This window comes from Mus caroli, unplaced genomic scaffold (assembly GCF_978045245.1).
Source record: "Mus caroli unplaced genomic scaffold, Mus_caroli_1 scaffold_10, whole genome shotgun sequence".
NCBI lineage: Eukaryota > Metazoa > Chordata > Mammalia > Rodentia > Muridae > Mus > Mus caroli.
This window is the reverse complement of record NW_028227265.1, coordinates 98,675,285-98,819,463: the sequence shown is the minus strand read 5'-3', so window position 1 is coordinate 98,819,463 and position 144,179 is coordinate 98,675,285. Positions and strand designations below refer to the sequence as shown.

The 144,179-nt window shown below is 40.4% G+C and overlaps 2 pseudogenes; both read right to left on the bottom strand.

Moving 5' to 3' along the window:
- Window positions 1–10,958, bottom strand: part of LOC110300187 (eukaryotic translation initiation factor 3 subunit H pseudogene) — a 67,140-nt pseudogene extending 56,182 nt beyond the window's left edge.
- A 22,434-nt stretch (window positions 10,959–33,392) lies between these two features.
- LOC110300188 (disks large-associated protein 5-like) lies at window positions 33,393–123,041 on the bottom strand (annotated as a pseudogene).
- Between the last annotated feature and the right edge of the window lie 21,138 nt (window positions 123,042–144,179).

Genomic DNA, 144,179 nt, shown 5'->3' with positions numbered 1-144,179 from the left:
TAGAGATAATGGAGTTCACAGGGCCAGAAGTTCGCAGGTCTCTTTAAGAAGCATATACACTACAGGTACACATACATGAATACTTATGTGTACATATATGTATATGTGCATTCTATGTCTATATATGGAGATTTTCATATCCATCTGTTTTTTAACCTTTTACTAACCTATACTCACCTATTCACTTTTCTTTGTAGCAATGTTCAGGTCTAGTCTCTTTCACCATAAGCCTAGCAAGATGGGGACTTGGAACAAACATCAACCATTGGGCTGGGATCAGATTTAGGCACTTGAGGAGTCAGGCTTATGTTCATAGCATTTATTCTCAATACCCCTCACCATGCATCAGAGATAAGAAAGGAAGGCAGTTCCTGTGGCTGCCCAGAATGAGTCAAGGGATGTCAAGGCTAGCAGAGTTAGATTCTGAATACATTTCTCTTGGGATAGGATAGACTCTAGGTCCATTAGTATCAAAGTAAGCCTTGGGACACAGAAGGGAGTGCAACAGTTCCTTAGTGATATAGGCTTGATTTGTGGTAACTAAGCATGATTCAACAGGAACAACTCAGGCCATGTTCAGTGATGAATAGGCATAGCTTCAAGGGCCCAACCCCACTGACTATAATACCATTCTAAGAAGTCAGAGGTTAGAGATGGGGGTTGGTTTAAATAGCACAATATCCTGGGGGCATGGATCAAAGTAGTGGCCTGCCACCTAGTGATGCCCAGAGTCAAATGGTCAGTCATGCAAAGTGTTATATACCCTTGGTTATAGGAATAACTTGTCAGAGATAAAACTATGTGCTCAGTTGTGTGAGTCTTTTGCAGCATGGCACAGTCCCCCTGTCTCTCTTCCTATCCCACTACTGAAAGATTTTTATGGTATCATGTGCTATAAATGTTATAGTCATATTAAATATTTTCCTTAGGGTATTATACATTGTTCACAACAATAATGATGATGATAATAAATCTGGCCTAGCATTTATTATGCCCGTAGAGGATTTATAGCTTTGACAACTCTTTCCTCTTCTACGATGCTTTATGTTTTCTTTCTTCCTAATTTTTAAAGCACGGTGGCTGTATCAAGAATTCCTGTGTTAGAATTAACCTGAATTCCCTTACTTTCAGGACTAACTTTCATGCTATCTGAAGTTGCCATGCAAGCTTCAAAAGGAGGGAGGCACCCAACAGTCTTACCTAGTTATGATGCCTACAAATTGCATCAATGACTAGCATGGCACAATAACCTTATGGGTGCAGTAGTGGCACTCATACCTTGGAGGTAACCAACTGCTCGATAGTTGGACTGAAGACATGCTGAACATGAGCGAGATCATGCCTGGCACTGGAAACTTAGCTAATAAATTGGTGTTAGTGCATTATGTGTATTGGAGTTGAATATTCAACTACTAATCTGCTAACCTGAGCAAGAAAATCTATAAACATGTGTTCTAAACCCACCACTAAATATAGTCTTCGCCACTCATCAAGAAAACTTTTCTTTGCAACAAATGTAGACTACTACAGAAAACAACAACTAACCAAAATACAGAATAAGGAGCCCAGTCTGAATGAATACATCTACAAGACACTCCCCACACCTAAGGCTCAGGGGACGTTGTGGAAGAGGGGGTGTCAAGATTGTAAGAGCCAGAGTTTGCTGTGAGGTTGTGTATCCAGTGTGTCAGAAGCTATACCTATTAAGTTTCACTACCACCACTATTCAAACATGAACTGAACAAGGAGGTCAACAACAAACATGCCAAACAGGATGGGGAAAGGCTCAGGAGGCCCAAGCTCTGCAAAAAGAACTACAGGCAACTGAACAATCCTTGGAGGGGGAGAGGTGGCCCTCCCCAGGGCAAGATGAACCAATTGATGCTCAGTGTCAAACGGTCAACCCGGGAACTTACTTACAAATAACATATGGATTCAACAGGTTAGATTTAGGGTTATATATAATATATAATATATAATTGTTATATATATATTATATGTAATATATATGTAATATACATGTAATACACACACACACACACACACACACACACACAATTAATGAAAAGAAGAGGCCATGCATTTGAAGGAGACCAGGGAGGGGTATATGAGAAAGTTTGGCGAGAGGGAAGGGAAGGGAGAAATATGTCATAATTAAAATATAATCTGTGCTGTGCAGTGGTAGCCTTTAATCCCAGCACTCAGGAGGCAGAGGCAGGTGGATTTCTGAGTTTTAGGCCAGCCTTGGTCTACAAAGTGAGTTCCAGGACAGCCAGGGCATAAAGAGAAACGTTCAAGCATTTTTAAGCATTTGGTTTTTATTATTTTCTTTTATCATTCAGATTATAGTGGATGACATTTTTTTATTGATGACATTTTGTTTTATTCTTTTGAGTAATATGTGACATAGGATTGAGTATCAGATAACAACCGAAAGAGACCCCCGAAAGTGGCCCAGTAACATTATGTGAGCATGGCCTGTCTCCATTACTGCTGGCCCCTTCTCTGATTATAACCCTTAAAATGAAGACCCTGATTTTTGAGTTTGTTTTCTATCACTGTGATAAAACACCTGATATACACAACTTAAAAAGTTAAAAAAAAAAAAAAAGACTTGGCTCATTGGTTCAGAAGTTTAAGGACAGGATCTGTTGGCCCCACTGTTTCTGGGAACATGAAGCTGAAAATCATGGGAGGAAGTTCATGGTGGAATGAGGTCTGGTTATCTAATGGTGAAGCTAATAGGGTTAAAGTGCCAGTGTCTCCTTTGAGGCACACCCACAATGTCTTAATTTCCTTCACTAGGCCCCACCTCTCAAAGGTTCCAGCATCTCCAGACAATGCCATCAGCTGGGAATCCACATACGGGCCGTTGGGTTTGTTGAAGCATTAGCTAGCTAGGTGAGGGGCAGGCTTGCTCATGTTAGTTAATTCAGGAGCAGAGGTACACTGGAAAAAGAAAAAAGGCTATTAGAGCATTCCATCGACAAAAGGTAGAACAGAGTTATGGGAACCACTAAGACCCACCCTTAGATTTTCTAAAACACTACTGAGTACAAACAGCTAAATCATGCTTTGTTTCAGCTAGCCTGAATTGCTAATTATACATTTTTTTTGCATTTGCTTTTAAATCATCCTTAATGAATTAAATAAACATTTCAAGTAACACAAGTGGGGCTACTAGTGATGACTTGGGTGGGAGTAATCACAGACCCTGGGAAGGTTCTCTGCTGTTTCACATCAGTCATGGCACCTTCAACTTCCAGCAGACTTTTTGAGAAGAAAATACACTGACCTAGAGTTCTGCTGGGGAATCAGCTCTCAGATATGTGAAACCTAAGACATAGAACGACTTTTTTTTTTTCTTTTTTAGTGTTTTTCAAAATGTCAGTTTTTCCTTGTTGCTGGAACTGATTGTACCTTTTGGGGGCAGTGTGTGTGTGTGGGACCAACAGCGTTTTTTTTAATCTTAGAAAAATAGCCTACAGTGTTTGCAAAGTTAAAGCCCAGATCCTGTGCTGGAAAGGAGACAAGGAGAAGCTATGCTGTTATGCATGGCTCTGTCCAAGGCTGTTTCTCTCGGGTAAAATAGTGTCTGAGATTAGGTGTGAGCAGAGGCCGGCTCCTGTTGCTGAGTAAGGGAAACCCCGACTTTCTGTTTGCCCCTACCCTGAGCTACAAGACCTGAGCTACAAGATGAAGGCCACCTGCCTGATTTGAGTCCCGGCACTGCTGTTCTACCAGTCATAGGCCAGACAGGAAAAAAACATGCCAGTTACACAGATGCATGGAATTTCAATAATTAGGGTGTTAAGGCAAACATAAACTTGTTTATGCTGTAGCTAGTAAGGTTTCTTGGAGGCAGCAACTAAAAGAAGCAACGTACATATGTGTGCATTTGTGTGTGTGTGTGTGTGCCTACATGTGTGAGCATGCATGTGTGCACATGTGTGTGTGTGTGAATGTTCCTGAGCATGCATGAATGTGTGCATCTATGTGATCATGTACATGTCCCTGTGTATGTGCATAAGTATGGGCATGCATATAGGTGTAAATGTATGTTTATGGGTGTGTGAACACATGTCTATTCACATATCATGTGCACATATCTTTATGGGCCTATGTATGTATATATCTGTGTGAATGTGTATACCTGTGCATATGGATATATGCGTTTAGATATATGGCTATGCATGCATACATATGCACACATGTGTACCTGCATCTAAAGAGTGCAAAATGGACACATTAGTTTGTATATGTGTGTTTGAGTATATTCTTGCTTGTGTTTACACATGTGTATGTCTGTGTGTGCAAGCACATGTGTGCCTTTGAGTATCTGCCAAGTATGCATGCATGAGCATATTCACATGCATTCATGTGTACATTTCTTTGTATGTATAAGTACCTTTGTGTGTGTGTGTACACATGTATGTGACTTTATGATAAAGGGAATATTGAAAAGGGAAAATATTACCAAACAAAATTTATGGGAGGCCAGTGGTTTGAACTAGGTTCCTGTATTCGCCTTCAACAGGACTAAATAAGATGAAATTAGTTATGCTACATGTCATGCAGTTGTGCTGTTGATGTCAACCTGTTTTCCCTATACCAAGATACTCATAGCAACAGTTGAGAGGCCCAGCTTACTTGAGCCAGCATTCTTAGCAATCTCCAAGGAACTCATCTTTGAAATGGCCAGTCCACTGCTATTTCCCATTTTTGCTTTCTGTAATCATTTTTTTGCCCGTAAAAACCAATCTCATAAGATCACCCACTGCATTTTATAGTAGAGCATTTTGTTCAGCACTGGAATCATCAATAAAGATAATTTAGTCTTTAAATTGGCAGCAATTTATCTTTCCTAGCAAAGAGTTACTTAATACACATTTTCATTACATGGGAGCCTTCAGAAACCAAGACACAAATCATCAAGGAGACTTGAATGACTCCCATGACAAAAGAGAAGCAGCTTGAGGCAGTTACAGCGAAGCAAGGTTGGACAGTATGGCGTGGTGACAGACTGGAAGGAACTTGTCACATCTTTATGTATCCAGACTCTTGTAACATTGCAATGTCACCATTTCTTTTCTTGTGGATATAAGAAGATCTCTTCTTGAATGAGGACCTTAGCATCTCCCTCAGAGGAAGACCAGAGAATTCTTCCTAGGTCTCTAGACCTGTCTGTCTCAGGGAAGGGCAGGGGGAAGTTGTGGGGATGATCTTCCTTCTGCTGTTTTTCAGATGCCAAGGACTAGAGTCTTCACATCAACTTGTTCTCTGAGCTTCCAGCTACAGCTCTTTTAGAGTTTGGTACAATCTTGTCTCAGTCTTTCTTTTGGACTTAGTGGTTGGCCTTATAGAACAACATATGACAGGAGATCAAATGTTTCCTGGAGAGTGTTGTTCAGTCATGACCAGAGGCTGTGACAACATGGGTAATGAAATCCAAGTTGAAGGTGAAAGTTTATGGACTGACAATAACACATAGAGAGAATGGAGTGACATGATTCCTAGTGGAAAGGACTTAGAATTTAGGTATTGTTAAACAAAGCAATTAATAAGGGAGATAGTACAATATTGTGACTGCCTTGGAAAGCATCTAAGAGACCAGTATATTTATGTGCAACTTAATAAGAAAATATTAAGGTAAGGCTGTTACATGGAATATAAATGTTTAATGTCCAAGAGCAATGAATCTTTGGGATTATCTCTTCTACTTTGCTGAAATTATTTGCACCACAAGTCAACAAAAAGCTACAGTTAGCAAGTAACTTCACACGGAATATAAATAGTAGTGTATAGCAAAAAGAGAGGAGACAAACATATCCCCTAGAAGCCCTTGTGTGTCTGTTGTTATGTTGTGTATCACAAGAACATGCTGCCTATCTTTTGCCTTGATTTCAAAAGCATGAAACCCACCTTTCAGTTAAAGCTCCTGATATTCTTTAGGCACAAAGAGAAGTATGACCTTGTAGGCTGCTCTTGAGATCTTACAGAAGCCTTCAAGGTAACTGTGTTAGGACCTGCCTGAGACTATGGTTGACTTTGGATCCTAGGCCACCATCTGTTGCCTATCCCTTTAGACAAGTTATTTTCAGATTGATCAGTTCACATCGAGTCTACTGGTCCTGGGTCCCTGCTTTGAGTCTTGATTACTTGTTAATTCTATACCACCTTGACATCCTGAAAACAACTAGCAGGGGAATGACTTAAAATTGCTGCTTTAGCATCCTCCCAAAACCACTTTTTCATTTATTACCTGGATGTATACAATGTATAGCATGTTCATGATGAGTTCCATATGTAAACTAGAGTTCAGTGGTCTGCAACGCTCCTAATGCTGCAACAGTTCTTCATGTGGTGACCTCAACCATAAAATTACTTTATTTTAGTTGCCCTTTCTTTTCTTTTTTTTTCTAAATTTACTTATTTATTAATTAATTATATGTAAGTACACTGTAGCTGTTTTCAGACACACTAGAAGAGGGCATTTGATCTCACTATGAATGGTTGTGAGCCACCATGATGGTTGCTGGGATTTGAACTCAGGACCTTTGGAAGAACAGTCAGTGCTCTTAACCGCTGAGCCATCTCTCCAAACCTTAGTTGCTTCTTCATAACTGTAATTTTGCTGCTGTTGTGAATCATAATGTAAATATATGATATTTCTAATAGTCTTAGGTGACCTCTGAGAAAGGGTCATTTGACCTCCAAAGGGGCCATGACCCCCAGGTTGAGAACCACTGCTATATTAGACTATAATTAATAAATGTTTTCAGAGATGATGATACACGCCAGAGATCTCAGAGACAGAGAAAGGAAATCCATGTAATTGAGGCCAGGATGGGTGGCATGTAAACATACTGCTTCAAAAGGATGGCCATGCAAATAATAAATGCTATATATATATATTAGATTGTGAGTATTTAAGTGATTGTGGGTATATCTCTATAAAATATCTGTGTATGGAAAACTTTGATGGGTGGAAAGCAACCTGGATTTTTTTTAGAATTCAAATTTCTAATATAAGAAATAAGACTTATGCCGGTATGATGGCCCATGCCTTTAATCCCAGCACTTGGGAGGCAGAGGCAGGTGGAGTTTTGAGTTCAAGGCCAGCCTGGTCTACAGAGTGAGTTCCAGGACAGCCAGGGCTACACAGAGAAACCCTGTCTCAAAAAAAAAAAAAAAAAAAAAAACCACCCCCACCTCCCCCCGCAATAAGACTTACAATGCTAGATACTGTCAGTAGATGGTGTTACCCATAGAGTATGCTTTCCCTTGCTGTCCTAAGCTGTCATCATCCAGGGGCCAACTGCTCACCCCTCAAGGCCATTTCTCTTACCTTACAGAGATTCTAAAAGTTTTTAAAAATAAAATCTCTTTGTAAATCCTCTTTAACCAACTTTCTTCCAAATGAGTGAGAGTAGGTTTTGTTGAGCTACAGTGAGCTTGTTTGTCTTTTTAGTGACACTCTATCTCATTGCCCTGGAAGAAGAAGGTTTAAATTTGTGATTATAATATCACTCATAGTGCTGGCGATCATTGCAGGAGTTGAAGTGGAGATATGTCACAAGATTAAAGATAAAGAGAAGAAAAAGGAGAATTTCAGAAGTCAGAAATAAAAGAAAATTTCCAAGATGGGGCAGTATGTCTATAATGTTCACCCTTGGAAACGCTGACCATTGTTCAGAAGTCTCAATGAGTTCTTTAAAAGCTGAGTAATAAAGGAATTTTTATTTTATTGTGAATTATTGTCAAAGATCCCTTACTCAACAGGTTGTTTATCATCTAGTAAAATAAAAATGTATTATGTTACTGTTTTACGTTATTGTAGCAAAATAACTTTTGCAAAATAACTTTTGCTATTTCCTTTTTAATAAGGAAAAGAGACTTATTCAGTTCACAGTCTAAGATTGGGAGGTGGCTGTGTTACAACCTGTCAAGACAGTGTGTGTGTGTGTGTGTGTGTGTGTGTGTGTGTGTGAAAGAGAGAGAGAGAGAGAGAGAGAGAGAGAGAGAGAGAGAGAGAGAGAGAGAGATCATTTAGTGAGAGAAGAGGCAAGGAGATCCAGGGTAGAACTTGTTTCTTGGAAACAACTCATTGTCATGGAAATAACTCACTCTGGGAGAGCAGGGTTAGACCTCAAGGACTGTATCCCCAAAGACCTAAGGGTCCAAACACTTCAAGGTTACACAACTTGGGGACAAGTCTCCTGCACAGGAACCTTTATGTTTGCATCTTGACACCTTTGTGAAGATGACAGCTTTTGTCTCACAGGATCCCATAGAGAAGGCTTTTAATCTCTTACAACACAAAGTGTCTCTAGTGCTACAAGGAAAATACTGCTGCTAACGATGGAGGCTGGTGATACTGCTCCAGACTCAGTTTGCACTGTCTCTGTCTTTACAATGACAACGGTGATTCATGTTTTCTAATCACATAAACAATGTTATAGTACAATAATATAAATATGGAACACACAAATGCATATGTATAATAATCTCAAGTATGGAAAGCTTGAATGCAGTATATTAACATTTTAATGTGATTAATTTTGTATTGAACAATATATATGTATATATATTTTTTGTACTTTGCTATCTAAAATTTAGAAATGAAAATAAAAGGCAAATCTTTGGGCATTGTGGTGGCACAGAAAGTATTACCTGTATTAATAAATAATTGTTGTTAAAGGCCCAGAAGAGGCAGTTTTCTTAGACTTAATTTATATGAGGTTATTTCACATGGATTTTCATAAATACTCTCTCTAGTGCAGCTACCAGCATAGATTTACACTTACATTAGCACTAGGCTTCATACACTGCTTCTTATGATGGTCTTTCATAAAACCAAGGGCATAGAATTAAATGTGAGGTCAATGGAGGCTAACCCTGGGAGGAGCCCTGATACAGTAAAGAGGAAGGTTCAAGTGGCTGGCTTGATCTAAAAGATCTTACAGAATCATGGGTTCCAAGGTCACAGAATATGCTAATGGCAGCATCAGAATTAGCCCCTGTGACTCTTGATTTTTTCAACCATACAGTTCCACCTATCTTCCTGCCTTGCCTCAGAACACCCACCACCAGCTTGGATCTCTTTCTCCAAGTACTCTGCAGGGGTCTGTCACCCACATTCATTCTGCCTTATACCAAGATACTTTTTAAAATTTGGAACTCAACTCTCCTTTAGGGGAGTGAGAGCGAGGGAACAAAGCAAAGACCAAAAGACACACACACACACACACACACACACAAGTGTGTGTGCCTTAGGTTGACAAGGCCTTGAGGAGAGTTAGACATATATCCAAATTTTATTCCCAAGAGACCAAACTAAAAACATTAGTCCTTCATGATTAATGGAAAGAAATTATAATGTAACTGATGGGAAATTTACAATATGCTTTTAAAATAATTAAATGCAATGTCTCTATTGGCTCTTAACTCTTTTCTAAGCCTTGTATTGGCTTCCATCCAGAACTAACACATTTCATCCAGCAATAGGAGAACATATTTAAAGGAAAGAAAAAAAATTTTTCCATCTTCGATTTAATATATTTTGACCAAAGAGTAGTCTATGGAATTTAGTTTCTGTGTTATGAAAGAGTCACTAGATTGTTCCAGTAATATTTTTCTTATAAAAGCAAGAACTGTTTTAAATCAGAAAGAAACATACAAATCCATTACAACTTGTCTCATTTTTCAGATAGGGAAACTGAGTCTAAAGAGGTTAGCCTATAACTAACCATTAACTCTGATTTTTTTCTTTCGTTCAGAACGAATTTTTGAACGTCTATTATGTTTTATGATATTAAATATATATTAATATCATAATATAATTTAATATATATTAAATTTAATATATATTAAATATATATTAATATCATAAAACATAATAGCAACAAGCTCTAAAGTGCTAAACACAAAGCCTTACTTGATGACATCAAAGAAACGCCCTCTTTTGGGTTCTGGGTTCAACTTTAAGCTTTAAAGGGGAGTGGTCGTAGTACTTCAAGACTTTCTGTAGGTGAAAACCAAGGCCACCCTCACAGAGGCTCTCAGTCAAGAGTGAGGAAATCCCTCCGGTTCCTGTAAACCTTGCTCTTCCGTGTGATGGGCTTCACATGCTCGTTCTTAAACCTATATCGTCTGGCTCCCTGCTAGTTATACCGGGGCTTCTGAATCAGTTACTACTAGAAAAGTGGGACTTAGCTTTGAGTCTGTGAGCAGCTCAGTCAGCGGTGTTTCTGCTTTACAAAGTAAACTGCTAACTAAGAAGGAGGAGGTGGATGGACGTCAGAGTGGGGAGCCGTCCATTTTGAGTGCCGAGGGAGGAGGCTTTTACAGTGAATGGGTGGCCATTCTGCAGTTCAGCTCAAGTAGGATGGGTGATACGAAGGGGCTCTCTAAATTTGTCAGTCATAGGCCCATGTGGCCAGTGGTAAGTTTTGGTGAAAGTTTTCAGAGAAGTACCAGGATGGCTTTTACGGAAGCTTCTTGAAAGGGATCTATGGCAAAGACGAGAGAGAAATGAAATCAGAGCTCTGGCTGGGGTGGGTGGTGGTGCACACTGTTCTTAGCACGCGGGAGGCAGAGGAAGGTAGATCTCTGAGTGTGATGCTAGTCTAATGTTCATAGTGAGTTCCAGGGCCCCCAAGGGTACATAGTGAATTGGGTATGGTGGTATACTGTAGGGTTTGGGTGTCCTGCATCCACTCTGCCACAAGGTTCGGGTCACTTGGAGAGGTGGGACTTGGGAAATTGACTGTGCTTACCCCACGCTTGTGTAGGGAGGGTGTCGGGCTAGCACGAGGATCCCTGGACCTGCAAGTAGGCTGGGCCTTCTGGTTCTCAGGCTCTTGGGCACCCAGGTGCCGCTGGTGGCTTGGCTTGGTGGAGGCTGTGGCTGAGAGTGCTGAAAGGGCCAGCTTGTTTGGCAAAGGCCTTCTTCTCATGTCTCCCCACAGCAGATCCTGATGAAAAGAGGCAGTCCTTGATTTTAACGCATTTCTTGTCATGGCCAAAAGTAGATGAGTGAAAACCATATCTCACTTTCTCAGGGTGGGCCCGAGGTTAAACACCCTTTTCAGGGAGGAGTGTCTTGGAAGGGGAGTTTAATTGGCTAAGCCCTGAAGGCCTTTAAGTATTTCATTAAAATGGAGATTTGTCTTGATGCTCTGTGACCTGTGGTCTTGTCCTCTATCTGTGGAGGGGCTGAAAGACACTGTAGCCTTGTGTCAGGATTCTAGTGTCCGGGAGCTTGGCAAAGCGCCTGACATCCCTCAGGGTCACCAGGGTTTCCAGCCTGTGCTTAACCAAGAACCAGGCTGCCTTTCGCGGTCCTACAGTAGATTGGCAGGAAGATCATGAATTCAAGGCCAGCCTGGACTATGTGGGCAGAAAACCTTTCTCAAAACAAAACACAGTGATAGTAACCCAAAAGATACTGTTCACATGTTAAAGTGGTTGCAGTCTGACAAAGCTTCCCAACTGTTTAATCTATTTAGTTATTAAGTTAGTAGCAGTTACTTTTTATATTGAAAGGAAGAAAACTCATCTTCCATGTGAATAGTATGATAAGATGCTGAAGGAAGAGGATGGAAGCATTATGAAAGAGAGCGATGGGGGCTGGGGCAGCCTGACCCTTAGGAACATAAGAGATGGGATTTTCATCAACATTTTACCAACATCAGCATCATATAATTCCTTTTTTTTTTTTTTTTTTTTGGTATGCTCTGTTTAGTTTCCTGGCTGTGATGAAAAAGTGATATGTTTAACTTACACAGTCAGCCTTAGCAAGATGATATGCACTTCGTAATTGCACCATAATTACATTAAAAGGCAGAGGCAATTTTCTCTTGAGCGTGGCCACCCACTCAGAAGATTGGTGTACAGAAAGCAATCCGGCACATTTCGTCAACGTCAGGCCAGATTTACAAGATTCAGTCAAAGTGTAAAACAAGTTCTCAAACCCGAGGTCAACAAGATTTAAATGTCACACATTCTGTGATAACAGTAACAGGGATGTTAGAGATATCCCCCTGTGACCCACATGCTTTTCGGTTCTCAGGGAAAGCAACATTGTAATCATTGCATTTCATTCTGTTTATGCAGTGTGCGCCACAATTCTTTCAGTTTCCCCCAGGTCAAAATGATCTGGTGAAGTAAGAATAGCTGACAATATTTTTATCTTGTTGATAGGAAAAGAGAGTCCTACAATTGTTGCTAACTGATTGGCTGACAGCAGCTCCATAGTAATTGGAGAGTTAGCAACATACAAAGTGGAGCCATACTGAAGCCGGAACAGGAAATTTCATGGCAGATTTTTACTCAAAGTGGACAGGGAAGACTTGAGCCAGGGGAAGGCTTCCAAAGGAAATGGGTGAACCAATGGTTCCTGGCTGAGGTTAGGGGTAAATCTGTGCAGAAAATTTATTGAGGGTCATATTTGAAAAGGACTTTAAACACCAGTCCCTTTTACCATGTTGATCCCAAGACACAGAGAATTACTAGATAGGTAAGTGACTCAGAGCCCAGTGCACTTTCCTTATGACTGGAAACTTCGTGGTATCAAGAGCAGTGCATCTGAGGGAGAACAAGATGGAAAGGCAGGTGGAGTAGTTTGGTTCAGAGGTTCACATCCTTCACAATTCACAAGTGTTGGAAGAACTAATGCTTGTAGAGGAACTGACTCAGCCTAGTTACTCTGTGCCTGAAACCACCCAAACTGAATGGACAGATGCCCCCACCCAGAAGGAGTGCATTTCAAAATGCAACGTGCTACAAATAAGTTTGAATTATAAGGTTAGGAATGAGGACATACCCTGAATTCTTTGCAACAATCCTGAAATAATTAAAAAAAAAATTTTTTTTGTAGTATTGGCACAAGTTGTTTTGATTTGGGGCTGATCAGTCAAATATTTTAAACTGCAGATACTTTGCAGTAATAGATAGCTCCCCTTTGAGAGGTGGGGGTAGTTAGGAAATGCAACTACCCTCAGGCTTGATTTATATCCCTCCGAGCAAGCAGCAAATAGCCTTGTTTATTATTGGTCATAGTTATTACACAATTCATAATCTGTTCTCCCGAAAGAATAGTATTGGAGTGATGAATGACAGCTTATGTATGGAGCAGCGTGAATGTATTACAGGAAGCATTTTCAAATAATGAGGAGCAAAAAATTAGGTCTGCAACATGTTCAAGCTGGGTTGGGCAACTGCTCTACCACTTTTCCAGCACAATAGTGAGTAGATACATTGCTCACTCATGTTTAGGTGCACACTCTGCTCTGTGAAGACAGGGCATATCACACTCACTTTTAAACCTCTCAGCACCCCATTCATGCTGCATTATGAAATAAACTCGGGGTGGAAAATGGTTGAAAGAGAGTCATGTTTTTTATTGTGGTCTTCCTCCCATCACAGGGATTCGAATGGACTGAGTGCTGACTGTGCTAGAAAATGCTTTGTGCACTTTAATTCACCCAAGCCTCCCAGCAAATTCTTGAGCAAAATACATTAGTTACCACCGAGTGTTTGCAAAGGCAAACAGACAAAGAGATATGGAACAACTTCCCAAATTAAATGATGCAGCTAAGTAAATTATAGAGTGGGGTTGAGCTGCAGGCTAACTGTGCTAAGTTGTAAAAGCTACAACCTTAATCATGGCCCTCCCAATTCTTATTTCGCCAATGCACACATGAATGTGTATGCATGGTGTGGTAAGAGTATATTTTTCTTCAAATTACAAATGTGCGATTATAATTTATCTTTAATATCATACTTTCCATTGAGTTATATTAGAAATACTAATTTTATGTATTTATTTACCAGTGTTTTGTTTTAGTCTCAGGTTTTGCTGTGCATGTTTGTGTGTGTGTGCTGGTAAATGTGTACACAGGGTTATGTGGAGGCAAACAGCTTTGGGTGACATTCTCAGGAATCCTTTGAGGCAGTATCTCTCCTGGACCATGGATTCACCAGTTAGGCTGGATAGACTGGCCAGCGAGCCCTGGGTATCCTCCTGACTCTGCCCCCCTAGCACTGGAATATAAGTATGCACCACCTCACCTGACATTTTTATTTGTCCTGGAGCTTTTATTCCACTAATATCTATTTTTGTGCATGTAGCATGTTATATCTTTACCAACTCCTAATACCTCTGTATCCCATCCCTTCATCTTCTTTTTTTTTTAAATATTTCTCCACATTGTTCTTTCATCTATTGCTTTTTAAACTGTTACCCTGAACTTACATAAAATTCTAATTTTTTTGCTGCCTTTATATTGAATACTGTAGGAATCTTTTTGCAGTTGCATTGAGTATGTAGATTGCTTTCAGAATTATGGCCATTTCACAATATTAATTTCTTCAAACTGTGAGTTAGGAAGTTTGTCTGTCTTCCAAAATCTTCTTTAATGACTTCAGTATTTTAAAACTTTCATTATCGGGGTTCTTCGCGATCTTAGTTGAGTTCATCCCAAGGTTTTAATATTTTTAAAGTTATTATAAATGGATTTTCCCATGTCTTTGTGAGAGTTTTTATGGCTAAGTAGGTAAGGTACTGATTTTTATATAATTATTTTTAATCGTTACATTTTACTGAAAGTGTCAGTCTGAGAATTTCCCAGAAATGTCTATATGGTCTTTTATACATAGAATACTGTTGTTTAAAAATAGGGATAATTTGACTTTATTTCCTATTTGTACCTCTCTTATTTCTGTCTTTTGTCTTATTTCTATAATGCATACATTGGCACTGTATTGAAGAACAGATAAGAAGGAGTACAGTTGTCTTGCCTCTGACTTTCGTGGAACCATTTTGCCACTTAATTATGTTTGCCATAATTTTACTGTATGTTGTTGTTACTATGTGGACTTATGTTTCACATATTCTTAGTTTCTTTAGAGGTTTTCTTTTTTTTTTTTTTATAATGAAAGTCTACCATATCATTGGTTATAAAACAACCCTCAACAGATACAAGAAGATTGAAATAATACCATGCATCCTATCAGATCACCATGGCCTAAGGCTGGTCTTCAATAATGGCAAAAACTACCGAAAGCCCACATACACATGAAAACTGAACAACTCTTTACTCAATGATAACTTGGTCAGGGTAGAAATAAAGAAAGCAATTAAAGACTTCCTGGAATTTAAGGAAAATGTTGACCCATCATACCCAAACTTATGGGACACAATGAAAGCAGCGCTAAGAGGAGAGTTCATAGCACTAAGTGCCCTGGTAAAAAAACTGGAGAGATTTTACTTTAACAACAGCACACCTGAGAGCTCTAGAACAAAAAGAAGCAAACTTACCCAAGAGGAGTAGAAGGTAGGAAGTAGTCAAACTCAGGGATGAAATCAACCAAATAGAAACAAAGAAAACAATACAAAGAATAAGCAAAACCAAAAGCTGGTTCTTTGAAAGAATCAACAAGATAGATAAACTCCTAGCCAAAACTAACTAAATGGCCAAGAGGTAGTATCCAAATTAATAGAATCAGAAATGAAAAGGGAGACATAACAACAGAAATGTAGGAAATTAAAAAAAAATCAGATTCTACTATAAAAGCCTATACTCAACACATCTGGAAAATCTAGATGAAATGGATGGTTTTCTAGACAGATGTCACATACCAAAGTTAAATCAAGAGCAGGTAAACTATCTAAAAAAGCCCACATCACACAAGGAAATACAAGAATTTATTAAAAACCTCTCAACCGCCGGGCAGTGGTGGCGCACACCTTTAATCCCAGCACTTGGGAGGCAGGGGCAGGCGGATTTCTGAGTTCAAGGCTAGCCTGGTCTACAAAGTGAGTTCCAGGACAGCCAGGGCTATACAAAGAAACCCTGTCTTGAAAACAAACAAACACAAAAACAAACAAAACAAAAAAACCTCCCAACCAAAAAAAAAAAAAAAAAAAAAAAAAAAAGCCCATGGCCAGATGGTTTTAATGCAGAATTCTACCATACCTTCAAAGAAAACCTGATACCAATTTTCCTCGAACTATTCCATAAAATAGAAACAGAAGGAATGCTACCTAACTCATTCTGTGAAGCCACAATTACTCTGATACCTAAACCGCACAAGGAACCAACCAAAAAGGAGAATTTCAGACCAATCTCACTTAAGAATATAGATGCAAAAATACTCAATAAAATTCTTGCAAACCTAAGCCAAGAACACATCAAAACCATCATTTACCACAATCAAGTAGGCTTCATCCCAGGATGCAAGGTTGGTTTAATATATGAAAATCCATTAATGTAATCCACTATATAAACAAACTCAAAGAAAAAAATTACATGTTCATCTCCTTAGATGGAGAAAAAGCATTTGACAAAATACAACATCCCTTCATGTTAAAAGTATTGGAAATAACAGGAATTCAAGGCCCATACCTAAACATAATAAAAGCAACTTACTGCAAACAAACAGCCAATATCAACTTAAATGGAGACATATTTGAAGCAATCCCACTGAAATCAGGAACAAGACAAGGATGCCCACTCTCCCCATATCTATTCAATATAGTACTTGAAGTGTTAATTAGAACAATAAAATAACAAAAAGAGATCAAGGGGGATACAAATTGGTAAAGAAGAAATAAAAGAATCTCTACTGGCAGATGATATAATAGTATATATAAGTGATCCCAAAAATTCTACCAGAGAACTTCTCCAGCTGATAAACAACTTCAGCAAAGTGGCCTGATATAAAATTAACTCAAAAAAATATCAGTAGCCTTTCTTTATACAAAGGAGAAACAGGCTGAGAAAGAAATTAAGCAAATAATTCCCATCACAATAGCCAAAAATAGTATAAAATATCTTGGGGTAAATCTAACCAAGCAAGTGAAAGACCTGTATGACAATAACTTCAAGTCTCTCAAGAAACAAATCCAGGAAGATCTCAGAAAATGGAGAGATCTCCCATGCTCATTGATTGGTAGAATTAATACAGTAAAAATGGACATCCTACTAAAGGCAATCTATAGATTCAATGCAATTCCCATCAAAATCCCAACACAATTCTTCAAAGACATGGAAAGAACAATTCTCAAATTCATCTGAAAAGGCAAAAAACCCAGAATAGGGAAAACAATTCTTAAGAATAAAAGAACAGCTGGGGGAATTGCTACCCCTGACCTCAAGCTTTATATAGAGCAATAGTGATAAAAACTGCATGGTATTGGTACAGAGACAGACACATTGATCAATGGAATAGAATTGAAGACCCAGAAATAAAACCTCACACTTATAGTCACTTAATCTTTGACAAAGACACCAAAAATATACAATGGAAAAAAGAAAGCATCTTCAATAAATGGTGCTGGTCTAACTGGCTGTCTGTATGTAGAAGAATAAAAATAGATCCATATTTGTCACCTTGTACAAAGTTCAAGTCCAAGTGGATCAAGGACCTCAACATAAAACTAGATACACTGAATCTAATAGAAGAGAAAGTGGGAAAGATCCTTGAACTTATTGGCACAGGGGGAAATTTCCTAAACAGAACTCTAATGACTCATGTTCTAAGATCAGGAATTGATAAACGAGACCTCATGAAACTGGAAAGCTTCTGTAAGGCAAAGGACGTAGTCAATAAGACAAATCGGCAACCTACAGATTGGGAAAAAAATCTTCACTAACCCCACATCTGGTGGAGGGCTAATATCCAAAATATATAAAGAACTCAAGAAGTTAATCACCAAAAACCCAAACAACCCAATCAAAAAATGGGTATAGAACTAAACTGAGAATTCACAACTGAGGAGTCTCAAATGGTTGAGAAGCACCTAAAGAAATGTTCTAAGTCTTTAGCGATCAGAGAAATGTAAATCAAAATGACCCTGAGATTCCACCTTACACCAGTCAGAATGGCTAAGATCAGAACCTCAGGTGACAACACATGTTGGAGAGGATTGCTGGTGTAATTGCAAATTGGTACAACCACTCTGGAAATCAATCTGGAGGTTCCTCAGAAAATTGGAAATAGATCTACCTGAAGACCCAGCTATACCCAAAAGATGCCCCACCATGCCACAGGGGACATGTTCTACTAAGTTCATAGTGGCCTTATTTGTGATAGCCAGAAGCTGGAAACAACCTAGATGTCCCAGGACAGAGTAATGGATACAGAAAATGTGGTTCATTTATACAAGGGAATACTCCTTAGCTATTAAGAATGAGGACATCCTGAGTTTTGCAGGCAAATGGATGGAACTAGAAAATTCATCCTGAGTGAGGTAACTCAGACCTAAAAGAACATGTATGGTATGTACTCACTAATAAGTGGATATTAGCCCCCCCCCCAAAAAAAAACCCATACAGAATACCCAAGATACAGTCCACGGAACTAAAAAAGCTCAACAAGCTGAAGGGCCCAAGTGAGGATGCCTCAGTCCCACTTGAGAGAGAGAGAAGAAAGCAATCACAAGTGGGTAGGGAGGGAGAGACCTGGGAGGGAAAGTGGACAGGCTGTGGGGGGGGGGGCGTTGGGATGGGAGAGGGAAACCTGATCTAGTATTGGGTGAGGGAAAAGGAGTGAAGTCCTGAGGGCCAGCCGAAAGAAAGTAAACAGACAACCTCAGGAAATAGGAGGTTGGGAACGGGGAAAGAGGGGGCAGAATGCACTGGAGACCTGGGAGGTAAAAGACTCCCAGGACTCAAAGGGAGGGACCTTAGATGAAATGCCTGATGGTAGGGAGAGGGAACTTATAGAGCCCACCTCCAGGAGGAAGACAGGACATCAAGTGAGGGATGGGGTTGCCACACCATAGTTACATCTCTGACCCATAATTGTTCCTGTCTGAAAGAATTACAGGGACGGAAATGGGGAGGAGCCTGAGGAAAAGAAGGTCCAGCGACAGGACCAAAGTAGGATCCAGCTCAAGGGAAGGTTCCAAGGCCTGACACTATTACTGAAGCTATGGAACACTCACAAAAAGGGGCCTATCATGACTGCCCTCCGAAAGACTGAACAAGTAACTCAAAGAGTCAGATGCAGGTATTTACACCCAACCAATGGACAGAAACAGCTGACTCATTGTTGAATTAGGGAAGACTAAAAGAAGCTGGGGAGAAGGGCGATCCTGTAGGAGGACCAGCAGTCTCAATTAACCTGGATCTCCAAGATCTCTTAAACACTGGACCACCAAACGGACAGCATACACCAGCTGATATGAGCCCCACCCCCCCAACACACATACAGTAGAGGATTGCTGGGTCTGTGTTCATTCAGAGATGATGCACCTAACCCTTAAGAGACTGGAGGCCCCAGGGAGTTTAGAGGTCAGGTGGGGTGGGGGGTGGGGGCATCCACATGGAGACGGGGTGGGGTGGGGAGGGATGTGGAGCAGTCAGAGTGTGAATGGGAGGGGTGGGGAATGGAATATGGAATGTAAAAATATATTAAAAAACAAAACAAAACAAAACAAAACAAAAACAAAACAGACTGGGATCAGATTGAGTTTGTCAACCACAACTGTACTCTTTCCGTGTTTGGTCATTGATATTGGTCTGGTTAAACTACTATTATCCATATCCCACACCGTAGTTTGTATGTTATTTATATCTTTCAAATCTATACTATGGCAAAAAATCTAGGTCCCAGGGTGGCACTGTCTGAGGTGAAGCTGAGGTTAAATATCTTTAGGTCTTGGACTGAGCACAGGATCCCCAATGAAGGAGCTAGAGAAAGGACCCAAGGAACTGAAGGGGTTTGCAGCCCCATAGGAGGAACAACAATATGAACTAACCAGTACCCCCAGAGCTCCCAGGGACTAAACCACTAATCAAAGAGTACACCTGGTGGGACTCATGGCTCCAGCTGCATATGTAGCAGAGGATGGCCTTGTTGGATATCAATGGGAGAAGAGGCCCTTGGTCCTGTGAAAGATCTATGCCCCAGTGTAGGAGAATGCCAGGGCCAGGAAGCAAGAGTGGGTGGGCTGGTGAGCAGGGGGAAAGGGAGCGGTTGTGGTTTTTGGAGGGGAAACCAGGAAAGGGGATAACATTTGAAATGTAAATAAAGAAAATATCCATTAAAAAATATCTTTAGGTCAATGCCCAGATGCTCTGAGAAGTTTTTCGAGGGCCATGAGAGTTTTCACATCAGGGTTATTGTAGGAGACTGGGTCTGACTCTGCTCAGCTGTATCTTCTTCCTCACTCAGGAGATTGATGATTCTTGCCACCTGCACCTGTATTTACCAGGCAGTCTTCACCCAAAGAGAGATGATTCAGATGCCATGGTCTACAGCCTTTAAAACTGTATGCACCTTCTTGGGCTGGAGAGTTTTATGCTAACTTGACACGAGCTAAAGACATGTGAGAGGGGGAAACTCAGTTAAGAAAATGCCTTAGTAAGAGTGGGCTGAGGTAAGCCAGGAGGACATTTTCTTAATTACTGCTTGACTAGGGAAAGCCCTGACGCTTGTGGGTGGTGCTATTCCTGGGGCTGGGCTCTTTAAGAAAGCTGGATGATCCAACCGGGGAAGCAGGCCGGTAAGAAACACCTCTCTATGGCCTCTGCATCAGCTCCTGTCTCCAGGTTCCTGCCCTCTTTGAGTTCCTGTCCTAACTTCCTTCAGTGATGAACTACCAACGACTAAGCCATATACATCCTTTCCTCTTCAACTTGCTTTTGGGCATGGTGTTTCGTCTCAGCAATAGTAACCTTGACTATGGCATTTCGCTGCATATGTGGCCTGTGTGAACTGTTTCCCTGTTGTGTTGAAAAGCTGCGAGCACAGACCCACAAGGAGGACTCTTGTTTTCTCTTCCCCGATTTCTTTGCAAACCCTTGTAGGAGGGGGAGGGCCACATTGCTTCTTTAGCTCTCCATTTGTAGCCATTTGATTTCCATCTTCCTTGCCTTCCCAGGAACTTTAGGAAATAGCAAACCATGCGTCATCTCAAGAACCAAACCCAGGTGTGGAGAGCCGTGCAGCGAGCAATAGCTGTGGAGAGCCCTGTGTGCCGCGAGTAATCGCCATTATAAGATGGCGCTGGCCTCCGCTGTGACTAACTAGTAAACAAGCCTTGTGCGCAAGTGCGAGAGTGAACTCACTCCTAGTCACTGCCCATTCTCGGGGTGTAATAGTAGTGTGATGGGCGAGCAAGGAATCAGGAGCTGTCACGCCACATCAGGTGCTGAAATGTCGTGGCTGAGCGCTATATAAGGGACTCCATTTTCTGGGGTCGGGATCTTCCTGAGAAGTAAGCAATAAAGCTTTGCCGCAGAAGATTCCGGTTGTCCTGAGTGTGTTCTTGCAGGCGGGGACAAAAGCTCGGGATACCTAGGTCTGGTGTAGAATCGGTGCTATAAATAACTGTCCAGTCAGCGGATGGCTACTAAGCCCATGCTATTAATTGCCTGCCACCTTCAATATTCAGACCCTCTGGAAATTCTTCCTTCCTTCCATTTACCTCTTCTCTTCCTCTTTTTTCCTTCAGTCCTTGGGCTTCATAGTAGGAAACCAAACCCATGATTGTATAACAGTTATATGCTTGAATGGAGCAAATTGCAGAGATATTTACCCGCAGACATATTTCTTTGGTCAAATGCTCCCCTTGTTTCCTCCTTACCAATTTACGTTCTCATTAGAACCGTAAATCCTGGGATATTGTGTCCTCGGAGCTGAGAGCTGTCACAGCTCTGGAAGGTAACGTCGTGCCGGGCCCTGTAAGCAGGAAGAGGCTATTTCTGAAGTTTTGTTTTATCATTACTGTCTATAGAGCTGCAAAGCTCTCTAGTGCTCCTCAATATTGCAGGGGTGATTAGGTGCATGGATGACTCCAAAGACAGCTTTATTGTTTAGGGGCAGGAAGCACATGAGAAAACTGAAGACAAGCTATCATGGCAGCTTAGAGCATCAAGAGGGAAATCTGCGAGTCGAAAGCACAGCAGCTGAGGGGAAGAGAAAGTCAATTGAGAGCACTCTTGATCTGACAAGTTTAGTTGCATCTGAGAATGCAGAGGCAGAAGAGCTTAAATACACCTGATGGCAAATTCATAATGCAGCAGAATTGCCAGTATCCTTCGGTGACGGCTGAGGAGTGGGCAGTGCTTTTGAGCGCTTGTTCTCACTTAGGTTTTGTTCAAATAATTTCACTTTCTCCTTTATAACCCAACCAACACCTCTACAACACAGGCTTTTCTCTCCAAGCTTACCCCTCAAACAAATGTCGCTTCCTTTACCCACTCCTAGGGATCCTGACCTCACAGGCTTTTCAATGATGTTTGTTAACCATGGAAAGTTTAGGAATCTAGAAATGGCCAAAAGAAAACCTTCTCCTTGGGACTAGGCACATCTTCTCCCAGTGAGGCCAGACAAGGTTGTCCCTTTATGGGTGTGGGATCCACAGCGTTGAGGGGTAGAGGGATAGGGGATTGTGTGTGTGGGGGTGCTGACACCCGGATGGGAGTTTTAGGTTCTAAGATGGATAGGGGCAGAATTTATATAAGGGGATACTGGGAGGAGAAGAGGGGCTGATATTAGGTTGTAGAGTGAATAAATAAAATAAATTTAATTTAAAAAAGCATTCTGCTTAGAAGGCGGCTTCCATTTGTCTCTTCTATGATGGGGTCATGAAGACTGGACAGGAGTTTATGCTTATCATTTATGGAAGGTGTTTGGGTGACAACTGTTAATGCGGAGTCCTGAAGGGCTTGAAGACATTAATGTCTTCTGGCCTATGATGTAGTTTAAGAATTAGCTTAAATATATATTATCCTTTAGGGGAATAAAACAACATGCAGGAAAGTCTTGCAGACTCAGACTGGAAACTCATGAATGGGTATGTGACTTGAATTTAGTCACATGGATAAAACATCTCCCCTGCCCATAAACATGCACAATCCAGTTGCTGACACTGGCTGGAATTGACTTCTCACGGCGGACAATATGAAAGAATTCTGAGTTGTCTTTGTTCTGTCTTGGGACGCCTCATTGTAGTGTTCCATAAATGTCTGTGAACTATGTGACTGACTGACTGAATAATGAATGGCCCGCATGAATGAAAGACACCTCTCAGGATAGCAAAGTTAATTCTTTGGCCCCAATCCATTATTTGATGTTTATTCTTGACGCTGTTTCTTACTCAGCCACAATTACATGTTAAGTGGAATTATAAGATGACAATGGGCACTTTTGCTGGTGTCAATTTTGTCTTTTTCTTGATACTGTTTGCTGTATAATCCAGACGAGCTTGGGTGGGATTTGTGCAGTCTGTCCAGAGCTTCTGGGATTCTGGGTTCACAAACTTGTGCCACCTTAATAGATCTTATGCACTACTTTCCATGCCTTATTCAGAAACTCTTGGCTTCAGTTTTCTGGGCATCTCATATGCTCTTGTTGACACAAACACATAGTCACTGCCTTTGATTTTTGTATGGGTAAGGCCCCTGAGTGTGTTGTATTCTGCTCAGCCCTCAGTACATAAAGAAAGTGCCTTCATGCTGAACATAGATAACAATTAAGAGACTGGGTCAGTTAGATTTAAAATGCAAATCTTCAAACTATGCCTCCTAAGTGCACTTAGTGTGGTCATTAGTTTAAGCAAACACATTAGGCATTCAGAATAGGATGCTGAGACAAATGTAATACAGGGAGAAAGACACTTCCCCTCTACTGCACCATTTCACCCTGCCACTGCGAGCACCGTGGCTTGCTGGAATTCTCTGCAATAGCATTTAATCCTTCAGCTAAACTGCTGTACCAGACATATTTCAAGCTAATTATCTGCCATTATAAGATTATATTCTGTTCTCTAATAGCCTTTCAGCATCCTCTTTTATTAGAGAACCAGTGATTTATAGTTTTTTTTTTAATGTAAAAGATAAACAATGATCATTTGGCTGAGTTGTTTGGTCTCAGCACTGTATGGGGCTGAGGATGTGATTTGAGAGAGTCATATAGCCAGTCATACTGCTTAGATACTGGTTTCTACTAAGCTCTCTCCCTCCCCCTCCCTCTTCCTTTCTCCCATACCTTACCTCTTCCCCTTTCCTCCTTCTCTCTCTCCCTCCCCTCTCTCTTCCCCTTTCTCTTTCCCTCCTGTCACTTCCTCCCTCCCACTTCCTTCCCCCTCCCCATTTCCTCCCTTTCTCCCCTCCCTTCCTCTCTCCCTCCTCCTCTCCCCCCTCTCCAATTCTTTCTCACTCTCCCGTTTCTTCCTTCTGTAATCCTCCCTCCTATCTGTTACACACATTCTTAGACCAGAAAGCAGTCAATATAAAAGTTAACAAGTCGCGTTTTTGGCTGAACTTCAGATATGTGTGTAATTGGTTAGACAAAACCCTGATCTTCTCCCTTGAGGCCTCCCCTTTACTGCTTTGTAGAAAGTTCCTTCCCTTCCCATCAGGACCATGGGTCCTCTGTTCCCCTCATTATGCTGGCTGGCTCAACACTCACTTTCAGGGACAGTACTTATTGATCAATGATCATGGGAAGCCAAAAATGTCGCTTGGAAGTTTCTAGCAGTCTGGATTTCTTGGGCCATATTAAATCAGCTTTTATACAGAAAGACAGGAAAGCAGATGTTTACCTATAGTAACATCGCATGAGCTGAACAAAACAGGGGGAAGTGATTGGGATTTCTGATCGTCTTCTATGCATCAAAGGAAGAAATATAATTAACACCTTATAGCTTGATAAACAGATTATTTGAAAATAATAAAAGCTCATCCTCTCCGATGGCCAGAGTTGGGGCACAGCAGTAGCTGCACTAAACCTGTTCTGAGTGGGAGGAGCCTGGGAGGTGGGTTTGATGCTCACTGACCTTCCACAGGACAGGAAAGAGGGGAAAGCATGCTGAAGGTGAATTGCTCCTGGCCATCCTGCCTGGCCAGTACCTGACCAGAGAGCCTGCTCCAACTTGTTTAATGGCTGTCACTGATTCGCAGACATTTGATCAGAAAGTCCCCTTGATAGAATCAGAGCCATTGGAAGGCTGAGCTACTTAGAGATCAAAGCAAAATGCTCCTAGGCTTCTGTGAGCTGCACCATTCATTTGCAGGCCCACTGAGTGGGACAAAAATGTCTTTTGATTGCACACTAACGTGGGATCATCAGAAAGAACACTGGTGACATTCAGACACAAAAGAAAACCAGGAGGCAGAGGGACCTCAAAGTGACCTTGGTGACAAAAAGCACTTCCGCAGAAACACACATATCTCAGGCAGTGTGGCCAACAGTGAGAAAGCTATGCCCGCTGACATTTCATTTCTGAGTAGCAGATCCTTAAGCATTTGGAGCTGGGACGCTCATCCCACTCTTGTGGAAACCCCCAAGAACTCTCACAAATGCCTGCTTTTACTTTGCTTCCGTTAAAACAACCAAAATTCCCTCCTCACAATTGTTGGGACATCCCAACAGCACAGTCCTTTCTTTCCCAGCTTGCATTGCAAACAAATATTGTTTTGTCCATTTCTTGTGGGTACTCACTCCAGCCTCATACCAATGTTAACATTTTTCCCCCCTTATCAAATGGTATTTCCTAGAACTACCTGAAGGTGGCAGTATTGTGCATCAGCCAGTGATTAGTAAGAGGAACCAATTAAGGAAATGATTTAAGGAGTAGGCTGTAACTGACTCAAAATGAACAGATTATATACTGTGGAGACTTTTTTGAGCCTAAATACAACCCCCCCCACCCACAGACATACACTCCAATGTGCATATATAGTGCAAAAGCTAAGAGGAAACCGAAAAGGCATGTCAACAGAGGGTAATGCTATTATCATCTCAAATATGCTCAGTCTATATAATTAACACAGTGATATCTTGCGGGGAGTGGTGGTGTATGGGTCATTAAGACAGCTGGCTGAAGAAATTCCAGTGATGCCAATTCACCAGGAATTTCCCAGGAGGAACGCCATTATTCTTTCTCCAACTAAAGCCTCCAAGATTCTGCAGTCCATGTATTTTGTTTGGAAGCAGACCCCTATTTCCCTTGGAAGGTCATGAAGCAAGACTCTATAGATATTTTACATTTGTCCACTCTACAAAAGTCCCCAGCTCTCTGAGGTGGAACAGAGCAACAGCATTCCAGTAAAACTAACTGACCATTGAAGTGGTGGTGATGGTGGGGGTGAGGGGATCATTGCCCAAAATAGTGCCTGGAAAGGATATATGCAACTCTAGCAGAGTCAGACCGAACCCATTCCTGTAACCAAGATGTTTATTAGGGCATACTTGGCAACTGCATCATAGTACCACCTAGGAAGCCGATGAATAATTGATTCAGACTGAGTGGACATTTCAAGGGACATTGACCACATAGCTGTGAAGTTGAAGCTGAAGGTCAGTTACAAGACACAGGTCAGAGGCAGGAGGAAAGTCCCTGTGTGTCAGAGGCAGGGCATAAGCTAGGTCTTCTCAGATCTTAGACTGGAGCAGATCCAGGCTTTCAGCTGAGTCATTCTCTTAGGGTGTTTGATTACTGGGGCTTTCCACATTTTTAAAATTCCGAAGGAGAAGTGGCACAGATACTGTTTGGATCTGCCGTTGAAATGAGACAGCACAAACGGTCACTTTGTTTTGTTTTGTTGCAACAGGGAGTTGCCTGGTACTGTGTTTCACATCCGTACAGGACATTGTTAGGCTCACTCAGAGATTCTTCCCAGAGACCAGTGGGCAATGGTGTGGGAAAAGACTCCTGGAAAGAAGTGACATTTTAGAAAACTCCACGTCAAGAAATTGTGTGTTTCTGACTGAGTAGTTTCTAGAATGTAGACATAGTTACAACTACTTTGGATATTTTATGCCATTTGATCTTCATAACACCATATGAGGTAGAAATAAGTTTATCTATCTATCTATCTATCTATCTATCTATCTATCTATCTATCTATCTATCTATCTATCTCAATTGTATAGTAGTTGACCTTTCTGAAAGCTATAACTACCAAGCAACAGGGCTGGTATCCAAATCTGAGTTTCCTCAGGGGAAGGAGGGTTAAATATATTTATGAAACCATTGAACTTGAACCACTTTGTTGAATTTGGAAAGTAATGGGCCATCGTGAATTTCTTTTTTTTAAAAAAGATTTATTTTATGTGTGTTTATTTGCCTGCATGTCTGTGCACTGTGTGCTCACAGAGGCCAGAAAAAGGCATTGGATCCATTTCCTGAGACTGAGTTACATATGGTCATGAGCTGCCCTGGTGGTGCTGGGGACTGAACCCAAGTCCTATGCAAGAGCAGCCAGTGCTCTCACCGTGGAGCGAGCCATCCCTTCTGTCTCTCTTTTTTCTTTTGCAACCAGTGTATATTAGTACAAAATAATAGGTTTTATTATGAGATTTCAACACACACATATATGTCCTCTATACCCTCTGTTATATTTTACTTACAGTATAAAGTTGGCAGAGTATGACTGGTAAGCTTCAGTGTCTCATGGTATTAATGATTAGTGCATAACCTCAGATAAAAATCCATTACTCGATGCCCACCAATTTGGAGATGCTTCCCACGGACCAGTAAGTGTGCTGTGGGGCCAGCACTGATCCACATTTTAGGAAGAGCTTATTTTGTACTTTAGAGGACACGACTGGGTACCCTAATTCTGGAGATGACCACTTGTCCTAAACACTACCTCCCACAGGCTCAACTCTCCACCAATAAACCTGTCACCCAGTGCCAACCCTTTGCTTCTACCATTACTGCTGGAAATGCTGCCCTTTTTGATTAAGTTGAAGTGTCTTCTCTTTCCCATGCAAGAGACCTGGGAGATGGATATATGCCTAGTCATAGGCCACATAGGCTGAGTGGGAATGTTTTGAAGGTGGGAAATTAGGCCATCTACTTGACATGTAAGCAAAAAGTCCCTGCTGATCTCAAAGACATACTTCCAGCATTGCTCAGGATCCTGCACTCCCTGGCTGCTTTGTCATCTCTGGTGTCCAGGGGTCATTGGTATGTCACAAGGCCTTTAGAAACCACTCCCCAAATCAAAGCTGGTGCTATGTAGAAGAGACTTTAACTGGTCTCGTTCATTAGACCTATTTATATCAAGTCCAGAATTTGGAGACTGACACTCAAAATCAGTAGCTACATTTGTCAATCCAGGGCTTTGTCCCTATAGTCCTATCTTCATCAAACATATGTATAGGAACCAGATGTAGTGGTATAGAACTGAAATCTCAAAACTCAAGAGACCGAAGCAGGGGGATTTTGAGTTGGAGATCTTTCCTCATCTACAAACAAAAGAAAACAAAATGTAGCCTCCAAAGGGCAAGAGAGAATGTGGGGCTATACAAGAAAGTTGCTCTGGGAACTCAAAGAACAAGGGGCTTAAGTCGACACTTCTCAGAGGAACACTTGCATTGGAAACACTGGGTAATTTGTTGAGATTCAGATCTCCTACATGTTAACAACCAGTTGTGCCAGCACCATTTGTTGAAAATGCTGTCTTTCTTCCACTGGATGTTTTTAGCTCCCTTGTCGAAGATCAAGTGACCATAGGTGTGTGGGTTCATTTCTGGGTCTTCAATTCTATTCCATTGGTCTATTTGTCTGTCACTATACCAGTACCATGCAGTTTTTATCACAATTGCTCTGTAGTAGAGCTTTAGGTCCGGCATGGTGATTCCACCAGAGGTTCTTTTATCCTTGAGAAGAGTTTTTGCTATCCTAGGTTTTTTGTTATTCCAGATGAATTTGCAGATTGCACTTTCTAATTCGTTGAAGAATTGATTTGGAATTTTGATGGGGATTGCATTGAATCTGTAGATTGCTTTTGGCAAGATAGCCATTTTTACAATGTTGATCCTGCCAATCCATGAGCATGGGAGATCTTTCCATCTTCTGAGATCTTCTATAATTTCTTTCTTCAGAGACTTGAAGTTTTTATTATACAGATCTTTCACTTCCTTAGTTAGAGTCACGCCAAGATATTTTATATTATTTGTGACTATTGAGAAGGGTGTTGTTTCCCTAATTTCTTTCTCAGCCTGTTTATTCTTTGTGTAGAGAAAGGCCATTGATTTGTTTGAGTTAATTTTATATCCAGCTACTTCACCGAAGCTGTTTATCAGGCTTAGGAGTTCTCCTAGTCATTCCTGTTGAATCCAGGACCTGGGCTCTTAGCATGTGGTGAGAAATTAAAAACAAGATAACTTATGACTCAAGTAGACCTGTAGTCACAGTTGTTCCTCCGATCAACAGCATGAGCATCACTTGAGAGTCTGTTAGAAGTAGAGATTTTGTGGAGTTCTCATTTAGGCATGCCTGGCCAGAAATGAGGATGGAATCCAGCAAGGTGCACCTGAACCCCTGAACTCTGATGCACTATGAAGTCTGAGAATGACTTGTCTCTCAACAGCATCTTCCATAGTTCCACACCAACATCAGACCAGTCACCCACTGAATCCCAAAGAGATCAAGCTAGAGCTATGATGTCTGTTTATAATGCCCCCCTGGTGATTTTTTTCTTTGCTTGTGAAAGAACGCTGAAGTAGAAGGACAAACACTTTTTCCTTTTGTCTTTGACCCAAGTGCTTACCCAGTCATCTACAAATTTAAGAATAAGGGCTACTCTTTAATTAGTAAAAGCCCACAGATGCATACTCTATGCAAACTCCATGTGGCTATACATGTGTGTTTATAGGGACACATATGTATGCATATGCAAACATTCAAAACAGGAACCAGTTTCTGCCCCAAAGTTTATTGCTATACTATGACTAAATAACCATTTCCTCTTTCACTTTATTATAATACCGAAATAATTTGCTTCAAATGATATTTAATTCAGAAAGCATTTACCTGTGAGAACACAGCAGGTCCCTGCTCTACCAAGTTGGCTTTCAGGCTATAGAAGGCACCGACACCCTTGCAACCTTCCTCTTCTGCTAAAGGACTCCACTCCTTTCATCTGTTCATATGACCAGGTCATTTTGTCTCCACATATCCCTGAGCTAACCCTACTGAATGCACTGCAGTATGTCAACACCCCTTATGATGTATGGTTTTTAGAACAGATCAAGCCTGGGCAGAATTGATGGGACCATCATGTCCTTTGTTTTATACAGTCACATATTCTATCTCTATCTATCTATCTATCTATCTATCTATCTATCTATCTATCTATCTATCTATCTATCTATCTATCTATCTATTCATCCATCCATCTATCCATTTATCTACCTATGATTGAATGTATGGTCTAGAACTGGCCTTCAGTTCTCAAATTTCTGATTTTCTTGCTTTCAGCCTTCTAAAGGCTATGAGTCTAGGCTTGTGTCATCCTGCCTAGCCCAGTATGCATTTTTAAAAAACAGAATCTAAGTCCCCACTTGAAATTGTATCCTTTCTTACAACATCAGCATTAAAGTTAAGCACTCAGTGAAAAGCCAGAACATTTTCCATATTGCTGTTCAGATATTCATCATATTTTCTATAATTGTGTACTTGGCAGCATAGGGCTTTATTTTCTTTAAAGATCAACCAATTCCTCTGTTCCTTTGGAGTTCTCTTCATATCTTCTTCAAAAAAATACTAAATAGTATACTGTGATTTTAATAGTACACATCTAAAATTAATTGATGTAATTCTTCTATCCAGTCACAAAATGAACTCATAGAATTTTCAAGAATTTCTAAATATTTTCTAAGATATTATATTCAATTCCAACTGTCTAATAACGATCAACTGACCAAGTAAAATTATTTTTGCTTCAAAAGCACCATGAATTTAATTTTCTTTCCCCTAAAACCAATTTGAAGAACTCTTCCACTTTATGTATTAAAATTCTCCTTTTCTTGTAGTTCACATAGCCGATCATGAAGGTATCATTTGCTATTGATCACCCTGGGGAGACATCTCCCACATGCAGACAAAATACACTAACTTATGTTAATATATAGTCTTTTGGAACGATGCCAAGTATAGTCACCATTAAGTTGGATTTCACCCTTGGTGTCTATTTCTCTATACACTTAAATTTCTTCTATAAGGATGTCACAGAAACTTTAACAAGGGCTGTTCAGCCATCAAGATTCATCTGAAGCATTTGCTTCACTAATGTGTGTATGTGTGTGCAGGCGCATCATGTGTGTGTGTCTGTGTGTGTGTGAGTGAGTGAGTGTGCATGTATGGGTGTGCATGCATGCATGTGTGTGTGTGCCTGTCCATGTGTATGTGTGTGCATGCACATGTGAGTGCATGTATGTGTTCATAAATACATGTGTGTGCATGCACATATGAGTATATATATTTGTGTGTGTGTGTGTTTGGCTGTTTTAACATGATTTGCTCTTAATGTGTATACTGGCTTTTCCTAGCATTCACCATGTTCCCTAGTCTGTATTCACAATCTAATCTGTTAATATTCTATCCCAGAAATGTGCCTGCATTTTATGTCAAGCTCACTAGTCCATAAATGACAGGATCCATCTGTATCTCTTTTAGATGAGTGGAAACACATTCACCTAGTCTCTACAATCCCACAGAATGCTATACATTCTTATTTTCTAAGCAAACTACCCCAAGAACGTGTGTTTGCATAGCCAGGAAAGGGGAGCACTCCAGAGAAGCCAGGTGCTGCTTTATTGAACTGTATGCACCTGTCAATATTTATCTTGTAAAATTCAGAATGAAAATCATGCTTGCTGACAAAACAGACCAATGCAAAATCCAAATTGAATTCCTTCCTATCTCACTGTCATCTGTTAACATTGTATCGGTAGCCCAGACAGCCTGAGAAGGCATTCTTGCTATTCTGTTTACTTTCAATACAAGAATGTGTGTTTGCTCTCTTAGCATACTTGGCATTGCTCAACTATTTGAGAATATTAAATGTTTTTAAAATTATCCTTAGAGTGTTGTGTCTTCTCTCTTCTCTACTTATGTGATTTCCCTGACGCTAACCCCTGCCCCTCTCCTTCGTGGAATAAGTTCCTAAAGACTTCAAGGCTATTATTGTCTTTAGCTGCAACCCCCTTTTTTTAAAAAAAAAAAGAACATTTATTTACTTATGTGTGCATGTGCTTGTGTACTAAGGGGTATGAGTGAAAGGCCATAACTTGTGGAAGTTGGTGTATTCCTTCTACAATACAGGTTCTGTGGGGGATTGACTCAGGCTTTCAGGGTTGGTGGGAAGTACCCAACTCACAGAGCCATCTTGCCAGCCCTCTCTCCCTTTCTTATGGAGGCCATTTGTAACTCTTCTGCCAAGTTACATTTTTAAAAGATTGGCCAGATCTCATGAATCATCTTCCTGCTTGTCAGGTTAAAGATAAGTAAAGGTGGAGGGGAACAGAGGATGCAGCCAATAAATAAATGTCTTAGAAGATGCACAGAAGACACCGCTGACTGGAGAATATATATATTTTTCACAACAGAAATGTGAACATTTAGTAGAAGTGTTGCTTTATGTTGACAAATGACATTTGTATTTAATTCAAAATAATATGTATTTTTAAAATAACCCTTACATTTGCAACTGGTTCTGTGAACTTAACTCCTGTTGGTGCTAGTAATTGCCTGCTTCTTTTGACTGGTTCTGCCCAGATCCCAAACCAGATGACAGTCTATTGACAACAGTGGTATCTCTGTCCCATGAATGGCGTTCTTTTTCTGCTTCCACTTTTGATGTTGAGTCAACCTGGGGAGGTTATTGCTGTCACTTGAGATAGATCACATGGATGTCTTGTTCCTGTATCTTTGACCCGCTGTGCCCACAGTACCAGAGCGCCCTTGCTTGATTCTAGACAGTAACCTGGACACATAACACTTAGTTTCTTTCAACACTCACATTATGAGAAGGGTTATTTACTCTCCCAACTCAGAAATGTATCTGGCAGAGCGATTTGGCACACAGAGTCCTGCCCTTGTCCATTGAGTTCCTTGGATCTTAGCATTAACCTAGAGCCAGCTATGTGATCAAAGCCAGTCTCACTAATGCCACAGTATTAGCCTGCTTCCTTCAGGGACATGATGAGTCCTCAGAGAACATGAAGTTTTAGAAGGAGAGAGAATAAAATCCTTTGGAGCTGACATGAAACCTGTGCTCTAAAGATGCTCAAAAGAAGCCACTTGGGACTGGAGAGATGGCACAGTGGTTAAGGGCACTTTCTGCTCTATCTAGAGGACCTGAATTTGATTCTAAGCACCAACAGCAGACAATTCACTTCCACTTGAAACTTCCTCAGGGACATTGGCACCTTCCTTTGACTTCCATGGACACCCACACACATATGGCAGACACACAGTCTCAAATAATTAGCATAAATAAATGCAATAAAAATAAAATCTTTAAAATATCATTTAAAAACTGAATGACATTTAGCAGGATTTATTGTTCTTCAAAATCACAATGAATTGCGAAAATTTTGAAATATGCAGATGATTTTTTTCTTTTTTCTTTTTTTTGTCCCTAAGTGGGTGAATCTGTCCTTATGGAAGATGACAATTCAGGAGGAGCCAAAGACGCCTGTTTTGAGCCCAATGTTGAAGTGCCAACTGTCACGGACCACCCCAGCCGGGTATGGGGGTCCCTGGGATGTGGATTCTCGAGGCCAGGTGGGTAAGGATTCGGATGCTCTAAGTCGCTTGAATCTTGTTCTCCAGGACACTGGGGTGGGGGTAGGGGTGGGGTCTACTACTTGACTGCACCTGCTTTCTAGATAATCTGAAAACATCCGATCAACATGCTCACTCTCGCTGCTCTGAGGGTCCCGTTTCTTCAGTAGCGTCTTCTGTCTTAGAAGGTCCCCTGCCCTCAGGCATAACTTTGCTGGCAGTCATAGGTGTTCCAAATCTTTGAGAAGGACACGTTCAGGAGACAGTACTGAGACAGCAACCACAGCAAGCATAGCAAGAAACATATTCTTTGCTGATGATGACTTCCTGGAATCAGAGATCATTTGTTGTGCTCTCTGGGTGAGTTTATTCAATTGTCCCCAAATGGGTGGATCTGTCCTTATGGTAGAAGACACAAGCCTCTCTATTCTGAAAAACCCAGCATCAAACAGTATTTTGCCAACTTCCTTCGGTGTCTCTGGAGCTGCAGTGTGGACCTGTGCTTCCTGCAGCAGCGGTCTTTTATTGTGTTCTTTGTGGTGGAGATTTGACTCATAGCTGCCGCTGGTCCTTCGTCATCCTGCCTTTTGCTTTGCTAGTTCGATCAGGCACAGTTTTCTTCTTGTCCTGCTTGCCTTCTGCTTTTTTTGTTGGGGGGGGGGGGCAGGTCTCCCTCTACTTGGTCGCATTCTTTCTGATCCGCTCTCATTAGTGGCTCCTGTGACTGGCTTTCTAGTGGTAGATGACAGTGTTTGGGCCATCTGCTTGGCCCTCTGAGTAGCTGCTGATCTAGTCGCTTTCCCTGTTGTGGAAACCATGGGCTGCACAACTTTTTTCTCTCTAATTTATTTTTTATTTTTTATTTTTCAGAAATTTGTCTTTGGCCGAAGTAGGTTGCTCAAGGAACATTCCTGCTACCAGTTTTAGTCTGCTCCTTATGATCTTTGGCCTTTGATCTTATCATTCACGTGGTATATGGAAAAGCCTATTCTGGTTCAGCTTTCACACCCCTCTGGTCTGTGACAAAAAAGCCTGCGCAGCGAGCCCATAGAAACCCACTTTGAACACTCCACATTTGGCTTTCTCTTGCTGTTCTTTCAGTTTTTGACGTTGCTTTTCTTCTTTGTATTTCTGGAGGAGCTGCTTCTTTTGCTCGCTCAGAACCATTTTCACTGAGCTTATTCTGGAGCTGGCCTTTTCTGGATCGAGGTCTTGCGATGTCTTGTGTCTCTTACCAAGGTATCTCCCATCCAGTGGAATGTTGACAACCTTCAAACCGAAGTCTCTTGTTTCTGCTCATACACCCGGTGACTATTGTTCTCCTTCTGAGACAGCGACTTTCTGTGAGCCAAGCTGGTTCTAATCATTTCAGTGCTCAAAGCTTTCCGAAGCTGACTGGCCAAAACAAAACAACCAAAGCAAGCAAGCAAGCAAGCAAGCAAGCAAACAAACAAAAAACATGACACTGGCATCTTCAAAGTCAGAAAAAGCCAGATACAGTCGGAAAGATTGTCTATGGATCCAGCTGGAGCAAGTGTTGGAGGATTTCGACAAGTAAATGATATATATATCTATATATATCTATATAGATATATATATGTGTGTGTGTATGTGTGTGTGTATATATATATATACACATACATATATATATACATATACATATATGCATATATATATATATATATATATAATTTATTTATTTATGTTTTTCAAGAGAAAAGGAGCAGAAGACAAGATTTGCTGACTTGCCGCCCTCGGGCTTCCAGGTTAGGTTAGTCCTTCATGCGGATGATTTGTTAGATTGGAAAGAGGATCACCAAATAACACAAATATCAGTCAAATAACTTCTCTGACAGAGAGAAAGTCCAATACAGTGTTCGGTGGGTCTTTGTCGTCTTATTCAGTATATTAGTCACTAAAGCTGATGGCAGATACAATTTGAACTTCCTAGGCACGGGTGCTTGCATTTTTACACCTGCTCTGTTTTAGACAGGAGGAAACTGATACTTGGAATAAGAATTGGGAAATGAGGCATCCAGTTAGTAGTTTCCAAAGCCAGAAGTCAGGGTGGCTAGCCATTTTAGCTTGCTCTGAACTGTCCTGAATGTAGCACTGAATGCTCTGTATAATCTCTGGGCTCTTTGCAAGGGAGAACAGTAGGTTCCCTTTCAAATGAACCTGAATCTGTAAAATTCTGAGAACAAATTTTCTCTGTAATTATCTAGCTTTTATTGGGTCTTCAGAGCTTAGCAATATCCCTATAAAACCATTCAGTTGAAGAACTATTAAAATATTGATATTCATCTGTTGGAAAGAGTAAAAGTGACCGATCCAAAGCTCTTAGATCAGTGAATTCTAAGACCTCTTACTTTTAATGTCCCAGGACATTTCCATGACTCTCTACATTTCTTTTTGTCTGATGTAGCCTTGGCACTTTATCTCTGCAGAAGATCTCTCTTGGCTCTTATTAACCCTATGCTATGGGTACTTGGCTTCCTCAGGCTGGGATGAACCTGTTCAGTGACAGTACATGCTTGGTGGCACAGCAGATGCTTAGCAAATGAATAAATAAATAAATAATAATATTTTTTTAATTTTACTTACTTTTAGCAAATAAATAAATAATGCTTTTACTTAAACCTTTAATAAATATTTATTTAAAGTAAATAAGTAATATTTACTTTATTGGATGCCACCCTTTCAACTCACTTGAATAGTCTACAAATAGTTTGTTTGAATTTAATTCAGAAACACAACCAAAATATTGACTTCTTGAAAATGAACAAAAGTCACTGTATTAATTCTTCCTGCAAAATTAAAGAGCATTTTATCAATATTCCTTTAGAGGTGTCAAAGATGTTTTGATTTTCACATTTGTTTTTCAACATAACCTGAAAAGCAGGTAGACAACTTGTTAAACTTTAGTTATTTATTTTATTTGCAAGAGTATTTAGCCTTCATGTACACATGTGCACCACCTGCATGCCTGGTGCCCGAGGAGGTCACAGAAGCTTGTCGGAGCCTCTGAAAGTAGATTAGAGATGGTTGTGAGCCACTTCTGCAAGAGCGGCGTGTGCTCTTAGCACCGCACCATCTCTCCATTGCTTGTTCCCTCCATTTACAGGTGGGAAGAGTTTATTTTAGCATACAGATTGAGGGTACACATCATGGTGGGAGAACATGGCAGCAGGAGTGGGAGGCAGCTGGTCCCATTGCGTCCACAATTACTAAGGAGAGAGAGAGAGAGAGAGAGAGGAAGAGGGAGGGGAAGGGGGAGGGGGAGGGGAAGAGGAAGGGGGAGGGGGCACACGGACACAGAGAGAGAGACACACACACGGACAGAGAGACACACACACACACACACACAGACAGACAGACAGACAGACACACACACACACACACGGACAGAGACACACACACGGACAGAGAGAGAGAGAGAGACACACACACACACGGACAGAGAGAGAGACACACACACACACACACGGACAGAGAGAGAGAGACACACACACACATACACGGAGACAGACACACACATACACACACACGGACACAGAGACACACACACTGGGGCAGAGAGAGAGAGACACACACACACGGACACAGACACAGAGAGAGAGAGACACACACACACGGACACGGACAGAGAGACACACACACACACACACACACACACACATATACACGGACAGAGAGAGAGTCACACACACACACACACACACACGGACACAGAGAGAGAGAGACACACACACAGACAGAGAGAGACACACACACACACACACACGGACAGAGAGAGAGACACGGACACACACACACACACACATAGACAGACAGACAGACACACGGACAGAGACACACACACACATGGACAGAGAGAGAGAGAGACACACACACACGGACAGAGAGAGAGAGAGAGACACACACACACACGGACAGAGAGAGAGAGAGAGACACACACACACACACACACACACACGGACAGACACACACACACGGACAGACACACACACACACAAACGGACAGAGACACACACACACACACGGACAGAGAGAGAGAGAGACACACACACATACACGGACAGACACACACACACACATACACACACACGGACACAGAGACACACACACACACACACACACACACACACACACACACACGGACAGAGAGAGACACACACACACACGGACACGGACAGAGAGAGAGAGACACACACACACACACACACATACACGGACAGAGAGAGAGTCACACACACACACACACACACACGCATGGACAGAGAGATATATATACACACACACGGGGAGAGAGAGAGAGAGAGAGAGAGGAGATGAGAAATGTGGGCATGCCGCTGACTTCTAGATTCGGGCAGGGTTTCATCCTAGAATGGTGCTGCCCAATGAGTGTGTCGTCTTAATCTAGAAATGCCTTCTAAGATGTGCCTAGAAGTTTAATCTCCTAGGTGACCCTACAGCCAGTCAAATTCACATTAACTACCACACTCTCAATGGTAACTATGGGCCCTAGGTTCCCCAGAAGCTAGGGTTCCTCCTAGGCTATGTGATAGTTGTGATTATGTGAAACTGCTGATGTCTTCATCTTTTCACAAGAGATCCTGGCCATCCTGAGATTGGGCTAGTGGCCCAGGCCTGCAACCCCATGCTGTGTGGAGGTTAGGGCTGGAGTTCAAGGCCTGCCTGAGCTCTAGAGTGAGTTTAAGGCCATGATGAGAAACAAGGACAAACATTCCTTATGAACAAACATGCCGAACTGAATGGGGGAAAATGTCACGAGGCCTCAGTACTACATAAAGAAGTATACACAGATGAGGAAAGCTGGGATCAGGAGATGTGGTCCTCCCCAGGGAGGAGCACACCAATTGTTTGTTCATGGGTCATCCATGATGCCATACATGCAAGTAAAATTATACGGGCTCAACAGGTTATATTTAGAAATAAAAATGTATATATAAATTTATATATTATAACTATCAATGAAAAAAGAGACCCCAAATTTGAAGAAGAGTGGAGAGGGAGATATGGGAAGATTTGGAATCTACACTTTAGAGAGAGGAAAGGGAAGAGAGAAATGTCATTCCGTTCCAATTTCAACAAATAAGCAAAATAAGACATTTAAAAAAATAAAGGTAAACTTTAAAATTTGTTCCATTCCGTTTTTGAAGCATCATCACAACCAATTTATGAATACAGAGGAAAGCAGTACTTTCCCAAGTACAAGGCAGGCAGTTGTCCTTTCCACGGTGATGCTAACACACCGTGGGGATGATGGTCCATGGCTAGCTTAGGGTGGTGATCCTGACAATTGTGTTCAAGATAGTTCCCCGGAACACCTTTGTCTTCACATCTTCACTTGCCATAGAGATGATCAGATTCCCTAACATTGGCTCCTGTTCGCTGCACTGTCAGGTCTACTTCGTGCTGTTGTCTCAGGGTTTTGTACTTTTTTTTGGCACCAGTTTTTGTACTTTTCAAAATCCAGTATGTTTTACGATTGCTGTTTAAATTCCAGACCATGCCAACATAGGTTCAGGACCAAAATGAGGGTCATTAAAAAGAACCTTTCTTAAGGAAAACAGTCTCATGTAGTCTCACGTCTCCTCTCTTTGAGCTGATGCTGCTGAAAAAACTGTCCATGAGGAGGTGCTGAGAGTCAGGTGTCTCTAAAATTGCATCCAGCTTCTAACACATCTCTAATGGGTACTTCTGAGTGCTAAGGACTAGATTCGAGTTGTGGAAGATACAACCTTTTTTTTTTCCCTTTGTGGACCTTCTAACTGATGGCGGGGTGGTGGTGGTAGAGAATATTCCATAGTGTGTGTATCTACATTATAGAAATGCCAGCAAATACATCTAAGGGTTATCACACTTCTACTAGCTGCCAAGAACCTCACTAGCACACTATGGGTAGAGGTGGATAATAATTAGGTCCTTATTCTCAAGGAATATTTAAAGCAAGAATTTTGAGTCTAGCCTAACAATAATTATTAGACAGCATGGTAAACACAATACAGGAGAAGATGAATGATCTGCAGCCAACACAGAAGGGAGCAGGGACTTGGGCAACTGTATGTGACAATATAAAAAAGATTGGCAGTTGATGGAAAACATGCTTCAAAGGAGACAAAGCATTTCCCAAGGCCAAGTTCAGCTGGTTAACCTTGAAGAGAATCTGAGTGAGACCCGAGGGAAGAAGAGTATAGCCTTGGACAGGCTCATGTGTTTTTATGCACACTGTCTGCTAGTACGTAGCCTGCATCTGCCAGTCCTTCTAGACTTGTTCCTGCTCCCATTGAACCAAGAAACAAGTTTTAGGGTCTCCATGGCTGCTCATATTTTTGTGTTTTCTTCTTTTCAGTTCCCATCCATCCCCACAAGCGAGAATCCCCACAGTTTGTTCAGCCGTCAGACTCTCTTGCCTTCCACCTTACATGCTCCAGAGGTAGCTTTCTTGGTTTTGTCTTTGGGCCTTGTCTGATGATTCTGAAGCTGTGCACATTTTTGTAAAACCTGGGGCCAGGCATTAGTGTGTGAGGAAAGATGCCAGGACTCAGGGTTGCACACTAATGATGCTGGACTCTTTGTCCCTCACTTTAGAAGGCATGCCCATTGAGACAGAGATCGGAGGTCAGTGATAAACTCGTTGGGCAGAAGTAAATTCTGGAGACAAGAAATGTTTTGAATCAATGAATCTGTGTAGTAGGCATTAGTTTGCATCCTACATAGAGTGCTGCTTATATGTGCATTCCCTCTATACATTTCAAGAAAAAGATAAATAAAACAAAAACAAACAAAACAAAACAAAACAAAAACCCAGAGCTTAAAGCTGACTACAATACATTATGAAACCTTCTCGAATGAAAGAACTGTAACTCCCACAACTGTGAATTTTGTCAACGGTAATCCGGATCCATTCAAATGATACCAGGGCATGGGTTTTTGAACAGGTCTCTGTAAGAATACCATATCTTGGGGGATCATGGTGTCTAGTGGTGTTTCTATTTGCCATCTAAGTTTCTAAGGGAAAAACATTTCTGTTAAAATGCAGCAGGCTTAGACTCTTAAAAGACTTAAAAATAAAAATGAGGACATATGGAATCAACAGCAGGGCTTGGGGTTTGAGTCCAAGTCAGGCAGACATGGGTGTCTGCAGTCAGGCCCCTGCTGGAGATCTGCCAGCACCCCTAGGCTCTGGAGTGGGGTGATTCTTACTGCCACCAATGGGCGTGGTTCTGTTACTATGTCTGTACAGTACTACTGAGGAGAGACAGCAAACAGGGCTTCTTCAATTATTTAAGCATTATCCAAAGTATTTGTTGAACCCCAGTACCCCAACCCCCAACTTGCCTGTTTTCCAGGCTCAATCCAAAGCTTTCTTCCCAGGTGTAGGTTTTTAAATGTTGCTACCGTGCTGCATGTATAATTTTATGGCTTGCTCTTCATTCTTTACTAACATTACTTCAGAGAAATGTCCTATGTTGTTGCAGAGGCTTTAGATGTTAGATGACTGAAGAATCCTGCATAGGGTGATGCTTTATGACATATAGAACAATATATATATATTGTTGCATTATATAGATATAATGCTGGTCAGCGTTTTGGACAGTGTACCTGGACTTTGCTACTTTGTGGGTTCTTCTTTTTCTCACTTTTACTCCCTGGTTTCACCCCAATCACTAGATAGAAGAGAAAGAAGAATAGAAGGGAGAATGAAACAAAGATAGAGATCCCTGAATCTAATTTATTTCTCCTTGCTTCTTCTTTAAACATGACTACTAATAAAACATAACCAACCCTCCTGGATAGCCACCAACCACATCTAGCAGGGCTTTAGCATTTATACACCCTCTGAAGAGTTCCCAGGATTCCACATGTCACACAATCCCAGAAACTCTCTGCAGCTGGCAAAACCACACCTCTGCTAGAGCGTGAGGCAAATCATCACTAGCTGCTGTGGATAACTGAAACAGCCCCACATCCCCACACCTGAGATTTAAATGAAAGCACATTCTTATAATATTTCTGTGCTTTTAAGGAGACCAAAATTCCAGAATTCTTGCCATAGGACAGCTATGGCTTTGAGTGGACTTCTTTAAAAAATTTTTTAAAAAAGCATTTAAATCATCATCATCATCATCATCATTGTATGTGGTATGTATGAAAGTGGGTACATGTATGACATGGTGCATATGTGTAGACCAGAGGATAATGTTGGGGTGGGGGTCGGTCTTTTCCTTTCCCTTTGTTGAGGTGTGCTCTGTCTCACTCGGTTATGCTGTGCTGTGTACTCTAGGCTAGGTGACCCATGAACATTTAGGCAATCATCCTATCTCTGACTCCCATCTTGCCATAGGAGTGCTGGGGTTAACAACTCTGTGCCACCACATCAGGCTTTTTAATCAGACGTCGACTCCTACAAAACGCAAGGCTGTGTGGGTCAAGACGGGAGTGAGAAAAGCTAATCCAGGCAGACCAAAAGCAGATGCCAGGGAATCATGGGGACAGAATGCCAGAAGTTAAGTCTGTGAGGTGGAGTCTTGCTTAGGGACCAGGCTTAGACTCTAGGCTAATGTAGGAGGAGCTTGTTTTTCTGCTCCTCTCCCCCACTTGCTTTTCCCGTGTCTTCTCAACTGCTTCAAAATTTGCTTGGGGAAAGGAGTCATTTGAGGACCTACTGAAAGTCTCTAGCTAAAGCTAATTCGGTTTTGTGCCAGTGTTAGCAATATGAGTATAATCTCTTGGTGACATTGATTAAAACCAGAAGATATTTAGGAGAAGTCAAAGAGAGACATAAAAAGTACTCGTGGACAATTTGGGCATATCCCTAGCAGAGTATGTATATCACCATAGAGATAGCTGTGCATCCACATTTATCACTGCCCTATTCACACCGTGTAGGAAATGGGATCAGCCCGGATGTCCACTAGTAGGTGAATGACTAATAAAAGTGTACAGTGGAATTCTATATGCAGTGAAATTTTATTCAACCACAAAGATAAACGGCAATACGAACTTTACAGGAAAAATGGATGGATCTGGAAGAAATATCTTATGAAGGTGACCCAGACTCAGACAAATACAGCATAATTTACTCTCATAGGTCAGTCGTAGCTTTATATGCATATATATATATATATATATATATATATATATATATATGAGTGTGTATATATATATATACACACACACATACACATATATACATATATATACACACATATGTATATGTATATATAGTTTTATACTTATGAAATATATAATCATACATATGTGTGTATATATGACACAGATCTATATCTTTATATCTATATCTATCTATATCGATCTATATCTATAACATTATAGATCAGGGAGCCAGAAGGGAGCCAGGTGAGGGAGGAGGTAATTGAACACATGTGATGTAGAAGCAGGTAAGAAGCCATTGGATGTGGTGGAAGAGCAGGGGGAGGGGCAGGAGGTAAGAAATTACATTTGAAATGGCCACAGTGAAACCTAATGCTTTGTCTGCTAATTAAACCTTAAAATTAGAAGAAAACGCTTGCCGGCAGTGGGTTTGTTTATATACCTAATGCCACACACATCATGGGTCCACACTGAGTGTGCCTGATGGGACAATTTCCTTCCGTTCTTCCCAGCTCAAGGTAGAGAGACTAATTGCATTTACTCTTTAGCAATTATGATTGACAACCATGTACGATAGTGTTCCTATAATACCTGGTAGACAACCAGCTATTCAGACAATGTTCACTGGACAGTTGGTGTTCGTGAAATTACTTCTATTCTGGTATAGTCAGAGGTTACCACAGTTAGAAGATAATATTGAAGTTATTAGAATTGAGGATAAACTGGCTTATATAAGACTTTTTGCATAGGAGAGATATTTGCAAATAATGATCAAATAAAGCTTATTTAGAAAACTTAAAAAGAATGTTTCAGGTCCAAATATAGGCTAGGCAACCAAGTGATATGACAGCAAAACTCCTTAAAGAGTGACTCAGTTATTATAAGCCAAGGAGCCATCAGGAAGAGTGGCCTGGTGACTTCAGCTGGCATTTGCCACCAATATTAAGGAAAGACCTACTTAGCAGCTCTCTTCTATGCCAGCCTACTTCCTGGCATCACTGTTCTGAATTCAAAGCTCCTTTTGACTATTGGCAGAAATAAGCATGTCCTCAGAGCTCAAACATGGCCGCTCTAACTTAACCACATGGCCTCTCGGCTCATAAGCAGTCTGCTCTTCAGATCTGGCTGCTGTGAGACAGAGGCATCCAGACAGACAACTGTCACTCATCACCCTGTGCCGGGCACTGGGCAGCCCACTTCACAGGTAGCAGAGAGTCACTTCCTCGCATTCCCCATTAGTGAAATGGTGACCAAGGTTACTCAGCTCTGCTAAGGTCACAGGGTAAATTGAGCAGATCTGGAGAAGAAGCCAGAGCCATCTGCAGGCAGATGTAGAGTCTATTTACTTGCGCATCCGTTTAATCTTTTCTGTTTGCGCCTCACTTCTATTCCTCTCACTCTTCAGTGAAAATCCATTCTAAATTTATTTTCCAGGAGCAGCTATCTAAGCCTGAGCCCACGCAGAGATTTATGCTATGTGGCCTTGCCTCAGAGCCACCAAGCATGTGTGGCCACACCCTTCTCACATTTCCGAATCTCAGCTTGCATACCCAGTTCTGTCATTTTTATTTTTAAATTAATCCTCTTCTAGCTCTTAAAATAGAAACAAAACTGTGGGGCTAGAGAGACTGCTCACTGGTTATCTTCAAGAGAACCCAAGTTCAGCTTCCCACACGCAGGTATCTAACAACTCTATGTAATTCCAGATCCAACTCCTTTACTGGCCTTTGTGTACATCCTGCATATAAACTACCCTCCCAAACACACACACAAACACACACACACCCTACCAATAAAAATAAAACAAGAAGCAAATCATTTAGAAAGCTTTGTCTCCTGAGGTCTGTGTTGCTAAAAGTATTGAAGAGACATGTCATTTGAGTAAGGACTCCTAGTCCAGAAAGATATTCTCCATTTTAAATGAAACACTGCACAAGAAAAACACTGTGTTCACTAAGCCCTTACATGTCAGTGGCTATTGTTTTGTTATATGGACAATCTTGGAAGAATATGAATTTATTATGAAATATTTTGTGATAAAAAACAAGTCCTCTGGAAAGGAAACACTCAAACCTTGATGGCTCCTCATGGTGGGCTCTCAACTATTTTCTCTGTTGGGAACATTGTTCAACCTTCTGTGTATGTTCTCTTTATCTGAGCCTCTGGGCTTGCATCTAATCTTCTTGGAGCATGCTTTTCAGTAGGTAATCAGCAGTGCACGTTGTGAGTTTTGACTCAAGGTCTCTTCTGCATGGGTAGAAATATTGTGCAAATGTAGAGCTGCTAATTGGTTTGCAGGGAGTTAAGTTTGACCCATTTTCCATTGAGGCTCAACCCCAACCCCTGTAGCTGCCCATCTTGTGTGCTTTGGGACAGATCTGGGACAGATCATTATGTCAAAAGAAATACTTTTGTCTTTTCATCAGAGGGGCTTTAGCCTAGGCATTTGAAGCAAAGTGCTTGCCCTTTTAAAAAGCTCAGCAACAGGTTAGGTCTTGGAAGGGATTTGTGGATAATATTCAGCAAGAAGGTAAAACAGAAGCCATTTGTTAGACATCACTGTTAGCAAAACAGCTTTATGAGTACAGAGATCTGCTCGAGGGAAGAGTGCACTGCTTTGCCTCAAAAGCAAAATAACTGAACCTGTTATAAGTACCCAGCGATTGAGAAATCACAGCTCCCTGTGTCCCCAAACCCTCCCATCGATCTGTGCATGAAAACAAATTAGGAGTGACAGTTTCTCCACAACAGAACAGACTTTTCATTCCTTAGTATAACCCCAAAGTCAGACTTAGAGAGAAAGGAGTCTGTGGGTGTGGGGCCTTCCTGGCATTCTAAGTTTGCAGCGTTCTCATGGGAATTCCCTTGAATTATCAGGAGTCAGTCCTGTGAGATGTCTATGAGGTGGAGAATCACATCATTGATGCTTCAGGAATCACAGGCAGCAGAGTTCCTGTGGGAACAAGCAGACTTTGCTTCCCAGTTATCCCCACGTGGTGTAGACTGCCTGGTCTCCACCGAGCCCATAGATACTAGTTTCTGAGCTGCAGCTAGCAAAACATGCATTGCTTATAGTAATATTAAAAAAAAATCTCTAATTCTGTTCAATCTTAGTATCAGCAAACCATGCACTTAGAATTAGGTACAAAATTTGTGTTATAAAAAACAACCCTGCCTGCCTCTGCCTCTCAAGTACTATGACTGAAGGCATATACCACCATACCTGGATCAATTTTTTAATTAATAATTTTTATATCACATTTTGATCATCCTCTTTTCCCATTGACACCTCCCCCTCCCAAGGTTCTCTTCACTTCCTTATTTATCCAACTTCATATTCTCTCTGTCTCTGTCTCTTTGTCTCTCTTTCTCTGTCTCTCTGTCTCTCTCTTTCTCTTTCTCTCTCTCAAAATATACAAAAATGAAAATCAAGCAGTAAAAACCCAGCAAGACAAAAATACCTACCCCAAACAAAACAAAACAAAAGCACACGTACAGAAAAACATGAAGTCAGTTTGTATTGGGCAATTATTCTTCGCCAGGGGTAATGCCTTCGAGTGTGGTTGATATACCCAGAGACACTCCACAAAAGATAACTGATTTTCCTTTTTCACAGAAGGTATGAATTGCAAACAGCTTCTTGGTTTGAGGTACAGCTTCGTGTCTGCTTCCTTTTCTTCTTTTTGAAAATTCATTTGTATTTATTCACTTTGCATCCCAATCACTAGCAGCTCCCTTCTCATCACCCCTCCCACAATCCTTCTCCTCCTCCCTCCTCCTACTCTGAGAGGGTAGAGGTCCCCCTGGGTATCTACCAACCCTGACATATCACATCTCTGTAAGGCTAGCACTTCCTCTCCCACTGAGGCCAGACAAGGCAGCCCAGCTAGAAGAACAACATATCCCACAGACAGGTAACAGCTTTGGGGATAGCCCCAGCTCCAGTAGTTTGGGACTAACATGAAGACTGAGATGCACATTTACTACATATAAGGTGAGGGGGCTAGGTCCAGCCAAGTACAGTGTTAACCCACTGAACACACTACCCCATGTTAAACCAGAATGATACTTCCTATTCGCCTATGCCATGTTACGTTCCATCTCCTATAAACTAGGAGGTGTCTTAGCTTTAATCCTATCAATCCTAATCTTAGCCCTTCTACCTTTCCTACATACTTCAAAACAATGCAGCTTTACCTCCCATCCAGTCACCCAAACTCTCTACTGAATCCTAGTAGGAAATCTCATCTTAACCTGAATCAGAGGCCAACCTATAGAACACCCATTCATCATTATTAGACAACTAGATTCTGTCAGCTATTTCTCTATTATTCTAATCCTGATACCAATCTCAGGAATCATTGAAGAGAAAAGACTAAAATGAAATTTTTACCCTGATAGTATAAATATTGCTTTGGTGTTCTCTTTGGTTGGTGATTTCATCTCTGAGAACCCCAAGGGTCCAGGTTAGTTGACTTTGTTGGCCTTACTGTGGAGTTTCTATCCCCACTGGGGCCTACATTTCTTCCCCTAACTCTTCTATAACAGCCTCTAAGCTTCCTTCATCTACTGTTTGGCTGTTGAGTCTCCGTATTCATCTGAGTCAGCTGCTGGTAGAGCCTCTCATAGTATAGTCATGCTAGAGTGCTGCGTGTAAGCATAGCAGAGTGTCTTGATTAGTGTCAGGGACTGGTGCTTGCCAATGGAATGAGTCTTTAGTTGGGCCTATTATTGCTGGGCACTGGCTCCCCTTCTAGAGGACCAAGGTTCAATTCCCAGAACCCGCTTAGTGGTTTTTAAAACCTTCTTCTTGGTAGTAGGATTTTGTCTGGTTTGATCCTGTGAAATGTGGTCACAGTTTCAAAAAGAGTTCATTTGTGCATCAATCCTGTTGGGTCTCAAAGATTCTTTCCTTGGAGTCATCCACCCCATCTCATGGAGTAAGCCTTAAATCAGAAATCATTGGTTACTCCCAAAGCATTTGTACAACCATCTCTCCAGTGTATCCTGTAGGCATGGCACTGTTGCAGGTCTCAGGGGGCCATTGTTGACTACTTCTCTCCTCTGATAGTATACAAGGTACCTTTCAGCACCATGGATGCTAGTCAGTAGGGATGAAGCTTTTAGTTGCACACTAGCTGGATTTTCCCATACTTGATGACGTGAGAAGTTGTGTCCTCAGCAACAGGACATTATTATCAGGCAATAGAGAGTAACCCATAGCCTTGGTAATAACCTGTGATGTTTGAGGGAGTGCACGAGACCTCTTTGTCCAGTGACTCAAGATGATGGAAGCCATTCCTGGCATGGGAAGTTTTTTTTTTTTTTTTAAAGATTTATTTATTTATTATATGTAAGTACACTGTAGCTGTCTTCAGACACACCAGAAGAGGGAGTCAGATTTCATTACAGATGGCTGTGAGCTACCATGTGGTTGCTGGGATTTGAACTCTGGACCTTCGGAAGAGCAGTCGGGTGCTCTTACCCACTGAGCCATCTCACCAGCCCACGGGAAGTTTTTATTTGGTGGTATAAGGTGTCTAGTTGGTTCATTGTCTCCCCAATTATATGTGTATATATTTTAGGAAGCTTCTAGGGTACCAGGTTTTCATATGGCTTTTCAAATGCCATTTAGTTGTCCCTTCCCATATTGGCCCTTTTACTGTGCTCTGCAATCTCGCTCCCCATTTAATCCTTTTAATCTAGCATCCCTTTCTCTTCATAGAGATATATTTTATTTCGCCTACTTTAGAGGAGTTCCTTTTACTATTTAACTAATCTCTGTGGTCATTATGATTGAAATACATGTAGCTTAAGCTAATAGACAGGTGAGAGAAAACATGCAATATTTTCCCATCTTGATTACCTCACTTAGAATGAGTTTTTTTTGTAGTTCCATCCATTTTGACTACATATTTCATTTCTTGTTCTCTTCTTTTTCCTTCCTTGCTTCCTGTCTCTCCTTTTCTCATTTCTCATTTCTTCTTTTTCTTTCTCTCTTTCTCTCTTTCTCTCTTCCATTTTCTCCTCCTCCTTTCCTTTCTCATGCCCCTATTTTCCCCCAACCCCCCGCCACTTTTTTGAGACAGGGTCTAACCACATAGCATTGGCTGTCTTGTAACTCACTATGTAAATCAACCTTTCTTGAAATCGTAAAGATCTACCTGTTTCTGCCTCTGGAGTGCTGGGATTAAAAGCACGAACTGCTGCCATTCCCAGCCAAATCTCATTTTTGTTAACATTTGAATAATAGGCCATTGTGTAAATATATCACTTTTTAAAAAAAATTATTTACCACTTGATGGATATCTAGGCTGTTATGTGTAGAGCAGCTATGAACATGGGTGAGCAAGTATCTCTATTATAGGATATAGAGACCCTTGTGTATATGCCCAAGAAGAGGGATACAGTTGGACTTTGTGGTAGACCAATTATCAACTTTATGGAGCTCTTCCAAGCTTTTTTTTCCATCATGGCTGTACCAGTTTGCATTCTACCAGCCATAGGACAGTGTTTCCCTTCCTCCCCATCCTCACCAGCATGTGATATTATTGTTTTACTCATCTTGACCATTTTGACTGGGGTCAGATGAAATCTGCAAGTAGGTTTCTTTTTGATATTTGTGAGACAAGATCTCTCTATGTAGTCCTGACTATCCTGAAGCTTCACAGATAGACCAGGCTGGCCTCAACCTCACCACGCTTTTCCTTATTCTACCTCTCCGGTGCTAGGATTTATATTTCCAACACCATGCCTGGCTTCCAAGTAGCTTTCAATTCACATTTCCTTACTGGCTAAAGGTGTTGGCACTTTCAAAAGTGTATTTAGCCATGTTTATTTCATCGTTTGAAAATTCTGTTTTGTTCTGTATTATATTTTTAATTTGGATATTTATTTTTGTGATATTAAGCTGTTTTTTAAATTCTTTATATATTCTGGATGCTAATTCTTTATTGGATGTACAATTGTTAAAGACATTTTCTCATTTAGTAGCTGCTGCTTTGCTTGTATGGTGTATACAGAAGCTTTTTAACTTCATGCAGTCTCATTTATTAATATTTTATTTAATGTTTGTGCTATCAGCATCCTGTTCAGAAAATCCTTCCATGTGCCAATGAGTTCAAGCCTATTCCATACTTTCTCATTTATCAGATCCATGGTACCAGGTGTTATGTTGAGGTCCTTAGTCCATTTGTAGTTGAGTTTTGTGCAGGATGATCTATTTTCATTATTTTATATGTAGCCATCCATTTTCCTCAGCATCCACTTCTTGAAGATGCTGCCTTTTCTTCAGTGTGTATTTTTGGCTTCTTTGTAAAAAAAAATCTTGGCCCAAGTTTTTTTTCCCCTCTAAGTGAGGGTTATGCTCAAGAGACCTTTCTGGGACTCTTGATCTAAGCAGTATTTTTCTGTTCTCTTAATAGAACTCGTAGCTCTTAGTATTCCCTGATATTGCTTTTTCCATGTACACATCTATTTCTTGTCTATTCCCCTGGCTAGGATGTCAGTTTCCTAGTTGAAAGGATGCCTTTGGCCTTATTATTTATCCTCATAACTCCTGCTACTGGCTGTAGTGGGTATTTGTTGGGTGAATGACAGATGAATAAATGAAGGGCTGGAAACAAAGGCATGAACTAGTGCTGCAGAGGTGGTGGAACACTCAGTTCTGCAGATTCAAAGACAGAGGCTGGAAACCTTGTCCAGGTGGCAGTAGAAGTGACTGTGAGTGAGCTATACTTCCTTCTCCAATGGTTCAGCCCCATCCCTAACCCAGCTTATGGCTACCTTGGGTGTAGGCGAGGCTAAGGAGCAAGACTATAATCACATTCTCTTGTTGCCTGCATGGCCTGACAGTCTTCAAATCACACTTTCCCCTCTGCTCAGCCTGCCTGGATCCCTGCCTTTCAACTTGGCTTATAAAGAAATAAAATCCCCTCCTGCCATTCACACACCCACGACAGTGAAAGTAGATCTGTGGTTTATAGAAGACTGCTCGCAATTATCACTGTGTCTCACTAAGATGCTGGCAACTTCATTGATTTTTTTTTTTCTTTAAGGACAAAAATGCTATCCATTGTTTCTGCTTTAGTCTGCAGCATTTCATAAAACACCTTGTCTTCTGGCTTGATCTTTGAGAGCCAGGCATGTTTTTAACCCTGACCTTAATCTTTGATTTGACTTTTCACCTCCTCTTCCCAGACCCAAGTGACTTGTCCTTGCTCATGGAGTGTGTGTAATACTTATTCAACATCCAGGCATCCTCCATGGCAATAGTCACTGTCACCTGGACTAGTCTCCCTACACCCACTGCAGCACAGCTGATGACCTGCCAACTTCCTTAGGGCTCTCTTTAAGTTTGTTTTGATTGTGACATGGGAGCAGGGCCCAGGAGTCCTTACTGGGACCAGGCTGATGTCCAGCTCAGATATATTTATGCTTGGAAAGATGATTACAGATAGCTGAGAAAGAGGCCTCCTTTTTGATTTTCTCAGAGGATTTTATTCAATCCTTGAGGTCAGAGGTTAGGCTGGGGTGCTTTCTCAGGCTCTCACTGGAATGTAATATAGTATGTTATTGGATGTGTCCGTTAGAAGTTCATAAGATCATATTTTCAACTTGAAGTTTGCTGCCATTATTTTATTTTCTTTATTTTATTTTATTTTATTTTGCTAACCACACTGGGATGTGTTCTGATATTAAGGAAGGCCAAAGGAGATGCAGGTCTTACATGTGTCCAGGTTGAGAAGAAGGAAAACAAGAGACGTGAGTGCCTGTTAGCATTTAGTACTTGGGTGTCTAGACATATGAGTGGCTTCATGGAGAGGTGGAAGGAATGAGTGAGAGTCTGGTGACACATGCTGGAGAGGTGGCTCAGAGGTTAAGATCACTGGCTACTCTTCCAGAGGTCCTGAGTTAAATTCCCAGCAACCACATGATGGCTCACAACCATCTATAATGAAATCTCATGCTCTCTTCTGACGTGCAAGCAGAACACTCACTATCTACATAGTAAATACCCCCCCCCCCCCCCAAAAAAAAAACACAACAAAAGAATTCAGAATATGATTCTGGTGAGGTATGGTGATACAGGCCAGTAATCTCAGCACTAAGAATTTGAGACAGAAGGATAATGGCTCAAAGGACAGCCTACAATATAAAGTAAGACCTGATCTCAGACGAAACAACCCAGCTCTCAAACAAAATTGGATCTTGAAGACAATGAAAAACAACTGAAGTATTAAGAGTCCAAATAGTCTTTGTATTTACAAAATATCACTCTTGTGACAGAGTGGACTATTGATAAGAGAGGGTAATATGAAGGGATGGAAGATTATAATAGAAAGTCAGGCAAAGGGCAGAGGAAACTTAAAGAGATTATGAAAATTGAAATGGGAAAAATGAATGATGTTGTAGGTTTGTCTTACATTTTACTTATTTTAAAAATAGACTTTGGTTTTTAGAGCCATTTCAGGCTCCAGAAAATCACATGTAATGCCATCACTTTGTTCCATCTCTATATGCATACAATGTTTCTGCCATTATTAATATCTTAAATTATCTGGCACATTTATTTTTATTTACTTTTAAATTTTGTCAACTTTGTAAGTGCCTAGAGTTTATTGTGATCATATCCATTCCCATTATTCTCCTTTATTTCATAGTACAGTAGAGGAGACTGTTATTATTATATCCACTTAGTCAAGCATTGATAGTAGACCCCTTTGCTTCCCCACCTGGGAGCCTATGACCTCTCTCACTTCAAGCTTTTGACCAGGGTTGAACTACTAGGCATGCATTTCCCCTGTGATCTGGCATCTAGAACGAATCAGAAAATGGTTGATTGACTCCAGGACTGTCATGCCACTATTGCTTTACTGTACATCTTGCCTGGTGTCACATCTACCCCGACCAGCAGGAAAGATGCAATACCATGTTGTCCTTCTTCAAGCAGGTTTATTCAGGAACACTTTGCATTGCAATGCAGGAACGGGAATCCGCTGAACAACCCTGGGGCACTCCTTAAATACCCTACTGACTCCTCCCAAACACCCCAGTTACATAATGGCAGTTTATTGGTTCACAGCAAGTGATGATACCTCAGGCAAGCTGACAAGGCATGGCATCTGCGCAGTGCAGGCAGCTGGGATGTGGCTAAGTCTGAGGTAATGAGGAGGTCAGGTGCAGGTCATAAGACCTGGCAGCCATTCTGGGTGCCATCTTGGGGGGCGGCCACACTCGCTCCTCACATCTCCCCCTTATTTATTATTTTGGCAGAGAGAATGCCTGTCTTAGGTTCCCCCCTGCAATAATGCTCCTTACCTGTCATCAGGAGGACAGGCAGCAGTGGTCTGGTCCCTGTCTTAGGTTGGTAACACCTCCAGGGAGTCTTACCCATCATTGACTACTTCTCTAGCATGCCAAGCCACACTTGAGAAGATTGTCCCAGCTCTAGGGCTGCAAAAGCCTGAATCAACAGTGCCTGCACACAGATATACCTTTTTTGCATACAGAAAATGCACCACAGGGCCATTACTCCTGTGGCAATGCAGATGATTGCCAGCCCTCCTATGCCAGCCCATTCCTTGAGGAATATTGCTGTGACGATGTGAACAATGGACTGTCGGAGATCCCTTAGCATACCATCAAGTTGATGTTACCAGTTCCCTGCGAGATCCACTCACATCAATACATCAACTTGTTCTTGCACTAGATCAACTCTCTGATTTAGCTCCTCACTTCTGCACTCTGTCACCATTATCAGTATTCCCAGGAGAATCAGCATCATCTTCTGGTCATCCTTCAGCACGCGAGTCAGTCGTTCAGGTACCCACAACGGCTGGTGGCAACCCTGGGGAAACACACAAACAGACCCTCTTGCCCACACCAACACTGGATCTGGCCCATGCCATTGGCCATCCAACACGTCCTTCCACATAACAGTTGCCTTCTGAGAGGCATCAGGATTACTGAATCTCTCTGCAGCAGTACAATCAAATTTATCTTTATTTGAAAAATTAAGAGTAAATAAGGCCATAGAAAGCTGTTCCCAGGGAGTCATCCCTAGGGCAACTCCCCCTTTTTGTTTTATTAAGCATTCTTTTAAGGTACGATGAGCATGTTCAATTATTCCCTGCCCCTGAGGGTTATAGGGAATACCATGTACAAGATGAACGCCCATCATCTTACAAAAGCTAACAAAAGTATTGGAAGTATAAGCAGGACCATTATCAGTTTGTAATTCTTTGGGTTGACCCCAAGCGCCCCATGTTTCAAAGCAATGAGCTATGACATGACGGGCCTTTTCCCCAGTATGCAAAGAAGCAAAAATGACTCCAGAGGCAGTATCAATTGAAACATGAACAAACTGTACAATTTTCCAAATTCGGCCAAATGAGTTACATCCATCTGCCAAATATGTAGGGGGAGTAACCCTCATGGGTTAACTCCAAAGGAGGGTTGAGGTAATAAAGGAGCACAGGCCTGACAGACCTTGACAATCTCCCTGGCCTCAGCCTGGATGATCGCAAAGTGAGAGGCTAACATTTTAGAATTTGCATGAAATTTAGAATGAAAATCACGAGCAAGGTCGAGGGCAGGACATGCCAGAAATACAGCAGCTTGTGCTGCCTTATCCACTATGTCATTACCCTCAGCCAATGGACCTGGTAACCCACTATGAGCTCGGATATGCTGAACAAAGAAGGGGGAGGATCTATGCAATAGCAAATTTTGTAATTTACTTAATAAATCCCCAATGCTGGACCTAAGGTTCATCCTACCAACCACCTCCAAGATAGCAAGAGCATTAACCACATATTGACTATCTGATATTAAATTAAAGGCCCCTGAATGTTGTTCAAAAACCTTAATCACAATCTGTAATTCTATAACTTGCAGTGAGGCAGGGGGGAATTGTAAAACTATAGGCACAGAGCCTTGAACTAAATAGGCTCCGCATCCTGACTTTGATCCATCTGTAAAAATTAGAGGAGCCCTTTTCAATGGTACTCGAGAGGTAATCACAGGAAAAACTACCGGGTGAGCTCTACACAACTGTAAAATAGGATCTTTGGGAAAATGATTATCTATCTTGCCTAAAAAACTGCATCTTAAAACTGCCCACTCATCTACAGTGGCAGACAACACTTCAACTTGTCTACTATCATATGGTACAATAATTTCATCAGGAGGGGTGTCAAAATGCTGCAAGCATTGTTGTAAACCCAGCAATGCCAATTGGGCAACCGAGGCAGGATAATGGGAAATTTTAGGATGGATCCATACTAAAGGAGCCCCTTGCCAAAGGGCTCCAGTAGGTTGATTTTTCTGATGGCAAAATACATAATGATATAGGAAGATCAACCTCTCTCCTCTTTAAAGCAGCAATTTGAATAACCTTCTCTACTAACTTTAAGGCTTCCCTTCCTTCTTCTGTAAGAACTCTCTCTGAATCCAGGGCTGTCGCTCCTAGCAAGATGTCATAAAGAGGTTGCAATTGCTTATTTGTTAGACCCAGATAAGGCCTAACCCATTGAATATCTCCTAGCAACTTTTGAAAATCATTTAAAGTCCTTAGATGATCAGTTCTCATTTGAATCTTCTGTGGAGTTCTATATCTTTCTGTTATTTTGCTTCCTAAATAATGGATGACCTTGCCTTCTGCACCTTTTCAGGGGCTACTATAAGCCTTCTCTTTTGTAGCTGTTGTATGGTCTTACTATATGCCAAATCCAGCATTTCCTCCGTAGGTGCTGCTAGAAGGACATCATCCATATAATGATAACATTTTATTCTGGGGAATTCCTGTCTAATCTCATGTAAGGCGGCATCTACATATAGCTGACACATAGTGGGACTATTGGCCATGCCCTGGGGCAAAACAACCCACTGAAACCTCTTATCTGGTTCTTCATGATTTACAGAAAGCAAAGTAAATGCAAATCTTACTGCATCTTGTTCATGCAAGGGGATGGAAAAGAAGCAATCTTTAATATCTAAAACTGTCACTGGCTATGCTTTTGGAAGCACTGATTAAGAGCAAACCTCTTTGAATAGGTCCCATAATGACCATTTGTTTATTAATCTCTCTAAGATCATGTAACAGCCTCCATTTCCCTGATTGTTTCTTAATGACAAATATAGGGGTATTCCAAAGAGAAGTAGAGGGGCGAATATGGCCCATCTGTAACTGTTCTTGAACCAATTCTTTAGCAGCCTGTAATTTCTCTGAGGGCAAAGGCCACTGAAGAACCCTTACTGGATCCTCAGTCTTCCAAGTAATGGGGATGACCTCCTCAGTGGCCCCTAGGAAAAACCCAGTTCAACACGACCTTTCTTTGAACACACAGGAATAGGGGACTTCCTGCCCTGCAATGGAGGCCCTAATCCTTTTCCAGGTTGATATCCATAATTCTGCATAATTTGTTGAGCTTGTTGGCTATAAGGCAACTCATTTGTCAATTTATAACCCACTTCTTGCATCAAGTCCCAGCCCCTAAGGGAGATCGGAACAGGGAGCACATAAAGCTGAAAACAACCGGAATGGCCCTCCTGGTCCTTCCAAGTGAGTCGGTGTGAGCTCACTTCGGGCATTTGGGCATAGCCCAGGCCTCTCAGGGTTTGTTCTGACTCCTGACGTGGCCAAGCTGATGGCTAGTCCTTTACGCTAATTATGCTTCGGTCAGCACCAGTATCAAGCAATCCTGAAATAGCTTTTCCCTCTACCTGCAATACAAGTAGAGTTCTCTCATCAAGGTCCATGGAGTAGTAAATTGAAGTGGCTCCCGTAGAACCAAATCCTCTATTCCCTCTTCCTTTATCATTAGCTAGAAACTTGGAATGACAACTTGGCAATAAGAGGAGCTGTGCAATATGATCGCCAGGGGAAATGGCTACAATTCCCTGTGGTGAGGAAACCATAATTTTGACCTGTCCAGTATAATTTGAATCTATCACTCCAGGGTGTACAACCAGCCCTTGAAGGGTCATGGAGCTACCGCCCAGCAGGAGTCCTACAGTATTAGGTGGCAGTGGCCCTTTAAAATCAGACTCAACCAACTGCACCCCCATCTGAGGTATTAATATGAGTCTGGCAGTGGAACAAAGGTCGAGCCCTGCACTCCCTCTTGTTGCTCTCCTGGGCTGTTCCACTGCATTGGCATTCTCAGGTTGGGCCACCCCTTGCAAACTGCCCCATATATTTGAGGGCCTTGGGGTCTGGAGGCCCCCCGCTGTCCATTTTTTGGATGAGCCCTGGTGTGAGAAATAGCCTGTCCATTGATATCTTTCACAGAGCCACACTCATTAGCCCAACGATTTCCTTTCTGCAACTCAGCCCCACACTTCTCCCTGTCCTTAATACAGTTACATACTAACTTCCATACCGGAAGCACCCTCTTGACAAGGACCCCTTGATCCTCAGCAAACTTCAGATCCTTCCCTAATTTCTCCCAACTAGGCCCTGTAAGATGCCCTGACACAGGGAACCATGGAGCCACCTCATCAACGAACAGCCTTTAGAAAGTTTTCTAACGTCTCCTTTTTCAGCCTGATTCCTTTTACTTTCAACAAATCCTTTAATGCTTGGCAAACGGTCTGCCCTGATGTTGTGTTACCCATAACTGTTTTATCTTAATCGTCCTTAACCAGGAACCTTATTGTCTCTAACAGAGAACTTGAATCGTCCCACTTACCTGGGAGCTTTCCAGCCGGCTACTCTGACCTCTTGAAGTTCTGGACCCACAGTGCTCTCACAAAGCAGAAGTCCCCGTATGGGCCACCACTTGTCGCATCCACCCCAACCAGCAGGAAAGACACAACACCACGTTGTCCTTCTTCAAGCAGGTTTATTCAGGAACACTTCGCATTGCAATGCAGGAACGGGAATCCACCGAAAAACCCCTGGGCGCACCTTAAATACCCTACTGACTCCTCCCAATCACCCCAGTCACATAATGGCAGTCCATTGGTTCACAGCAAGTGATGACACCTCAGGTGAGCTGGCGAGGCATGGCATCTGTGCAGTGCAGGCAGCTGGGATATGGCTAAGTCTGAGGTAATGAGGAGGTCAGGTGCAGGTCATGAGACCTGGCAGCCATCCCGGGTGCCATCTTGGGGGGCAGCCACACCCGCTCCTCACAGCCTGGCATGTCATTATTACATACAGCATTCAGACTTCTCAGCTGAGTAGGACTTAGGATGGATTTTCTTCACCAGCAGTCTCCATAACAGGCCTTGGCACTGTGAACACTAGCCATCAGGAGGAAGCCTTCCATCTCTTTTCTGGCTTTATTTATTTATTTAGTTTGTGTGTGTGTGTGTGTGTGTGTGTGTGTGTGTGTGTGTTCTGTACCTCAGTGAGTGGTCTCTTTAAAGATAAGGTCTTACTATCTAGTTTTGGTGACCAACTAAGTAACAACCAGTATTATGTTGGGAAGTTCTGACAGTTCTCTGAGCAAAAACTCATAGGAAGATAGCTTGTACCTGGAATTAGAATGCTGTGTTAAAAATCTGTGACTTCTGGGAGAAGCATTATGTTTATTTATGGCTTCTCATCCATCTTCAGTTGTGGTTAATGCTCTACTTCCCTTCTCCCATCCCACCTCTCCCATCATGCTTAAACCCTTCCATTCCAAGCTTTCCCCCTTCTATTTTCATAATACCTGTGTTCTACTCTCCCATCCCTACCCCCACACTTCCTTCCCATCCCCAAACCCTCATGGCTCTTTTACTGTTTCCTTACTTTTATAGGGACTCCCAACTAATTATAAAAATCTAAATATTTAAATCTAGAATCCACATATGAAAGAGAATATATACATCTTACTAAGTCCAGTATTTTCTAATTCTATTCATTTTCCTGCATAATTTTTCTTTAGTATGGAATAGAATACCACTGTATAAGTTTATGACATTTTTGTTATCCATCCATCTGTTAATAACCATCTAGTCTGATTCCATTGTCAAGGTATTGTGACTAGATCATCTATAAACACAAATGTGCAATCTGTGTTATAGGACATAGACTTATTTGAGTATGTGCCCAGGAGTGGTATAGCTATGGAGTATGACAGTTCTAGTTTTAGCTTTTTGAGAAATCTTGGCTTTTTTTTTTTTTTTGTGAGTGTGGCTTGGGGATTTATTTAGAAAATACTCTTGATTTTTCAGAGCAGTTTAAAACCTGAGCAAAATTGAGGGCACATATTACACAAGTGACCTCTGGCTCTCTTTTAAATGGCTAAAAATATTCTATATGAATATGACACTTTATTTAAGTACATATTGAAGGACATCTTGCTCTCAAGATTTGAATTTGTGAATAAAGTTACAGTAAAGACTAACTTTTATATGAATATAAATCTTCAGCCCATTTGTTGAACCTTAGGTTGATACAACAACCTAAGACATGGGTTGTTGCATCACATGGCGAACCTATGTTTATGCTTATGAGAAATTGCCCACTGCCTTCTCTCCAAATTCCTGCTCCATTTGTATTGCCACCAGCACTGAGTGAGAGTCAGTCCCTGTAGCTTCACATTCTTGCCAGCATCTGTTGTTGTTTTTGCCATTCTGATGGACATGTAGTTCTATTTTATTGTCGCAGTAATTTGCAATCCCTAAATGAAGTACGATATTGAGCATCTTTTCATGTTAATTCACCATCTGTGGATCTACTTTGGTATACAGATGTTATGACGCCTGCTTTGAATTTTGTCATTTTTTTCCCTGTTGAATTTTATTGTTGTTTTTATTCTGGGAGAAGAGTGGGGAGAAGCTTGAAACTAGATTGCTTATAGCTCAGGCCTTCCTTGAACTCCTGATCCTCCTGCCTTCATCTCCCAGATGCTGGGATTATAGGTCTACACCACCACATTTGGACTGTTGAGCTTTAAAAGTTCTGGTTTGAATTGCAGTCCATCATTTGTGTGTCTTAAAAAGTATCTCTTCTTCTCTGTGGCTTGTTGTCTCACTCTCTATGATAAACATGACGAACAATGGAATTTGAAGATTTTGTTCTCCATAGAAACTAATATCAGCTTTCTTTCATATACCGTGGCGCTGGTGTTATGACAGTCATCCGCAAACCTAGCCTTTTCTCCTCTGTTAACTTTTACGGGTTTTATATTGTTTGTTTGTGTCCATGATTTATGTTGCATTAATCTTCATGGTGTTTAAAGATGCTTTTTTTTTTTAATTAGATGTTCTAGCACAGCTTTGTAAAAATTGTCCTCTATTGACTTGATCTCCTTTGTTAAAGGCCATTGGACTATTTGAGTGGATATTTAAAGGCTCATCAATCTGTTCCATTGATCTATCTGTCCATTCTTGTACCAATACCACACTGTATTGATTACGGATTTTTCCCCCTAGTTCAAAGGCAACAGTGCTGTGACTGTTCAATATTGTATTGGCCACTCTCTTCCAAAACTATCATATTATTAATCTTTAATGCACACAAAGAATTTAACATCTATATGTATCGATGTTATATTTGATATATGTTTATGCAGTGATGTTTAAATCAGACTTTAAGGTAGTTATTTCTTGATTTATTACTTCTTCATGGTGAACACTTTCAAAATTCTCACTTTGAAATATACAGGGCATTGCTGCCATCCATAGGCAAAATACTTTGAAAACCTCCCCAAGAAATTTTTAATTGTATTAGTTAGGGTTTCTGTAACCATGACCACAGCAAATCTTATAAGGAAAACATTTAATTGGGGCTAGTTTTCAGTTTCAGAGGTTTAGTCTATTATCATCATGGTGGGAAGCATGACAGCATGCAGGCAGACATGGTGCTGGAGAAGAAGCTGAAAGTTTTACATCCAGATCAGTAGGAAGTAGAAAGAGAATTGTGAGACAGTAGGCCTGTCCTGAGCATCTGATACCTCGAAACCTATCTCCAGTGACCCACTTCCTCCAACAATGCCACACCTACTCCCACAAGGCAACACCTTCTAACAGTTCTACTCCCTATGAGCCTATGGCAACCATTTTCTTTCAAACCACCAAATTAACTATATCTAATTGAAAGTGCCCATGTACCAACCTCTCCCCACCTCCCCACCATTGTCGTTGACTCCTAGTAGACACCCTTTCATTCTTATCTCTGGGATATCAACAGTTTTACAATCGCATGGTCTTTTATTCAATCCATGTTGCTTCACATGATAGGAGTTCATCCCCTTATTAATTTTTTAACATTTATTTATTTATTTATTGTGTACCTGTGTATAGTGTATATGTATAGTTGCTAGTTCTCTATCTACCTTGTGATTTGCCTGGATTGAACCCAGGTTGTTATAGTTGGTGGAAAGTATACACACACACACACACACATGTATGTATATATATATATATATATATATATATATATATATATGTATGGCATGTGTGTATTCCTTTGTTTAATAGCTGGATACATAAGTTAAATTGTTTTCCTTTCTTGACTCTTGTGAATAAGGCTGCAATGGACATGGAGTTACAGATGTTCTACAACATACTTACTTTATTTCCTTTGAATTAATTCCTATGAATGGACAAAGCATAGGAAGGTTCTAGTTTTAAGTTTTGATGCTGTGTTCCACAATGAGCATACTAGTATATATTAATGTGGATAGTGTTTGGCTGTTCACTTTTATCCACATGCCTAGTGCTTCTCATGTTTAGTTTTTTTTTTTATCTTAATCATTCATTTTTTTTGAAGATCATTTATTTTATTTATATGTGTAAACACTGTAACTGTCTCCAGAAGAGGGCATCAGATCCCATTACAGATGGTTGTGAGCCACCATGTGGTTGGTGGGAATTGAACTCAGGACCTCTGGAAGAGCAGTCAGTGCTCTTAACCACTGAGCTATCTCTCCAGCCCCCATGTTTATCATTCTTCTAAAGGTGTGGTGATTGGTTTTTCATTGTGGTTTTGGTTTATATTTCCCTGATGGTTAGTGATAGTTAATGTTTATGTATCTCCATTTGAATAGGGTCGGTGAAGATTTATTGACATTAGAAAGTTGCTGTTAAGTTTTGGGAATTCCATAAAAAAATCTAGCTACCAATATATTGATTTCAAATATTCCCTCCTGTTCTGTACATTATCACACACTCAAATGAATGTTTCTGTTGCTGTACAGAAGCTATGTTTGAAAATTTATACAATTTTCTGCTTTTACCTTTAATTTCTGTAGTTTTTACCTTTCCATGTAAGTTTTAGAATTGGTATATTAGTATCTAAAACTACTGGGGAATGATCAGCATTGCTTTGGATCTACAGATCAAGTTGTAGAGAACTGGTGAGAACTGTCATTTTAGCAATGCTGAATTGTCCTGTTAATTTTAATTTATTCTTTGTTTGAACTGTTTGTTTGAATGTTATAGTTTTCCTCATTCACATTTGGGTATACTATGACAAATTTGTATCTTAGTTTTTTCTAATTTTAGGGTCGTCACTATAAATACATGTGTTAATTTTAAATTTTAATTGTTGGTGCATAGGAAAATAATATCTGCACACTGATCTTTTGTCTCTATTGCACTTCATTATGTCTAAAGAATACATTTTTGTTATTCTTTTGGAATTTCCTCCTTAGCTAATCACTCTGCAAACAAAGACAGTTTTTTTTTTCAATTTATATATACTTAACTTCTGTTTCTTATCTGAATTGCATTAGGTCAATTTGCAGTGTAATATTACATAGAAATGGTGAATTGTTCTTAGTTGTAAAGAGAAAGCAGTTAATTTCTGGTCCACAAGTGCAATATTATCCATGGGGTTTTTATATATGTTCTCTGAGGCCCCTATATTTCTAGTTTTCTGAGGGATTTTAAAATTATGAGTGAGTGTTAGATCTGGCAAAAAATTCTTTATCTATTGATGCCATCATACAAGTTTTTTCTTTCACCTGATGAGTTGCAGCTTTTAACTTGATATTTTAATACTGATGCCACCTTGTGTAACTGTGGCAAGTCCCATTTAGTTGTCATAAATCTTGTTATATATGGTGTCTTTATTTGATAATATTTTGATGATTTCTGTACTATAATAAGAAAAGATTTTGATCTGCATTTTTATGGTTTTAGTGATGACATAATATATGGGCCTCATAAATGGAAGTGGAAGGTGTTTGCTTCTATTTTCTGAAAATTTTTATATAGAACTCATATCAGTCTCTGTAGGAATTTTTCAGCAATGTTATCTGGAAGCAGAACACCATTTTTTCGAATGTTTTGGAATCTAGACTGGCCTCAAAAATCATGATCTTCCTACATCAGGCTCCTTACTGCAATTACTGGCCTGAGTCACTGTGTGTGTGTGTGTGTGTGTGTGTGTGTGTGTGTGTGTGTGTATAGACTCATGTGTATGTTTTAACTAAATTTAGAATTGCTTGAAAATATACAGGAAAGTTGCATATATGATATGATAGGAAAGAATTTTTCTCCTAAATAGGTTGAGAATAAATTTACTCTTTAATATTCCACCATTCTTGAACAATTTAAGGCTTGTTTGAAACATATAAGGACATCCTCACTTATTACATTATATTTCAACCACACACATCATGTTCCCACACCCTCTCAGTCAACAGTGCTAAGGAATATACATATACCTTTATGTACAAACAGACATCTTCATCTATTTAAGATTGGCTCTTTCTGATTTTATAGGGGTTCACAATTAAGAGGTTGCTCTGAGTCTCAGAAGACTTTTGAAATTTAGTCTTTTGAACATTGTTGCAACTACTGAGACTTTGATAATTCTATCCAGGATCTTAATTCTTGGAAATGGACTAAATACATTTTACATTTTGATGTGGTCATGGGTCTTTGGGAATGTTATGGTTTGAATCTAAAATGTCTTACCCAAACTCATGTTTTGAATGCATGGTCATTAAATGGTAATGCCATTTTGTGAAGTGTGTCCCTGTCTTAGATTTTCTCCACTCAGGGCTTCCAGCTTTTCTGGAAAAGACTTCCCTCCTCCCGGCATCTTTAACATCATGAGATCTCTGTTGTACTGTAAGATTTGCCCTCAGAGCTTCATGCATTGCCCTGCTGTAATCTCCATGACCTCTGAGGAATTCAACCTTGCTGGACATTGCCTGGATTATCAGGGTTTCCTTAAAACTCTTAAGTATAAGCTTCCATGATCCTATGACTCCTGCATGTCTGCAAAACTGGAAACTACATGGAAGATGTGAAGTTCTGTTGCCAGATTATATCAACACTTGGATTATACCAACACTGACTTCTGAGTGTCTGGTTGATTGAACTTGGGAAAACTAGGTGGTTTATAGTTTTGTACTCTGAAACCTTCAATGGATGGCATCTGTCCAATTTCTAAAATTCCCTCAAGGGACTGTGTTGACTACTCTCACAGGTTGAGTGAGATAAGTCTAGAAGCATGCTTCATGTTCTCAAGAGGAAATTAATCAGTGACTTGCCAAGTAGACTTAAGAGGTAGGAATGATTGTGTGGACATAGAATATTGAAAAACAAAGGTGAACAGCTTATATGTTGCACTACGAAATGAAAATGGATTTCCTGTTGGAAGAACTAAGACAAAGAATGAGCACAAATTTGAATTCCCTATGTCTTTTTTTCTATGGTTTATAGTCTGTGGCCTGCCTGGTGTGAGTGTGTGTGTGTGTGTGTGTGTGTGTGTGTGTGTGTGAGAGAGAGAGAGAGAGAGAGAGAGAGAGAGAGAGAGAGAGAGAGAGAGAGAGAGAGAATGTCTGTCCTTACTGATGGTCTGTCCCTAAGAAAGACCTTTGCTTTTTCTTTATTAAACAATGCTGAAAATATGACATGAGAAAGGAATTATGGCTACTTTCCTACTGACTCTTTCATAGAATGTTACAAGGGAAGAAGTTACTTTACTGACCCCAACTGAAACATAATAGCATTCAAAATAGTACGCAGATATTATTAGCCTAATCCACATGTTGATTCCAACATTTAAGGTGGATATTTGTTTTGTTAAAGGTTTCTTCTTCACTGGTTGATACTTTCAGCAAATGATTACAACATAAACATATGCATATAAATTACACTTGGTCTGGGGAATGGAAGAGTACATAACTTAAGATTAAAGCTATATATTATTTTAGGCCATAAAGGCTAATTACATGGGGAATCTAAAGCATCATAAGGTTGGTTACATTGTTTTCTTAAAGGTCAAACTTAAAGCAGATTGCATACACAGACAAGTACATAGTTTTAAATTATCTCACAGCATATTATTAATTTGCTTGCAAGGTTGGGAAAAGTTCAGTCTCATCAAAGCAAGAGGTTATTTTTAGCGTTTTCAGAATAAATCCATTACCAGAAGTTTAAGTAGTGCAAAAAGTCTGTATGGCAGATCTTCTAAGACTTTTGTGAATCAAGAGAAGAGCACAGGGGGTCTCTTTCTGTGAGTGTACACACTCATGCATGCATTTAGTAAAGATTGACAAGAAATAATTGTGCAAGTTTAAATATTGATGGAGAATGTTGAAGATCTAGGGATAAGGGGAAGATTTTTGATGAATCTGAAGAACAATTGTTTTATACTTGAAGGAAGACATTGGAAAGAATGAGATGCACAATTATTAGACAGTAGATCTTGAGATTCTGATGCTAAGGCTCTGCACAGAGACCTCCGTGCCTTGTCAAATGCCCTGTGTTTTGCCACAGGTGATGTCTGAAGAAGTGAAGGTGTTAGGGTGTGATGGTGGATTCAGTGGAATGAGACTAAGTAATAGCCATCATGACTAGAACAGACTTATGTTATGTGGAGACAGAAAGTTTATGGGTTTGTCACTTATGTTGTAATTTCTCTGTGAAATAAGGAATTTTTTCTCTGAGAATGAAGTTTCAAATGTGAAGAGAGTATCAAAGATCGGAAGTAATATCATGACACATGAAGGATGGAATATTTTGTATAATAATGAACTGGATGATTTCTGAGATAATTCAAGGATATAGTCAAGGCTTGCCTGTCATGACTTTGTAGTAGCGATTATCTGTACGCTTTTGTGAGTGTCTATATCTAAGCACAGCATCCTAGTGAATACTAAGAAAATGTGTTTTCTGGTCATGGGGATGAAATAATTGGCTGAAATGAAAGTCACTAGAGATGAAATAGGTCAGCTCAGGTAGATGTTAGGGGCTTTGCTGAGCTGTCTCTAATAGCTTTCCCTTTCTGTAAGGTAAGAACTAAAGAGCACCTGATTATGTGTGTAAGGGTATTTTTATGCTGCATGTGTATATAAACCAATATGTTATTTCTATACGGAATATTTGCAGTGTGCAATGTGACCTTTAAATTATAAAATGACTTTGTCAACTCAAGAAACTCAGAGCCCCAGAAATCAAATCATTCAGCTTTTTTTTTAATCTACTAAAGGGCAGCCTAGAAGAGGTACAAACTGTAGTAGAATGTTTGCATTCACTGTGGTTACCTGGGAAACCAACTGACATGGCAGCCAGGGAAGCAGACAGGCAATTCTAACGTCTCCTTTCCTCCAAATTCAAAAGCCCAGCTTCCCCACCCTACCCCAGCTTTGTAGCAGACCACATCCTGAGGTCTCCCTTTCTTTTCAGCACCCATCGTAGATGGCTCACACAGATTTTCTACTATAGCTTTCCTCACCACAGATCTCCCTTTGGCCCAGTCACAAACATTCCTGGGAACCAAATAGACATGCTGGCCAGGGGAGCAGATTGGTGATACCTCCTCTCCCTCCTCTCCTCCAAATCCAACTCTCCAGTCACATCCTAGTGGATGGTGCTTTGATGTATTCTTGAATTTCTAGTGAAATAGAAGCAGTATTAAAAGTCTTCCCAAGCCCCTCCCCCACCCCCGCCAAAAGCCCAGGACCAGTTAGTTTTCAAGCAGAATTCTCCCAGATTTTCAAATAAGAATTAATGCCAATACTCCTTAAATTATTCCACAAAATAGAAACAGAAGGAATATTGCTCAATTCACTTTACAAGACCACAGTTAACTCTAATACCTAAAGCTTGTAAATACCCAACAAATTTCCCTTATGTACATAGACTCAAAAATTCTCAGAATCCTTGCAAACTGAATTCAAAATATCAGTCACCATGATCAGGTAGAGTTCATCCTAGAGAAATGCAGAGGTGCTCCAAGTGATGTAAATTGATAAATGTAATTTCCCTGGCTAGTTTTTTTTTTTTTCAACTTGTCACAAACTAGAGTTATATAAAAGGAGGAAAACTCAATTGAGAAAATGCCTCCATAGATCAGGCTGTAAGACATTTTCTTAATTTGTCATCAGTGGGAAAGAGACCATGTCAGGAGCCATCTAGGAATGGCTAAGGCTAGCAGATAACTTTCCTGGAGGTGGTCTACCTTTTTGCATGGACTAAGACGGGTGAGCTCTTAGAGGCAAGGTTCCAAAAAGACTTCAATTCAAGATTACTTCTTGCAGCTGATATGCCTTTCCTGTCATTATATAATAATCCTTGGGCATTAGTCCACCCTATTGAGCAGATTTCCTGCAGGTTAGCATAAATATGAACTTTCATGATTTTATAGAATTCCTGATTTGATCTTAGGAAGAATTTCTTTTTTTTTTTTTTTTTTTTTTTTTTTTTTTTTTCTGAGACAGGGTTTTTCTGTGTAGTACTGGCTGTCCTGGAACTCACTCTGTAGACCAGGCTGGCCTCTAACTCAGGAATCCGCCTGCCTCTGCCTCTCGAGTGCTAGGATTAAAGGCGTGCGCTGCCACACCCAGCACAGGAAGAATTTTTTTTTAATTAGGTCTTTTCTTCATTTACATTTCAAATGCTATCCCAAAAGTCCCCCAGACCCTCCCCACCCACTCCCCTCCCCACCCACTCCCGATTCTTGGCCCTGGCGTTCCCTTGTACTGAGGCATATAAAGTTTGCAAGACCAAGGGGCCTCTCTTCCCAATGATGGCCAACTAGGCCATCTTCTGCTACATTTGCAGCTAGAGACACGAGCTCCAGGGGGTACTGGTTAGTTCATATTGTTGTTCCACCTATAGGGTTGTAGACCCCTTCAGCTCCTTGGGTACTTTCTCTAGCTCCTCCATTGGGGGCCCTGTGATCCATCCAATAGCTGACTGTGAGCATCCTCTTTTGTGTTTGCCAGGTCTCAGCATAGCCTCAGAAGAGACAGCTATATCAGGGTCCTTTCAGCAAAATCTTGTTGGTGTATGCAATGGTGTCAGCGTTTGGAGGCTGATTATGGGATGGATCCCCGGGTATGGCAGTCTCTAGATGGTCCATCCTTTAGTTGTTTTCCTAGGAAGATGTAATAAAATTAGAATAAAATATAAAATGTATCTACTCCTGGTAAATAAGTAGGGAAGATATCAAACTGTGTTTATTTGTGGTTGATGTAACATTATACATACGTGAACCTAAAAATTCCACCAGGAAACTCCTGCAGCTGACAACACTTTGAGTGAAATAGCAGTATAACAAAATTAACTCAGAAAAATCGGAAGCCTTCCTATATGCAAATGATAAATGGACCAGGAAAGAAGTGAGGGAAATGACACTTTTCATGATCACCTAAAAGATATAATGTATCTTGGACAACTTTTAACCAATCAAGTGAAAGACTTGTATGATAAAAACTTTAAGACATCAAATAAAGAAATCGAGGATATCAGAAGATAGAAGGATTTCTCATGCATATGGATTAATATGAAGAATATATTAAAAATGGACACTATCAAAAATGGTCTACAGATTCAATATAATTGAAATCATAATTCCAACACAATTCCTCAGAGAACCTAAAGGGACAATTTTCAGCCTAATATGTAAACATGTAAACCCTAGATTAGCTAAAACACTCCTGAATAATAAAAGTAACTGCTGAAATTAGCATCATTCTCATTCCCAAACTGTACTATATAGAGTTATAGCAATAAGAACAGCATGGTATTGGTACATAACTGGCATGTGTATCCATGTAATAGAACTAAAGGCCCACAAGTAAGTCCACATACCTATAGATCCCTGATTTTTTATAAAGAAGCCAGAAATGCACTCTGGCAAAAAGATGGAATTTTCAAAGAATAGTGCTAATTAAACTGGATATATGAATGTAGAATAATGCAAATTGACCCATACTTATAACCCAATACCTCAACATAATGCCAGACACACTGAATCTCATAGAAGATAAAATGGGATCTGTTTTGAACTCATTGGAACAGGAAAAGACTTTCTGAACAGAATGCTGATAACAGAGGCAGTAAGACCCACAATTAACGAATCCTATCTCATGAAACTGAAAAGCTTCTGTATGGCAAAGGACACAGTCATTTCGACAAAATGGAAAGCTACAGTATGGGAAAAGTTTTGCCAATTACATGTCCAATAAATAGTTAATATTAAAAATACACAAAGTATTCAAAAATTCCTGGATGTTAAGAAAAAGAAATAACTCAATTAAAAATTCTCAACAGAGAATTCTTAGAAAAGAAAACTCAAATGGCTGAGAAGTACTCACATGTAATCTGCATCAAAATTCCAAGACAGTTCTTCACAGAACTTGATATTTTTCAGCTTCATATAGAAATGTATGACCTTGGGTGAGGAGTCGGCGGACACACCCATGGTCCCTAGGGCACTCTCCATGTGATCTTAGGATCACTGGTGAGTGGAACACAACAATGGTTCCAATCCAATCGCGCGGGACCTGAGACAGCATTAGGGAAGCAGAAAACCGGCCTGACTAGGGGCACAAGTACCTTCCGGACAGCACCAGCACCGGGTCACCTTGGGCACAGAATCGGCGGACACCCCAACAGTCCCCAGACACTTCACCCCTTCTTAGAATTGGGAACAAAACACCCATGGAAGGAGTTACAGAGACAAAGTTTGGAGCTGAGACGAAAGGATGGACCATCCAGAGACTGCCGCACCCGGGGATCCATCCCATAATCAGCCACCAAACCCAGACACTATTGCATATGCCAGCAAGATTTTGCTAAAAGGACCCTGATCTAGCTGTCTCTATGCTGGGGCCTGGCAAACACAAAAGTGGATGCTCACAGTCAGCTATTGGATGGAACACAGGGCCCCCAATGGAGGAGCTAGAGAAAGTACCCAAGGAGCTGAAGGGGTCTGTAACCCTATAGGTGGAACAACAATATGAACTAACCAGTACCCCCAGAGCTCATATCTCTAGCTGCATATGTATCAGAAGATGGCCTAGTTGGCCATCATTGGGAAGAGAGGCCCCTTGGTCTTGCAAACTTATATGCCCCAGTACAGGGAACACCAGGGCCAAGAAGTGGGAGTGGGTGGGTAGGGGAGCGGGGAGGGGGGCGGGGAAGGTATAGGGGACTTTTGGGATTGCATTTGAAATGTAAATGAAGAAAATACCTAATAAAAATTGCAAAAACAAACAAATGAAATGCACATGAAAACACACACACACACACACAAATAGAATAGTGAAAACACTTCTAAAACATAAAATAACTGCTGAAGTTTTCATCAACTCCATTCCCAAATTGTACTATAGACTGCAACATGCTTAGTTATCAGGAAACTGCAAATCAAAACTACTTGGAGACTTCAATTTACATTATCATAATGGCCAAGATCAATAAAAACACATGCTGGTGAGGATGTAGAACAGGGAACATTCATTTATTGCTGGTAGGAATACAGACTTGTACAGCCACTATAGAAAATCTGTATGCTGTGGCATTTTCTTAGGAAGCTGAGAATCGATCTATCTCAAGATCCAGATATACAACTCTTAGACATATACCCAAAGGATGCTTAATCCTATCTCAGAGACACTTGCTCAACTAAACTCACTGCTGCTTTATTCATAATAGCTAGAAATTTGAAACAAACTTTATGTCTCTCCAAAAGTAAATGGATAAACAAAGTGTAGATTTACACAATAGAATATTACTCAGCCATTAAAAAAATGAAATCATGAAATTCATAGGTAAATGGATAGAGCTAGACAAATTCATCCTGAGGTAACCCATACCCAGAAAGACAAATATGATATAAATTCACTTAGATATAGATGTTAGCCCTTATTGATAATCAAGCTACAATCCATTTAATTACTAAGTGCTTAGGGGGGAGGGATATGTCTCTCCAGGAAGAGGAAGTAGAATAGAGAATTATGGATGGATGGGTGGGGGAGGGGCCTAGAACAGGGATCATCAATCAGGGACAGGGAGGTAAGAGAGGGTTGAGGGAGGGGATAATGGGAGGGACAGCTAAACCTAAGGTTCATCTGTGGGATCATACAGAAACCTATACAATATAAGATTGCTAATATATATACATATATATGAAGTCTACACAGATATAATTGCCAAATTACAGAGGAGATAAAGCCCCAGCTGGACTGGACATCTTTCTTCACCAGGTGAAGCTTCTGGTAGCAGGAGTGGGGGTTATATTTACTCAAGTTATTGGCCAAAGAAGTTCCATTGGAACCCCCAAGCAACCCAGCATGCTGTCGTGAGTACTGGGTGTGCTGAACAAACAGACTGCAGGGCCTTATTACTAAAGACAACACCCACACAACTCAACATGAAGTCAAGATGGTACCACCTTGTGATCCTCCTCTGCCTTGCCCACCACCACAGAATAACTACTGTTCATGGTACCAGAAGGTCCTCTGCATGGTATCAATGGAGAAAGATAAACAGCGGTTCAGCTAAAACCCCTACAGTGATCTCTAGTGGTGGCCTGCCTGCAAGAGACACTGGTACAAACAGGGACAAACATTGTGGGAGTAACCTACCAAGATCTAATTGGATTTAGAACCTTCCCCATGATATGGGACTGACACCCAATAGAGCTTTGGTGTACAGGAACCTGGAACTACAGGAGCCTGATAAAGCTGATTCCTGAGAGGCTCTGCCAATGCCTGACAAATGCAGAGGTGGATGCTCTCAGCCAAGCATTGGGCTGAGCACAATGTCCCCAATGCAGGAACTAGAGAAAGGACCAAAGGAGCTGAAGGAGCTTGCAGTCCCATAAAAGGAACAACAATATGAACCAACCTGTACCTCCCAGAGCTCCCAGGAACTAAACCACCAACCAAAGAGTACACATGGAGGGATCCATGGCTCCAGCTGCATATGGAGCAGAGAATAGCCTGGTTGGACATCAATGGGAGGAGAGGTCATTGGTCTTGTGAAGGCTTGATGCCCCAATGTAGGGGAATGCCAGGACAGGGATGGCAGAATGGGTGGGTTGTGAGCAGGGAGAGGGATATGGGATAGGGGGTTTTTGGAGGGGAGCAGAGGAAAATATCTAATAATAAAAATAATATCTAATAATAAAGAGAATATCTAATAATAAAAAGAAAGAACCTGAAACTCTATAGACCATGGGTTTAGGGGAAACAACATGGTACTATTTTGCTAAAGGAACGTCAAACTAAAATCCATGAATACACTCACAGAGACTGGCAGCATGTATAAGACCTGCAATGGTTGGTACCCCATGGAATCCTCAAGCTGAAAGGAGAAGTAGGCACACATCCACATCCTTAATTCATAAACTATTTTCAATTGATAACCATTTGCAAACAAAACATTAACTTTTCCAAGGGGGTCTCCAAGAAACAAACCACCCTTAAGAGCAGGCCCCATGTCTAGCATAGATGGCCAACACACAAGGAATTTAATGGTATTTTTGGATGTTCTTTGTCTTATAATACTGTATCTGGGCATTAAAAAACAAAAACAAACCAAGTCTCTTACAGGTCCTTTGTATATATGTTATGGCTTCAGGTTTGGGGCTTTTATGGGCTTCCTATGTGTATAAACAATTTGTAGAGTGTTTATGTGTGTGTGCATGTGTGTGTGTGTGTGAGATATGTATATATGTATGTGTAGGTGTGTTTGTGTACAGGATATGCAATATGCAAGTGGAAGCCAGAGAAGGTTATTGGTTGTTGTCTGTTGTTGTCCACCTCATATTTGTTGTCAGGGTTTCTCAATGGACTTGAAACATGCCATTTGGGTAGGCTGACTGTCGCAGAAATTTTTGTGATCTCTCTGTTTCTGCCTACTGACAGTGGATCTACAAACACACAGATATGCAGGCTTTTGTTTTTAATAGGTGCTAGGATTTGAACTCGGGTCCTCTTGCTTTCACAGAAAATGCTCTTATCCACTGAACCATCTCCCTCACCTCTCATTTATTCTTTTTGTAGCTCTTCAAAAGATCTCTGTGTACATACTAGGCACAGACATATCCAGACACATACTACAGTGCTTTCTATGTGTGAGGAGCATGCAATTCCATGTTCCTTGTGGATGATGTTCACGCACAGAACTAACTCCTCTGCAATATGCTCTGCCCATGCTTCTAGATGCATCCAAGTCCCAGTGTCTGTAGCTCTATTCCTCATACTAATGTTAACATAGTCTGCCCTGAGGACAATAAAGCAATTCTTGCTTATTATTCTCAGGGATGCAGACCACTCTATAAGGGGTTTAACAATATATTCCCATAGATCTTACATTTGACAAAATTATAGTTTGCTTTCATGATATTTTTGTCCCAGAGAGAGGTACTAATCTATGGATTCTCAAAACTATAAACCTAGTGTGCTTATGTGTGCACACACACTTGCCCATCTCTCTCTCTCTCTCTCTCTCTCTCTCTCTCTCTCTCTCTCTCTCTCTCTCTTTCTCTGTGTTTGTGTGTATGTATGTAGGTACACATGAGTGCACATGTGAGTGAAAGCCGGAGGACAACATTGAATGCCATTCCTCAAGAGCTGTCCACCATTATTTTGAGGTCTTTCACTGGCCTGAAGCTTGGCCCTGGAGTTAATCTATTTCTGCTTCTCCAGGTGTGGGAAGGAAGACATGGAGAGAGAGATCTCACTATGTGGCCCTGATTGGCCTGAATCTGTCTGTGTGTAGACCAGGCTGGCCTCAATCTCAGAGGTCTATTTATCTTTGTCTACTGCATATTGGGTTTAAAGGCATATACCACCATACTTTTTCCAGCAGCAGCAACTGCAGCTGTTTCATCTTCTTCTTCTCCTTCTCTTCTTCTTCTTCTTCTTCTTCTTCTTCTTCTTCTTCTTCTTCTTCTTCTTCTTCTTCTTCTTCTTCTTCTTCTTCTTCTTCTTCCTCTTCCTCTTCCTCTTCCTCTTCCTCTTCCTCTTCTTCCTCCTCCTCCTCTTCCTCCCCTTCCTCCTCCTAATGTGGGTTCTTTTGAGGCCTGAACTCAGGTTTTCCTGTTAGCAAGTCAAGATTTATTGACAGATTTGTCTCCCTAGCTCTGGTGTTGCTTTAATCATAAAGGAAGTATATTAGTTACAGGTGAGCTACCAGAGAATTTTAAACTTTCCAAATGTCAGAAAAGGAACAGAGCTTCAGCCTGCTCAAGGGGAAAAGTGTTCTAGTTAACATTTTTATCTTCAGCACTTTCTGAATGCCTATGTCTGTCCCAGAGGCCATTATTGTCATTTGAATTTTTAAAATAAAACTCCAATAGTCAATCTTCTTGTTTTTATAGCTCTTAATGTCACACAGTTCATCTGCTTTGCAGATTTGCATTGCTGAGCTACATATGGAAGACAATCAAAGATGCTGACAACACCCGTGCCTGCTTAGTTTAATATACAGTCATCTGAGATTAAGGGCTGCCTACTGCTCTCCAATAGTGAACTCAATCATTTTTTCCCTTTGGGTAAATATGTTCTCTCTCTCTCTCTTTTTTTGTCTCTCTTTGCTTCCCTAAAGTATCACATTTATTCCCACACTTCACTTTCTATTAAGCACTTGGCTGTGGCACAGATATCGATCACAGTAACCCAGACAGGCATTCTCCAGCTCCCCGCCTGCCCTTCTTAGTGAGAATCATAGGGAAGCCTGAAGCAATGGGGTTTCAGCACACTTTTGTTTTGTATCCAGCTTGGATACAAAAGACAATAGACAACTTCTGGTCTCATAACGAAGGAAAAAGAATCACAATGAAAAAAAAATATAGTAAGCTTCATGCTAGAATACATGGGATATTTTATTTTGTTCCTTTTTTGTCACAATGTTTTCAATTGGAGTTAAGATTTTTTTCTTTCACAGATAAGAAATTATTGAGTTTCCAAGAGAATACGTGATCCTCCTCCACCTTTCTCCAAACCATGTCTGTCATTTCTAAGGATTTTTAAATATTATATACATGTGTTAGAAATCTTAGATGGTAAGAAAACAAGTATTCTGCTGACCATAATTTTGTGTCGTCTTTTCACACCCCTGCCCCTGTGTGTCTATTGCTGACCATAATAATTCTGTATCAAGTCTTCCCACAGCTCCTCCCCTCTCTGTGTGTGTCTGTGTGCATGTGGAGGCCAGATGTCAACCTTGAATGTCGTCATTCCATGTTTTTGAGACAGGGTCTCTTATTGACCTGCTGCTCATGACCCTTAGAGCTGAGGTTAAACGCACCGCTACCATGCATGTTCGTATGCAAATTCTGGGGATCAAACGCAAGTCCTCATGTTTCTGCAGCAAACATTTTACTCAGTGAGCCGTCTCCCCTTCCACTGCAACCCACTTCTTAAAGGAAGCAGCCTACATTCTTGTTGCAGGTTTTACATTTTCCCAATTTGTTTTTACTCAGTACAATCTGGCACAAACCCATCATTCAACAACACCATCATCTGTTTTCACAATGCCACAGGCTCATCGTCCTTGTCTCCTGGAAGGCACACAGTGCTGGCCTTGCCATGAGTGTGAGACTTGACTCACTACCAGGGCTGCTATCCAGATTAAAGGTTAATTCAAGAAGTCTGGAGAAGTGTACAGTACAAAAAATCCCCCTGTAAATATCAAATATCATTGATATCTGTAGGGGGGTGTTAATGTTTATACCCAGGGCATATACTCAGGGTTGATACTCACCGTAAGTAGTAAATATAACTTGTTTAGCTCTATTGTTCTATTACTGCCTTTGAACCTGGACTTAGCATATCTTGCTCTAGGTTCTACATTATTTATTTTACTTTTATCATTTCAGATTTATTTACTTTTAACTTTTATTATTTTAGGTTTATTTATTTTTATTCATGTTGTTTCACGTTTCTTTATTTGCATGTGCTTTAATGTTTTGCACATATATGTTTATTTATATGCACATGTATCATGAATCAGATGTATCACAAGCTTGGTGACCACAGAGGTCAGAAGGTGACAGACAAACATGAGTTATAGATGGTTGTGAACCACACTGTGAGTGCTGAGAATCAAACCAGGATCCTCTGTAAAAGCAATGAATGATCTAACCTGCTGAGACATTTCTCCTGGCTCTGGGCTATATATTCTTTAAAATCAATTATATTGGAGTTGAATGTATGTAGAATAGCATTCATTAATTTACAAACACCATATTATAAGCCTTGGCCAACTATTAGATTCATGAGACCACAGCCATAATTATGAGACAGAATATGCCTGTGACCTTCAAATTGTCCCCATGCCTCTTCAGAATCAGTCTTCTCCCCTGCACATCATTCTTGGTGAGTATTGCTCTCCTTTGTGGCACACAGTCATCTTTTTTCAAATTTTGCAAACATGTATACAGTTGAACATTTAGACTGTTGAATCTGACTTCTCTAATTGGGAATGGTGGACCCTTTAAATGCTGAGGCATACTGTAGATCCTTAGGTTGGTGGACATGTTCTTGAAGGGAGCCATGAAACCCTTCTCCTATCTTGCTTCCTGGAGGATGAGGGAAATTATATATCTGTAAAAATACATACAAGCACATATGTGTGTACAAATAAATAGATATTTGTTTATGTACATATTTATATATGTTTAAGCTCCATTTGCAAAGATTATTCTCTTTGGATTGAACTATGTTAGCACCTTTGTAGTAGACCAAATGACCAGGAATGTGTGGTTGTATTTCTGGCCTCTTTTCAGTTCTTATAATCTACTTGAGATTAATTTGACCTGGTGGTTTTGTTCTAGCTTTGTTGTTTGTGACAAAGTTTTATTATGTAGCCCAGGCTGGACTAAATTTCTTTCTTGATTCTCCCGACTCAGCCTCTTAAGTGCTGGGATGATAGAAAGCCATTGGCTTTCTCTCTTAAGTTTTCAAAAGCAACATCTTAGGTCACTAGTCCAAATGTACATGCGTTTCTAACAAAAGCATCAAGTCTTAGAGTCCTCTCTAAATCCTCCTTTACCTGCTTCCCAGATTTTGAAAAGTTTCATTTGCATGGTCACTCAGTTTAGAATATATTTTAATTTTCTTTGTGATTTCCCTTCTGGATTCATGTGTGATTTAGTGTTGGGCTGTTCAACTTCTGTATATGTGGCATTTTCCAGATACCTTTTACAGTGATTTTTAATTTCCCTGCGTTATGGTCTGAGCAAATTTGTTTGTATGATTTCTATTTTTTAAAGTTTTCAAGACTTGTTTTATGACTTAGCATATGGTCTGTTTTGGTAAATGCTCCATGTTCAAGGAAAAAGCATAAATTCTGTTGAAATTGTGTGAAGCCTTCCATGAATGTCAGATAGGTCACGTCAGCTGAAATAGTTATCCATGTGTTTTATATTCTTGCTGACTTTCCATCTGCCTATCTACCAGTTGCCAATGGAGGAATGTCACAGTCTTCTACTATAATTGTAAATGAACCTATTTCCCATTTCTTTTCTGTTGTTGTGGATGTGTTTGCTGTTTTGGTCCTTTCAATTTGTTTGATACATTTTTAAATTCTTTTATGATATACGTGAAGGTTCAGCCTCACTGTGTTATTTGGATGAAGCAATATCTTATCCTTATGAAATGTTTCTCATTATGTCTGATATTAATAGAAACTACCTGGCATTTTGTAGACTTGTGTTCTCAGTGTATGTCATACCTGAGGACCTGGATTCAATTCTCAGCACCGAAATATGCATCTTTAATCAAAGAGATTAGCTCTCCTCCTAATTCATAGCTACTAATTCTCTTTAATTTAAAGAGATTAAAATGAAGAAGATTAGCCGGGCAGTGGTGGCACATGCCTTTAATCTCAGAACTTGGGAAGCAGAGGCAGGTGGATTTCTGAGTTCAAGGCCAGGCTGGTCTACAGAGTGAGTTTCAAGACAGTTAGGGCTACACAGAGAAACCTTATCTCAAAAAAACCCCAAAAACAAACAAAATGAAATAAAACCAAAAAAAGGAAAAGAGGAAGGTTTGTTCTGCATTTGGTACATAGTATCATTTTGGCATTCTTTATTTGTTGTGTTTTCTGTATTATCATAGGAAATCATTTTCTTTAGGCCTGAAGGACTTCAGTTTTATCTCCAAGTCTTCACTATTGTGGAGTCCGGAGGGTGACATGATTTGCTATCTCTTAAATCCAGGGAAGAAACCATGTCCTCTGAGATGCTCTTCAGAGAGTCACTCCCTGAGTCTCATGGATCTATGGTTTTCTTCTAGCACCGGGATTCTGTTAGGCCTAAGGGAGGTTCCAATGGAGAACCCTGCCTGCCTAGACTATGTTCTGGATGCTCAGAACCTAGGCATTTTGTATTTAAGCAGTGCTTGGTGGCTGTCTTAGAGGTGCTTAGCTGTTGTAGTGGTATGGACATAGAACAGATGCGTACACATGGGTACCCTGTCCATCCATATGTTCCAGATGACTCTGCAATGTAGGCTGGGTCCATATGTGGAAAAAGGAGGATAGAAGGGCATAACTTTTCTCCAAGAAGATTAACTTTTCTCCAAACAACTGTGCTCTGCTACGGAATGTTGAGTTCTAGAATTCTAGATTCAGCCCAGTATTTCAAAATATTATATATTTTTCCAAGTAGGAGGATAAATTATTAGGAGGATAAATTATATTATATTTACTGTTTTACTCACTTAACTTATAACTTTTAAATAACAGGCATACTGAGCCTGAGTCCCTGTTTATACTCTCCAAAAGGAGGCATGACTGTCTGGTTCTTATGAGCCCATCAGTGTATATCATGTATTTCCTCTTTATTATTTTTCTTTCTACTTTTTCTTGTTTCATTCTGTTTCTTTGATAAAAATACTCTGACCAAAATTAACTTAATTGGAGGAAAGGGTTCATTTTATATTATACTTCCAGGTATCTGGGGAAAAGTACATCACTGAGGGAAGTGAGGGCAGGAACTCAAGGGAAGAACCTGAAGGCAGGAACCATGGAGGAATGCTGTGTACTGGCTTGCTCCCCTGCGCACTCATAGGCTCATGCTCAGCTACCCTTGTATAATATATTCACATCTTCCTAGCAGTGCCACTGCCTGCAGTGAGCTGTGCCTTACCACATGGGTTAACAATCAAGATAGCATCCCACAGGCATACACACAGGACAACCTGAATAATCAACCCCTTAACTGAGACTCCTTCAGATGTCTCTTAGTTGTGTCTCAAGTTGAGAGCAGAAGTAAATGAGGATGCCATTCTATACACTAGATGGTAATTTTCCAAGAATTGAATGGGAATATAGTAAAGTGCGATCAGCTACAGGTTGGGAGAGGTGGACACACAAATCTAAAAATTTGTTTGTATAGCGGAGAGGGAGAATGCATGTACTATTAGGTAACAGCATGGTAAAGAAACCAATCCCCTGAGAATTTCATGCAGAAACTGAATCCACTGTGATATTATAGTAGGTGAATCTCTAGAACTTGGGATGAAAGCTAGGTCTGAACTGGGAAAAATCTGCACAATGAGTACTCCTCCCTGGGATTATTTTAATGAACCATGCCTTAATAATTATAAAACAATGGGAAGTGATCCCATCAGATAGTATGCTCTCAATGTTTCTTAGCTAAAATATCAGCAAGGTAGACTTTCAGGGTATCAGCTGGGTTTCCCCTATGTCTTGGTTGCATATTTTAGATTTAGGTGATGTCTGCTTGGCAGCATTAGGATAGTCTGTGATTCCGGCTGTACTTTCTTCTAACTTGGTAGTAGCTTAGCTTTCCTATTTCCTGTCTCTCATCACATGAGTAGACACTCTCCATCTTTCTTTGAGGCTAAGTTGGGTATGTTTGGATTCTGGAAGAGAAACGTGTACATATGAGGCACAGCCGTAAAACCCGCTTGTTCTTCTCTTCTCACATATTCCAGCTGCTGACTGGATCATTCCAGGATTCGGTTGAATTTGTTAAATGGCACAGCCATAGTAAGTAAAAGGATCAACACCACCAATCACTGTTTGAAGCAAAACCACTTCAGAGAATCATGAAACTATTTGCATTGGACTGGATGCTTAAAAATTATATCACTAATCCAATAAGCTTCAAAATACATGCCATTGTGGTTAACCTATGGAAACATAGGCATTTCCATCTTGAAACACTGTCATACAGTGAATTTATGATATGCTGAATTGCCTTAACATCAAGCAGGTATCAGTGAAGAAACTAAAACTGGCTACCAAAATAATGTTAATCCTTATACTCAGTGGCAGAGGAGCTGGTAAAACTGTTCATTAAACATGAGCACCTGGGCTGTAGAAGAAGAAAAGAGAAGCATAATTTCAGTAGTGTGTGGGTTTTGTGGCTGTGTCTGTACAAGAAAAACTTGGGAAACACTGGCTAGTTTGCAAAAGTGAATAAGAGAACGTGCGGAGGATCTGAAATGGCAGGGTTTTCAGTGCTAGAAAGAAACCATTCCTAGAATAGACACAGTCAAAATGTAATTCCAAATAAAAGAATAAGAAAGAACTAAAGGAAGGAAGAAAAGAAATGGGGGTAAGAAGGACAGGAAACTATGAACAGGCCAGTGAATCTTTAAGGATAAGTAAACACACACACACACACACACACACACACACACACACACACACACACACTTCTTTTAGGTAGAACACTATTATCCAGAATTTGTCATTTCTAAGTACCTTCTATACTGTAAGGAAGCAGAAAGAGAAAATATCTTTAAAACTTGTATGTATGCCAGGTCTTTGAATGAGATTTCTGATGCTTACAAAGACTGGGGAACAAAGTGACCAGAAACCTGGGAAGTTCATGAAGAATTTTACACAATTTAATATGAACCACAACCAAGCAGGGGAAAAATCTTCTGGTTGTTTCTAATGTCTAAACTATTGTAACCTAGGACTTTCTAGGCTAGCTTGAACACAAGGCTAGCTTCAGGGATCCCCACCAAGGGTTTGGTATTCTCTCTCATTTTATATAGGGTAACAGAGATCAATGGCTATGGTGAGCTTTCCGAAGATAGTCTGTGTTACAGAAAATAACTCAGAGAAGCCTTATTTAGTAACATCTCTAGCCATTGTACCAGAATCCACTATGCTTTCTGTTGAATGGCCTTTAAGATTGGGGGTGCTTTGGTTTCTAGACTTTCTCACCTATTCTCTTTGCCAAGGTGAATGTATATAGCTATTGTCCTGTGAACTGTGCCTTTACTGCATGCATATGTGTGGTGTCAGTAGGTGGATACCCCATTCATTAATTCACAGGCTACTATAACATAAGGAGTCACCTCAAGACTTGATGGAATATTTGTACGCCATCTAGAGACCATGAAATCTGAACAAGATGTAGTGAATTTGAGTGGTTCCTATAGAGAGAAGAGATAAAGAAGGGTGAACTGGAAACATGGCTGGGCTAAAAACAGTGAGTTCCTTTTCTAGGGAACAAGGGACCACTGAATTTGTCTTTCCCCCTCAAGTCAGACTAAAATTACGAATTACTTCTGGTGAGTGATAGATTGTAGAAAGGACCCATGCCCTTTCAAAGATTGGCCACAAAATCCCTGATTTCAGGCCTTTACTTGTTCTCTCTTCCTTTTGTCTACCAAGAAAAGGTATAAGAAACACCTGGAAAGAATCTGGACTCTTGCGTTGCTTTTCTGGAGGAATGCAGCCCAGGGAAGCCATATGTCTGGGAATGTCCATGTTGGAATTGACCTGTGTTATAGCAATCAATTGTGAGGTCATTTGACTGAGGCAGCTACAAGGCTGGGGATTTCCACTGAAGCTATCGAAAATCCAATTTAATGTTGACCTCTAAAATAAAACTTTAGCTTCACTAATCAGAAAACATTAACATCTAAGCAGGATATTTCTACTTTTAATCAATCATATATGTATTTCCTGGTTCCTTCTTTTGTGACCACTTCATAGAAGTGGAACACAGAATCACAGTGTTATTCATCCATGAGTCAAATGAATGCTGGGCTAAAATGGAAAGATTTTCATATGACCTTTGTCGGCTTCCAATATAAATAAATAAAAAAAGCACCTTGTCAGTATCAGTTGGGGTTTTAGTTCATCATCACTGAACATTACATAATCATATATGGTGATGACAGAGAGGAGTCACATCTATTTCTGCCTAGGCATAGGGTGAGCATAGATTTAGATGCTAGTCTCCAGACTGACCTTGATGGTGAACAGGTTCAAACCACCAAGTGAGATGCAAGGGAAGAGGGTAATTGCTGGTGTGGTGCTGGAAATGCATCGTGGTATTCAATTCCTGAGACTTGAAGAGGCATAGCTAAAGAAGGGTAAACACGAAAATAAGTCAGAACATGAAAATTTGTCACTCTAATGCAATGTTGAAAAGGCTAAGTTTTATTTGGAACAGGAAGAGAAGAACCTGACATTTTTGCCAGAGTGTCTGGGTTCAGGGAGAGTCCTCTGTTTCCAATATTCCCTGAAGTTCAATTTTAGACAGACCAGAGATCTGAAACATGTTTAAGGGACCACTCAATAGTAAAGAGTGATTAGTGGGGAAAATGGGGTGGAATGTGTTTCGGCCTGCCCGCAGTCCACAACACGAACGGTTCAACTGAGAATGGCAGTTCGATCTGAAAGGAGAGGAATCTAGACGGGGCGGAAGAAAGAATGGAGCCAAGACAACAAACGTTCTGATCAAGGCTCAATTTTACTATTTTCCGACACTCAGTTATAAAGGAAGGGGGAGGGAACCCAGCTTCCCGCCAAGTAACTCAGGGTCCAGTAGCAGGACGAACACGTGTGTGCCTCCAGGCAGCAAAGGCAGGTTCCAGCAGTAGGTGTGGCAGGACGAATGAGCAGGTAGCTCCACCCTTGAGCAAGCAGGTTCCAGGCTGGGGGAAAGGGAGGCCACATCTCCTCCCATTAGATAACAAAACAAACAAAAATAAAAAAGGGGCTGGCCTGAGGCAGAAAAATTATTTATGTTCAATAGTTCTGCCTGAGTTCTTAGGGCTAAAGAAAAAACCTGTTTCCGTGGGATTCCCTAACTTTTCTAATGGTAAACTGTATTTGGCTAAGACTGTCTTTATTATCCTAGTAAACCACTAACAGAATAGGCTCTGACTTTATAATGCTAATTAGTGCTGAATAGGTAACTACCTGTTTGCATTTTAAGTAGGGCATTGGAACCCTGGCTGAGTTTAACTAAACAAATTTAGAATAACACTGAGCTGATAATCCTCCGCAATTTTGGGTGACAGGCAGGGGAAACAGGGAGAAGGGGGTAAGACTGGCTGGCTCCTAGTACAAGGCCAGTTGGCTTTTTTATTTGGGTGGGAGGCAGTGAAGGGCTTGCCCTTACGACAGTAAGGTCTCCAACCTCTCTCCCCCCTATTAATTAAGTTTAAATAGGCAATGCTTAACAGAGGTGATCAAATGATTTTTTTTCATCCATAGATGAGTGGGCCTTTAACCTTGACTTGGGTGGACATTGACCTGATTTCTCCCGTGAGTGTTATAACAACTCACATCTGTGGCTCTTGGTATCTTTTGGGGAGGGGAGGCAGAGCCTTAAGTATTTTTGGTTTTTAGCTGGAATCAGATACCAACCTCTTTCAAATCAGGTGTGTCGCACAGGGAACTCAGAAACGGTCAAGCTGGACCTTCCCTCCGCAGTAATCTCCTGCGCCAAGCGGTACCCATACTGTATTCATATGATTATGAATCAGTAGCGCAGTTCTGAGCTATGCGCGGTCTCTATATGAGACTTGTCAACCTCAGATTTAGCAAGGCCTAGACAAGAATTATATCAGTATTAACACCATTAATTTTGGTTAAAATAGGAGCTGAAAGTCTTTCCTCTTCATCTCTGTTATTTCCAATAGCCTGAGGAACTAAGGACACCTTGCAGTAACAGCAAGGGTGAAAAGCCAGAGGCCAGCTAAGGGACTAAGCCCATCTCTATCAAAATAAGAACTAATCTCTGTAAATATATATGAAATTTCTACTTCCCTAGCTCTCCTGGTAAATCTAAATCTTATCTTAGGCTGAAAGCCACGTGTTGGGATGTCCTTGGAAGGGAGATTAGCAGTACCACCTGTTTGCTCTTAGGGGCGGAGAACCGGAGAATGTAGATTGACCTGCTTGAGAAAAGGAAGAAATCTAAACAATGAGAGTGTAGCAATGTAAATTTTCTGTTTGGAGAAGTCAAGGTACTTTATTTAGATGCAAATTGTAAAACTAAAGCTAATCTCCGGCCTCCTGTAGGGGAGTTGGCTCAGAGGAAAACAGTTTTTTGGGAGCTTCGACTCCCAGCTGAATTCTAAGCACAAGAGGAATTTTAGTCTTTAGAATGATACTTACGAGAAGAGACAGAATCTGTGTTTACCTGACGAATTAATCTCTCTGGTAGCCACCGTGCTTCATCTTCATCTCGTGAAAAAAATACAAACCGAGCCTCTTCCCCAGATTAGAACTGGATCTGGACCCTTCCATTTATTAGTCAGGGCGTCCTTCTATTTTACCAATGCATAAGAATTAGAAGTAACTGGGTGCCAGTGGCGTTCCACTGCAGACTGACCTTTAATGTCAGTTTGCAAAAAGTTTAGGACAAATAAGGTGAAGGCAAGATGAGCCTTTGGTGACCTTGGGGGAAATGCTCTGAATTAACTTTGCTAGGTAATTTAGAAAATAGGAATCTCTAATAATTGAACTGAATATTAGACCAGTCTAAGATTGAGTTAGAATGGCTGGTCACACTGAAGAAGAGTGAAAAATCATTATGACTCTATTAAATGACTAATTTTACTAAGTCTGAATATACAGTCTCTGATGTACTATTGCCATAAAGTTAAAAGGCTAGAAGCTAGTCTAAACTGGAAAAATGACAAGCAAGGATTTAAGGTAAACTTCCCTTGAGAAGCATTAGTTAATAAAATACTTTCCACTTAGGAAACAATATATACTGAAAGATTAAAACTTTTGGCTTCTTGTAAAGAAGCAGAAACAATAAACATTTTTCTTACATAATGTAAAGCTATATTAGCCATACGTAGAGGCAAAATTTTCTAGTGATTACCAGTTTACTAGAAGCAAAAATCTTTGAATTTAAGCATTATTTTAAACATCTGAATAGATCTGTAACACTGTTAAAAAGAAATTTTCTTGAACACAGGGAAAAACCTTTTTTAGGCATTGTTTGCAAAGCAAAAGAAAGGGCCACAAGCCGCTCTGGGGCTGCCCCGAGCCCTGTATTGACTCAAAGGTAAAATACTTTTTAATCTGAGCATTAATCTTAAATTTGCAATCAAACTGCAAGCTGCAGTCAATGGAACAATGGCAGTTTTAACCATAATTTTTAAGTTTTTGTGCAAGGTTAGGATAATATCTACAACTTTGGGAAAGCAAAACCTATGTTTAAAACAATTTATCACTGTTAAAATCAATATTAGAAGCATTACTATCATATTACGAAGTTTGGATATCAATTAATACCTATGAATACCTATTAAAGCAAGCTTTAACGCTTTAATAAAGAGGCATTGCTTTATATCTTATCTTAAATTTTACTATTTAGGATAGGAACCACATTAATCATTATCTAAACTAGAAATATCTTAAGAGACTCAGCCTCTGAAGCTTAATCTCAAACTCTAACTCGCTTAGCCTTGTGTCCCTATGAGTAGCACCTCCCGAAGTGGTGACTATAGGTGAAGCGGGAGATTCGCAAGAGGACCAATTCTCATTAAGGTAATGGGCAATTCCTCTATCTGAGTGATTTTTGTTAAAATTCAGTCCATCATCAGAGTTTCCACATTTATCAATTTTTGAGTTAAGAAGATCTTTTTCTGAGGAGGCCTTCTCTGATAGGCACTCCTCCTGAGATACTGCAAGCTCCGCCTGAGGGAGATTTAGCCCTGGAAAAGTTGCATCTTTTATAGCATCATTTACAAGCGCCCAGAGACCTAGGGTAAAATTATCTGTCTGAGCGATATTCAGGGCCTCACCAACTTTCTCCCAGGTTCCACAATCTATCATTTCTTCTTCTTTGAACAATGGACAACAGCTATCTATCTTATCTAAAAAATTTCTTACTAATTGTACTTCAAGCCTTACTCCTCTGGCCTGAAACAACTCCTGAAAACTAAAAACAACCGCCTGATCCATGACTTTAAACCCTTCCTTCTTCCACCTAAGCAGCTTTCTAAAAAGCTGCGGCACACCGCCTGTCTCCGTATCTAGTTCCGATTAATGAACTACTGACCCCAAGCAGAAACAGTGTTGTGTCAGCACTGATTCAAACTTGATTCGTATCCTACCGCATCCTCAGCAACACTTTACAAAACTGAAATTTTAGGCTAGTGCTAGCATGTGTACCTGTCCGTTGATCCGATGCTCCTCCGATACAAAGATCCTTTCCTTTCTTGTGGAGCTCCTCACAGCAGTCGTTTCTCTTAGCATCCCTCTGCCATTCTTCAGGTCCCAGTTCTGGCGCCAACTGTTGCGGCCTGCCCACAGTCCACAACACGAACGGTTCAACTGAGAATGGCAGTTCGATCTGAAAAGAGAGGAATCTAGACGGGGCGGAAGAAAGAATGGAGCCAAGACAACAAACGTTCTGATCAAGGCTCAATTTTACTATTTTCCGACACTCAGTTATAAAGGAAGGGGGAGGGAACCCAGCTTCCCGCCAAGTAACTCAGGGTCCAGTAGCAGGACGAACACGTGTGTGCCTCCAGGCAGCAAAGGCAGGTTCCAGCAGTAGGCGTGGCAGGACGAATGAGCAGGTAGCTCCACCCTTGAGCAAGCAGGTTCCAGGCTGGGGGAAAGGGAGGCCACAGGAATGAACATGGATACCTTTGCTCAGGGCATGCTATTCATGGGGCAGAGGCATGTTTGAATTTTGGCTGAAATAGTCAATGAGAGTGTTACAGTTCCTGAATGGAGGGAGCAGAGGCGGTGGAGGGAGTCTCTGGTGGCACTTATTTGTTGTAGTGTATGCTCTAGAAGTCATTTACATTGTCAGCCCTGAAGACCACTGACTGAGGAGTCCAGATGACAGTTTGAAGGATGTGGAAACCATATAAAGTATTTATGTCTTACATGTGACTACTAGTTATGTTCAGGACAAAAATATATTCCTCTATATCAAACCTTTTAGGTAACATAGAGGGAAGTATGATAGGAATTAAGAAAAAAAGCCCTGTTATTTCATGTTGGACATATAACAATCAGGCTTTCTTTCTACCCTGATATTGAAATGATATCTATAAATTCTGTCAGTGACCCAAGATGGCTGACTGGATGCTCAACTCCCAGGGTTTTTTTGTGTTTCTGAGATAGAGTATTTCTGTATATTCTTGGAAGTCATATGGGAGAGGCTAATCTCAAATTTAAAGCAATCCTCCTGCCTCTGCCTCCTAACTGCTTGAATCATAGCCTTGTATCACTCTGTCTGGGTTCTTAGTGATCTGGCTTGACTTTCTTATTTATTTATTTATTTATTTATTTATTTATTTATATTACATATTTTTCTTTATTTACATTTCAAATGCTATCCCGAAAGTCTCCTATACCCTCCCCCCTCCCTGCTCCCCTACCCACCCACTCCCACTTCTTGGCCCTGGTGTTCCCCTGTACTGGGGCATATAAAGTTTGCAATTCCAAGGGGCCTCTTTTCCCACTGATGGCCAACTAGGCTATCTTCTGCTATATATGCTGCTAGTCACGAGCTCTGGGGGTACTGGTTAGTTCATATTGTTGTTCCACCTATCGGGTTGCAAATCCTTCAGCTCCTTGGGTACTTTCTCTTGCTCCTCCACTGGGGGCCCTGTGTTCCATCCAATAGTTGACTGTGAGCATCCACTTCTGTATTTGCCAGGCACTGGCATAGCCTCAAGGTCCTTTCAGCAAAATATTGCTGGCATATACAATAGTGTCTGGGTTTGGTGGCTGATTATGGGATGAATCCCCAAGTATGGCAGTCTCTGGATGGTCCATCCTTTCATCTTAGTTCCAAACTTTTTCTCTGTAACTCCTTTGATAGGTATTTTGTTCCCTATTCTAAGGAGGAATGAAGTATCCACACTTTGGTCTTCCCTCTTTTTGATTTTCTTGTGTTTTGCAAATTGTATCTTGGGTGTTCTATGTTTCTGGGCTAATATGCACTTATCAGTGAGAGCATACCTCACTCAGGATGATATCGTTCAGATACATCCATTTGTCCAAGAATTTCATAAATTCATTGTTTTTAACAGCTGAGTAGTACTCCATTGTGTAAATGTACCACATTGTCTGTATCCATTCCTCTGTTGAGGGACATCTGGGTTCTTTCTAGCTTCTGGCTATTATTCACAAAGGATAAACAGGCTGAGAAAGAAATTAGGGAAACAACACCCTTCACAATAGTCACAAATAATATAAAGTACCTTAGTGTGACTCTAACTAAGGCAGTGAAAGATCTGTATGATAAGAACTTCAAGTCTCTCAAGAAAGAAATTGAAGAAGATCTCAGAAGATGAAAAGATCTCCCATACTCATGGATTGGCAGGATTAATATAGTCAAAATGGCTATCCTGCTGAAAGCAATCTACAGATTCAATGCAACCCCTATCAGAATTCCAACTCAATTCTTCACTGAGTTAGAAAGCGCAATTAGCAAATTCATCTGGAATAATAAAAAATGTAGGATAGCAAAAACTATTCTCAACAATAAAAGAACCTCTGGTGGAATCACCATGCCTGACCTCAAGCTGTACTACAGAGCCATTGTGATAAAAATTGTATGGTACTGGTACAGCGACAGACAGTTAGATCAATGGAATAGAATTGAAGACCCAGAAATTAATCCACACACCTATGGTCACTTGATCTTTGACAAGGGAGCTAAAACCATCAAATGGAAAAAAGACAGCATTTTCAACAAATGGTGCTGGCACAACTGGCGGTTATCATGTAGAAGAATGTGAATTGATCCATTCTTATCTCCTTTTACAAATCTCAATTCTAAGTGGATCAAAGACCTCCACATAAAACCAGAGACACTGAAATTCATAGAGGAGAAAGTGAAGAAAAGCCTCAAAGATATGGGCACAGGGGAACAATTTCTAAACACAACAGCAATGGCTTGTGCTGTAAGATCAAGAATTGACAAATGGGACCTCATAAAATTGGAAAGCTTCTGTAAGGCAAAATAGGCTGCCAATAAGACAAAAAGGCCATCAACAGATTGGGAAAGGATTTTTACCAATCTTAAATCTGATAGGGGATTAATATCCAATATATACAAAGAGCTCAAGAAGCTGGACTCCAGAAATTCAAATAGCCCCATTAAAAATGGGGTACAGAGCTAAACAAAGAATTCTCAACTCAGGAATACTGAAGGGCTGAGAAGGACCCAAAAAAATCTTCAGCATCCTTAATCATCAGGGAAATGGCTTATTTTCATTAGCAGATAGCACATCTCTTTGGAATGTAGGACTCTGTACTCCTCCCAAGTCATCTTTCATCTCACTGTTGCTTCTTACTCTCCTTTGATGCTCTCTCCTCTCCCTGGCATCTACATAAATGTGCGCATCCCTCCAGAATTACTCTTTAGATCTCTCTGTACTCATACACTGGGTAACCTCAACCCTTTCTTGGTTGTAAATCTTATACATATATTTTTGCTTCTCAAAATACATCTCCAGATTATACCTCTTTTCTGAATTCCAGGCTCATACCTTAATCTTCTCAAAAATTGTTTCTAGCTATTCCTGTGCAAAGACTTCTTCTCATGAGCTCTGTCCATATTTATACATCACAACTCAGTTGCTGACATCTTGGGTCAAAGGTCTCATAGTGACTCAATTCCTCTCTCACACATCACTTAAAAAATAATGCCTGTTGGTACATATCCTGCCTTTGAAGTACATTCAGACTCAACTGATTTTCTTTGAGATTTCTTTTTTTTTTAAAAGATTTTATTTATTTATTATATGTAAGTACACTGTCACTGTCTTCAGACACTCCAGAAGAGGGAGTCAGATTTCGTTAAGGATGGTTGTGAGCCACCATGTGGTTGCTGGGATTTGAACTCCGGACCTTCGGAAGAGCAGTTGGGTGTTCTTACCCACTGAGCCATCTCATCAGCCCGAGATTTCTGCTTATAGCCAAATGATCTTTGTTCAGAGAACAACCACAAAGCCTTGATAAGATTCACAGGGAAATCAATTTGAGGGTATCAAAGAGCTAGCTCTATAGTCAGAACTTGAGTGGCTGTGGTGTTTGGGAGAAGAGAATTTACTGTTGTTGGAATTATTATTATTATTATTATTATTACCTTGATGTTCCTTTTTGTGGAGTTAGAATCTGTCTGGTGTGAGAAGTCAGAATGCTCAGCAGGACATGTCAGGTGAGTGGCAGAAGAGCACATTGGGGTCAGCAGGAAGGCATATGGTGGGGTTTAGGAATTATAATTTAAGGATTCGATGATCTATGACCCCAGAATGAAGAGAAATATTGAAGAGTGATTTTTATATTTGTATTGCTTTTCCCTTTCAGATAGTCTATTTATAAGCAATCAAAGGCTGAGAGGCCACAAGGCTACACAGACTTTTCAGTTGTATAATTCTCCAGAGAAAAAATCTGAGATGTGAATCACTCCAAGCCCTCCGTACAAACCCAGGTTTCTATGAAGGGTTATGGCGAAAGTAAAACCAGACATGAACTTCCTTTCATAGATGAAGACTTGCCTGAATAAGCTTAGTATGGGACTGGACAAAGATGAGTTGCTACTAACTTTTACCCTAAATTAACAAAAATCCTTGTGAGAAGATAACAACCTCTATAATCTGATATATATATGTATATATACATACATATATAAATACACACACATATATGTACATATACATATATGTATATGTGTTTGTGTAAATGTGTAATTATATATAAATATAGATTACATATATGATATAAAAACATTATATATAATATAAGTTTATATATCATTACATATTTACACACACATATATGCAATTATATATGTTTTATATATTACAGATATCTTACATATATATACATATATTTAGCACATATACATATGTTACATTACATATGTAATATATAGTTACACATTTACATACACATATATGTAATTACATATGTTTTTATGTATATAAACAAAGCCATTTAAAATATCATTCTATAAATTTTACCAGCAAAAATTGCTTAAACTCACAGATAAACAAAAGCATACTATATACAGGTCTTCAGTTCTTTCAGTAGCGAGTCATTAGACTCAATTATTAAAATAATTGTGATTAATAATAAAGCGTACAGGTACTGGAGAGCTCAGCAGGTGACAGCCTTTACTGCACTCAGAGATGATCAAGGTTCGGATCCCAGCACTCACATCTTAGTTCTCAACTGCCTGTCAGTCCAGGATGCTAATGCCCCCTTCAGGCCTCCGTGTGCCCCTGCACACATGTGGTGGTACACATGCTATACACAGGCATGCCCCATACACATAAAGTAAAATATCATTAAAAATTAAGCATATACCTCAGTACAGGGGAACACCAGGGCTAAGAAGTGGGAGTGGGTGGGTAGGGGAGTGTGTGGGGGGGAGGGTATGGGGGACTTTTGGGATAGCATTGGAAATGTAAATGAAGAAAATACGTAATTAAAAAATTAAGCATATAAATGAAGATTTAAACTGCAAGCAGCGATGAGTAAAAAAAAAAAAAAAAAAAAAAAAAAAAAAAAACCAAAATGATACTTTTGAATTGAAAAGTAAAGTAACATTAGCTAAGGAACTAGTAGATAAACTTAATATATTAGACATGGCTGAAGAGAGAGTCAGTGAACCAGAATAGAAATTAGAAGAAAAAGATAATGACACATTGGGAAAAAAGTCCCAACAACTATAAAAGTTCTAAAGAAGTACATAGCAGCATGTAGCACATGAGCTGTATAATTGGAGGCACATGTTGGGAGGAGACAGATGGGATGGGAGAGCATGACTGAGATTTCCCAGAATGCATGGCAGGAATCTAGCTCCATATTAAATTAGCATTTTGAATCATAAGCAAGGTAATTACAAAGAAAACTGTACAAAGGCCCCTCATTATAAGGCTGCTGAGATGGTGACCATGAAAATTCTTTATGAGGAATTGAAATTAAAAGACTAGTATCTAAACAAACAAACAAAACAAAAAAAACACACACACAAGCAAACAGAGGAGCTGGGGACATGGTTCAGCTGTTAAGAACATTGCCTGCACTTCAGGAGGATCCAGGTTCTATTCCCAGCACACACATGGTGCTCACAACCATCTGTAACTTCACTTCCCAAAGGATCTGATGCCATATTCTGGCCTCCCTGGCACCAGGTATGTATGTGGTATACAGACATAATACATGCAGGCAAAACTCCATATACAGAAAATAAAATACATTTAAACAATAAAAGAACCCAAAGATTGTAGTCAGATTAAAAAAATATGAAGTACTTTTGAGGTCATTGTTTGATTGCTGTGAGGAGACACCATGACCATGGCAACTCTTATAAAAGAAAGCATTTAATTGGGGCTGGCTTACATCTTCAGAGATATAGTTAATTATCATCATGGCAGGGACCACGGCAGCATGAAGGCATACATGGTGTTAGAGAAGCAGCTCAGAGTTTTACATCTGGATCCATAGGCAGCAGGAAAAGAGAGATAGCCTCTGGGTCTGACTTGGGCTTTTGAAACCTCAAGGACCCCTCCCAATTGACACACTTCCTCCAACAAAGACACACCTCCTAATCCTTTCAAATAGTGCCACTTGCTCCTGGCCAAGCATTCAAATCTAAGGGCCTATGGAGGCCATTCTCATTCAAAGCACCCCATTTGCCACCTCTGAAATTAAAAACAAAAGAAAAACAAAAACAAAAAAAAAACCTTTATTGTCTATTATACAACAGTGGCCAAGTAAAGAAGTACTTACCAATGTAGACAGACCATAATCCAGCAGATGTGTCCTGAAAACAAGCAGGAAAAGACAGTGACGTTTGGTAAACCACAGACTCACTTTGATTATTTGGCCAGATGATGGGAGAGACTGCTGTAGTCCCCCTCTGTAGTTAAAGTTGAGGTATTTATTATCTGTGTTACCTCATCCCAGTCTGTTTCCCAACCCTTCAGGAAGCAATTGCAAAGACGCCTTTACCCAACTACAAAGAGAAGGAAAATGAAACATTGTAAAAATTTTTCAATAGAATAAACATGCAAATAGGAATAAGGCATGAGAGATAAACATAGAAACTGTAAACCTGGCTGTCACTAAGCGATTTAGCCTCTAGAATCTACTTATCCTTGGCCTTAGCCTCTACTTAGGTAGATCAAGGATGATCACTTAAACTTAAAAGTCTTTTGATTGGAGTTAGAGAGGCTAAGGCGTTAAAGAACACCCAGACCCGACCTGAGCAAATTATGATACATCTGGATGAGTAATGACTTACCCAGGGCTCAGGCGATGCCAGCTGGCACGGAGCAGAGTTCTGTGTCCCAGGGAGGATTGTGAAAAAACAGATGGGCCATTTGGGAAGAAATTACTTCATTTGCATGTATTGGGCTTGGTTTCTTTCCCCCAACCCCGTATTGTGTTATTGCTTAAAAGGATTTTATTTTAAATTAGAGTAAGGGCTCACTAAGGAGAAGTGACCCAAAGCATACTATCAGGAATTTCTAGCGGGATTAGACTCTTCAACAGTGCTCAGGAACCAGCTTACATGAACTGGTGTTAGCCAGCTGTGTGCGTCTCTCCCTAAGCTCACATTTTGTGTTTGATGACTTGAGATATGGCATGGTGAGTATATTTATATCATGCAAATTTGTCAAGCGCCATGAATCCTCTCTTGAGGATCTAATTAATAAATGTTTGAGTGTGCCACTGGAGCTCTGTCATATGGCCGGGTCTTGTGACATTAGTTATTGGGACAAGCTGTGCAGATTGATACATTGTACCTTCTGTATACAGATATTTCCCACTGTTTAACTTGTGCTGACGTTCCCAGGTATCTGTGGTGCTATTTTACTACCTTCTGTAATACTCTAAGTCCAATTTCTCTTCCTTCCTTCCTTCCTTCCTTCCTTCCTTCCTTCCTTCCTTCCTTCCTTCCTTCCTTCCTTCCTTCCTTTCTCCCTCCCTCCCTCCCTCCCTCCCTCCCTCCCTCCCTCCCTCCCTCCCTCCCTCCCTCCCTTCCTTCCTTCCTTCCTTCCTTCCTTCCTGTTCTTTTCCCCTTCCTTCCATTCTTTTGATAATTTCATAATAAACACAATGTAATGTGATTCTATTCAGCCCCCATTACTCTCTCTCATCCTCGTCTCCCTTCGAGTCTCTTCTCCACTCATCTCCTTTCCTACTTGTTGGTCTCTCTCCCCTTTTGTTGACCCAATGAATTTATCTGAGTTTGCCTGTATGAACATGGTAGGGGGTTCTTTGTTAGTATGTGAGCTACACCATTAAAGAAAATGACAGTCCCTCCCCAGACAAACACTGACTGAAATAGCTTCCCAGAAAGGGGTGGGACCTCAGGTACCTCTCAAATTTAAGATGAAAGTTAGAGGCCCAGTTCTATGCAGGCCTTGTGAACATAGACCAAGGTGTTGAGTACAAGTGTCTATTGTTCTCTTAGCCATAAACAGAGCATCTATGTCACTTTCTCCAAGGACCAAGGTATTCACAGGGCATAATGTTTCATGATAGGAATCTCCATCTTCCAGCTCTTATATTCTTTCTGCCCCTTACCTTTCCATGATATACCTTGGACAGATTTAAGCCTTTGCATTAAGTATTGTCTGCTCTAGCAAAAGGAGTATCTTTGCCCAAGAGCGAGAGCAGCACTAGTCTATGGCTATACATATAAATATTAGAAGTCAGTTTCAACAGAGTTTGACCAGACTTACAAATACTTGGCATGTATTTCCTCCTATGAAGTGTGCCTCAAATCCAATCAGAAAGTGGTTGTCTAATTCCAAAGCAGCTATGCTTCTGTATTACACCAGTGGGCATGTTTTGCCTAATGGGTTAATATGGTGGTACACAGGTTTTCCAGCAGTGTAAACAGTGGGTGTGTTTTCTCCCTCAGCAGTCTGCTCAGTACCTCCTGGAAGCATTTTTATTACATCCTTTCTGCCCCCAATTTTATGATGTTCCTTGGGACTTGAAGGGAGAGATTGTCTAGCCCAATTATACCTCGATTTCTCTGTGTCTTGTAATCAAAGTATGTGAGGTCTTAAGCCATTAGGTCTGATTTTATTGTTTTAGTGGTCACCCACAAAACAGGCACAATAGTTTATAATGTTTTGGAACTCTATGGGTCCTCACTGGTCAAAAACTCATAGAAAGGTATCCCATGACCAGCACTTAGATAACTCATAGAAAGGTATCCCATGAACAGCACTTAGATTTTCATTAAACCCATGGCTTCTAGTAGTATAGTAGCATTATTCATGCATGCAGGATGTTCTGTTCCAAATCTTGTTTCAAATTAAAAATTTTAATTTTAACTTATAATGTAGAGAAAAACCCAGTTTCTTTTTTAGCATTCTTAATCTAATTTATTAATACCAAATTAACCCAGGGACCAAAATCCAAAACATATACACCTCTCTCAGTATTATTTTTCAATGACCAATGAGTCTGACAGGTCTGCCTACTTAGTATATAATACAAAAATAAATAACACACAACTCATCATTTTATCTATTAATATTAATGTGTTGGCTTAGCATTCATACTTTTCAAACATTTAATCATTAGGATCAGATGCAGAGCTAGCTAAGCTACATAATTTTGGCTCTTTCTAGAAATTCACATTTAGTTATTAAAAGACAAATTATGCCTAGTGCCAGGAATATAGCCAAGTGAGGTCATGGATGGATCTTGGAGGAGAACCTATCCCACCACTTTACTAGAACAATAGAACTCTTAGCTGCATTCTAAACACTTACCTGTATACCCACATATTAAGCATAGCCGTTATCCCTCATCAAAGGAGCTTCTGTTTGCAGCAGGCACAGACACAGAAAACCACAAAAGGTGAAATAGAATTTGTATGCCTGGTCCCAATAGAAACAGAACAACTCCTGCACTTAAGGTTCAGGGAACATCATAGAAAAAGGGGAGAAAGACTGTAAAGTGACAGACGACTGTGAAGTCTCCTGTGAGATTGTTTTCCCCTAGAAATGGCAGGGAAGCTACATCCATGATGTCTCAGTAATATGAATGCCTAAAAAATACTGAAGCAATGACAACACTAACAGATGTGCTAATGAAGGAGGAAGTCCTCAAAGGGGCCTCGTTCCTAGTCAAAAAGCTACAGTTAGGTAATGACTGTGGAGAGAGGGAGAATCAATCCTTCCCAGGGATTAGACTATGGAATGCGTAGTGGTAAGCCTGGAAATCATATATATACAAGGAACACTAAACATTGGATTCATTGGATTATATTTATATATTTGCATATGCATATGTATTTGTATGTGTATAGGACAATAGTAATAAAGAGGTCATGAATTTGAGAGGAAGTAAGGGAGACATGGGAGGAGTTGGAAGAGCAAAGGAAGTGGGGAATGATGCAAACACTCTAATTAAATTTAAAAGATTATTAAGAAAAAAATTAGTGGCTGGGGAGCTATCTTACTGTTGAAGACTTTGTTTGTTGCTCTTGTTGATGACTAATTCCCAGCTCCCAAATCAGGCAGCTCACAACCGCCTATAAGTCCAGTTCCAGGGGATCTGATACCTTCTGGCCTCCACAGGCACTTGACACATGTGCCATACATGTACACCAGACACACATATTATTAAAAAAAACCAACCCAACCGGACTGAGAACTATAATCAATATTTTAACAAAGGACCCAAAATTCAAGTGAATCTAATTCTTAGTGTCTTAGTTCATTTGTTAGAGCAAAACACCTGAGGCTGAACATTTCACAAAAAAATCCAAGGTTAATTTAGCATACAGTTTTGGAGATTCAAGAGGATGGAGTCCATAACTGCTCAGCTCTGGAGAGGGCCTCATGATGGGTGGCTTCACAGGAGTGTGAGCAAGTGTAGCAGAGCTCACACAGCCAAGAAACAAGACAGAAGAGGAGCCAGGCGTGGTCATTTTGTGGCAACATCTCTACTACTTGGCGGCAGCATTAATCCATTCATGAGAGTGGAGCTACAATGACCTAACGGCTTTCTGCTATGTCTCAGTTCTTAAGGATTCTCCCATCTCTATGTTGTAACATAGGAGACCGAGCCATCAAAACACACATTTCTGGGAGACAAATCACAGTTGGTGGTAGCATTTACATAAATTTGGAAAATATTTAGAAGCCATATGTAAATAACAAATCTTAGAGTACAACTTAAACATAATATATCCTTTGCTTGTGTCTCTAACTTTAGCTCTTGCCGCTTTCAAGCTCATCTTTTACTTCATCTACATCACCATATATTTGTTGTATAAACTATATGTCTTAAATTCTCTTTGATTTGAAAACTTACAATGGTATAGCTAGACAAATTGTTTGTTTGCGCAGTATGTAAATAAGCCACATCTTACTCTGTTTTAGGTCATTAGATTTGGTAATCAGAGGAATGACTCAACACCCTCATTGTGCACCATTGGTCCGTGGAACATCTTTTATTTTACTTCCCTTTTCTGGCTACCTTCTTGTGAGTGTAGCCCATGCTCCTGGTCTTTTCTCTACTGTGCATTATTTATATTATTGTCTTACTAGACAGCTGTTTCTTTAAAGGCATGGCTTTGTAATCCTTAATGTGTAGATCTATTGTTGGCATAAAAGAGTTATCCAACATTTATTAAATGGTTATTACTCAACTAGTGAGTGGCACAGTAGGGATTTGACTGTAGGAGGGTCTGCCTCCAAAGTCTTAACTAACTGCTCCCTCTCAATAACATATGGGTCAGCCTGTCAGAAGAGACTGTTTTTAATCAAGGAGAATCTAATGATTCCTGAAGATCAGGAAGATGGAGCTACTAACTTTTCAAAGGGAGATGTGCCAATGAACCACTTTAGCTGATCGATATCTGGTCCAGATTGGAAACCTCATGCCAAAGGGTCTTATCTGAGATTTATTAAACTGCTGCAGAAGACCTATCCATCCTGTTCTTGGCCTTGACCTCACCACATAGGCATATCTATCCTAAATAGAAAAGGTGACTGGCTTAGGTGGGTCGTGATGTCTCCTAATATTAACTTAACCAATTATTCTTAAACTCATTTCTAGGGTATAGGTCATGCAGAGTACTTGGCTCATAAAATTTTTCATCATTTCAGAATTAGATTAGAGTAGGAAGCTGATATAGTTTGGCACAAAATGAATGTAACTCTCAATCAACTTAGGCATATGCTTTATTGAGAAAATGAATAAAACTCATATGTTTTACTTTTCAACGCATAAAAAAAAGTTGGGCAGCAAAAGCTAATGGGTACAGTTCGGAGGGTCTGTCTGCTCTGTCATCTGATTTGGGAAATGTGTTCTGCTGACTCTGCTACTTCTATTAAAAATGCTGTCCATAAAATATCCTGGGACTGGTTTGGCACACGTTATTTTAGAGCTGTGAGAAGAACTGTTATTAATATGCATTTCTCTTCCCCCTCTAATTAATTCATAGCATCGTCACCAGCCTTCTTCCTGCATGAGAGATTTATGTCTGCCTCTCCCACTGAAAAACTTTTGATGACTCCATACTTCCCCACATTCCATTCAGGAAAAGGTCATTTCTTCATATTATATGTAAAATTTCAGAACCTGAGTACCACCAACCTGCCTATTCTTAACCCACTTTGTCCCTCTCTGTAATTCAAACTCTCTAACTTCATCTTTCCTAACACACCTGTAAATGACCTTCCGTCTCCATCTCTATGTGGGGCCTTAAGCTGTCTTTTCATCTGCCTTCTTCCTCCCCATTCTGCCCCTTCATCCCAGTGCCCTCTATCTCTGTCAGTTGTAATGCAATTCCAAGCAGCCCCACAAGAGTTTATTGCTTTCCGATCTACACTCATACACACTTTCTACATATATGTATAAACCACATCCTAGAGGTGTGGTCTGACAAGGGCAAGTGTAATTAAAGGAACAAAATAATGGAAATAGTTTTAGAAAATCTGGACTATACACTTGTCATAATAATATTAACTGTTAAGGCTCAGTCCTGTGATAGGCACCGCTGTAGGTAATGGATATAAAAAAAGGGAAGGGTTTTATTTGTTTGTTTGAGTCTAAGGAGTTTACATTCTGTTGAAAGATATAGACAAGAAACAACAAAATGATTTCAAATTGTGGAGAAAGCAAAATTGTGAGTAATATAAAACGTAACTTGAGATGTGGGAAAGAAGTCATGTATAGGGAAATTTCTGTAAATAGCATATAACCTATGGAGTAATAAGGCAAAACTAACAATATGAATATTCAAGGAAGAATTTAAATGAAACATGATTGGGAAAAACAAACACAGTGATTGTCACACATGGAAAGATGCTTAAAATTCACAAATGTGACTGCAGATTCCAATGAAAAGAACAACAAACTGTCATTCAACACCTATTGACCACTAGCCTTAAAAAGTATGATATTCTCCATTGCAGATGGAGATGAGGGTGCCTTACTATATCTTTTGGAATTGCAACATTTTACAGACTTCTTGGAAGGCAACGTATATGGTAGCACCTTCCCTAGCAGCCTGGGATGTTCTCGTATCCTTTACTAGTCTCAGCTCAAATAAATCCTAGCTTCACCACAGAAAAGAACTTAAAGATAAACCACAAAGAAACAGAGTTGAATTTATTAACTCTATATTAAAATTTATTTAATACAGGGTTAAGCTAGGAGGTTAATCGAAAGAGTGACCCCCAGAGAGTGAATAAGACACACTTGGAATGCTATTGTAGACCTCTTAATGGAGGTCATACTTCATTGCCACATACAGAGCAGAATCACTGCAAATAAACATTTGTAGCATGCAAACGTAACCAGGCATGCTGACATGCCAATAGTCCCAGAACTTAGGAGGCTGAGGCAGGGGGTTCACGATTTTGAGGCATAACCTAAGATACATAACTATATAAGGAGACTTTGCCTTAAAAAGCTAATGCTGGGCAGTAGTGGTGCACCCCTTTAATCCCAGTTCTAAGGAGGCAGATGCAGGTGGATCTCTGTGAATTTGAGGTCAACCTGGTCTACAGAGTGAGTTCCAGGACAGATAGGACCATACAGAGAAGCCCTGTGTTGAAAAACCAAAAGTGAATGAATGAATGAATGAATGAATGAATGAATAATAAAATAAAATAAAAGACACATAAAGATTGAGATGCTGTTGAATATAAGTGTGACATAGGGCAGTATAAGCATTTCCGAACACTCCTTATGAGACAAGGATTGATAGTTTAAGCATGGGTGGATAGAGGACCTTTGAGGCAGGCCCAGAAAGATAGCTAGCAAATGCCACTCCTATTAATGATAAGCAGGTGAACTATGATGTTCTGCAGTTTGGGGAAGTTCTGTGCATTGTCAGTTCTGTGTATTTTAAACTCATGATGGGTTTACCAGGGCACAGACCATTGTTCCTGGAGAAACATCTGTGTTTTACTGATCTCACCAGTGTCACCAGACTGTTTTTCTATAACTCTGGAATTAGAGTGAAGCTCATGTATTTGGCTGGATGTAAATACAACTACAGAGAGAGTGAATAATTTATTCTCTTTTCAGCATATAAAAAAGTTAATAGTCTTGTTTGTGAGGTTCTTAGAAAATATCCAGAAGAGGAGCCAGGTCACATTTGAGGTCATAAATGCTCAAGCCTGAGCCTGGTTTATTGCTTTTTTTAAACATTCCTATTTTGAAATATTTCTATATAAAAGAAATATTGTCTCAATGTTGGCAACCTTCACAGCAAATGTTAATTGTCCTGGAATTCCTGATTCTCAGCTAGTGAGATGCTTCAGCCAGACTTGGGAATGAGGGCTCTTTTATTCATCTCATGTTCCTGTAATTCTCCATATCTTTCTGCTTTCCCTCAATACCATGTATTGCTCACTACCTTGCGAAGTGATCATACTGAAAGTCTGAAGTATGGTTTCTACTAACTGTGTATCAGAAATTGTAAGCTAAGCCATTATCTAATCAATCTGAGGCAGTATGCATTGGAACGATTGCAGCGCAGGTATGTGCGAGTCATGCTATGCGTTCAGTTTATCTACAATGTTCAAAGGACATGAGCCTTAATGGCAAAGCACATGCAAGTCTCACCAGGGAGAAGATCTCATATTGGAAAGAATAGATTGGATCACACACACAGATAGAACATATTATGTGATATACTCAGTTGAGTGGCAGCTGATATCTGAACTTCCTGAACGTGTTCATACTTTTAACCTGGACACTTAGTAATCTGATGACATCTTCAGCTTCTTTTCCTGCATTGTAGCAGATATGGTGGGATGTTGTAAGGGGGAGTAGAGAAAGAACCCTTCCATGGTTCTGTCAATCATAGTACTTGCAGAAGACTCTCTCTGGCTCCTGGAGTTAATAAGTGTATTAATTATATTTATTCTAACTCTCAAATGAATGGAAACAAGCTCCCCAAAAGCCTTAAATGTTTGTCATAGTAAGGAGATTAGAAAAGGGAAATGAAGAGAACCATAACAAACAGCCCTGTGTCTAGTGCATAAATTTAACTTCTTTATATGAGATATTTAAAAAAGGCAGAAAACTTTACAGAATCTATCCGTTCTGTTTATCCTTCCATGTGTTGCTGTAGCTCAGTAGAATAGATGGTATTAGATACATTCTATCCATTCTAGCTGCAGCTCATCTCCCATAGGTTGTAGGGTCTGCTACATTCTCTGCCCAGCAACCTGAATAACAGCTCAAAGTGCTTAGGTTTCAAAGCAAGGGTGGGCCATTCAGTTGCATTTTCTTTACTTCTCTTCCAGAGAATTAAGCAGCCTTTCTTCCTCAGATCAAAGGACAATGTGCTGCATTTCTCTCCCCTCTCTGTGGTGTAGCACCAAGCAAACAGCTTCTGTAGTGAGAGGCACTGTGCAGCTTACATCAGCATTAGTCACTGTGTCTCTTTGCTTTTCTGCACTTGGTAAATAAAGGAAAGAATCAACCAGTTTCTTACTCACACTAAGTCTACATTACATCAACACAGTTAGTTAAAGAAATGATTATTTATTCAGTTACCTCAGTAAGATTCAGTTAGCCTTTTAAAGTGTTTTAATATGGGAAATCAAAATGTATGTAAAAAGTGCAATGCATCCTCCTGCTCAGACATGTAACTTCAGCGATCAAGTTCCTCACAACCCTGTTCTCTCTCTAGCTCCCCTGATTCCACTCTACCATGAGTTACTGTGAAACAAACTTGTACAAGTCTACTTAAATACACTAGTATGAATATTTGAAGGGTAAGAACACTTTTTGGAAGTATGGCCAGAAATAGTTTCACTCTTAAAATATTAATGTTCCTTGATCAGGTTCAGTCTGGTATTTGAACTAGCCTACAGCTCTCTATATCATGATGTGAATCTGTGTTTCTCAATATCTCACTCTGTTGTTTTACTGCAAAGCCTCCCTTACATACCTACCATTTATTGTTTACGGAAGCAGGCTTACCCTTCAAAGCTCCCCATACCTGCATTGTATTGACCCCATCTTTGAAGTGTCCTTTACCATATTTACCAGTTTAGAAGCAGAATGCAAAGTCTCAGTTGGGTTCGAGGTCAAGCTCTTCTCTTCTTTCTGTACCAGGTTTGGTTTATACCCAGCAGCTGACTAAAATGGATGTAGATACCCACAGCCAAGCATGGGGTGAAGGCCAGAGATTCCTGTGTAAGTTAGAGGAAGTATTGAAGGAACTAAAGGGGATGGGAACCCCATAGGAAGATCAATAGTGTCACCTAACCTGGACCTCTGGGAGATACCAGAGACTGAGCAACCAACCAAAGAGCATACAGGGGCTGGTCCAAGGTCCCCCACTCCCTGCATCCTGCATATATGGAGCAAAGTGCTGTCTTGTCTGGCCTCAGTGGAATAGGATATGCCTAATCCTGTAGAGACTTGATGCCCCAGTGTGTGGGGACACCTGGGAGAGCATCCTCTCAAAGGTGAAGGGGAGGAGGAATTGGGGGAAGAACTCTGAGAGTGGGGACTGGGAGGGGTCAGTTTTGGGGATATAAATACATATAATAATTAATTTATAAAAAAGTCTGCATGTACACAAATGAATAGATGTCAGCAGAGAGGGAAAGGAGAATTTCTTATAGAGAAGAGTATGTTTTTCAAATATTTGACTTTAGAATCTTGATTAGATTCCCTTCAACTTATTTTGAATTTAAAATATTGCAGTAAGAAACAGTCTAAGCAAATATTTATTTCTACCATGGGCTTAAGAATGTGACTGGCTTTGGGATAGCCATATTTTCTGGTCTTAAAAGCTACTTTCAGAGTCGACAAGATTTGCTCCACAAGTAAAGTAGTTTGCAGGCAAGCTTGAGGACCTGAGTTCAAGCCTGTAGCATTTCCTTAAAAGGTAGATGTGATGGCACGTGTCCATAGAGCCTGGAGTTTACCATCCAACCAACCTAGCTTGTGGATGAGCTCCAGCTTCAATGAGAGAACATGTCACAAACAAACAAACAAACAAACCCCAAACAACCACTGGAGAGCGATGGAGGACCTCAGACATTGAGCTCTAACTTCCACATGTATGTTCATAAAACTGTGCACCACAGACACATGTATATAATTAACACACACACACACACACACACACACACACACAAACTTTTATACACACAACTGAAAGCACAATTTGTGTGCCCATTTAGATTAAAAATGATGAATATTAAACCAAGAGAGAGTCAGAATTCCTAAGTGTTTATAGTCATATTTTCCTTTCTAACACAGAAGGAGAGAATAACCTTTACCATCTGTGATAGAATAATGCAGAATGGCACCAGTGTGATAAGATGAGATAAAAGGAACACAGGAGATAAATTCACATGTGTAGAAGTTAACAGAGGAAAACTTGAGTATCAGTTCTTCAGCTCTTGAGGCTTCATTATTTTAGCTTGGACATGTGAGGGAGAGAGGGGAGATATTTGAGGGACAGACTATGTTTACTCTGTGTATTTGTATATTAGAAGATGTGTAATAGATATACAATTGTTGTTTTACATCTGTCTGTCTGTCTGTCTATCTATCTATCTATCTATCTATCTATCTATCTATCTATCTATCTATTTATCTATCTATCTATAGGCATGTGAATATCTCTACACATAAACACATTTGGTTATAATACTATGGTCAATACTCTGAGACAGGTTTGCTCCACCTTAGAGAAGGAAAATGAAATCCAGAGGAGTTAGGTTCTATTTAGAGCCTTGCGGGTTTTCTGGCTGTAAAGCTGCGATCAAAACACGTGGTTCTAAGGGATGGGAGATGGCTTGGTGATTAAGAGTATGTTCTGTTCTCGCAGAGGGCCTGAGCTCATTTGCCTGTGTGGATCTGGGCAGCTTTGTTACTTCAACTTCAGCAGGAGATGAACATTTCAATATGGCCCTCTGGCCTCTGTGGACACCTGCCCTCGTGTGCACAAATCCCCCCATACATACACATAATTTATAAAATTAATAAATTAAAAAAAACAGGCTCTCTGCGTCTAAATTGGTATCCCATTTTCTGTATTTTGTCTTGTCACTGATTTGGCTATTTAATTACAAAATCCTCGCTCTGTTTAGTGCTCTGATCCCCCTGAGCACTACTTTCATGCAGGGTTGCGCCGAAGAAATATTAGAAGTTTAAAAAAAAAACCTCATTCAGACTGTGGCTTAGGGAATTCTGCCAAATTTCTGCAAAGTGCTTTTCAATAATTCACAATCCCTTAAACACGGAAACCTGCCGCCTAAATATAGCATGAGAAAATGTGCTCCCGTGCTTAGTTAAGCCAAAAAGCTGTGTGTTTAAATACATTAAAGCTCTCTTTATCCTTATAGAAATGCATCCAATGTCATTCTCCTGCTTGTACAGACTGCTTTCAAAAGAACCCTTATTGAAATATTGAGGTGTCTGGTATGGCATCCTATGGGCTTGTAATGTGTAGGCTTCAAATTTGTTGTTTCAGCAAAACACCTCTTTCATTCAGTTGCACTAGCTAGGGTAAGACTGTTAGAATCTCTGTCAAAGACTTGGAGGGCCGAATGGGTCCAATGTCTATTGGGACAGAGTCAATAACACTGGAAGATTGGCTTTTTTTTTTTTTTGGCCCTCAGGGGACATAGATTCACCAGTTGAACTCCAAGTGTTCAGAGAAGCCATAACACTCTTGGGAGGCATGGGTTCTCAGGACCTCCACATGGACAGACTGACATGGCAGAGGGGATCTTAGCAGATCTGGTCCCTAAGCTCAGGCTCCCTGCTGAGAAGGGGTCTAACGAGAAAGCCCAGACATGTCATTGTTTCAAGTGTTCAATCAGATAGAAATCTATGTGTGTGACTCCAGAGTCTTTCGACCTCACAGTAGCCCTTCCTTGTCTATATTTCTCTATTTCTTTCTGATAAGCAGGACATAAAGTAGCCTTTGAGTCCTGATCTCTATCTACTCCTTTGTGAGAAATCTCCATTTGGCTGCTCATTCTGCAGGGGCAAAGAGTCTCTTTGGCTGTCTCTCTACAGTAGAAGTGATTGGACTTCCCGCTCTATACCCCTCCCACATGGTGCATTTCATACTTGAATCTGTGCTTCTGGTACTTCATGGTGAACCATGGTACTTCTGCAGGGTACTTCAAGCTACCCTAGTTCAGCCTTTGTTGTTATTTCAAACACTTTTTATTCCTTTCAGAAATATTTCCCATTTATTTCTTTGCTGTTTCATTCCATTGCTGTTTCCTTCTCCCCCAGTAAGTTGTAAGTACCATGGAAGAGGGCGTTGCTTTACTTACTCTTGTATCCTTGGTACTTAATCCAACGCATAGCCCATGTTCACTTTTATATACCATTATAATTGAAAGAATGACTGCCTGAATTAACTCTTGAATGAATTAACTCTATCCTACCTATAATGTCTTTTTGCCAATCTACCACTGAATCCTCTTGAACCAGACTTAGCAATACATATGCTAGCCACCCATTAATGCAATGTTAGGCAGGTTGATTTTGATTTAAGCATGGTAAGTTCTATAAACATGGAGTGTGTGGATGAGTAGACTGAACATTAGTTGATTGAAATGGTTATCTCTCCAGGCTTTTAATACACACACACACACACACACACACACACACACACACACACACAATCTCTTTTATTAAAGCAGTTAATTTAACGGCAGTAACCAGGTAAGTAGGTCATTACTTTTATGAAGGCATGCTTGTTTTATTTGACAGAAAGCCAATACAAGTTGAAGATGACAGAGGCAGCCTCAGGACGCACTTGAACCCTGAATCAGTCTCTGCCCATTCTTATTTACATCATTTACTTGCCTTCCTTAAGCACATAATTTTTTAAGAGTGACTTTTTAAATGGAACTTTTCCCCTTATGAATTAATTATAAACACAGATTAGAATTAAACCATTTTTTCCTGCCTGGTCTTTAGCCTTTGCATTTGCATAACACTAAAGCATATCTAGTATAGTCATCAGAAGGAGACACAATGTCACCTTCTGATGTGGGACATGCATTTACCTTCTATGGGCTGAGCTACCTAAAGAGAAGGATGTTCTTTTTGCCCTTAAGCTAAGGGTTTTAACTTTTTTGAAAGGAGAGAACACTCAATGCTGCACGGAAAAGTTGGGTATTGTGGACTGAATGCTTGTGCTCCTTCAAAGTTCTGAAGTTGAAATGCTGTTACCCAGAGATAAGTATTAGGAGGTAGGCTTTGGGGAGGCAATGTAGTCAAAAAGGTATACCCTTCATGAATAAAGCCAACCTGCTTATCACAGAGACACCAGACACCAATTCTATCCAGACGCCAGATGTGAAGTATGTTTGTTGTTTAAACTACCAAGTCTATGGCATCTTTGTTATAGTAGACTTTAGTGACCAAAACAGTAATATATACACAGATAATTCATTTGTTCAATGTACATTTATTACATTGGAAAACACTGCAGACAACACAATGGTTTACATTCAAGAGAGACTTCCAATAGAAGAGAAACTTTCAGGTATGGAGCTAGATATGCTATAATATGATGAATATCCATATAATTGAACAAATACATAACAGTATATTGGGAAGGTAGAAGAAAAACACTCTTCAGGGTGTCCTGTATTCTGGGAAATGTGCCATGCTCTTGAGATATCTATATTTGAAGATGCTACATGTGGGTAAACTCTTGGAAATGCCCCAGATCACAGTGTTCCAGTCTACCCTGTTGCACCTCATCATGGGTTAATGTTTCCCGAGGTAGCCTTGGTGCCCATCCTGGGAATAAGCACCCTGACATTAACACCTCCCATCAGACTTGCTTTCCATCTTGGACGTACCTCTTCTCTAGGTTACTATGTACTCTCAATAGCTCTGGACACCAAGGAATAAGGCAGCAGTTCTCAATCTTGGTTGTTCAAAATTGCCTAGAGAATTTGAGCACAGACTGATGCTTGGATCCCTGTAGAGGGTCTTTCTCCATGGTGCTGAGCCAGAGCTTGAACATGAGGGCTCTTACAATCTTCTCAAGCAATTCTAATATATAAGCATGAGACAGACATGACACAAATGGTGGAAAATGTATATAAGGAGGCAAAGGGATCTCATTGCTCTTTCTGTATGCCTTTCCCAAAGCTTGGGGAACTAAGCTGATAAAAATGAGATTGACAGGTAAATGCACATACACATTTAATCTGACGACACTATTTTGAAAATTTTACCCATTTAGAGGTCTTTAGGGAAAAAGAAGTGAAAAATCCCTGAAGAAGTGGGTAGACTCAGGATAGTATATACCATCGTAAGCAAAAGCAATAAATGGTGGAGAAATAATTAGAGAAAGACAATGAGAGTGTAGGCTTAGTGGTGGCAAACTGAAGAGAGAAGTGTATCGGGAGCTGACGCTAGGCAGGTGGTCTCTAGAGATGCTTATTCATATTTACCCATCATGCTTTCCATGCAGCAACAAGATGTATCTTTCACTCCTGCTGGAGACATCGTCATAAAAGGAATTTAGCATTCCAGCAGAGGAATTCTTCCTGTGTCTGATTTCCTTTAACTTTCTAGCTCAAAAGAACTCACAGGACACAGTGGTATACTTGATGTGGCATATTCTGACCTTATTCGCCTCTCTCCATATGTTACTATACTCCAAAAATTCTTCCTTATACTCCTAAAATGTCTTTCTTTTAAGAAACTGGACAAAGTCATATTCCAACCATATCAGGTTTATAATATGTGTATCGAGTAAACTTCCAGAGACTTTATTCTGCTCTGTCAGCACAGACACAGGTGATGGACAGGCATGCTGAATCAGAATCTCTTAAAATCAAATCCATGACTGCTCCTTCATGGAGTCCACAGTTCTGTATACTTCCTAATAATTCCGATTTTGAGGTTCCAAGCAAACCACTGAAGATTTGCATATTTACATCCAGTATCATATTATCCAATTTTCTAAGTTGGGGTATTAAATAGTGCAGACCAATTGCCTGCAATAAATTTACTTAAAGAAATTGTAGTCATGCTGGAAAAGTGAGTGAGACATAGATTAAACCAGAGGGCTGTCTCTCTTAGATGTTCCAGTAGTTAAGTATAGGCTTGAGTTTATATGTCCTCCGTGAAAAATATAATGGTTGTTTCTCACTTTGATCTTTCTCTAATGTACTTAGGGAGGCAGAACTCACCCGAGTTAACCCTATGAAATTGCTGAGCCATTAAGCATATTCATGTCAAGAATGGTTCACAAGAACCCTTGTGTGCTGTCTAGTTTTATGTCAATGTGATACAAGCTAGAGCCGTTTGGGAAGGAGGAACCTTAGTGGAGAAAATATCCCTACCAAATTGGCCCGTGTATAATAAGCCTGTGGTGCATTTTCTTGATTGGTGGTGGATGTGGGAAGTTCACTGCGCAGTGCCATCAATGGGCTAGCAGTCCTAGGTGCTATGAAAAAAGTCGGCTCAGCAATCTATGAAAAGCACTCTAATAAGCAGCACACCTCCATGGCCTCTGCCTTTGCTCCTGCTTCCTGTTTCTGGCCCTGTTTGAGTTCCTGCCCTGAGTTCCCTTAGCAAGGAAGCATGACCTGAGAGTTGTAAGCTGAAGTCAACCCTTCCCTTCCCAAGTTCTTTGTAGTGATAGTGTTTTGTTTGTTGTTTGTTTTGTTGTTTTAACCACATCAATAGAAACCCTAACTAGGACAATGGCTAAAATTCATTTCTGTGACAAAGCTGTTTGCCTCCGAAGCTCCACTGCCACTTATTTTGACTCTACTGATTTTGCTTATGATATTTTTAATAACACTTCCAGAATTCAGTTAACTCATCCTGTTTGCAAAGCAGCAGCTGGTTTCCACCCTACCTTCCTGTCAGACCCATCAGACAACATGGACGTAGGAAACAGAAGAATGTTAGAAAGGGTTACTGAAGGAAATCATGCCAAAAGAATGAAGAGAAAGAAGATATTTCAGAAGAAAAGAGAAGCCAGGACAAGGCCAAAGAGATGGGAAATTAAGGGAGATGGTTGGCTGTTTATTTTGAACTCAATGTAAAGCGCGTATTGCAGGATGCTAGGACCTAAAGGGTCAGAGGGGAAGACAAAAAGAGAGCAATGATAAAACCGGTCTCCTACTAAAACTCTGTTTTTGATGAGCCCTAACCTTGGGCTCTGACCATGACCCATTTAGTCCACTGCTAATAAAAATCCTGCGTTGTTGTTCAGCAGAAACCTCTCATCCTTGGCATTCCACCCTCACTGATCTGCCTTCAGCAAGAAGCTGCGGAGTCCGTCTCTCAGTGATCCCTCTCCCTTTGATGGTTCCTCTTAATTTCCCATCCGTTAACCCTACCCAGATACTTTATAAATCTCCAGCTGTCCTTACTGCCTGTGACTTGAGTCTGATCTCTCTGCCTTTCACTACAGCCCCCATCCCAGCAGATTCACCCCAAAACACAGCTTTTCCTTGCTACCTTTGAGTGTCATGGATACTTTCACTCAACAACATAGCCCAATTACAGCCTCCTGCTTTATGTAGTCCGATGCCATAGGCACAGCAGTGTGTTCTGCTGTGGGATTCTCCAAAGGCTGTTGACTGAGAGGACCAGAAAAGACACATAGAAGAAACCATTATTTGACCTGTGACTTAATGTGGCATAGGACTGTTAGGTCAGAAGACAAAAACATGGAAGAATTTGCTTTCCTAGGTGAAAGAGACCATACTGAGCAGAGCTGTCTGGGTGTTCTAGTAACACATGCCTTTTAATATGCTAATGAATTGTTTGGCCTGAAACTAAAACCATCTAAACTTTGCCTTCTGTAACCTCTGCAGGAGCTCATCATCCTTATGTCTCTGACAGCACTTAACTTTCTAATTTTGTATTCCTCATTTATGTAAATATATTATCCCTTTAGGCATAGTGTTCTTGAAAGGCAGGGAATTTGTCTGTTTTATCTTTGTATCCCCCAACAAGGGTAAGAGTGGCCCTGTAAGCATAGTACATAGGCCTTCTCTCAGCCTGCTTAGCACACAAGAGATTTTATTTATTATCATCTAGGCGGCCCCATTTCTTTTCTTCCCTCCCTCCCTCCCTCCCTCCCTCCCTCCCTCCCTCCCTCCCTCCCTCCCTCCCTCCCTCCCTCTCTCCCTCCCTCCCTCCCTCCCTCCTTCTTTCCCTCTTTCCCTCCCTTCCTTTTCTCTTCTCTTCTCTTCTCTTCTCTTCTCTTCTCTTCTCTTCTCTTCTCTTCTCTTCTCTTCTCTTCTCTTCTCTTCTCTTCTTTCTTTCTTTCAAAAAAACCATTTTAGTTACTTTATTTTGTGTGTGTGTGTATGTGCACATGCATGTTGCACCTCATGAGTGTGGTGGTCAGAGGCCATTCTCTCCTAATATATAGGATCTGGGGGATTATACTCATGTTACCAGGCTTGACATACAATGCCTTTATCCACCGAGGCATCTCATTGAACCAGGTAACTCCTTGGACTTCCATGCCAGTGTGGGGTTTTGGAGGACAGAAAAGAAATATTCTGCTAGGAGCTAAGAGATGCAAGTTCCAACCCCAGGCAAAGAACTGCAACACTGAATGTACATTCCCACAGCTGTAGAATTAGTTCAAAAAAACCGAGATTCCAAATTCTTTCACTGATATGAATTAATTTTGGCTTATTAGTCCACTAATTTTTTAATTCGACCTATAAGATAGACATGGTTTGTTTTTCTATTAGTTACAGCAGCCAGACTATCTGATCAACTTTGGTGTGGACTGAGAGTTGATATAAAGGGTCTACTGAAATCGCTGGAGGTAGTTTTTATTGGCTAGAATAGATAAAAAACAAAACAAAACAAAAACCAAAAACCATTCACTGAAAATGGCTGTTCGGACTCTGGGACTTGATGACCATAGTTTAAGACCCATGAACTCAATAGTCCCTCTTAGCCATTATCTGTATTTTTGCGCCTCTGTGTGCAATGATTCTATTGTAAAAATAGGAAAACCGTGTCCCGCGGATAAATCTCTGAACAGTCTAAAATATTATGACATATTTATGCGCATTCATGTGAACAAAATCAACATAATGGGCTGGCAAATACTTTGTGTCCTCATACAATGCTGCCTGAGACAGACTTCTCAGACAGCAGGGCCGCCAAGAGTGGGAATCTCTGTGTTCCGATACGAGTCTGAACTGTGCAAACCCTGCTGAGGAAGACTAGGTAGGAGACATTTTTCAAAGAGGTTTTTTTTTTCTTTACCTCTATAAGGTTTTAAATGAGCTGGCTAGACAGAGAAGTGTTCTAGCTCATTTAGGATTCCCTCCCAGCCTTTTCGCGAGCACCAGGCTTCTTTTCATGCAGGTCAGTATGCTCTGTATTTGAATAACCCTTGAGAGGGAAACTGAACGTGCTTCCTTTTGTGACAGGCATCTCCGCTCCTGTGGGAAGACAAGTGGAGCAAATTGGGTTACGCTGCGGATCGCATCACAGTGTCAGTGGAGGTGGTTCGGGTTTAGCTTCATTAATTTCTTAGAAAGGGCAAACGTCAAGGGCCACAAGTCTCTCCTGAGCACATCCAGTTTCTCGAGCATTTTAACCTTAGTCTTGACAAAGGAACCCGTCTTTACCAATTTGCCTCCAAATAGATGACGGATGGATGCTATGTCCCCTAGGAAGGCAGAAGCAAGAACAACAATAACATACTTTTATACTTATCGAGTGCTATTACATATTTTTGGTATTACTGGATCTTTTTCCAACCTGACAAGACTAATTGGCATTATTTTTTTCCTAAATTAAGAGCTTTAAGCCGCGGGATTGATTGTCTCGCTGAAGGTCACTAGGTAATTAGAGGAGTCAGGATGGAATTTAGACGCTAGCATTAGCCTCTCTAGGGTTCATCTTCAAATTCTGTTTGCACACATTCAAGGACAGGGAGAATCCTGTGAGTGACACGCAGATGCCCGCTGCGCATGGTGCCCTCCCTCAGTAAGCATTGGATTGAAACAAACTGTGCCAAAAATAAGAACAGGCTGACAAGAGAACAAATATAACATTGGCTCAATCTTTCAATGAAGCAACTCATAGTAGCAAAGACAACAGGCAGGCAAAAATCACTGATGGGGTAGTGTTTATTTTGCAATGGCAAATGGCCCATATAAAAGTTAGTCAGGCTTAATAGCATAGAAATGCAAAGACAATGCAATAGGAGAGAAGCAAATTCCATCAAAGTGGCAAAGATTCGTGAGGCAGTTTTGCTGTAGGTAAAGAAAAATAAAGTTCTAATAGTTGTGTGTGGGTCTCTAACCTGTTGCAGCTTGCTATGGAGTGATTTGTGTGTCGGAGTATATGTATGTGTGTGAGAGGGTTATGCATTTGGGAAAGAGTGTGTGTGTGTGTGTGCGTGTGTGTGTGATTGAGTATGTGTGAATTTATATGTCTGAGTGTGTGTATGTGAATATTAATGTCTGCGAGTGAGTATGAGTGTGTCTGCAAGTATATGCATGAGTGTGTATGGGTGTAAAAAAGTATGTGTATGAGTGTGTATAAGCTATGGATATACTTCTATACTGCTTTTTTATTCTAGGTATATTATGCTAGATATTTAGTCTGTGACAGTAAATATAATACTGTCCTTGCCTTGGCCCAGCAGGGGAGATGAATGAATAAGCAATTATGATAATGTAATCATCTGTTGAAGGCTGCACAATATATTTTACTACTTTTATAACAACGGTATATATGTCTGTTTAGGAACTATGAAAAATGCTGAAAGCATGTATATCAAAGTTTAATGATGCTTGCCTCATTTTTACATAGTTTCATTTTCCCAAGATGTTCTGGGTCTTTCAAATGCTTCAATAATTAATGGGGATACTGGATGAGGAATACTGGGTCACGAATTCATGAACTTGTATTAACAATGAAAATCATTGGATTCATGAGATCATAAAAACAAGGCCAAAAATAAAACATGTAAATTGAATGAAAAAAAAAACAATTAAAAAAACAAACTAGGATTGGTGGCAGAATATTAAAACCTTCACTGTACCCATCATGCTTTGGACAACCCTGTGTACGCTCATCTGAAATCTGAAGGATCTCTTCCTCGTCCAGTCTGTAAGTTTTCCTTATCACCTGTGTGTTTGTATACTAGTTGGTATTCTTATATAAAGGTTTCCAGTGGAGTTGTTTCTGGGACAGGAAGTCAACTGTGAATCTAGGATCCCTTTCCTTGGCTCCTACCTCTGCCTAAAGAATAAACACGGTATTTGAGGTCCTTGGCCAATAACTCAATCTGTTGGATGAGTATTGTCAGACACATGTCCATGTCTACTTAAGGGCTTTCTTGGACCTTGTTGACTCTAGAGAGTTAAAACACTGTTTAAAAAATAGGATCTAACTCGGAAAAGCCTTGAAGATATGGGCACAGGGGAAAAATTCCTGAATAGAACAGTAATGGCTTGTGCTGTAAGATCGAGAATTGACAAGTGGGACCTCATGAAACTACAAAGCTTCTGCAAGGCTAAAGACACCATCAATAAGACAAAAAAACCACCAACAGATTGGGAAAGGATCTTCACCTATCCTAAATCAGATAAGGGACTAATATCCAATATATATAAAGAACTCAAGAAGGTGGACTCCAGAAAGTCAAATAACCCCATTAAAAAATGGGGCTCAGAACTGAACAAAGAATTCTCACCTGAGGAATACCGAATGGCAGAGAAGCACCTGAAAAAATGTTCAACATCCTTAATCATCAGGGAAATGCAAATCAAAACAACCCTGAGATTCCACCTCACACCAGTCAGAATGGCTAAGATCAAAAATTCAGGTGACAGCAGATGCTGGCGAGGATGTGGAGAAAGAGGAACACTCCTCCATTGTTGGTGGGATTGCAAGCTTGTACAACCACTCTGGAAATCAGTCTGGCGGTTCCTCAGAAAATTGGACATAGTACTACCGGAGGATCCAGCAATACCTCTCCTGGGCATATATCCAGAAGATGTCCCAACCGGTAAAAAGGACACATGCTCCACTATGTTCATAGCAGCCCTATTTATAATAGCCAGAAGCTGGAAAGAACCCAGATGTCCCTCAACAGAGGAATGGATACAGAAATTATGGTACATTTACACAATGGAGTACTACTCAGCTCTTAAAAAGAATGAATTTATGAAATTCCTAGCCAAATGGATGGACCTGGAGGGCATCATCTTGAGTGAAGTAACACAATCACAAAAGAACTCACACAATATATATTCATTGATAAGTGGATATTAGCCCAAAACTTAGGATACCCAAGATATAAGATACAAATTGATAAACGCATGAAACTCAAGAAGAATGAAGACCAAAGTGTGGACACTGTGCACCTTCTTAGAATTGGGAACAAAACACCCAGGGAAGGAGTTACAGAGACAAAGTTCGTAGCTGTGATGAAAGGATGGACCATTTAGAGACTGCTGTATCCAGGGATCCGTCCCATAATCAGCTTCTAAATGCTGACACCATTGCATACACTAGCAAGATTTTGCTGAAAGGACCCAAATATAGCTGTTTCTTGTGAGACGATGCCGGGGCCTAGCAAACACAGGAGTGGATGTTCACAGTCAGCTATTGGATGTATCACAGGGCTCCCAATGGAGAAGCTAGAGAAAGTACCCAAGGAGCTAAAGGGATCTGCAACCCTATTGTTGGAACAACATGATGTACTAACCAGAACCCTGGAGCTCTTGTCTCTAGCTGCATATGTATCAAAAGATGGCCTAGTTGGCCATCAATGGAAAGAGAGGCCCATTGGACTTGCAAACTTTATATGCCCCAATATAGGGGAATGCCAGGGCCAAAAGAATGGGAATGGGTGGGTAGGGAAGTGGGGGGCGCTAAGGGGGACTTTTGGGATAGTATTGGAAATGTAATTGAGGAAAATATGTAATAAAAATATAAAAATAAAAAAAAAATAGGATCTATCTATGTATCCCAATTAGATCTGGACTTATGACCCTCCAGTTCTGCGTGCTGGGACTATATGCAGGTATCATCACTCCCCCACTAATAGGGATTTTCTTTTTAGCTTTATCTGGAGGACCCTGGGGTGTGGCTTATCACAGCTCCCACTCCAAGCCACTTCTCTACTGAGTCATGTGTTCTCCATTTAGTCTAGTTATTTCCCTCAGCAGCTCCCCCAACATCTTATTTAAAGCAGAGTTTGTGTGGGAGGCTTCATAGAAAGGTAATATTTATAGCAATTGGTGAATATTTTTGACAAAGTATAATAATCACATGGTTGTATGATTCTATGTATTCTTTTTAGAAGGGGACACATTATAATCATTTAGCCCACAAAACAAAAGTAATTTTCTTTATGTTTTAATATTTATATAATCTCATGACCTGTGTTGCTCCAAGTAGTTTAGATTCTACTACTTACACTACTTATGTCTAGATAGCTCATTTTGAGTTCTTATAAATTTCCGACAGAGATGCAATTACATTTTTATTTTAATTTAATTAGCTTTAACTGATGCACAAATCATGAAATTCCCTGGTAGTTCTTTAACTCAAAGAATGGCTTTTTTTTTTTCTCTTTGGGAGATATTAGTAGTTTGTTTCAACTTAATTTTAAAAGGATCTGAAAGGCTGGGGCGATGGCTCAGGTGTTAGGAGTCATACTGCTCTTGCAGAGGAACCAAGTTCAGTCCCAAGCACCCCTGTCAGGTGGTTCACAGCCACCTGTAATGTGAGCTCCATTGAAATTCAGAGCCCTCTTCTGGCCTCCGTGGGCAACTGCACTCTGTGCACTATGCCCCACCCTCACTCCCCCCATGTGCACACGTAATTAAAAAATAAAAATTGAACCTTTAAAAGAAAGTGAAGAAGAGGAGGTAATGTTCTGGGGAAATTCTTCTAAGACAATGCCCTCTCAAAATCACTGCAGCACCAAGTGAGTCTGGAAGCCCTTTGATCTTTCCCTTACTCTCCCCACCCCTCCATCCCAATAATCAATAGGCTAAGGCAGGAAGACTGTGATTTTCAAGCAATACGGAATACACAGTGACTTTGCTGTCTGCCTAGATTGTGTGGCAAGACCCTGTCTCAAAGCAAGAAAATTCTATGAAAGTATATCAATATAGTTATATATCATTTACTTCTCGGGATGGATAGATCCATGTTTGGCTCGAATGTCAAAATTCTCCATAAGTTTGTTCACAGCGTGCAATGCCTTTAATTTCAGACTGAATAGGTTGTGGGTAACATTAATTATTGAATTTGACAACATAGAACAGTAATGGTGCATTCACGTTTGGTGAAACTCACTTGTTTGCACAAAATAACAGATCTTTGATTCTTTGAGTTACTTATTCTAGAAAGATCAATGAAAATCGGTTCACTGTGGAATACTTCAGTATTAGAAGGTTTGTGCTAAGTGGGGTCATATTTGCATGAGAGATGGATGATTAGCTCAATGTATGCATGGCACTTGTGAAACCCGGCAAGATTTAAACATCTAAATTTTCATCTTGACACTAACACAGGCCTGAATAATTTTCATATGAGTCATTTGTAGTCACAGAACAAACATTATATCCTCAATTTTATTATCAATAATATTTATTTTCTCTTTAAGTATTAGTCTTTTCTTAGAGGGTTTCTTCTTCTTTCTTTCTTTTGCATAATTTATGAGTATTTCATCCCTACAGTTTCCTACTATGCCTGCTTCAATTATTAAGCAGATGAAATAGAAGTGTTTCAAATCTTTCTTTGCTAGAGACCTGGTTGGTTTTTTTGTGCTAAGAACAAGGGAATATCCTAGCTTTCATGTGTAGTGCAGAGGATACACATTCCCCTCTACACACTAAACACAAGCCTAGGTTCATTGTCTCCTTCTCAGGAAGCAACTTCCTCCTTGAGTGACAAGAGCTATGTCCTGTATCCACCCCCAGGGCAGCGGTGTTGAGAAAGCCTGCCCTGTTGCTGGGCCTGAGACTCCTGACATCGCTGATTGTTACCTTGACCTGATCCACCTTTCTCTATTCAGATAAGATTTAGCTCAGCTGTCAGAAAAATGGGGTGGGCAAAGACATCCTTCTGGTACTTGTTTGGAGACGACCTTCTTAGGTCTTTTCAGATGATCCAGTTTTAGCAACACTTTGCTATGCTTAGTGAATCGCTTCATTTTAGGGACAGCTTTTCTCTATGAAGGCTAGACATGGCACATAATTGCATTCCCATTGTCCTTTGCAGACAAATCTACATCACACCTCAGGTACCATCTGTCTGCAACACAAGACTGAATCAGAAGTTCTGTGGAGAAATAAGGACCCTATAGATACCTTTTATGGACAACAGGAGAAACAGTTAAACTAGCTCTCTAAAACATAGTGGCAGATGATTTCAGTCTCCATATCCTGTGTCCGCAGTGCCAACTGCTGGAAGCTTCGGGCATGTGTTCACTCACAGTAGACAGAGCCATCCTCTGTGGACATGTCCTTGGCATTGTGTTGAAAGTCTTGGAGTCGTGCCCAATCATAGCAGGCAGTGCTATTCCCAGTAGGCCAAGTCTACAACATCATTTCAGTTCTATAGCCCTCAGCATGTCCCAGGGCCCAATTCTCTGAATGTTCTAGAAGCAAAGGAATATCCTCTTGGTTTTTGAAAAACTTTTCAATTTTGACATATATTGAAACTGACATAAAATTTATAAAAATATACAAGAAATGTTTACATACTCTTGTTTTAGATAAAAGTGTCCTTATACAGTCATTGCTTTTTAATATTTATTTTTGAAGAGTTCTTCTGGAAATAATTTTACACTCACATGGAAGTTGAAGAAATAGAACCTGTGCTGCCCAAGCGGTCACTGACCTGGAAAGGTTGGAAAACAAAGTCCCTGCATACTCTTTCCAGCTTCCCCCAGTGACAACTTACAAAACCATGGCACAGTCATGAAACCTGGGACTGTAGTTTTGGTGTAGACCAAACTATGCCAAACTACCCGTTGAGTTGAAGACCTTGTGTAGAGCTCATTAGTATTTACGCACACATTTTAATGGATAGTTCCTAGAACAGTTTCTTTTCTATCACAATATGTGTCAGAATACCAATGACCCCCGTCTTCAGATACATAAGGCATTAGTGGGTTGAAGCATGGGGGCAGAACAGTTGGGCCATGTGCCAGTCAATCCATGATGTCCAGGTGCCTCTCAGTCTCAGTCGCATCCTCATGTCTGGCTTCCATGTGATGCTGCTAATGTAGGTGTATAACAGAAGAAGAAAGCTGGCAAGAAACCCAAATGGAACCAGATCCCCATTCTGTCATTTATTCCTCCAGCTGGGGACAGAACTAAGGACATTTCATCTTTGAGCCAAAGACAAGGATCAGAACCTCTCATTTTTTCAGGTCTCTGTCTCTCAGACTGCATGACCAGCTCTGATCTTTTGTCCTTATAATTCATTATCATATGAATTTTTTAGCATATGCCTGCTACTATCTATGTAGTTATTAAGGTATATGACTAACTCTTCATACCCAAGTCCAGAACTTATATGACTGTGCTTCCAAAGAACTTAAGAGGAATTGAAAATCTGTGCCTGGTGGAACACGCCTTAATCTCCACAGGTGAGAGGAAGGGGTTAGAAGATGGGGAATTCTGAGTCATCAAGTCTAGCCTGGGCTTTATGAGACCCTGTCTCAACATAAAAATACTTTAGAGAAATAGTAATCATCTAGTTGTGATGAGAAGGCATCCTAGTGAGTGTTCTTTTGCTGTGAAGAGACACCATGACCATGACAATGCTTATAAAAGAAAAAAGCATTTAACTGAGGCTGGCTTTCAGTGCCAGAGGTTTACTCCATTTTTTTTTTTTTAATCATGACAGGAAACATGGTACCATGCAGGTAGATACAGAGGTAGCTAAGAGTTCTACATTCAGATCCACTGGCAGGAGGAAGAGCAAGACTCTGGGCTTGGCTTGAACATTTGACACCTCCGAGCCCACCCTCAGTGTCATACTTCCTCTAACAAGGCTATGCCTACTAATTCTGTCAAATAATACTGTTCCCTGGTGACCAAACATGGGCCTATGGAAGCCATTCTTATTCAAACCACTAGAAAAGATTTAGAACTTACCAGAACTTTGTTGGGAAAAAAAAAAACAAACCAACCTCTTTTTGTTGTTGTTGTTGTTTTTTGTTTGTTTGTTTGTTTTTTGTTTTATTGTTTTTTGAGACAGTGTTTTCTGTGCAGCCCTGGCTGTCCTGGAACTCACTTTGTAGACCAGGCTGGCCTCGAACTCAGAAATCTGACCCTGCCTCCCAAGTGCTGGGATTAAAGGCATGCACTACCACACCCGGCTAGCCAACCTCTTTATATCCTCATTTTGATGGAAATAGGCATTTTTCCCCTCCCTGAAAATGTGTAGCAGAATCATGAATGAATTTTTGAAGATGTGAACACCTCTACCCTACAGCAGGTTGGGGCTCCTACTTCTATTTCTTGGGACTGGGAGACATTTGTGCAATAATCCACTTACCATAAGGAATTTGTGTTGCACCAGGTATGCTAAAGAAGAATAAGAAGCAGCAGGTCAAAGCTTTAACAGCTTCATCTGACAAGATTCAGATAAAACAGGGGATGAGGTCATCCACTATTGCCAGATAAGAATCTAGAAACTGACTTGTAAGGCTTTTCTGTGAGTTGCCTGTGATACTTAAAGAAAAATGCTGATGGCTTGAGGAAGTGATCGCTGTGTGCTCCCCAGGGCAGGTGCTGATCTGGCAGAATAGACATTTGGGCCTGAGACATGAAGCCTTCCCTTTTAACATTTTTAAAACTTGAAATATCATAGAACTCTATCTTAAATGAAGCTCCTGTTATCCTTCTGCTATTCCTAAAATGAATTACCCCAGTTCTGATAGAATCTTATGAAGTGGGAGGGGGGAGTCTTAAAGTTTTATCCTTGTGTGTCTCACTCCTATTTTAGTGTCTATTCAGCTCACAGAATGCCAACTACTTTTGGTTAAAAACAATCACTGCCTAAGAGCCTCTCAATCCAGAAATGGTGCACCAAACTTCTTATAACAGAGCAGGGGCCTCAGGGTTTTCTGCATCTCAATTCCTTTTCCTTGGAGATTGTCTTTCCAGAGTCCTTTATTTGTAAAACCTTAAGCCATCTTATAACTTGTTTAATTGGTGGTTTATTGTTGACTTCTGAATGGCTTTGCTGTGGTATTTGATCCATCTGCCTCCTTTTAGCTTGCCCCCTCTCTTGGACTTTCCTGTCTCTCATTCCTGCTAGGCAAGTGCTTTACCACCAAGTTCTGAACCCAGCCCAGAATGATGTAATTTTGGCATCATCTCATCTTCACTAAATGTGTTCTAGTCCATGTTTAGGTTACTGTTCCTGATAAGCAACTGATGTTCTACCTGATAAGTTGGGACTCAAGCAACACTTGAGTGGTGCCAAGCCTTCTATGAGGATGGTAATAGTACCTATCTTAAATGAAAGCACAGTGTGGTGCTTACTGTCACTGACCAAGAATCATTCCAAGTGTTTTATATGATTGAGAAACTAACACTGGTTTTTAAATTTATTTTTAAGACTATAATTTAATTGTGGCATGTCGTCTTCACTTTCTTTTTCCCCTCTAAGCCCTCTCATATAGTACTCCCCACTATCCTTTAAATTCATCTTTTCACTAATTGTTATTATATGTATGTATGTGTGTATGCATGTATGTATGCATGTATATATGCATGTATGTATATATGTATGTACGTATGTATGTGAATACACATGTGTATTTTTAAATATAACCTCTTCAGGCTGTATAAAGCTTCTTGTATATGATAACCCAAGGTATCTAGCAGCTATCCCATGAGCCAGAAGCACCCAAAAGGGAATGTATTACAATTCCTTTCATGTGGAGATTGACTCTCTAGAGTTCTTGACTTCTAAAACCTCAGAGCTTTTGTGATTTGCTTCACCTAGGAAGACAATTTGTAGTCAGTTTCTGAACTGTTATCCAACCTGTTTAAGCTCAATGTTCAGCACTCTTTTACCAAGTGTTCCTCCTCTGAGGTACTCCTGTGTATTCCTTTCTTTATCATACTGCACTGGTCTTCACATTCGTTGTACACAGGGAGACGAATGTATAGGACATATGTTAAGAAGGTTAGATAATAAGACACGGGATAGTTTCCAGAAGGCTAACCTCTAAAGTCTCACTTGTGAATTAAGATTTTGGAGGTTTGAGAAAGTTCCCATCAATTTCGGGATCAGAGCAGTCTACTAAAATCAGTACACATCACACGTGAAGTTGCACATATTTGCACGATGAAGTAAAAATGTTATAAATCTAAGAGGAATATAAAGCTAAAAATAAAGAAATGTTTAATTTCCTATGTCAGCTAAGTGATGGAAGAAAAACAGGAGCACAGGGGGATGGATCATCTGAGAGGGAAGGCAAGAAGGTGGGGGAGGGAATCAAATTTCATCAGAGCAGTGGAGAAGCAGTGCTCACCGGCAGTCAGGACAGAGCAAGTTCAGGCCATTGGCAACTGTCCCATGAAGAACCAAGCCTTTTAAGTTGCTCCTCAAACTGGTTTGTGTAAAGAAATTATCTTGTGCATTGTATGGATGCCTCACCTGTCAATTAATAAGTCTCTGGCTTATGGCTTAGGCAGGAAATAGAGGTGGGATATCAGAAGGAGAGAGAATTCTGGGAGATAAGAAGGCAAAGAGAGGAGAAAGATGCCATGGGTTAGGAGTCAGGAATGCTTGGCCCTGAGGGCTGGCCAATTGGAGTTAAGAGGAGCCCAGATGAAACATAGTAAACAATAACTAGGGGTCATCGATAGGAAATAGATTTTGTTTGTTTATTTATTTATTTTTATTGGATATTTTATTTATTTACATTTCAAATGTTATCCCCTTTCCTTGTTTCACCTCCACACATCCCCTATTCTATCTTCCCTCCCCCTGTTTCTATGAGGGTACTCCCCCACCTACATACCCACTTACTCCCACCTCACTGCTCTAGCATTCCCCTACACTGGGGCATTAAGCCTTCATAGGACCAAGGGCCTCTCCTCCCATTGATGCCAGATAAGGCCATCCTCTGCTACATTTGCAGCTGGAGCTATGGGTCCCTCCATGTGTATACTTTGGTTGGTGATTCAGTCCCTGGGAGCTTTGCAGGGGGAGGGGGTCTGATTGGTTGATATTGTTGTTTCTCCTATGGGGTTGCAAACCTAACCCTTCAGCTCCTTCAGCCAACCATTGGGTTGAGGATGGGAAACCCAATGGAGGAGTTAGGGAAAGGACTGAAGGAAATAGATTTTAATAGCATATCTGCCAAGCTTTAGTGCTAATAAAGGCTTGTGAGGAGCGAGTGTGGCAGCGGCCCCAAGATGGTGTCCGGGACTGCTGCCAAGTCTTATGACTGGCACCTGACTTCCTCATATCCCTCAAGATAGCCACGTACCTTGAGCTGCATCGCGCAGATGCATCACAACATAAGATCGGATGATGTGACGAATGTAGTCCTGAGCCAATGAACTGTGCCTACGTGGACTGGGGTGATGGGGAGTGGACTGGAGAGGTTGGGGCATTCTTCTTCTGTTTCCTGCACATTGTTAAATGCCTGAATAAACTGCCTTGAGAAGGACATTGGTTTCGTCGCTTCTTTTCTGCTGGTCAGAGATGGTAGCGACAAAGGCTTATTATAAATATGAATATCATGTCTGTCTTTTATCCTGGACCTGAATGATCAAAGACAGGCTAAAAGCCCCAGATTGAGATTAAATATTCTCTACAATAGGTTGGGGAGGAGATAAAGTCACATCTTCACTTTTAGTTAGCTTTTTATTTTTATCAGTAGCACTCTATAAAATGTATTTAGATAATATGATTTAATTTCACCCGTGTAAGTTCAGAGAATTAGTCTTAGTAGGCCTAGCTGGCAGACTTATTCTCCTCATGGGTTTAAAAAGGGCATAGGGATATCTGAAGAATATCTTGGCCCTAATACTACCTCCAGAGTGTAGCACAGGGTCTGATAGGGCAACTGTTGACAGTGACTTATGTTATGTGACATAGTGATGCTATGGCCCCTGTACAGAGTGGTTTGTCTGCAGGGGGAAGTGAGGCCAGGAACTTCTGACTGTCACTTCTGGAGCCTGGGGACTATTTATAGTTTGCCAGTAGATGTCTAACCACTGTAGAGTTCCCTTCCATCCATGCATATGGCTATATTGTAAGTTTTTTCTTTGGTGTCAATTATGGTTAAACTCTACAGAGGTTGCTACTTGTATAGTATCTTCTCATTTCTTTTAGTTTTAGTATATACTCTCTTCTCGGTACTGGATACAGCACCAACATTTGATAAATGAAAGACTCTTAAGTGGCTTGTCATCACACCAACACCTTCAGTTCATTTCTCTTGGGCCAACTTTGAGAGAGGAAAGGACTTAATTCAATCATGGGGGTGGGCTGCTATTTTTCATGATCCGACAGAGGCTCTAGTTATCCCAATGGCTTCCTGGAATGTCCATATGAAAACTTAGAAACAGATTGTTTTTGGTTTAAACCAATTTGTCTAACACTGGTTTAGCTAAACTTTGACCTCCTCCGGGAACTCCTAGATTCAGGCAGGCATCCTCTTTTCTCCTATGCCTTTGAGATTTCATAATTCCAACATGTAGGGCAGACATCTGCTTTTGGACAATACAGAGTAATAGAGACCAGATATATCTTCCTGACTGAAACATTTTTTAATGCAGACAAAATATGAAATAATTGTTTTCAGACTTCAGGTATTAGACAGCACAAGGCATTGATCCCTAAGAGAAGGCAATTGAATAAATATGAGTTGTCTTCTCTCCCCAGCTTTCTTCCTCAGAAGAGATTTCAGCCCAGAGTCCAGGAGAGAGAAATCGAATAAACAGATAACAGTTAATTCCTAGATGCTATGTAACCAGGTTTTAAAAGTTTCCAGGTGGAGTTTTATGCTAGGCAGATTTCCATGAAGAATCAAGATTCTACCATGTCTACACCTTTCTCCTGGGAGAAGGTGACACTTTCCCATTGTTTTGTCTAACATTGATGCAGTGTGACACATTTGATGATCAGAGGATCTATTCTTTACCCTCTGGCTTAGATAGATTGGGCTCCAGGGATCACTGTTCATGTCTTAGTTCAAAACAAATGAGACTGCTTGACAAGAGTTTCTGCTCCCAAAGCAGGCCTTGTCTTTAGAAAGCATAAATCTCAACTAAAAATGTGGGACCCTAGAACCAGAGACTGTATACTTTTGGTCTTCTATGAGGCCTGATATATGTCCTAGTATTAAGTGCCCCCAAAATGATTTCATTGGTACTATGATGGTATTTGCTTTCCTTATGACAGATCTGTGCTAATCAAAGCAACACTTTTATTATGCTTTCCTACAGATTATTATAACTTCTTTATTTTTATCAATAATAGCTAAGGTATATGGAGGCCTTTCTGTGAGCCAAGTTCATTTATCTTACCCAATAGTATGGTAGGGAGATTCATTATTATTGAATTGTACAGATTATGGCATAAGGCCAAATGGGTAATAATCATCAATGCAAACCCGAGTTCAAGTCAGTCTGAGTGGTTGTTACACACCCTGTTGCTTCCTCTGTTTATGTTCCTTGTTTATTGTATTGATCAATATTTCTTCCGCTTAAGTCAATTAGGACAACATAATAATGGAAGACAGTTGGAGCATGGATATGATTTTTCTTAATATACATATTCTTTGGAATTTCTAATTCTTAGATAATTATTACTAAAATTGGATTTGTTTTCCTTGGGTGAGTTGTCAGTTAAATGCTATTAAAACTCCAATTAGAGTATGTATGAGTAACTACTTTAGCAAATAATTCAATACAAGATAATCTCTCTTTTTTCTCCAAGAAAATGTTCACTGCCAGTAAACATGTTTTTAGCTAATAGATTTAAAATTAAACTCACTATAAATGGTATTTTATTGCTATGAAGGAATACTGAAGTTTTATCAGGAAGGAATATTTATAAGCAAATGGATGTGAACAATTCCCTGTTTTAATAGATGGGAGGAAGATAAAAATTTATTTTTATTTGTGTTCATGTTTGTGTGCACATGAGTGCATGCACACATAGAGGTACCTGGAGAGACCAGATGAAGGCACAGATGACCTTTAGCTGGAGAAACAATCAATTGTGAAATGCTGATATGGGTGCTGGGAACTGAATGTGGGTCCTAGGGAAGAACAGCAAGTGCTCTTACCTGCTGTGCCATCTCTCCATCCTTTAGAAGGAACTTTTTGTGGAATTGTAGGGCATGTACATCTGAAATTCATATACATAAAACTGGGTATCATTTTTTTGTCATCAGGGTTTAAAACTGTTACTATTATTAAATACATTTGTTAATGTCATTATTCAAATGTTGCAGTCCACGGTGAAAAGTCAGACATACTTAAGGGATGCACGGTGATCAGTGAAGCCCCTGCTCAGCCCAGATTCAGGCCAGTGGTCTCTTCAAAAGTTTGCATGTGTCTTTTCCATAAATATCTTATGCCATTTTCATATATTCATTTTTACATAATGAAAGTATGATATATGCATCTCTATAATGTAGGCATTGTTGACAGTAGACCTTACAGGAACTGTGGGATCTTGCACATTGTCTCTATTAAATAACAAGGATGAATATCAGGTAGAGTCACTTCTAGTTATGGTGTAAATAAAAACAAACATACAGACAAAAGCAAAGATATCACTAAGACATTACCACAGTAGGGGAATTAGAGATGAAAATGTAAAACTCAGCAACAGTTGACACTTTGAAGGAGTGAGGAAAACAAGTAAAAATGCATAGGTCACAATTCAAGAAATGGAAAGGGAAGGAAAGGAACCATATTGCTTCAAGAGAATGGTGATGAAGAATTCTAGTTAAAACAGAATGATAATGATAGAGAAGAGGCTGTTGAAGGGGAAAATTGGCATCACTAAAGAGACTGCAAATTGGCTTTGGAGTTTGCACTGCCTCTTAGTAAACCATGTGGGTTAAAGGATGCATCTAAGTCTACCATGCACAAAGGGATGCTTGTGTGGCCTGTGATACCATGGGTGAAACATGAAGTACCTAGCACATAGTAAGCTGTGACTGACCCAAAGATAAAGATGTAGAAGATTAAAAGAGCATTGATTGGTAGTTAATTCAGGGATGTGCAACTGGTCAATATGCAAGAACATATATCAGTGGAGTGCTGAGCCTGAAGTGGAACGTCTATATCACATCTCTTCTTCCTGAGTCTCAGGGATCACTGTGGAAAACAAGGCACAGACAGGGACTGACTATAAGGAGAGGTGGATATGTTCAAAACACATTGTATTAAAATGTTCAAGAATTACTAAAAAAGAAAACCATGTATATTTGTTTATTAAAAAAACCATGAAAGACATTAGAATCAATATTACATTTTTGTTAGGACACCAAAGAGTTTTAAACTTGTCGGTACAGAAAGGAGGAAAAGTCAAGTAGATAAATAGATCCAGAATTCAAGAGAGGGATGATCAAGTAGGCTCAAAGTGTAGTAGGTTGAAGCAGTGTGACAGAACAAAAACTGGATAGAAAAAGATTTTTTTGGGGGGGAACAAATGGAAAAGTCATATTTGGGGCCATTCAGCATGGTGTCTTGTATTTATAACTTGTCATAAACACACATTTGACTCTCATGCTATTCTGATATTTTATTCAAAAGAATATCATCCAAAAAATCTTAAATGTCCTTAGTAATATGGGAACTATATTATAAATCTTATAGAGTACCCAAAACTCTCAAGTAAAAGAAAATGTTAGTGTTTATAGTCTGGTTTAAGCGATCGGGAAGACTCAATAAATCAGAATCCCTTATTCCCTGGTGTGGCATAGAAGGAAATCTTTATTATAGCCTCGTGGTATATTTATTGCGTAGTTAAGGCCACTCTCAAGAGGAACTGGAACTGAGTAAGGCTGGAAAGACTGTGTACTTCAATGAAGGGGAGTAAAATTAAGCCATGGATCTTAGTTCTTTTTCATGGAGTGCTCAATCTCGTGTTGTCCGGTAAGCTAGAACACCACAGACAAACGATATAGATGCCATAAAAATCATTCCGTTTTTCTTGTCTCTCCAGTTTCTTCTGAAATGTTTTTAATTTTAAACAGAACAAGACTTCTTTTCTAGTTTCTAGCATTTTTAAGCCACGTATGCATGATGAAATGGTTATAGGCGAGAAGAGAAAGAACAAAACTACAAAGAATCGAATGGAAGAAAGAAAGATGGAAGATAGGACTAAGGGAGAGGGGGAGAAGCATTCAGAAACAATAGAAAAAGGACCAGCTCCTGAAGTAAATGCTTATCTCCAGTTCCCGGCGTCTGATATATTCCCTGAAAACCGTTTCTCCAATCAGATAAGAATGCTTACTGCTCCTTTATACATTCAGAGTACATGAGCACATTCAAGTCTCTGAGAAAGAATCAATCTGACTTTGTTTAACTTGACATTTCCCAAATCTGTGTGCTCATGTTCCCTTGGGTAATAACCACTAATAGCCACAGTAATTTTATTCCTATAACACACACTTTAGGAAAAATGAGACATTGCACATTTATTTGCACATGCTGTTGAAATTTACTTTCTCCCTCTACACACAACTTATCTTTGACTGCTATTGTAATATACCAAGTATATTCCATGTCACTATATACAGTCAATAAGGCCTTTTCCACCAAATACTTCCCCATTAAATATATATACTTATAATCTCTAGGATATAAATCTACAGTACTTGAATATATGATTTGATCAACAAAAGATATAAAATTAGCTGAGCTATTAGCAGACCTGTCTTTTGGAGAGACTTTTGGTAGAAAAATTCCTCTGAAAGACATCATGCTTCAGTTGTAAAAGTTTGTGAATATTTACCTTATGTAAGGAGTTTGTGATGTGGGTAGCTATGGATGCTGAGAGAGATCATGTTGGATTGTCCACGTAGGATAACCTAATCACTCTGGTCTTTGACTGTGGAGAATATTTACTGGTGTAGGCAGCCATAGAAGTGTTCAAGGATTTGGCCCAACATTCAAATTTAAAGATGAGAGAAGAGTCTCATAAACCGAGGAGTATAGGTCTCCTCTAGGAGCTAGAGAAGACAGGGAGCAGGTCTCCCCCAGAAAAGACTGCATCCTTTCTGACAACTCAGATTTATCTCAGTGACATCTCTTTCAGACTTCTGTCCTACAAACAGAAGGGCAACACAGTTACAATGTGTTCCTCACCATTTTGAAGGAGTACATAATAACAGCCATGGAAAGATAAGCAAAAATGAAGAAGAATGATGATGATAATGATGATGATGATGATGGTGATGGTGGTGATGGTGGTGGTGGTGATGGTGGTGGTGGTGGTGGTGATGGTGGTGGTGGTGGTGGTGGTGATGATGGTAATGATGATGATGATGGTGGTGGTGGTGGTGGTGATGGTGATGGTGGTGGTGGTGGTGGTGATGGTGGTGGTGGTGGTGGTGATGGTGATGGTGATGGTGGTGGTGGTGATGGTGGTGGTGGTGATGGTGGTGATGGTGGTGGTGGTGGTGATGGTGGTGATGGTGGTGGTGGTGGTGGTGGTGGTGATGGTGGTGGTGGTGGTGGTGGTGGTGATGGTGGTGGTGGTGGTGGTGGTGGTGGTGATGGTGGTGATGGTGGTGGTGGTGATGGTGGTGGTGGTGATGGTGGTGGTGGTGGTGGTGGTGGTGGTGGTGGTGGTGGTGATGATGGTAATGATGATGATGATGGTGGTGGTGGTGATGGTGGTGGTGGTGGTGGTGCCCGTGGAGATAGTGAAGAAGAAGAAAGGCGGATGAGGAAGAGAAAAAGAAGAAAAAGAAGATGAACATGAACAAAACAGGAAAGGAGCTAGGAATATAGATCAGTGATCGAGCATTTGCCAGCATGTTCAAGGCTCTGTAGTCAATCTCCAGCACCATAAAAAGTATGTACATCCACTTAGAGTATTTTCCACCTTTATTTTTTTTTGTTGTTGTTGTTGTGCTATTTATTTATTTTCCTTTTTTTAAAAAATTAGGTATTTTCCTCATTTACATTTCCAATGCTATCCCAAAAGTCCCCCATACCCTCCCACCCACTCCCCTACCCACCCACTCCCACTTCTTGACCCTGGTGTTCCCCTGTACTGAGGCATATAAAGTTTGCAAGTCCAATGGGACTCTCTTTCCACTGATGGCCGACTAGGCCATCTTCTGATACATATGCAGCTAGAGACACCAGGTCCAGGGGTACTGGTTAGTTCATAATGTTGTTCCACCTATAGGGTTGCAGATCCCTTTAGCTCCTTGGGTATTTTCTCTAGCTCCTCCATTGGGGGCCCTGTGATCCATCCAATAGCTGACTGTGAGCTTCCACTTATGTGTTTGCTAGGCCCCGGTGTAGTCTCACTAGAGACTGCTATATTAGGGTCCTATCAGCACAATCTTGCTAGTGTATGCAATGGTGTCAGTGTTTGGAGGATGATTATGGGATGGATCCCTGGATATGGCAGTCTCTAGATGGTCCACCCTTTTGTCTCAGCTCCAAACTTTGTCTCTGTAACTCCTTCCATGGGTGTTTTGTTCCCAATTCTATGAAGGGGCAAAGTGTCCACACTTTGGTCTTCGTTCTTCTTCAGTTTCATGTGTTTTGCAAATTGTAACTTATATCTTGGGTATTCTAAGTTTCTGGGCTAATATCTACTTATCAGTGAGTGCATTTATTTGAGTTCTTTTGTGATTGGGTTACCTCACTCAGGATAATGCCCTCCAGGTCCAACCATTTACCTAGGAATTTCATAAATTCATTCTTTTTAATAGCTGAGTAGTACTCCATTGTGTAAATGTACCACATTTTTTGTACCCATTCCTCTGTTGAGAGGCATCTGTGTTCTTTCCAGCTTCTGGCTATTATAAATAAGCCTGCTATGAGCATAGTGGAGCATGTTTCTTTCTTACTAGTTGGAACATCTTCTGGATATATGCCCAGGAGAGGTATTGTGGGATCCTCCAGTAGTACCATGTCCAATTTTCTGAGAAACCACCAGACTGATTTCCAGAGTGGTTGTACAAGCTTGCAATCCCACCAACAGCAGAGGAGTGTTCCTCTTTCTCCACATCATCGCCAGCATCTGCTGTCACCTGAAATTTTGATCTTAGCCATTCTGACTGGTGTGAGATGGAATCTCAGGGTTGTTTTTATTTGCATTTCCCTTATGATTAAGGATGCTGAACATTTTTTCAGGTGTTTCTCAGCCATTTGGTATTCCTCAGGTGAGAATTCTTTGTTTAGCTCTGAGCCCCATTTTTTAATGGGGTTATTTGATTTTCTGGAGTCCACCTTCTTAAGTTGTTTATATATTATATTTTCCACCTTTATAACATAGGAAGGATTTTTTTTTTAGTCAAGTTCAAGTATTTACTGGTCTCTTCTCAGTATTTTGTGTATACTTTCCAAAGACCTATCTAAATATTAGGAACACCAATTAATATTCATTCATTCATTCATTCATTCACTTTACGTCCCAATATCAGCACCCTCTCTCCTCACAGTATTCTCTCACATGGATTCTCCCCTCATTCCCTCCTCCCCTCCTCCTCTGAGTAGGGGAAGCATCCCTGGGTCCTGTGCCCCCACCTTCCCAAGGCTCATCAAGTTACTGCAGAACTAGGCTAATCCTTTCCTACTGAGGCCAGAGAAGGAGCACAGCTAGGGGAACACATCCATAGGCAGGTGACAGATTCAGGGACAGCCGTCACCTCGGTTGTTGGAGGACTGGGCATGCATGAGCAGGGGGCCTAGGTTTAGCCCAAACTTGCTCTTTAGTTGGTGGTTCAGTCTCCAGGTGATTCTAGGCATCCAGGTTAGTTGACTCTGTTGGTCTTTCTGTAGACTCCATGCCCCTTTTGGCTCCTTACTCCTTCCCCCAACAAAAGATTCCCCAAGCTCCATCTAATGTTAAGCTTTGGTTCTCTGTATCTGTTTCCACTGGCTGCTGGGTGAAGCCTCTCAAATGACAGCTATGGTAGGCTCCTGTCTACAAGCATAACAATATTGCTAATAGTTTTAGTGATTGGTGGGGTAGGTCTCAATTTTGGCCACTCATTGGTTGGCCATTCCATCTCTGCTCTCCTTGTCCCAGCACATAGTGTTGGCAGGACAATGCTATAGTTGTGCTTCTAGTTGAGGCTCCTGATAGTGCGAGATATGGATCCGGAAATGGTTCCTTCCTATACCCAGGACAGCAACCCACAGCAAAATTTTCAACACATAGGAAGGATTTTGCATACATCTCTGTCCATGCACTCATACACTCTGCCCCTATACCAGAAGGTTTATGTGCTATGTTTAAGAATCAGCACTGTTGCCTTATCATTGCCAGCCAGTGGGTGTACAGATGACTATGGTGTGTGTGTGTGTGTACATGTGTGTGCCACTGGGGCTCCTTACAGAGTAGTCTGGACATTCAGCAAGTGCTCTGCTCTCTGCTGTTCATCTTCTCTCTGACCAACTACTGGCAGTCATTTACCTTTTCTGTCCCACGGTGTTGGCTTTTCCAGATAGCACATATTTGGAATCACCCAGTATGGAGCCTTTCAGATATCTGCTTTCTCTTGTGATATGTATTTTTCTGGTCAAGCCACCTTGGAATATATTTTATTAAAGTATAATTAGCATATGACAAAAAAGAATACAGGAGGATAGAATAGTAAGTATTTGCATTGAGAAGCGCCTATGAGAACAAAAGCTCTTTCCAAAATTACTGTCTGGCAATGTTGTTCAGAACTCCACAGTACTTGAGAAGATTGCTGGCTCATGATGTGTGTATGTGATTCAAGAAGACTGTGTGTCTGAGGCTCATGTTAATCGTACAACCCATGCCATTCCATTTTGAGATTTGAACCGAGAAAGTTGCAAAGGACTATTTCTTCCACCACAAACATCATCTCTGTTTAGCTGTAAGCAAGATGCCAAGTTGAGGTCTACCAAAGAGAGAGTCTGCTGGGCTGTGTTAAATGACCTCCTACTGGCTTCTGTTATAAGATCAGTGTGTGAAAATAAGCAAATTGTCTTTCCATATAGTCATCCACTGTTCATTATTATTCTTAGGTATTGATCCTGATTAGGAAATGAACACACAGCTTTTTTTTCTTCTTGAATAGTATCCATTTGCTTCCTTTTCTTAGTCCTGTCAGTTGAGAGTGGATTGATTCAGCAGTCAATAAGCCAGGGGGACCAATCAGAAGAACTAGGTGGATAGTTTTGATTTTGTGCCCAGTAAGCAGCACTGCTTGCCAGCATTTCCTGACCAACCCCCCTTGCCTCTGTTGGCGACACCAGCAAGCCTGCTATCATAGTCTATTAGGTCCATGCTAGATACAGTCCATGTAATCTATATAATTACTTCCTGGGCCGTATGCTCAGGTCTCCTCTCACAATGTGAGGGTTGTGAACAGGGTTAGTCTCCTATTGAGAATATATTTCATTCTGTCTATAAGCATGTTCATTTACCTTGTGTTATCAGGCATAAATATAAAGTGAATATCATAAGCATAGAGGTATTTAGAGTCCAGTATCTTGTAAACTGGTCTCTAACAAGAAATGGGGCTTGAGGTATATACCTCAGGGGTAGAAACATGGTCCTCACATACTTTAGCCTCAGAGTTTGATCCCAATTTCACAATTAATATACCAGTACTAATAACAACCATAGTAATAATGATTTGTATCTAATGAAATAAGGAGACATTAAAACCTAGAGACTTCTAAGGAAGAATATCAGTTGCTTATGTAAAATATATGACTACCACAACACTGGTAATTTTGAAGCTTCGAGGCAGAGTATCATGGGTTAGAGCATCTAGGTCAAATCTGTAAATGAAAAATGAAGACATTTAGACATAAGACTTAACCACCAGGTGTATTTATTCTAACTACACAACTTAAAAAAAAAAAAAACAACTTAAACCATAAGGAGGATATTGTGAAAAGATAACTTTCACAAGACAGATTGGTTTAGAGGTTGTCATTGTATGTATTGAATGTGTCTGGAGGTAAGAGTTGTAACAAGGTTAAATTAGAAAGACCAAGGGGCTGGGGCGTGTCTCGTTGCACTCCCTTTCTTATGGCACACGCTGTCCCTAAGACAGACACTACTTAATAAATCGACCCAATAGAAAGTGAAAGTTAAAGCTGTTGAGATGGTGTGGCAGTTAAGAGCACTGGCTGCACTTAAAGGGGACCCAAGTTCAATTCCCAGCACAAACATCTTCCCAGGAGTTCATGTTCTGTGGAATGCACATTTGGCAATAAATAAGGCAGAGATACCATTTTAATTTCACAGCATTGCAATGCAGCGAACCAGCTCTAGAGGCATTTATTTTGGTAAGTGTTTATTTTTTTCTAACATGAGATTTCTCTTTAGATTTCTGACTGTTATCTGGTGTGCGACTACTAATTTAACTTGAACATGATTTACTTTTATAATTTTTACCTGGGATTTTTCCCAATTAACCCCCAATGTCTGTATGCACAATGAGAATACATAGCCATTTTTTTTTTACATAGAAATGGAGGTATAGCTGAGTAGAACTCTCACCTAATCTGTATGAGGTCTTGGGTTCCATGTCCAGAATGAATGTATAGACAGACAGATAGACAGATAGATAGATAGATGGATAGATGGATATATTCATACATATGTACAAGCATACATAATAGGTACATACATACATATGTACATACATATGTAAATACATAGATATATACATGGATAAATATATAGATTGTTGATAGGTAGACAGATACATACATACATACATACATAATGCTACATAGAAGACTTTAGAAAAGTATAAAATGTCGAGCATGAATTAGAGAAGACTTTGAACGTTACTATTCTTTGAGGGTGGAGTCTTTTATTTGTTAGCCTAATAGTGTCTAGTAGGGGTATTGTCACTCAATTATAGAGTGTTTCCATTTTAACTTTTAACTCTCTCTCTTTCTCTCTCTCTCTCTGTCTCTGTCTCTGTCTCTCCCCTCCCTCCTCCTCCCTCTCTCTGTCTCTGTCTCTCTGTCTCTCATCACACACACACACACACACACACACACACACACACACACACACACACACTGCTTCTATAGTAGTACGTAGGTTTCCATATCTCCTCTCCAGGCCTCGTCAATGTTATTGATCCTTCCCTGTATTCTATTCCCTAACTACCCCAATTTTCTCCCCTTTTTTCCCTTTAAGCCTTTACATTTTCCATCTCCCTTGACTTGAAAGTCACCCCAACTTTCTCCCTTACTTGTTTCCTGACCTTTGTGGTTATTCCAAATGAAACACAAATGTCTGAACATTCAAATCTAATATCCACAGTTAGATAGAGATAAAACCACCATGTTTGTCTTTCTGCATCTGGATTGTTTCACTCAAAATGATTGTTTCCAGCCCCATCTGTTTATCTGAGAATTTCATGGTTTCAGTTTTTAATGGCCGAATAATATACTATTGGGTAAATAAACCACATTTTCATTATCTATCCATCAGTTAATGGACATCTAGGCTGTGTCCATCTTCTGTCTCTTGTGACATGAGCAGCAAAGACTTCTTCAACTTTTTGTTTATCTAGATGTTAAAATCTTAACTAAGAATTCAGAAAGACATCTTTCATGATAGATATACTCATAATAAAATATGTTTTGTGTGTGTGTATGTGTTGTGTGCACCTCTGTTTGTATGTATATTCCCATATACAAAACCAAGAGGCCAACATTGGGTACTTTCCTCTATTGCTCCCTGCACTATTATTTTGTGACAGGGACTTTTACTAGACCTGAAACTCACTGGTTCATTGAGATTGGCTGGCCTTAGGTTCTTATACTTGCATATAGCTAACAGTTTGCCCATGGAGCCATCTTGCCAGCCCCTAATAAAGTTTCAGATGGAGACATTCACCTATGACTCAGTGACCTATATTATTATATAGGTTCTGTGGATGTCTCCCCTAAGGACCTTAAGACACATGGCTCTGCTAAATGGCCATTTACTGTATTGGGCCTCATTCATATCCTTGTCATTGCTGTCATCAGATTCTTGCCAATTAAAACTTGACTAGGAGTATAGAAATTGCCTTTGTAGCCTACTTTCTGATTGAATAATAAACCCACAGGCCTCAGAGAAGTGGGTATTTGGTACAATTATCTATCTATGATAAGAGCCACAAGGGCTTTAGAAACTGGCTCTTTTTATAATGACTTTTGTAAGTGTCTTTCCTTTTATATTATTAGGTTGACTTATTATTGATTAGCCTGATTTATTCTTAACCTAGAAATTTTTTTAGAAAGAACTGTTGAAAGAAAGGAAGGAAAAAGGAGATAAATAGACACACAGATGAATATGACGCAAGGCTGTACTTTTCAAATATTACAAAGACATGAAGACTAAGCCCACATAATTTACTTCCCTTTCCTCATGTTTGACAAGGAAAGTAAGAATAAGTCAGTGCACCTGTCATCCCAAAAGCTGATCCACTCAGCTAGAACTAGAAATCAGACCAGGAAGCAACAAAAGGATCCTGTTTAGGTAGGTGGGTATGATAAGCTTTGAACCATCAGTGATGACAAAATTTCCTCTGCCAGTTCCTAGGGTGGCCAGCTGCTTCTCATTATTGTTGAAATAATACTACAAAAAAAAAGTAAGAGTAGAAAAACCCAAATGTGTTGTTGATAAAGGAACAAAATAATGTTCAGACTCAGGGAGGAATTAACTATTCAATGGAAAATGCTAGAAAGGCAGAAGTGCCAGGTGTGGGACAAACATCCCTGTGATGGACTACCAACATTACAGTGATGAGCAGACAGTGGTCTGAGGACAGGAAGTGGGGTGAATTGTGGGGTCTGGGGAGAGGAGGAACTAGGAAGGATGGGTTCCAGGCATCTGTTGCCCCTTAATCAAAGGTAGTGAGAGATTTTGCCAAGAGCCTTTCAGATAAGGTTATATGTGTATACACACACCAGACACTCCACTAGAGAAATATCACTGATCACATTTCAAGTTTTATTGTGGCTAGAAGATTCTCCTGGCTGGTAGGGTGCGGGTGGGAAAGACTAGACTTGGATTGTCAATATGTCTTAAACACTTAATGAAAAATTACAATAATTCCATTATGCCCTCTGTTCCTTGTCCAAAAGACTGGATGTGATTCAGACTTCTTTATAGGCTTGTGCTAATTGAAATAGACATTTATTGGTTTTCCTTTTCACTTTCAATTTAATTTTTTTTAATTTCAATTATAAGCTTATTGAAAATGGAGTCTACATTTATTGATCTTTTACTGCATGCCAGGTCTGGACTAAGCAGTTCATCTCTTGCAAGCCTATTTCAACATTGTAAAAGAAGCAATTGTAAAAAAAAAATCATATTTTACAAAGATGAAATGGCTTCTCTTAAGGACACACTGACAATAAACAGCAAAAGCATATGATTTATGAAATGTCTCAGTCCAAAGATCATGCTGTTTTCCTTAGAAAAGTTGTCTGGGTCCCTGGCATTTGCTGTGGACTCTAAGGGAGCTCTGCTCTGTCTCTTGTTGTTTACCCGGAAGGTTCTTTGATCTTCCACTCTGTGTTTTGGAGGCAACATGGGAGATCCAGTCACTGTGTTTCATGTCATCTTGGGCAAGCTACTTCTCCAGTGACAAGACAGCGAGGATACACTGTAGAAGCTCAATTCTTCCCTTGTCAGTGACAGACACACCTCTGTGCTTTCTGATTTTAAGTTCAAATTACTTTTAGGCAAACTTGGCAGAATAGCTACATCACAGACCAGACTTAGTCTACATGCTATGGGACCTCTCTGCCCACCACTCTCTCTGTGCCTTAATACCTAGGGAAGCATGGAACACAATGCCCCATAGACCAGCTCTCCAGAAACTTAGCAGGAATCTTAGCAGTACCCTGTGTTATAAAGTTCCTGCAAACACTTGCAGCTAACAGAAGTGCTTGGTTTGATGTCAACAGATGTTGTAGGTGGAAAGAGTTTGTAAGGTTTATAACTTCAAGAATTTTCCCTAAAACTGACTTGAAATTCTTACTAAAGCTAACTTAATGTACAGAACAGATCATTCTGAGTAGTGGCTAAATAAAAGACAAAAGCTTTCATTTAGTCAATTCTGATGGGTCAATGAATCAATCAGTCAGACAATCAATCAATCAATCAAATGAAAACTGAGGTACATCAATGAACTGGATTGCTATTGTAAGACTTTTGACACTGAGGTTTTAGCTTTGCAGAGTCTTTTTTTTTTTTCCCCAAAAATGGATTGAGCTTTGTTCTCAAGGTCTGTAAAAGAACAGTTTGTTCATAGTGGGGAATAATAGTGTTTTTCTGGTTTCATTACACACACACCCACACACACACACCAACACACACACAAAGAGAGAGAGAGAGAGAGAGAGAGAGAGAGAGAGAGAGAGAGAGAGAGAGAGAGAGAGAGAGAGAGAGAGAGAGAGAGAGACTGGGTATTGTCCTCTTGTCCTCTATTGCTTTCTACCTGGAGCTAACCAATTCAGTTCAGGCGACCATCCATGTCCTTTCATGTGGATGCTGGGGATTCTAACTCCATCTCTCTTACCCCTCCTTTTAAAGTTCAATCTTCTCCTTCTCCTCCTCCTCCTCCTCCTCCTCTTCCTCCTCCTCCTTCTCCTTCTCCTCCTTCTCCTTTTTTTGTTTTTTGTTTTGCTTTTTTCGAGACAGGGTTTCTCTGTGTAGCCCTGACTGTCCTGGAACTCACTTTGTAGACCAGGCTGGCCTTGACCTCAGAAATCCACCTGCCTCTGCCTCCCGAGTGCTGGGATTAAAGGCATGTGCCACTGCCGCCTGGCCTATTATTATTATTTTAATTACTCAATTTATATTCTGCTGACTGCTCCTCCTTTCACAATCCTTCCCTCTCCCCCTCCCCTTTTCCTCTGAGTGGGTGGGGTATCTCACAACCCCGGCAGTTTTAAGTTTCTGTTAAGCTAGGTGCTTCCTCTCCCACTGAGGCCAGACAAGGCAGCCCAGTAAGAAGAACATATCCCATGTATGGGCAACAGCTTTTGGGGATAGCTCCTATTCCAGTTGTTTGGGACCCACATGAAGAGCAAGCTGCACATCTGCTACATATGTGCAGGGAGGCCTAGGTCTAGCCTGTATATGTATGTTCTTTGCTTGGTGGCTCAGTCTCTGAGAGCCCTAAGAGTCCAGGTTAGTTGACTCTGTTGGTTTTTCTGTGGAATTCCTAGCCCCTTAGGAACCCTGGCCCCTTTTAGTTTTAACCAGACATAACATTCTGGATTGTTATGTCAGGCAGTACTTGGCCAATCTTCAGTGGTAGAGCCTGCTGTCAGTCTGTCTGTGCTTCTGAATTCTCTTCTTTGTCAGTGGGATTTACTTTTACTCTGTGACTGGGTTTGTTAGTTTTTTTTTTTCTTGTGGCTTTGATATAATACTTCACCAATGCAATTTAGGGAGGGAGCGAGAGTTTTTTTGGGCTTACAGTTCCAGAATGGTAGAAGGGAGAAAACATGGCAGATGGCTAAGAAGGCATGATGATGGGGCTATGAACCTGACTGATCACCTTGCATCCACACATGAAGCAGAGAGAAAAGGAGAAGTGGGACTAGGTGACCATTGCTTCAAAGACCTCTCCCTCCTCCAGAGAAGTCACTCTGCAAGTTCTTCTAATAAAAGCATTGTAAACTTCCCAAATAGCACCATTAGCTTGGGGTCAAGTGTTCAAACACAGGAGCCTGATAGAGAATTTCACATTCAACCCAGAACGTCAGGTGTATAGACTTGCTTTTATTTTATCTTACATCTTATTTTGTCTTTAGTTATTACTTTATTGTGTTGTCTTTAAGTTTTGTAAAGCAAACTCTCATTTTGTAGCCCAAGCTGGTTTTGAACTTGCCAGCCTGTTGCATGGGCCTCCAGGAAGAGTCAGGGATTATAGGCTTACACCATCATGCCCAGTCTTGTACTTGATTCTTTAAATGTATTTTTGACCCAAATTGAAGGTTTGGGGGCTGAGGAGATAGTTCAATACCCACTTAATAAGTCAGAATTGGCTGTGTGCTGTAATCCAAGTGCAAAGGACAGAAATAGGCAGACCTATGGGGTTCAGTGTCTATACAGTCTAACCTAATCAGTAAGACTTAGGACCTGGTGAGAGACCCTGCCTCAAAATTGACGGTGTGAAGAAGCAACACCCAAGGTTGACCTCTGGCTTCTCCAATCATGTGCACAGTTGTACCTACACACCCATATGCATCCATGTACTGCACACATATTGAAAAAAATAATTAAATAAATTTATGTGTTCACCACTCTTGGAAAATCCCTAACAAATATAACCTACTACCACCTCTCCTATACTCAAATTTAACAATTTCTATCATGTAATAAATGCTGTCTTAGTTAGGGTTTTATTGATGTGAACAACAGACACCATGACCAAAGCAACTCTTATAAGGACAACATTTCATTGGGGCTGGCTTACAGGTTCAGAGGTTCAGTCCCTTATCATCAAGGCAGGAACATGGCAGCATCTAGGCAGGCATGGTACAGGAGAAGCTGAGAGTTCTACATCTTGTTCCAAAGGCAAACAGAAGACTGGATTCTAGGGAGCTAGGTCTAAAAGCCCATGCCCACAGTGACACACTTCCTCTACATCTACTCTAACAAGACCACACTTCCTTATAGTGCCACTCCCTGGGCCAAGCATATTCAAACCACCACAAATGCTAAGCCATTCCAAGAATTTCGATTTTTGTCACTGTTTTTCCTGTTTGAACAGGTGTCTCAGTATTCTTTTCCAATTTTCTAAATATCTTCTTTATGTAATCCAGGTTAGAATTTACCTCATCTGTTACAGTTTTGATATTTTGCTATGAATTTGATGTTCAAGTTACATAATCAATTACTGAAATCAGTTGACTCATTTGCTGTTGCTTGCTTGTTCCTTGTGTTGCTTCAGGACTTTCTGCTTTTAAGATGCTGGGTATGCCTTTAGTTGTCTCCTTGAATGTTTAATATACTTATTGTTAAATTTCTATCAAGCTGTTCAATAACATTAATTTTATCTTGAGCAACTCTTATTCCAGTTATTGATTGCAGTGGCTTTCTTAGCATTAGAATTCTTCAAGTGTTTTGTAAATATTGATTTATGAGCCACTCTCCGTGTTCCACATTTTTCCAAACTGCATAAAAGAAAAACGGATGAGGGCAGCTGCAAATTCAGGCAGGCTGTGTTTATTTTGAAAGCATCCATAGTTTGAGAACAGCCTTAGAAATCTATCCCTCTCAATAGTTTTGAGGAGTATGTCCAACACATCTTTTGTCTAAGAACCTATGTAGTATTTTTACAATACACATAGACTAACCAAATGTTTAAATAAATAATTTTGTAATAACCATGTTAAAGTAAGTTGCAAAAATCATGTACAAGAAAAATGTACCTGTAAATGGAAATTAAAGACCGGAAGTACAACCTTCCGCCTCATGGTAGCATTGGAAGTTTACACTATTTTCTGAAGGAAAAAAAGATGAGAGAAGGTAAGTGAGATTATTAACCTGAGCCTGAAACCCCCGCACACTGCCCTGAGATGTTATCAGGCAAGAGCAAACACAGCCAGGATATGCTCATTATCATGGTCTAGGAATGAGATCCCCACAGAGAAAAGCTTGACACCAAGAGAAGAAATATGCAGAAAGAATTAAGAAAAGGATGCTGTAGGGTGTAACATGAAGAGGGATTTACAGCAGATGAGCTTCATTAATTGGTGATATAAAAATTGGAGCAACAACTAAGTGGATACACAGATAAAATATGCATGTGAGATGCCAACCAACGGTCTCTGGGATATGTAGAAAAGGAAGAGAATCACAGAGGAAAGATAACCAAGGAATGTACAGCCAACTTTCTTCCATGTCTCTGGGCTTTGCCTTGTTTCAACTTTATAGTCAGCTTGTGAGGTACAATAAGTATTGTTTAAGTTCAGAGCTAGAAACATAGAGTTAGCATCTTTGTTATACCAAGACATGCCTCACTCACTGGCATCAGAGTACCTGGGAAGTTGGAGGCATTGCCTAATGTTTCTTTGTCTCGATTTCCTAAAACATATGTGGACATAATAGTTGTTCTGATGAAGAATTTGCCATTGGTCCAAAGTGGAAGAAGACACTTTGCATAGTGCATGAACCTGTTAATATCAAGAATTTTAAAACATTAATTACAGTACTTATAATGGCAACAACAGTCACTGTCTATTTTAGATGAAGCACTAAACTTTTAAGGTTTCCACCTGGTCAAGATAAAAACCCAAAACTTGGGGCTGGAGAGATGGCTCTGTAGTTTAGAGCGTATACTGGGTTTGTAGAGGGCCACAATCCAATATCTAGCACCGACATCAAGCAGCTCTAAACAACTTTGAATTCTAGCTCCAGGGGATCTGACATCATCTTCTGGCCTCTGTGGGTACTATTCATGTGTGCATGCTTCAGTTGCTCAGGAGATTATATACTTAGCTCATGTGAGATCCTCGACTGGGTTTAATCCATAGAACACATGAATTAATAATGATTATATAAACATCATGTTTGATATGTGTGAGCACATGGTGTTTTACTCACAGCCTTAGAGGATTAGTTAATGATCGATGCCTCCTAAGTTGTGGATGGGCCTGGTGTTGCTCTTGTGAACCAACCCCCTAATGAATAAAGGAGCCAATCACGCGAGTAGGAGGGACTTCCAGGTTGGACAGAGAAAGAGAGGAGGCAGGAGAGGGTAAGGCCCTTTTGGACAGGGATAGCATGAGGACAAGATGTAATTACGAGTGTCTCCTGGTTTCAATGGTGGGTCCATCAGGATCTGCCACCGGAGGATTTAGATTCAATAAGGCTTATAAGATTAGGATTTTAGTTGTTACACCCAGAGATTGAGTTACTATCATTTCTGAACTAAGTTTGTGTTGTATTTTCCTTCATGTGGTGACTCGTCTGGGTTCCAGAAAGGTATGGCAGCAAAGCGTGGGTTTACCAGATGTGCATCACAAAGGCTGTGGGGGATTTGAAGTTTGGGGTTGGCATGGTAGTGACCGGCCAGTGGGAACCTAGCGAGCTGGGTGGAGAGATTGTGAAGTTCTGAGTCAGAGTCTCCATGAGATAAAAACAGGTTGGCCATTCCCTGCCAGTGCATGGCTGGCCAGGCCACCAGGACAGGGGCACAGTGTGGGAATGAGACAGTTTCTCTTTCTCAATCTCTCTCTCTCTCTCTCTCTCTCTCTCTCTCTCTCTCTCTCTCTGTGTATATATATATATATGTATATATATATATATATATGTATATATATATTTGTATATATATGTATGTGTGTATATATATATTTTTTCCCGCAACATTACATAAATTAGAATTTTCCTATTTTGGTAAATGCCATTTAAAGCTGGACCCAGATGACCTCCAAGGACACATTCCCCTAAATTACTATCAATCTTCTTGTTGGTCTGAATCCTATCAGGATTTTTCTGAGTGTTTGACTCTTAGGATGTGGACATGCTGATAATCGCTTGTCTTCAATAATGCCCAAGAGGTGGATGACTACAAGTGTACGCTCATCTATAGCCTCTTCCCAGCATCATCTATAAAAAGAGAACCAGGGCTTTGTGACATTGACTGACTATCTGTGAATCCATGTATTGAATCTTATCTGAAGCCAATCCTGCTTTGGAACCTTTCACTTCTACAGTTTTCCACTTTTGAAGTAATTTTTTTTCCCTTTCAAATATTAGTTGGATCTTTTGTTAGAATTAAACATTAAAGTCTTATCACAGTAAATATCAAGTGGCTTTTTGTTGTAAAAGAATAATTTTGTACCTTAGCATACGTGATATAGGTTAATATCTCCAACACATGAAAAGCTTTAAAAATATTTTAGACCTGTGGACAACCTGACAGAGACACAGAGAGCCATAACAGAGAGTTCATGGAAAAGGAAACACAGAACCATTAATGAAATAGGAATGCTTAAGCTCAGAAATCCAACCCACACTGGGCCAGAATACGTTATCCATCAACTCCACCAAAATCTTGATGTTTAGCCAAAAAATGTGAGGAAACAGACAGCTTTACATCTATCTGCCAGGAATACAACCTGGTACAGTATGCATGGAAGGGATTGACATTCCGAGAATCTAGCAACATTTACATATGTACTTGGCTTTGACTGAGCAACCTAGTTCACTGTTGGATAACAAAGAAGGAAGAAAGGAAAGAAGGAAGAAAAAGGAAAGGAGGAAGGGAGAGTAAAGTAGAGTAGAGGAAAGAGAAAGGAGAAAGAACAAACATATGGATAGAGCTACTTTTCATTGTGTAAAATACAAACAATAATATAGTTATATAGCCTACTATCCATTTGGAAAAAAGACAATAAGGAATCTCTCTCTTTTTAATATGCCTACTATAACAAGTGAAGTAAACCAGACACAAGTTTAT